Source organism: Oncorhynchus masou, chromosome 5 (assembly GCF_036934945.1).
Source record: "Oncorhynchus masou masou isolate Uvic2021 chromosome 5, UVic_Omas_1.1, whole genome shotgun sequence".
NCBI lineage: Eukaryota > Metazoa > Chordata > Actinopteri > Salmoniformes > Salmonidae > Oncorhynchus > Oncorhynchus masou.
In genome coordinates, this window is record NC_088216.1 from 5,239,663 (window position 1) to 5,358,698 (window position 119,036).

General features: G+C 46.2%; 1 pseudogene; it reads left to right on the forward strand.

Moving 5' to 3' along the window:
- Window positions 1-1,649: 1,649 nt before the first annotated feature.
- On the forward strand, window positions 1,650-49,489 carry LOC135531419 (UPF0524 protein C3orf70 homolog A-like; annotated as a pseudogene).
- Window positions 49,490-119,036: the final 69,547 nt, after the last annotated feature.

Genomic DNA, 119,036 nt, shown 5'->3' on the forward strand with positions numbered 1-119,036 from the left:
CCCCCTACTGTAGGCCTCACTCCCCCTACTGTAGGCCTCACTCCCCCCTACTGTAGGCCTCCACTCCCCCTACTGTAGGCCTCACTCCCCTACTGTAGGCCTCACTCCCCCTACTGTGCCAGCCCCACTCCCCCCTACTGCAGGCCTCACTCCCCCTACTGTAGGCCTCACTCCCCCTACTGTAGGCCTCACTCCCCCTACTGCCCTACTGGCCTCACTCCCCCTACTGTAGGCCTCCTCCCCCCTACTGTAGGCCTCACTCCCCCTACTGTAGGCCTCACTCCCCCTACTGTAGGCCTCACTCCCCCCTACTGTAGGCCCTCCACTCCCCCCTACTGTAGGCCTCACTCCCCCCTACTGTAGGCCTCCTCCCCCTACTGTAGGCCTCCTCCCCTGTCAGGCCCTCACTCCCCCCTACTGTAGGCCTCACTCCCCCTTACTGTAGGCCTCCACTCCCCTACTGCAGGCCTCACTCCCCTACTGCAGGCCTCACTCCCCCTACTGTAGGCCTCCACTCCCCCTACTGCAGGCCTCACTCCCCCCCCTACTGCAGGCCTCACTCCCCCCTACTGTAGGCCTCCTCCCCCTACTGTAGGCCTCACTCCCCCTACTGTAGGCCTCACTCCCCCTACTGTGAGGCCTCACTCCCCCTACTGTAGGCCTCACTCCCCCCTACTGTAGGCCCTCACTCCCCTACTGCAGGCCTCCACTCCCCCTACTCCCCCTACTGTAGGCCTCACTCCCCCCTACTGTGAGGCCTCACTCCCCCCTACTGTAGGCCTCACTCCCCCCTACTGTAGGCCTCACTCCCCCCTACTGTAGGCCTCCCCCTACTGTAGGCCTCTCACTCCCCCCACTGCAGGCCTCACTCCCCCCTACTGCAGCCCTCATCCTCCATGCAACATCCGTTCTGCCAGTCACATTCTGTTAAAGGTCCCCAAAGCACACACATCTCTGGGTCGCTCCTCTAGTGACTGGAACAGAGCTGCAAAAACACTCAAACTGAACAGTTTTATCTCCATCTCTTCATTCAAAGACTCGATCATGGACACTCTGACAGTTGTGGTTGCTTCACGTGATTTATTGTTGTCTCTACCTTCTTGCCCTTTGTGCTGTTGTCTGTGCTTAATAATGTTTGTACCATGTTTTGTGCTGCTACCATGTTGTTGTCATGTTGTGTTGCTACCATGCTGTGTTATGTGTTGCTGCCATGCTATGCTTTGTTGTCTTAGGTCTCTCTTGATGTAGGATTGTGGTGTCTCTCTGATCATGATGTGTGTTTGGTCCTATATTTTGTTTCACCTTTTGGTAGGCCGTCATTGTAAATAAGATTTTTTCTTTACTGATTGGCCTAGTTAAATAAAGTTTAAATTAATGAAATATTTTTTTTAATGAAGGATCCGTTAACAGAATGACCTGTATTTATCTTGAAAAAGGTTGCTTCCGATTCAAATTATAGGCTTTGTTTACATGATTACTTTCATCTGAATCAGTTATGACTTCGGAGGAAAGGCTATTACAGCCAAAAATGAGGACAATAGACCAAATATCGGACATCCTTTATGGCTGAACCGGACTGGAGAGAGAGAGAGAGAGGAGGAGGAGGAGGAGGAGGAGGAGGAGGAGGAGGAGGAGGGGATAGCCTAAGAGGAAGGAAACGGCGAGGGCTTCATCAACAGACAGGGGAGTCTCTTGTCAGGCTGATAGAAGGCTGGCTATATCAAATGAAAGCCTGACACGGGATACGCCACGGAAATCTCTCTGGCTGAGATAACGTCGTCGACGTTTACAGAAAATAATTCCAGCGGCTGGAGATCCAGATGTTTACGTAAAACAAGCTGTCAATCGTATTCTTGGAACTGGAACTTTCATCGCATTTTGTTTCTCTCTGTGCTGCTTGGGGGGGTGGCTACAACGGTGCCACATTTAACTCGTTTGCGTCACGCTTTGGAGTTTCCTCCCTGGTTCGACATTTGGCGTTTGCTGAGGTTTTGAGACCAAAACCGAAATTCCAGACCATTTTTTGGCTGGTGGGCTAAAGCTGCCTTCTCTGATGGGTTACATGGCGTGCGTTTGATCCTGGGGTGTGCGCTGCGCGATGGCCGCGTCGGGCGGACGGAAGAGCGAGAAGTTAGACGAGGCACAGGCGTTGGCCCGGAGCTGCGCGGGGAGACCGGACTTTCTCCCGTGCGACGGACTGTCCATCTGCGCCACACACAGTCATGGGAAGTGCTTCAAGCTCCACTGGTGCTGCCACTTGGGATGGTGTCACTGTAAGTAGCCTTGCTTAAAGCCCGTCGATGTCTCACCGTTCTCTGGGTTCTCCACGTGCTTCGCTGTGCTCTTCTCTCTCTCCCTGGTTGGAAGGAGAATTTCAATGAATGTCTATAAATAGCCTGTTATATGTGAATGTTTACAAGAATAGCAGCCTATTGTTTGACTTCAGACAATTATACTGCCCTACCAAGCAAAAAGGCAGTAACCGCCCATTGCGTGGAACTGAGAAAAACATTGCTTTTATTTACGTTGGTTTCATAGTAACTTTATACAGTTACTGCCAACATGACCGCTATTTTCTCCCGAACACAATACAATAGAGACAGGATACTTGTCCACATGATTAAGCATGTCTTTTAATTCTAGCAAAAATGACTAACTCATTTTCGATCAAATGAGCAATTACTGCCTTTTTGCTTGGTAGGGCAGAATAGCCCTCCTTCGGTTTTGTTGGCTTGTTAGTCAACGCAGACATTCTGACGTGATAGACTGCATATCTAAATACAGAGACTACATTCAGCTGATAAAACCGGTAGCAGGATAGAATATTGTTCCTAGTTATTCAATGTTGGCTCAGTGGTACAGACAGACAGACACACAGACAGACAGACACACAGTATGATGAACCTCCACCAGTGTACTATTCATGGACTGTCACCCTCACAGCTGGAAGCTGCTGATAGAGACAGACAGACAGACAGACAGACAGACAGACAGACAGTATGATGAACCTCCACCAGTGTACCATTCATGGACTGTCACCCTCACAGCTGGAAGCTGCTGATACAGACAGACAGACAGACAGACAGACAGACAGACAGACAGACAGTATGATGAACCTCCACCAGTGTACCATTCATGGACTGTCACCCTCACAGCTGGAAGCTGCTGATACAGACAGACAGACAGACAGACAGACAGACAGACAGACAGACAGACAGACAGTATGATGAACCACCAGTGTACCATTCATGGACTGTCACCCTCACAGCTGGAAGCTGCTGATAGAGAGAGAATGAATGACGTTAAAGATGCTGAATTCATTCAGCCTCTTATTCATCAACAGACCATGTCTGTCTTGCAGCTCAGCCTCAGCAGTTGGCTACTTAGATGACTGAATAGACTACACTGTCTTACAGTCTATAAGAATCTCATGACCAAGTCTCCAAGAATTCAGACAGGACAGACTGGAGTATTGAGGATCGTTGTCTGGACCTTGAGGTTATGAACTACAGTTGGCTCTCCTTACACCAAAATATGTTTTTGGGCAACAAGCTTGTTTCTCTGCACCACAACAGACATTGATGAAGGTATTCTATTGTTTCTCTGCACTACAACAGACATTGATGAAGGTATTATCTTGTTTCTCTGCACCACAACAGACATTGATGAAGGTATTATCTTGTTTCTCTGCACCACAACAGACATTGATGAAGGTATTCTATTGTTTCTCTGAACTACAACAGACAGTGATGAAGGTATTACCTTGTTTCTCTGCACTACAATAGACATTGATGAAGGTATCATCTTGTTTCTCTGCACTACAACAGACATTGATGAAGGTATCATCTTGTTTCTCTGCACTACAACAGACAGTGATGAAGGTATTACCTTGTTTCTCTGCACTACAACAGCTGGGTTATGATGAAGGTATCATCTTGTTTCTCTACACTACAACAGACATTGATGAAGGTATCATCTTGTTTCTCTGCACTACAACAGCTGGGTTATGATGAAGGTATTATAGTGTTTCTCTGCACTACAACAGACATTGATGAAGCTATTATCTGGTTTCTCTGCACCACAACAGACATTGATGAAGGTATTATCTGGTTTCTCTGCACCACAACAGCTGGGTTATGATGAAGGTATCATTACATTGTTAATAATGTTTTTCAACACTACAACACCAAGTAGTGAAACTGAGTGAAGTTACACTCAGCCACCAGTAGAGGGCAGGCTCACTTCCTCACTGTGACCAGGTCACACGTGGTGAAAACAGGTGATGGAAGACCAAGCCAAGACAGAGAGACAGAGAGACAGAGAGAGAGACAGAGAGACAGAGAGAGAGAGAGAGAGAGACAGAGGGAGAGAGAGAGAGAGAGAGACAGACAGACAGACAGACAGAGAGAGAGAGAGAGAGAGAGAGAGAGAGAGAGAGAGAGAGAGAGAGACAGAGAGAGAGACAGAGAGAGACAGAGAGAGAGACAGAGAGAGAGAGAGAGAGAGAGAGAGAGAGACAGAGAGAGAGACAGAGAGACAGAGAGAGACAGAACAGAGAGAGAGAGAGAGAGAGAGAGAGAGAGAGAGAGAGAGAGAGACACTTTCAGAGGAGAGTCTGAGAAGAGAGACTAGCAGATTAGAGTAGCATGGAGACAGAGAGAGAGAGAGTTTTCCTCAGTCAACTAAGAGAGAGAGAGAGGAGAGAGAGAGAGAGAGAGAGAGACAGAGAGAGAGAGAGAGACGGACAACATCCCCACTAAACCTAATCATCAGACACACTGCACTTTATCAAGCGCCTACTGTACCTTCTGCAGCAAAGTGTTTGGAGTAAATATGACACTTTTAGGAGTGTCTGGAACTGCAGTCTAAAGCATCTGACAAGCACCCATTAGAGTAGCATGGAGACTGGTCCCATAAAGTTTAGTTTAACTCAGTCAACTAAAGAGGGAGTTTAAGGAGGGAGAGGATAAAGGAGGAAGAGGGAGTAAATATTACACTTTCAGTGGAGTGTCTGGAACTGCATCTGTCTAGACTAGCACCCATTAAAGCCATGGAGACTGAGTCCCAAAGAGTTTAGTTTTCCTCAGTCAACTAAGGAGCCCTGGGAGGAAGAGGGGAGGGAGGAGGAGTGTTTAACCAGGGACCATAAAGCCCTGTGTTTAACCAGGGACCATAAAGCCCTGTGTTTAACCGGGGACCATAAAGCCCTGTGTTTAACCGGGACCATAAAGCCCTGTGTTTAACCGGGGACCATAAAGACCCCTGTGTTTAACCAGGGACCATAAAGCCCTGTGTTTAACCGGGGACCATAAAGCCCTGTGTTTAACCGGGGACCATAAAGCCCTGTGTTTAACCGGGGACCATAAAGCCCTGTGTTTAACCGGGGACCATAAAGCCCTGTGTTTAACCGGGGACCATAAAGCCCTGTGTTTAACCGGGGACCATAAAGCCCTGTAGTTAACCAGGGACCATAAAGCCCTGTGGTTAACCAGGGACCAAGGATTTGACGTGTGTGTGCGTGCGTGTGCGTGTGTGTGTGTGGGCCCGTGCGTCTTTGTCCATATGTATGTACGTTTTGGAGTAGTGAGACCCTAGAAACGCCTGTGAAATGTGTTGTCAGTCAGTTTCCTTTTCTGTATCAGTAACACAGTCATCTGTCCTGACTCTTGACTTCACAGTAGTGTTCAGTAACTGGTAGCTGCGTGTCTGTCAGCCTACATCCTCTGTAATGCTCCTCCATTCTCTGTTTGCTGCATTGTTATTGTGATGGGTAAAGTCAAGCAGTCCTGTGTCTCCGGGCCGGACGCCAAAACAACATTGAATTTGTGTCAAGCTGCAGTGACAGAGGAAGGCATTTCAAAAAGTATCTCATAGTCAGACTGTATTCTATAGCCTGAACACACTAATGTTATACACAGAACACCAACACACAGCTGTCTCTGGGCTGACGGTCTCTGGGCTGACGGTCTCTGGGCTGACTGTCTCTGGGCTGACTGTCTCTGGGCTGACTGTCTCTGGGCTGACTGTCTCTGGGCTGACGGTCTCTGGGCTGACTGTCTCTGGGCTGACTGTCTCTGGGCTGACTGTCTCTGGGCTGACTGTCTCTGGGCTGACTGTCTCTGGGCTGACGGTCTCTGGGCTGACGGTCTCTGGGCTGACGGTCTCTGGGCTGACGGTCTCTGGGCTGGCGGTCTCTGGGCTGACGGTCTCTGGGCTGCCACGGTCTCTGGGCTGACTGTCTCTGGGCTGACTGTCTCTGGGCTGACTGTCTCTGGGCTGGACGGTCTCCCTCTGGTCTCTGGGCTGACTGTCTCTGGGCTGACTGTCTCTGGGCTGACGGTCCTCTGGGCTGATGGTCTCTGGGCTGACTGTCTCTGGGCTGACTGTCTCTGGGCTGACTGTCTCTGGGCTGACTGTCTCTGGGCTGTTACGGCTCTGGGCTGGACCTCCACTGGGTATGACTGTCTCTGGGTCTATAGTTCTCTGGGCTGACGGTCTCTGGGCTGACGGTCTCTGGGCTGACTGTCTCTGGGCTGACGGTCTCTGGGCTGACGGTCTCTGGGCTGACTGTCTCTGGGCTGACTGTCTCTGGGCTGACGGTCTCTGGGCTGACTGATCACTGACAGGACAGTCTCTGGGCTGACTGATCACTGACAGGACAGTCTCTGGGCTGACTGATCACTGAGAGTACAGGCAGAGAGGGGTCAGCCTCAGAGGTTATAGTTCAGCTGCCACTTGACCTCTCTGGTCCGTCAAGCCCTATCAAACCATCCGGTCCGTTAATACAGGTCATTTGTGATCCTCACACCCAACCTCCCTCTCCTCCCGTCCTAGATGATTCAGACCCTGCTGTCAGCATTAAGAGGTATCCCACTGGGGGATGGAGGTATGGCAACAGCTCTCTCTCTCTCTCTCCTCCTATGGAAACAAAGTGTGCTGAGGCTGTTACAGCCATGTTTCCATCACCTCCACTGTGTATATTATATGAGTGTCTATAGTTCTCCCAGTGTACGCCGCCGTTGTTATGCATAATATTATATGAAGAGTATGAAGTGTACATTACAGGGGTTATAGTTCATATAGGTCATGAATAATAAACAGGAAGTGTACATTACAGGGGTTATAGTTAATACAGGTCATGAATAATAAACAGGAAGTGTACATTACAGGGGTTATAGTTAATATAGGTCATGAATAATAAACAGGAAGTGTACATTAGACAGGGGTTATAGTTAATATAGGTCATGAATAATAAACAGGAAGTGTACATTAGACAGGGGTTATAGTTAATATAGGTCATGAATAATAAACAGGAAGTGTACATTAGACAGGGGTTATAGTTAATACAGGTCATGAATAATAAACAGGAAGTGTAAATTAGACAGGGGTTATAGTTAATATAGGTCATGAATAATAAACAGGAAGTGTACATTAGATAGGGGTTATAGTTAATACAGGTCATGAATAATAAACAGGAAGTGTACATTAGACAGGGGTTATAGTTAATACAGGTCATAATAAACAGGAAGTGTACATTACAGGGGTTATAATTAATAAAGGTCATGAATAATAAACAGGAAGTGTACATTACAGGGGTTATAGTTAATAAAGGTCATTAATAATAAACAGGAAGTGTACATTACAGGGGTTATAGGTCATGAATAATAAACAGGAAGTGTACATTACAGGGGTTATAGTTAATATAGGTCATGAATAATAAACAGGAAGTGTACATTAGACAGGGGTTATAGTTAATACAGGTCATGAATAATAAACAGGAAGTGTAAATTAGACAGGGGTTATAGTTAATATAGGTCATGAATAATAAACAGGAAGTGTACATTAGACAGGGGTTATAGTTAATATAGGTCATGAATAATAAACAGGAAGTGTACATTAGACAGGGGTTATAGTTAATACAGGTCATGAATAATAAACAGGAAGTGTAAATTAGACAGGGGTTATAGTTAATATAGGTCATGAATAATAAACAGGAAGTGTACATTAGACAGGGGTTATAGTTAATACAGGTCATAATAATAAACAGGAAGTGTACATTAGACAGGGGTTATAGTTAATAGGTTAATAAACAGGAAGTGTACATTACAGGGGTTATAGTTAATATAAGTCATGAATAATAAACAGGAAGTGTACATTACAGGGGTTATAGTTAATAAAGGTCATGAATAATAAACAGGAAGTGTATTAGACAGGGGTTATAGTTAATATAGGTCATGAATAATAAACAGGAAGTGTACATTAGACAGGGGTTATAGTTAATACAGGTCATGAATAATAAACAGGAAGTGTACATTAGACAGGGGTTATAGTTAATACAGGTCATGAATAATAAACAGGAAGTGTACATTACAGGGGTTATAGTTAATATAGGTCATGAATAATAAACAGGAAGTGTACATTAGACAGGGGTTGTAGTTAATGTCATCCTCTAGTCTACATGTACATGTCATCCTCTAGTCTACATGTACATGTCATCCTCTAGTCTACATGTACATGTCATCCTCTAATATATATATATATATATATATATATCTAGTCCTGGTAGATACTGTATATAGTCTAGTCCTGGTAGATACTGTACTGTAGTCTAGTCCTGGTAGATACTGTACTGTAGTCTAGACCTGGTAGATACTGTAGGTAGTCTAGTCCTGGTAGATGCTGTATGTAGTCTAGTCCTGGTAGATACTGTATATAGTCTAGTCCTGGTAGATACTGTAGGTAGTCTAGTCCTGGTAGATACTGTAGGTAGTCTAGTCCTGGTAGATACTGTAGGTAGTCTAGTCAGGGGTAGATACTCTAGGTAGTCTAGTCCTGGTAGATACTACAGGGGTCTAGTCCTGGTAGATACTGTAGGTAGTCTAGTCCTGGTAGATACTGTACTGTAGTCTAGTCCTGGTAGATACTGTAGGTAGTCTAGTCCTGGTAGATACTGTAGGTAGTCTAGTCCTGGTAGATACTGTAGGTAGTCTAGTCCTGGTAGATACTGTACTGTAGTCTAGTCCTGGTAGATACTGTAGGTAGTCTAGTCCTGGTAGATACTGTAGGTAGTCTAGTCCTGGTAGATACTGTACTGTAGTCTAGTCCTGGTAGATACTGTAGGTAGTCTAGTCCTGGTAGATACTGTATATAGTCTAGTCCTGGTAGATACTGTAGGTAGTCTAGTCCTGGTAGATACTGTACTGTAGTCTAGTCCTGGTAGATACTGTAGGTAGTCTAGTCCTGGTAGATACTGTAGGTAGTCTAGTCCTGGTAGATACTGTATGTAGTCTAGTCCTGGTAGATACTGTATGTAGTCTAGTCCTGGTAGATACTGTAGATACTGGTATGTAGTACTGTAGTCTAGTCCTGGTAGATACTGTATATAGTCTAGTCCTGGTAGATACTGTACTGTATGTAGTCTAGTTCCTGGTAGATACTGTACTATAGTCTAGTTCCTGGTAGATACTGTATGTAGTCTAGTCTGGTAGATACTGTAGGTAGTCTAGTCCTAGTCTAGATACTGTATCCTGTAGTCTAGTCCTGGTAGATACTGTATATAGTCTAGTCCTGGTAGATACTGTACTGTACCTGTCTAGTCCTGGTAGATACTGTACTGTAGTCCTAGTCCTGGTAGATACTGTAGGTAGTCTAGTCCTGGTAGATACTGTATGTAGTCTAGTCCTGGTAGATCATAGTCTAGTCTGGTAGATACTGTCATAGTCTAGTCCTACAGATACTGTATCCTCTAGTCTAGTCCTGGTAGATACTGTACTGTAGTCTAGTCCTGGTAGATACTGTACCTAGTCTAGTCCTGGTAGATACTGTATGTAGTCTAGTCCTGGTAGATACTGTATAGTCTAGTCCTGGTAGATACTGTATGTAGTCTAGTCCTGGTAGATACTGTATATAGTCTATTCCTGGTAGATACTGTATATAGTCTAGTCCTGGTAGATACTGTATGTAGTCTAGTCCTGGTATATACTGTACTGTATGTAGTCTAGTCCTGGTAGATACTGTACTGTAGTCTAGTCCTGGTAGATACTGTATGTAGTCTAGTCCTGGTAGATACTGTCTGTAGTCTAGTCCTGGTAGATACTGTATGTAGTCTAGTCCTGGTAGATACTGTCTGTAGTCTTGTCCTGGTAGATACTGTCTGTAGTCTTGTCCTGGTAGATACTGTATGTAGTCTAGTCCTGGTAGATACTGTATGTAGTCTAGTCCTGGTAGATACTGTACTGTATGTAGTCTAGTCCTGGTAGATACTGTACTGTATGTAGTCTAGTTCCTGGTAGATACTGTATGTAGTCTAGTTCCTGGTATGTAGTCTAGTCCTGGTAGATACTGTACTGTAGTCTAGTTCCTGGTATGTAGTCTAGTCCTGTTAGATACTGTAGTCTAGTCCTGGTAGATACTGTATGTAGTCTAGTCCTGGTAGATACTGTACTGTATGTAGTCTAGTTCTGTTAGATACTGTAGTCTAGTCCTGGTAGATACTGTATGTAGTCTAGTCCTGGTAAATACTGTATGTAGTCTAGTCCTGGTAGATACTGTATGTAGTCTAGTCCTGGTAAATACTGTATGTAGTCTAGTCCTGGTAGATACTGTACTGTATGTAGTCTTGTCCTGGTAGATACTGTACTGTATGTAGTCTAGTCCTGGTAGATACTGTATGTAGTCTAGTTCCTGGTAGATACTGTATGTAGTCTAGTCCTGGTAGATACTGTATGTAGTCTAGTCTGGTAGATACTGTATATAGTCTGTCTGGTAGATACTGTACTGTATGTAGTCTAGTCCTGGTAGATACTGTATGTAGTCTAGTCCTGGTAGATACTGTATGTAGTCTAGTCCTGGTAGATACTGTATGTAGTCTAGTCCTGGTAGATACTGTATATAGTCTAGTCCTGGTAGATACTGTATGTAGTCTAGTCCTGGTAGATACTGTATGTAGTCTAGTCCTGGTAGATACTGTATGTAGTCTAGTCCTGGTAGATACTGTATATAGTCCTAGTCCTGGTAGATACTGTATGTAGTCTAGTCCTGGTAGATACTGTATGTAGTCTAGTCCTGGTAGATACTGTACTGTAGTCTAGTCCTGGTAGATACTGTATTGTAGTCTAGTCCTGGTAGATACTGTATGTAGTCTAGTTCCTGGTAGATACTGTATGTAGTCTAGTCCTGGTAGATACTGTATGTAGTCTAGTCCTGGTAGATACTGGTACTGTATAGTTCCTGGTACTGTAGTCTAGTCCTGGTAGATACTGTACTGTAGTCTAGTCCTGGTAGATACTGTATGTAGTCTAGTCCTGGTAGATACTTATGTAGTCTAGTCCTGGTAGATACTGTATGTAGTCTAGTCCTGGTAGATACTGTATATAGTCTTGTCCTGGTAGATACTGTACTGTAGTCTAGTCCTGGTAGATACTGTATGTAGTCTAGTCCTGGTAGATACTGTATATGTAGTCTAGTCCTGTTAGATAGATACTGTACTGTAGTCTAGTCCTGGTAGATACTGTATGTAGTCTAGTCCTGGTAGATACTGTATATAGTCTAGTCCTGGTAGATAATGTATGTAGTCTAGTCCTGGTAGATACTGTATGTAGTCTAGTCCTGGTAGATACTGTACTGTAGTCTAGTCCTGGTAGATACTGTATGTAGTCTAGTCCTGGTAGATACTGTACTGTAGTCTAGTCCCAGGAGATACTGTATATAGTCTAGTCCTGGTAGATACTGTATGTAGTCTAGTCCTGGTAGATACTGTATGTAGTCTAGTCCTGGTAGATACTGTACTGTAGTCTAGTCCTGGTAGATACTGTATGTAGTCTCGTCCTGGTAGATACTGTATGTAGTCTAGTCCTGGTAGATAATGTATGTAGTCTAGTCCTGGTAGATACTGTACTGTAGTCTAGTCCTGGTAGATACTGTATATAGTCTAGTCCTGGTAGATACTGTACTGTAGTCTAGTCCTGGGAGATACTGTACTGTATGTAGTCTAGTTCCTGGTAGATACTGTATGTAGTCTAGTCCTGGTAGATACTGTACTGTAGTCTAGTCCTGGTAGATACTGTATGTAGTCTAGTCCTGGGAGATACTGTAGTCTAGTCCTGGTAGATACTGTAGTCTAGTTCCTGGTATGTAGTCTAGTCCTGTTAGATACTGTAGTCTAGTCCTGGTAGATACTGTATGTAGTCTAGTCCTGGTAGATACTGTACTGTAGTCTAGTCCTGGTAGATACTGTATGTAGTCTAGTCCTGGTAGATACTGTATATAGTCTAGTCCTGGTAGATAATGTATGTAGTCTCGTCCTGGTAGATACTGTATGTAGTCTAGTCCTGGTAGATACTGTACTGTATGTAGTCTATACCTGGTAGATACTGTATATAGTCTAGTCCTGGTAGATACTGTATGTAGTCTAGTCCTGGTAGATACTGTATATAGTCTAGTCCTGGTAGATACTGTATATAGTCTAGTCCTGGTAGATACTGTACTTTAGTCTAGTCCTGGTAGATAATGTATGTAGTCTCGTCCTGGTAGATACTGTATGTAGTCTAGTCCTGGTAGATCATGTATGTAGTCTAGTCCTGGTAGATACTGTAGTCTAGTTCCTGGTATGTAGTCTAGTCCTGTTAGATACTGTAGTCTAGTCCTGGTAGATACTGTATGTAGTCTAGTCCTGGTAGATACTGTACTGTAGTCTAGTCCTGGTAGATACTGTATGTAGTCTAGTCCTGGTAGATACTGTATAGTCTAGTCTAGTCCTGGTAGATAATGTACTGTAGTCTAGTCCTGGTAGATACTGTATGTAGTCTAGTCCTGGTAGATACTGTATGTAGTCTACTGTATGTAGTCTATACCTGGTAGATACTGTATATAGTCTAGTCCTGGTAGATACTGTATGTAGTCTAGTCCTGGTAGATACTGTATATAGTCTAGTCCTGGTAGATACTGTATATAGTCTAGTCCTGGTAGATACTGTACTTTAGTCTAGTCCTGGTAGATAATGTATGTAGTCTCGTCCTGGTAGATACTGTATGTAGTCTAGTCCTGGTAGATCATGTATGTAGTCTAGTCCTGGTAGATACTGTACTGTAGTCTCGTCCTGGTAGATACTGTATTGTATGTAGTCTAGTCCTGGTAGATACTGTACTGTATGTAGTCTAGTTCCTGGTAGATACTGTATGTAGTCTAGTCCTGGTAGATACTGTACTGTAGTCTAGTTCCTGGTATGTAGTCTAGTCCTGTTAGATACTGTAGTCTAGTCCTGGTAGATACTGTATGTAGTCTAGTCCTGGTAGATACTGTATGTAGTCTAGTCCTGGTAGATACTGTAGGTAGTCTAGTCCTGGTAGATACTGTATATAGTCTAGTCCTGGTAGATACTGTACTGTAGTCTAGTCCTGGTAGATACTGTATATAGTCTAGTCCTGGTAGATACTGTACTGTAGTCTAGTCCTGGTAGATACTGTATATAGTCTAGTCCTGGTAGATAATGTATGTAGTCTAGTCCTGGTAGATACTGTACTGTAGTCTAGTCCTGGTAGATACTGTATATAGTCTAGTCCTGGTAGATACTGTATGTAGTCTAGTCCTGGTAGATACTGTAGTCTAGTCCTGGTAGATAATGTATGTAGTCTAGTCCTGGTAGATACTGTATGTAGTCCAGTCCTGGTAGATAATGTATGTAGTCTAGTCCTGGTAGATACTGTACTGTAGTCTAGTCCTGGTAGATAATGTATATAGTCTAGTCCGGTTAGATACTGTATGTAGTCTCGTCCTGGTAGATACTGTAGTCTTGTCCTGGTAGATAATGTATGTAGTCTAGTCCTGGTAGATACTGTATGTAGTCTAGTCCTGGTAGATAATGTATGTAGTCTAGTCCTGGTAGATACTGTATGTAGTCTAGTCCTGGGAGATACTGTACTGTAGTCTAGTCCTGGGAGATACTGTATATAGTCTAGTCCTGGTAGATACTGTATGTAGTCTAGTCCTGGTAGATACTGTATGTAGTCTAGTCCTGGTAGATACTGTATATAGTCTAGTCCTGGTAGATAATGTATGTAGTCTCGTCCTGGTAGATACTGTATGTAGTCTAGTCCTGGTAGATAATGTATGTAGTCTAGTCCTGGTAGATACTGTACTGTAGTCTAGTCCTGGTAGATACTGTATATAGTCTAGTCCTGGTAGATACTGTACTGTAGTCTAGTCCTGGTAGATACTGTACTGTATGTAGTCTAGTTCCTGGTAGATACTGTATGTAGTCTAGTCCTGGTAGATACTGTATGTAGTCTAGTCCTGGGAGATACTGTAGTCTAGTCCTGGTAGATACTGTAGTCTAGTTCCTGGTATGTAGTCTAGTCCTGTTAGATACTGTAGTCTAGTCCTGGTAGATACTGTATGTAGTCTAGTCCTGGTAGATACTGTACTGTAGTCTAGTCCTGGTAGATACTGTATGTAGTCTAGTCCTGGTAGATACTGTATGTAGTCCAGTCCTGGTAGATAATGTATGTAGTCTAGTCCTGGTAGATACTGTACTGTAGTCTAGTCCTGGTAGATAATGTATATAGTCTAGTCCGGTTAGATACTGTATGTAGTCTCGTCCTGGTAGATACTGTAGTCTAGTCCTGGTAGATACTGTATGTAGTCTAGTCCTGGTAGATACTGTACTGTAGTCTAGTCCTGGTAGATACTGTATGTAGTCTAGTCCTGGTAGATACTGTATATAGTCTAGTCCTGGTAGATACTGTACTGTAGTCTAGTCCTGGTAGATACTGTACTGTAGTCTAGTCCTGGGAGATACTGTATGTAGTCTAGTCCTGGTAGATACTGTATATAGTCTAGTCCTGGTAGATACTGTACTGTAGTCTAGTCCTGGTAGATACTGTACTGTAGTCTAGTCCTGGTAGATACTGTATGTAGTCTAGTCCTGGTAGATACTGTATGTAGTCTAGTCCTGGTAGATACTGTACTGTAGTCTAGTCCTGGTAGATACTGTATGTAGTCTAGTCCTGGTAGATACTGTATGTAGTCTAGTCCTGGTAGATACTGTACTGTAGTCTAGTCCTGGGAGATACTGTACTGTAGTCTAGTCCTGGTAGATACTGTACTGTAGTCTAGTCCTGGTAGATACTGTACTGTAGTCTAGTCCTGGTAGATACTGTACTGTAGTCTAGTCCTGGTAGATACTGTACTGTAGTCTAGTCCTGGGAGATACTGTACTGTAGTCTAGTCCTGGGAGATACTGTATGTAGTCTAGTCCTGGTAGATACTGTATATAGTCTAGTGCTGGTAGATACTGTATGTAGTCTAGTGCTGGTAGATACTGTACTGTAGTCTAGTCCTGGGAGATACTGTATGTAGTCTAGTCATGGGAGATACTGTATGTAGTCTAGTCCTGGTAGATACTGTATGTAGTCTAGTCCTGGTAGATACTGTATGTAGTCTAGTCCTGGTAGATACTGTACTGTAGTCTAGTCCTGGTAGATACTGTATGTAGTCTAGTCCTGGTAGACACTGTATATAGTCTAGTCCTGGTAGATACTGTACTGTAGTCTAGTCCTGGTAGATACTGTAGTCTAGTCCTGGTAGATACTGTATATAGTCTAGTCCTGGTAGATACTGTATGTAGTCTAGTCCTGGTAGATACTGTATGTAGTCTAGTCCTGGTAGACACTGTATATAGTCTAGTCCTGGTAGATACTGTACTGTAGTCTAGTCCTGGTAGATACTGTATAGTAGTCTAGTTATGGTAGACACTGTATATAGTCTAGTCCTGGTAGATACTGTATGTAGTCTAGTTATGGTACACACTGTATATAGTCTAGTCCTGGTAGATACTGTATGTAGTCTAGTCCTGGTAGATACTGTATGTAGTCTAGTCCTGGTAGATACTGTATGTAGTCTAGTCCTGGTAGATACTGTATGTAGTCTAGTCCTGGTAGATACTGTACTGTAGTCTAGTCCTGGTAGATACTGTAGTCTAGTCCTGGTAGATACTGTATGTAGTCTAGTCCTGGTAGATACTGTAGTCTAGTCCTGGTAGATACTGTATGTAGTCTAGTTATGGTAGACACTGTATATAGTCTAGTCCTGGTAGATACTGTATGTAGTCTAGTCCTGGTAGATACTGTATGTAGTCTAGTCCTGGTAGATACTGTATGTAGTCTAGTCCTGGTAGATACTGTACTGTAGTCTAGTCCTGGTAGATACTGTAGTCTAGTCCTGGTAGATACTGTATGTAGTCTAGTTATGGTAGACACTGTATGTAGTCTAGTCCTGGTAGATACTGTATGTAGTCTAGTCCTGGTAGATACTGTATGTAGTCTAGTCCTGGTAGATACTGTATGTAGTCTAGTCCTGGTAGATACTGTATGTAGTCTAGTCCTGGTAGATACTGTACTGTAGTCTAGTCCTGGTAGATACTGTAGTCTAGTCCTGGTAGATACTGTATGTAGTCTAGTCCTGGTAGATACTGTACTGTAGTCTAGTCCTGGTAGATACTGTATGTAGTCTAGTTATGGTAGACACTGTATATAGTCTAGTCCTGGTAGATACTGTATGTAGTCTAGTCCTGGTAGATACTGTATGTAGTCTAGTCCTGGTAGATACTGTATGTAGTCTAGTCCTGGTAGATACTGTACTGTAGTCTAGTCCTGGTAGATACTGTACTGTAGTCTAGTCCTGGTAGATACTGTATATAGTCTAGTCCTGGTAGATACTGTATGTAGTCTAGTCCTGGTAGATACTACTGTAGTCTACTCCTGGAAGATACTGTACTGTATATAGTCTCGTCCTGGTAGATACTGTATGTAGTCTAGTCCTGGTAGATACTGTATGTAGTCTAGTTATGGTAGACACTGTATATAGTCTAGTCCTGGTAGATACTGTATGTAGTCTAGTCCTGGTAGATACTGTATGTAGTCTAGTCCTGGTAGATACTGTATGTAGTCTAGTCCTGGAAGATACTGTACTGTATGTAGTCTAGTTCCTGGTAGATACTGTATGTAGTCTAGTTCCTGGTAGATACTGTATGTAGTCTAGTTCCTGGTAGATACTGTACTGTAGTCTAGTCCTGGTAGATACTGTACTGTAGTCTAGTCCTGGTAGATACTGTATGTAGTCTAGTCCTGGTAGATACTGTACTGTAGTCTAGTCCTGGTAGATACTGTATGTAGTCTAGTCCTGGTAGATACTGTAGTCTAGTCCTGGTAGATACTGTACTGTATATAGTCTAGTCCTGGTAGATACTGTACTGTATATAGTCTAGTCCTGGTAGATACTGTATGTAGTCTAGTCCTGGTAGATACTGTATGTAGTCTAGTCCTGGTAGATACTGTATGTAGTCTAGTCCTGGTAGATACTGTAGTCTAGTCCTGGTAGATACTGTACTGTAGTCTAGTCCTGGTAGATACTGTATGTAGTCTAGTCCTGGTAGATACTGTATGTAGTCTAGTCCTGGTAGATACTGTATGTAGTCTAGTCCTGGTAGATACTGTACTGTATGTAGTCTAGTCCTGGTAGATACTGTACTGTATATAGTCTAGTCCTGGTAGATACTGTACTGTATATAGTCTAGTCCTGGTAGATACTGTACTGTATATAGTCTAGTCCTGGTAGATACTGTACTGTATATAGTCTAGTCCTGGTAGATACTGTATGTAGTCTAGTCCTGGTAGATACTGTATGTAGTCTAGTCCTGGTAGATACTGTATGTAGTCTAGTCCTGGTAGATACTGTAGTCTAGTCCTGGTAGATACTGTACTGTATATAGTCTAGTCCTGGTAGATACTGTACTGTATATAGTCTAGTCCTGGTAGATACTGTATGTAGTCTAGCCCTGGTAGATACTGTAGTCTAGTCCTGGTAGATACTGTATGTAGTCTAGTCCTAGTAGATACTGTACTGTAGTCTAGTCCTGGTAGATACTGTATGTAGTCTAGTCCTGGTAGATACTGTATGTAGTCTAGTCCTGGAAGATACTGTACTGTATGTAGTCTAGTTCCTGGTAGATACTGTATGTAGTCTAGTTCCTGGTAGATACTGTATGTAGTCTAGTTCCTGGTAGATACTGTACTGTAGTCTAGTCCTGGTAGATACTGTACTGTAGTCTAGTCCTGGTAGATACTGTACTGTAGTCTAGTCCTGGTAGATACTGTATGTAGTCTAGTCCTGGTAGATACTGTACTGTAGTCTAGTCCTGGTAGATACTGTATGTAGTCTAGTTATGGTAGATACTGTAGTCTAGTCCTGGTAGATACTGTATGTAGTCTAGTCCTGGTAGATACTGTAGTCTAGTCCTGGTAGATACTGTACTGTATATAGTCTAGTCCTGGTAGATACTGTACTGTATATAGTCTAGTCCTGGTAGATACTGTATGTAGTCTAGTCCTGGTAGATACTGTATGTAGTCTAGTCCTGGTAGATACTGTATGTAGTCTAGTCCTGGTAGATACTGTAGTCTAGTCCTGGTAGATACTGTACTGTAGTCTAGTCCTGGTAGATACTGTATGTAGTCTAGTCCTGGTAGATACTGTATGTAGTCTAGTCCTGGTAGATACTGTATGTAGTCTAGTCCTGGTAGATACTGTACTGTATGTAGTCTAGTCCTGGTAGATACTGTACTGTATATAGTCTAGTCCTGGTAGATACTGTACTGTATATAGTCTAGTCCTGGTAGATACTGTACTGTATATAGTCTAGTCCTGGTAGATACTGTACTGTATATAGTCTAGTCCTGGTAGATACTGTATGTAGTCTAGTCCTGGTAGATACTGTATGTAGTCTAGTCCTGGTAGATACTGTAGTCTAGTCCTGGTAGATACTGTACTGTATATAGTCTAGTCCTGGTAGATACTGTATGTAGTCTAGCCCTGGTAGATACTGTAGTCTAGTCCTGGTAGATACTGTATGTAGTCTAGTCCTAGTAGATACTGTACTGTAGTCTAGTCCTGGTAGATACTGTATGTAGTCTAGTCCTGGTAGATACGGTATGTAGTCTAGTCCTGGTAGATACTGTATGTACTCTAGTCCTGGTAGATACTGTATATAGTCTAGTCCTGGTAGATACTGTACTGTAGTCTAGTCCTGGTAGATACTGTATGTAGTCTAGTCCTGGTAGATACTGTATGTAGTCTAGTCCTGGTAGATACTGTACTGTAGTCTAGTCCTGGTAGATACTGTATGTAGTCTAGTTATGGTAGATACTGTAGTCTAGTCCTGGTAGATACTGTACTGTAGTCTAGTCCTGGTAGATACTGTATGTAGTCTAGTCCTGGTAGATACTGTAGTCTAGTCCTGGTAGATACTGTACTGTATATAGTCTAGTCCTGGTAGATACTGTACTGTATATAGTCTAGTCCTGGTAGATACTGTACTGTAGTCTAGTCCTGGTAGATACTGTATGTAGTCTAGTCCTGGTAGATACTGTATGTAGTCTAGTCCTGGTAGATACTGTATGTAGTCTAGTCCTGGTAGATACTGTAGTCTAGTCCTGGTAGATACTGTATGTAGTCTAGTCCTGGTAGATACTGTACTGTAGTCTAGTCCTGGTAGATACTGTATGTAGTCTAGTCCTGGTAGATACTGTATGTAGTCTAGTCCTGGTAGATACTGTATGTAGTCTAGTCCTGGTAGATACTGTATGTAGTCTAGTCCTGGTAGATACTGTACTGTATATAGTCTAGTCCTGGTAGATACTGTACTGTATATAGTCTAGTCCTGGTAGATACTGTACTGTATATAGTCTAGTCCTGGTAGATACTGTACTGTATATAGTCTAGTCCTGGTAGATACTGTACTGTATATAGTCTAGTCCTGGTAGATACTGTATGTAGTCTAGTCCTGGTAGATACTGTATGTAGTCTAGTCCTGGTAGATACTGTAGTCTAGTCCTGGTAGATACTGTACTGTATATAGTCTAGTCCTGGTAGATACTGTACTGTATATAGTCTAGTCCTGGTAGATACTGTATGTAGTCTAGCCCTGGTAGATACTGTAGTCTAGTCCTGGTAGATACTGTATGTAGTCTAGTCCTAGTAAAAAATATATCCCATTTAGCAGACGCTTTTGTCCAAAGCGACTTACAAGTCGGCTGGGGCCACTACTTTTACATATGGGTGGTCCCAGCGGGAATCGAACCCACGACGCTTGGCGTTGCAAGCGCCATGCTCTACCGACTGAGCCACACAGATACTGTACTGTAGTCTAGTCCTGGTAGATACTGTATGTAGTCTAGTCCTGGTAGATACGGTATGTAGTCTAGTCCTGGTAGATACTGTACTGTAGTTTAGTACTGGTAGATACTGTATGTAGTCTAGTCCTGGTAGATACTGTATGTAGTCTAGTCCTGGTAGATACTGTATATAGTCTAGTCCTGGTAGATACTGTACTGTAGTCTAGTCCTGGTAGATACTGTATGTAGTCTAGTCCTGGTAGATACTGTATGTAGTCTAGTCCTGGTAGATACTGTACTGTAGTCTAGTCCTGGTAGATACTGTAGTCTAGTCCTGGTAGATACTGTATGTAATCTAGTCCTGGTAGATACTGTATGTAGTCTAGTCCTGGTAGATACTGTACTGTAGTCTAGTCCTGGTAGATACTGTACTGTAGTCTAGTCCTGGTAGATACTGTACTGTATATAGTCTAGTCCTGGTAGATACTGTATGTAGTCTAGTCCTGGTAGATACTGTATGTAGTCTAGTCCTGGTAGATACTGTAGTCTAGTCCTGGTAGATACTGTACTGTATATAGTCTAGTCCTGGTAGATACTGTATGTAGTCTAGCCCTGGTAGATACTGTAGTCTAGTCCTGGTAGATACTGTATGTAGTCTAGTCCTAGTAGATACTGTACTGTAGTCTAGTCCTGGTAGATACTGTATGTAGTCTAGTCCTGGTAGATACGGTATGTAGTCTAGTCCTGGTAGATACTGTATGTACTCTAGTCCTGGTAGATACTGTATATAGTCTAGTCCTGGTAGATACTGTACTGTAGTCTAGTCCTGGTAGATACTGTATGTAGTCTAGTCCTGGTAGATACTGTATGTAGTCTAGTCCTGGTAGATACTGTACTGTAGTCTAGTCCTGGTAGATACTGTATGTAGTCTAGTTATGGTAGATACTGTAGTCTAGTCCTGGTAGATACTGTACTGTAGTCTAGTCCTGGTAGATACTGTATGTAGTCTAGTCCTGGTAGATACTGTAGTCTAGTCCTGGTAGATACTGTACTGTATATAGTCTAGTCCTGGTAGATACTGTACTGTATATAGTCTAGTCCTGGTAGATACTGTACTGTAGTCTAGTCCTGGTAGATACTGTATGTAGTCTAGTCCTGGTAGATACTGTATGTAGTCTAGTCCTGGTAGATACTGTATGTAGTCTAGTCCTGGTAGATACTGTAGTCTAGTCCTGGTAGATACTGTATGTAGTCTAGTCCTGGTAGATACTGTACTGTAGTCTAGTCCTGGTAGATACTGTATGTAGTCTAGTCCTGGTAGATACTGTATGTAGTCTAGTCCTGGTAGATACTGTATGTAGTCTAGTCCTGGTAGATACTGTACTGTATATAGTCTAGTCCTGGTAGATACTGTACTGTATATAGTCTAGTCCTGGTAGATACTGTACTGTATATAGTCTAGTCCTGGTAGATACTGTACTGTATATAGTCTAGTCCTGGTAGATACTGTACTGTATATAGTCTAGTCCTGGTAGATACTGTATGTAGTCTAGTCCTGGTAGATACTGTATGTAGTCTAGTCCTGGTAGATACTGTAGTCTAGTCCTGGTAGATACTGTACTGTATATAGTCTAGTCCTGGTAGATACTGTACTGTATATAGTCTAGTCCTGGTAGATACTGTATGTAGTCTAGCCCTGGTAGATACTGTAGTCTAGTCCTGGTAGATACTGTATGTAGTCTAGTCCTAGTAAAAAATATATCCCATTTAGCAGACGCTTTTGTCCAAAGCGACTTACAAGTCGGCTGGGGCCACTACTTTTACATATGGGTGGTCCCAGCGGGAATCGAACCCACGACGCTTGGCGTTGCAAGCGCCATGCTCTACCGACTGAGCCACACAGATACTGTACTGTAGTCTAGTCCTGGTAGATACTGTATGTAGTCTAGTCCTGGTAGATACGGTATGTAGTCTAGTCCTGGTAGATACTGTACTGTAGTTTAGTACTGGTAGATACTGTATGTAGTCTAGTCCTGGTAGATACTGTATGTAGTCTAGTCCTGGTAGATACTGTATATAGTCTAGTCCTGGTAGATACTGTACTGTAGTCTAGTCCTGGTAGATACTGTATGTAGTCTAGTCCTGGTAGATACTGTATGTAGTCTAGTCCTGGTAGATACTGTACTGTAGTCTAGTCCTGGTAGATACTGTAGTCTAGTCCTGGTAGATACTGTATGTAATCTAGTCCTGGTAGATACTGTATGTAGTCTAGTCCTGGTAGATACTGTATGTAGTCTAGTCCTGGTAGATACTGTACTGTAGTCTAGTCCTGGTAGATACTGTACTGTAGTCTAGTCCTGGTAGATACTGTACTGTAGTCTAGTCCTGGTAGATACTGTATATAGTCTAGTCCTGGTAGATACTGTATGTAGTCTAGTCCTGGTAGATACTGTATGTAGTCTAGTCCTGGTAGATACTGTACTGTAGTCTAGTCCTGGTAGATACTGTATATAGTCTAGTCCTGGTAGATACTGTATGTAGTCTAGTCCTGGTAGATACTGTAGTCTAGTCCTGGTAGATACTGTACTGTACTGTAGTCTAGTCCTGGTAGATACTGTAGTCTAGTCCTGGTAGATACTGTATGTAGTCTAGTCCTGGTAGATACTGTATGTAGTCTAGTCCTGGTAGATACTGTACTGTAGTCTAGTCCTGGTAGATACTGTATGTAGTCTAGTCCTGGTAGATACTGTATGTAGTCTAGTCCTGGTAGATACTGTATGTAGTCTAGTCCTGGTAGATACTGCATGTAGTCTAGTCCTGGTAGATACTGTATGTAGTCTAGTCCTGGTAGATACTGTATGTAGTCTAGTCCTGGTAGATACTGTATGTAGTCTAGTCCTGGTAGATACTGTATGTAGTCTAGTCCTGGTAGATACTGTACTGTATGTAGTCTAGTTCCTGGTAGATACTGTATGTAGTCTAGTTCCTGGTAGATACTGTATGTAGTCTAGTCCTGGTAGATACTGTATGTAGTCTAGTCCTGGTAGATACTGTTTTCACAGCCGTTCTCGATGCTCTGTCTTGAGAGGAGCTACCTGACTGCTAGTGTAGGAAGTATGCATTATTGAACAGACAGAGAGACTGCTCTGTCCACACCGACCCAGAACCAAGGGATTACCAAGGGAATTACCCAGAGAACCTCGGACAGGGATGGGCAACTCCAGTCCTCCAGGGCCTGATTGGTGTCACACTTATGTCCCAGCAGACACACCTGACTCCGATAAGCACCTAATCATGATCTTCAGTTCAGAATGCAGTTTGTTTAATCAGCTGTGTTCGCTAGGGATGGGGGAAATGGTTGGCACCACTTCAGAGGTGAGCTTGAACCCAACCTGAAAGCTACACCCCGAGAGCTACACCCCGAGAGCTACACCCCGAGAGCTATAACCTGAGAGCTATAACCTGAGAGCTACAACCTGAGAGCTACACCCCGAGAACTATAACCCGAGAGCTATAACCTGAGAGCTATAACCTGAGAGCTACAACCCGAGAGCTACAACCCGAGAGCTACAACCCGAGAGCTACACCCCGAGAGCTACACCCCGAGAGCTATAACCTGAGAGCTATAACCTGAGAGCTATAACCTGAGAGCTACACCCTGAGAGCTACACCCTGAGAGCTATAACCTGAGAGCTATAACCTGAGAGCTATAACCTGAGCGCTATAACCTGAGCGCTATAACCTGAGCGCTACAACCTGAGCGCTACAACCTGAGAGCTACAACCTGAGAGCTACAACCTGAGAACTACACCCTGAGAACTATAACCTGAGAGCTACAACCTGAGAACTATAACCTGAGAGCTATAACCTGAGAGCTACAACCTGAGAGATACACCCTGAGAGCTACAACCCGAGAGCTACACCCCGAGAGCTACACCCCGAGAGCTATAACCTGAGAGCTATAACCTGAGAGCTATAGCCTGAGAGCTATAGCCTGAGAGCTACAACCTGAGAGCTACAACCTGAGAGCTACAACCTGAGAGCTACAACCTGAGCGCTACAACCTGAGAGCTACAACCTGAGAGCTACAACCTGAGAGCTACAACCTGAGAGCTACAACCTGAGAACTACACCCCGAGAGATACACCCTGAGAACTATAACCTGAGAGCTACAACCTGAGAGATACAACCCGAGAGATACACCCTGAGAACTATAACCTGAGAGCTACAACCTGAGAGATACACCCTGAGAACTATAACCTGAGAGCTACAACCTGAGAGCTACAACCTGAGCGCTACAACCTGAGAGCTACAACCTGAGAGCTACAACCTGAGAACTACACCCCGAGAGATACACCCTGAGAACTATAACCTGAGAGCTACAACCTGAGAACTACAACCTGAGAGATACAACCCGAGAGATACACCCTGAGAACTATAACCTGAGAGCTACAACCTGAGAGATACACCCTGAGAACTATAACCTGAGAGCTACAACCTGAGAGATACACCCTGAGAACTATAACCTGAGAGCTACAACCTGAGAGATATAACCCGAGAGATACACCCTGAGAACTATAACCTGAGAGCTACAACCTGAGAGCTACAACCTGAGAGATACACCCTGAGAACTATAACCTGAGAGCTACAACCTGAGAACTATAACCTGAGAGCTACAACTGTATGATCAAATAGAAATATATTCACACAGTGTATGTCTGTTTCCTTATTCGTCCCTGGAGGCTGGGTTGGAGTGGTACCATGCACGTTCTCCTCTGATTACTCAGAGGGACAGGAAGTGAAACTAGGGCTGAAAATAGGAATGGATTTGGCACTCGTGGTTTTTGTGAATATTTTTTATTAAAAATGCAAAAAAAAACAGTGGCCTCATTTTACATTAGAGTGGCTGAAATGTTTCATTCTGAAAACAGGTTTTCTACCCCTCTTCAAAACCAGTGGCCTCATTTTACATGAGAGTAGCTGAAATGTTTCACCCTGAAAACAGTCACGACACAACTGTAGTTTTATGAAACCTGTATGATGCAACAATTATGATAGTATTGTAAGTATTTCGGACTGTTTGTACTATACAATATGACATACAATACGTTCTGTCTCGACATGCGGTCCAGAGGTGTTTCCTCCACAACTTAATATGTTGGGAAATGTTCATTACTATTAGTGAGATGGAAAAGGACCGTTGGTGAAGGACAATCAGTCACAGCTAGTGGTGTTAGATAGAAAGGGATAATCAGTCACAGCTAGTGGTGTTCGATAGAAAGGGCCAATCAGTCACAGCTAGTGGTGTTAGATAGAAAGGGACAATCAGTCACAGCTAGTGGTGTAAGATAGAAACGGACGATCTGTCACAGCTAGTGGTGATAGATAGAAAGGGACAATCAGTCACAGCTAGTGGTGATAGATAGAAAGGGACAATCAGTCACAGCTAGTGGTGTTAGAAAGGGACAATCAGTCACAGCTAGTGGTGTTAGATAGAAAGGGACAATCAGTCACAGCTAGTGGTGTTAGATAGAAAGGGACAATCAGTCACAGCTAGTGGTGTTAGATAGAAAGGGACAATCAGTCACAGCTAGTGGTGTTAGATAGAAAGGGACAATCAGTCACAGCTAGTGGTGTTAGATAGAAAGGGACAATCAGTCACAGCTAGTGGTGTTAGATAGATAGGGACAATCAGTCACAGCTAGTGGTGATAGAAAGGGACAATCAGTCACAGCTAGTGGTGTTAGATAGAAAGGGACAATCAGTCACAGCTAGTGGTGTTAGATAGAAAGGGACAATCAGTCACAGCTAGTGGTGTTAGATAGAAAGGGACAATCAGTCACAGCTAGTGGTGTTAGATAGAAAGGGACAATCAGTCACAGCTAGTGGTGTTAGATAGATAGGGACAATCAGTCACAGCTAGTGGTGTTAGATAGATAGGGACAATCAGTCACAGCTAGTGGTGTTAGATAGAAAGGGACAATCAGTCACAGCTAGTGGTGATAGAAAGGGACAATCAGTCACAGCTAGTGGTGTTAGAAAGGGACAATCAGTCACAGCTAGTGGTGTTAGATAGATAGGGACAATCAGTCACAGCTAGTGGTGTTAGAAAGGGACAATCAGTCACAGCTAGTGGTGTTAGATAGATAGGGACAATCAGTCACAGCTAGTGGTGTTAGATAGAAAGGGACAATCAGTCACAGCTAGTGGTGTTAGATAGAAAGGGACAATCAGTCACAGCTAGTGGTGTTAGATAGAAAGGGACAATCAGTCACAGCTAGGGGTGATAGAAAGGGACAATCAGTCACAGCTAGTGGTGTTAGTCATGTCACCAGATCTGTATATTACTGGGACTTATCTATTTAATGTCGCTGCAAGAGCCAATAATGTATGTCATCTCTCATTCGAGAGTGCGTATGTATGTGTCGAATCAAAGTTTATTGGCGTGTGCGTGTGATTAGCAGAGGTAGATTCCCAGCTGTGCTTGAGACCTCAGCCTAATCATCTGTAAATGTCTCTAAATACCACCAGTCCCCATGATGCATCTCTTCACAGCATCTCTGTGAATTCATTATTCATGACATAACATCCAATCAGGTGGGAGGGAGGTTGACGACCAGGAAACTCCCTGTTTAGGGGAACTGTCTCTGTATGTAGTGTCTTTAGTATGACATTAGGATGTTATAGCATGTATTACACCGCTAGCCCTGCACCCCTTTATGTGGGTTAAAACCCCTTTTGAAGGCTAAAGTGTAGCTAAGCTAACAACACTGAAACAGCCTCAGGAAGTCTTCAGTGAACCATCTGAAATGCTTCTTTAGCAGGCTATGAGTCTTCCTACAGTGCTGAAACCCAAACTTCATATCCAACCTTTACATCCCATCTCAACTTATATGAATTGAGAGGCTAAGACCCTGGAATGCTGCCTTCCTTCCTTCCTTCCGTGTCTCTCTGTGTGTGACTGACTCTGATGGTGATCCTGGTAAACTAGTGTTTTAGCCTTTCATCCATCTTACAGCTCCTCTGCAGCCCTGAAACACACACACACACACACACACACACACACACACACACAGCAACCCTGAAACGTCGCAGCACATTCAGCCCAGAAAAGCCAAAGTATTCAATCTTCCACACACTATCCAGTACATTAACAACCTTCCACAATATACAGTACATTAACAACCTTCCACACACATCCACAATATACAGTACATTATCAACCTTCCACAATATACAGTACATTATCAACCTTCCACACAGATCCACAATATACAGTACATTATCAACATTCCACAATATACAGTACATTAACAACCTTCCACACAGATCCACAATATGCAGTACATTATCAACCTTCCACACACATCCACAATATGCAGTACATTATCAACCTTCCACACACATCCACAATATACAGTACATTATCAACCTTCCACACACATCCACAATATACAGTACATTATCAACCTTCCACACACATCCACAATATACAGTACATTATCAACCTTCCACACATCCACAATATACAGTACATTATCAACCTTCCACACACATCCACAATATACAGTACATTAACAACCTTCCACACAGATCCACAATATACAGTACATTATCAACCTTCCACAATATACAGTACATTAACAACCTTCCACACAGATCCACAATATACAGTACATTATCAACCTTCCACACAGATCCAAAATATACAGTATATTATCAACCTTCCACAATATACAGTACAATAACAACCTTCCACACACATCCACAATATACAGTACATTACCAACCTTCCACACACATCCACAATATACAGTACATTAACAACCTTCCACACACATCCACAATATACAGTACATTATCAACCTTCCACACACATCCACAATATACAGTACATTATCAACCTTCCACAATATACAGTACATTATAAACCTTCCACAATATACAGTACATTAACAACCTTCCACACAGATCCACAATATACAGTACATTAACAACCTTCCACAATATACAGTACAATAACAACCTTCCACACACATCCACAATATACAGTACATTATCAACCTTCCACAATATACAGTACATTATCAACCTTCCACAATATACAGTACATTATCAATCTTCCACAATATACAGTACATTAACAACCTTCCACACACATCCACAATATACAGTACATCATCAACCTTCCACACACATCCACAATATGCAGTACATTATCAACCTTCCACACACATCCACAATATACAGTACAATAACAACCTTCCACACACATCCACAATATACAGTACAATAACAACCTTCCACACACATCCACAATATACAGTACATTAACAACCTTCCACAATATACAGTACAATAACAACCTTCCACACACATCCACAATATACAGTACATTATCAACCTTCCACAATATACAGTACATTATCAACCTTCCACACACATCCACAATATACAGTACATTATCAACCTTCCACACACATCCACAATATACAGTACATTAACAACCTTCCACAATATACAGTACAATAACAACCTTCCACACACATCCACAATATACAGTACATTATCAACCTTCCACACACATCCACAATATACAGTACATTAACAATCTTCCACAATATACAGTACATTATCAACCTTCCACACAGATCCACAATATACAGTACATTAACACGCAAACATCTCCATGCCTTGTCCTTCAACACAAACAGTGGTTGTCACTGAACCAGTCCCAGCCTTGGAACTTCCTGTCAGAGGAAAATCCCTGAGAGGGCCATCCTCACACCGAGTGCATGGATGGATAGGAAAGACATTTATTTTGGGGATTCAGTCCTTGAAATACTTTTTATTTCATTTAATTTGAATCTTATTTCTTTTTGACAATAGATCAGGCTAGAGAAGGATGGGTGTGATTGTATCACTATGCTGCTAGTCAGTCAGTCAGCCAGCCAGCCAGTTAGTCAGCCAATCTGTCAGCCAGCCAATTAGCCAGCCAGTTAGTCAGCCAATCTGTCAGCCAGCCAATCAGCCAGCCAATCAGCCAGCCAATCAGCCAGTCATCCAATCAGCCATGTGCTGCTCTCACACATAATGTTAACATGTGGGCAGTGAGTGTGACTGTGCATGAGGTACTGGTACAGCAATCAAAATCAAATCAAATGTATTTATATAGCCCTTCGTACATCAGCTGATATCTCAAAGTGCTGTACAGAAACCCAGCCTAAAACCCCAAGCAATGCAAGTGTAGAAGCACGGTGGCTAGGTAAAACTCCCTAGAAAGGCCAGAACCTAGGAAGAAACCTACAGAGGAAACAGGCTGTGAGGGGTGGCCAGTCCTCTTCTGGCTGTGCCGGGTGGAGATTATCACAGAACATGGCCAAGATGTTCAAATGTTCATGAATGACCAGCATGGTCAAATAATAATAACCACAGGCAGAACAGTTGAAACTGGAGCAGCAGCACGACCAGGTGGACTGGGGACAGCAACATGGTGGGCAGTCTGCTGACAGACATGAGCTCTCTCGCTCAATTTCTTTTCAATTCAAATTGTTTTATTGGCATGACGTAACAATGTACAGTACCAGTCAAAAGTTTGGACACACCTACTCATTCAAGGGTTTTTCTTGTTTTTTTTAACCATTTTCTACATTGTAGAATAATAGTGAAGACATCAAAACTATGAAATAACACACATGGAATTAAGTAGTAAGCAAAAGTGTTAAACAAATCTAAATATATTTAAGATTCTTCAAAGTTGCCACCCTTTGCCTCGATGACAGCTTTGCACACACTTGGCATTCTCTCAACCAGCTTCACCTGGAATGCTTTTCCAACAGCCTTGAAGGAGTTCCCACATATGCTGAGCACTGCTTTTCCTTCACTCTGCAGTCCAACTCATCCCAAACCATCTCAATTGGGTTGAGTTCGGGTGATTGTGGAGGCCAGGTCATCTGATGCAGCACTCCATAACTCTCCTTCTTGGTCAAATAGCCCTTTCACAGCCTGGAGGTGTGTTGGGTCATTGTCCTGTTGAAAAACAAATGATAGTCCCACTAAGAGCAAACCAGATGGGATGGCGTACCGCTGCAGAATGCTGTGGTAGTCATGCTGGTTAAGTGTGCCTTAAATTCTAAATAAATCACTGACAGTGTCACCAGCAAATCACCCCCACACCTCCTCCTCCATGCTTCATGGTGGGAACTACACATGCAGAGATTATCTGATCACCTACTATTCGTCTCACAAAGACACGGCGGTTGGAACCAAAAATGTTAAAAAACTCAGACCAAAGGACAGATTCCCACCAGTCTAATGTCCATTGCTCGTGTTTCTTGGCCCCAGCAAGTCTCTTCTTCTTATTGGTGTCCTTTAGTAGTGGTTTCTTTGCAGCAATTTGACCATGAAGCCTGATTCATGCAGTCTCCTCTGAACAGTTGATGCTGAGATGTGTCTGTTACTTGAACTCTGTGAAATGTTTATTTGGGCTGCAATTTCTAAGGCTGGTAACTCTAATGAACTTATCCTCTGCAGCAGAGGTAACTCTGGGTCTTCCTTTCCTTTGGCGGTCCTGATGAGAGCCAGTTTCATCATAGCACTTGATGGTTTTTGCAACTGCAATTGATGTAATGATATTGCCAAAACCTAATTGCTCTTTTTTGAGTGTTTATTATTAGTGGATACTGGCCCAATTCTGCCCTGCATGCATTGTATGTAGTTTTCCTCTGGACATGTAGGAGAATCTTACAGAACTCTGCATGCAAGGTTTCAATGGGGTGTTTGTCCCATTGGGTGAAATCTTGTTTTGCAAGTGGAATCCACACTCGCTGCCATAAAGTATAATTGGTTCGATGACATATTCAATTAGTTTTAGCCACATTTGTCTAGGTTTATTCATTTGTATTTGTTTTTTTAATGGTGTAGAATACCCTGCTTGCTTTCTCTCTGTTAATTTACTGCCTCATTTAGGTCTCCAGTTGAGCTTCTTTTTTAAACCTGAGTAACTGTAGTGTGTGTGTGTTTACTACCAGGGCCCAGGTCTGACAGGTCCAGGCTCTGCTGTAGGCCGTGTGCTGTGGGTATTTACTACCAGGGCCCAGGTCTGACAGGTCCAGGCTCTGCTGTAGGCCGTGTGCTGTGGGTATTTACTACCAGGGCCCAGGTCTGACAGGTCCAGGCTCTGCTGTAGCCGTGTGCTGTGGGTATTTACTACCAGGGCCCAGGTCTGACAGGTCCAGGCTCTGCTGTGGGTGTTTACTACCAGGGCCCAGGTCTGACAGGTCCAGGCTCTGCTGTAGGCCGTGTGCTGTGGGTGTTTACTACCAGGGCCCAGGTCTGACAGGTCCAGGCTCTGCTGTAGCCCGTGTGCTGTGGGTGTTTACTACCAGGGCCCAGGTCTGACAGGTCCAGGCTCTGCTGTAGGCCGTGTGCTGTGGGTGTTTACTACGTATTTCATTTGCACCAAAAAAAAATCGGTTGTGTGTAGATTCATGAGGAAAAAAATAAATGTAAACAATTGTAGAATAAGACTAACGTAACAAAGTGGAAAAAGTGAAGGGGTCTGAATACTTTTTGAATGCACTGTATATTGATTTAATTATGTCATTTGTTTCACTGCTTTCAATAACTTTGTAGAACAGTCCTGTATGCCAAACTTATTACCTCTCTGTAGCCTGTGGGACAGTGACAGCATGATTACCTCTCTGTAGCCTGTGGGACGGTGACAGCATGATTACCTCTCTGTAGCCTGTGGGACAGTGACAGCATGATTACCTCTCTGTAGCCTGTGGGACAGTGACAGCATGATTACCTCTCTGTAGCCTGTGGGACAGTGACAGCATGATTACCTCTCTGTAGCCTGTGGGACAGTGACAGCATGATTACCTCTCTGTAGCCTGTGGGACAGTGACAGCATGATTACCTCTCTGTAGCCTGTGGGACGGTGACAGCATGATTACCTCTCTGTAGCCTGTGGGACGGTGACAGCATGATTACCTCTCTGTAGCCTGTGGGACAGTGACAGCATGATTACCTCTCTGTAGCCTGTGGGACAGTGACAGCATGATTACCTCTCTGTAGCCTGTGGGACGGTGACAGCATGATTACCTCTCTGTAGCCTGTGGGACGGTGACAGCATGATTACCTCTCTGTAGCCTGTGGGACGGTGACAGCATGATTACCTCTCTGTAGCCTGTGGGACGGTGACAGCATGATTACCTCTCTGTAGCCTGTGGGACGGTGACAGCATGATTACCTCTCTGTAGCCTGTGGAACAGTGACAGCATGATTACCTCTCTGTAGCCTGTGGGACAGTGACAGCATGATTACCTCTCTGTAGCCTGTGGGACAGTGACAGCATGATTACCTCTCTGTAGCCTGTGGGACAGTGACAGCATGATTACCTCTCTGTAGCCTGTGGGACAGTGACAGCATGATTACCTCTCTGTAGCCTGTGGGACGGTGACAGCATGATTACCTCCCTGTAGCCTGTGGGACAGTGACAGCATGATTACCTCTCTGTAGCCTGTGGGACAGTGACAGCATGATTACCTCTCTGTAGCCTGTGGGACAGTGACAGCATGATTACCTCTCTGTAGCCTGTGGGACAGTGACAGCATGATTACCTCTCTGTAGCCTGTGGGACGGTGACAGCATGATTACCTCTCTGTAGCCTGTGGGACAGTGACAGCATGATTACCTCTCTGTAGCCTGTGGGACAGTGACAGCATGATTACCTCTCTGTAGCCTGTGGGACGGTGACAGCATGATTACCTCTCTGTAGCCTGTGGGACGGTGACAGCATGATTACCTCTCTGTAGCCTGTGGGACAGTGACAGCATGATTACCTCTCTGTAGCCTGTGGGACGGTGACAGCATGATTACCTCTCTGTAGCCTGTGGGACGGTGACAGCATGATTACCTCTCTGTAGCCTGTGGGATGGTGACAGCATGATTACCTCTCTGTAGCCTGTGGGACAGTGACAGCATGATTACCTCTCTGTAGCCTGTGGGACGGTGACAGCATGATTACCTCTCTGTAGCCTGTGGGACGGTGACAGCATGATTACCTCTCTGTAGCCTGTGGAACGGTGACAGCATGATTACCTCTCTGTAGCCTGTGGGACAGTGACAGCATGATTACCTCTCTGTAGCCTGTGGGACGGTGACAGCATGATTACCTCTCTGTAGCCTGTGGAACGGTGACAGCATGATTACCTCTCTGTAGCCTGTGGGACAGTGACAGCATGATTACCTCTCTTACACCATGTCTCCTTCAGAATGATGACATTTACAAGTACAGTCCAAAGGTTCACTAGTGGAGGCCCTGAATGTTCCACATGCTGATAGCGATTTAATATTGCAAAAATACAGTAACTACTAAGATACTGTAACTACAATGATACTGTAACTACTAAGATACATTAACTACAAAGCTCGCTCTATCGATCTGTCTATCGATCTGATGTTGTAACCTTGATTTGGTGTCGTGCTGTAACCTTGATTTCACCACTTCCCCTGTCTGTTCTCTGTACCCACGTTTCATTTAATTTCTGTACCAACTACGTCAGTGACATTGATATTGGATATAGTCTATTCTACCCTCTTTTATCCTCTCCTCCTGTAGAATCTCCCCCCCTGTAGAATATCCTGCTCCTGTAGAATATCCTGCTCCTGTAGAATATCCTCCTCCTGTAGAATCTCCCCCCCTGTAGAATATCCTGCTCCTGTAGAATATCCTCCTCCTGTAGAATCCCCTCCTCCTGTAGAATATCCTGCTCCTGTAGAATCTCCTCCTCCTGTAGAATCTCCCCCCCTGTAGAATATCCTGCTCCTGTAGAATATCCTGCTCCTGTAGAATATCCTCCTCCTGTAGAATCTCCCCCCCTGTAGAATATCCTGCTCCTGTAGAATATCCTCCTCCTGTAGAATCTCCTCCTCCTGTAGAATATCCTGCTCCTGTAGAATCTCCTCCTCCTGTAGAATCTCGTCCTCCTCTAGAATATCCTGCTCCGGTAGAATCTCCTCCTCATATAGAATCTCCTCCTCATATAGAATCTCCTCCTCCTCTAGAATATCCTGCTCCGGTAGAATTTCCTCCTCATATAGAATCTCCTCCTCATATAGAATCTCCTCCTCATATAGAATATCCTGCTCCTGGAGAATCTCCGCCTTCTGTAGAACTGATCATCTTATAGAATCTCCTCCTGTAGAATCTCCTCCTCCTCCTCCTGTAGAATATTCTCCTCCTGTAGAATATTCTCCTCCTTTAGAATCTCATCCTCCTGTAGAATCTCCTCCTGTAGAATCTCCTCCTCCTGTAGAATCTCATCCTCGTGTGTGTTTGTGATGCTCCAGTTCTCAGTGTAGGAGAGGAGGAAGTAGAGAGAGAGAGAGAGAGAGGGGAGAGGGAGGGAGGGAGGAAGGAGAGAGGGCGAGGGAGGGAGTTAGGCAGTGGAGCAGATGAGGGAGAGAAGAGAGGAGAACATGTCATACTGGAGATAATGGTAACACACAGTAGGGGGGAGAGAATGGTAACACACAGTAGGGGGGAGAGAGAATGAGGGAGAGAAGAGAGGAGAACATGTTATACTGGAGATGCCCATGGTAACACACAGTAGGGGGAGAGAATGGTAACACACAGTAGGGGGGAGAGAATGGTAACACACAGTAGGGGGGAGAGAATGGTAACACACAGTAGGGGGGAATGAGGGAGAGAAGAGAGGAGAACATGTCATACTGGAGATAATGGTAACACACAGTAGGGGGAGAGAATGGTAACACACAGTAGGGGGGAGAGAATGAGGGAGGGAAGAGAGGAGAACATGTTATACTGGAGATGCCCATGGTAACACACAGTAGGGGGAGAGAATGGTAACACACAGTAGGGGGAGAGAATGGTAACACACAGTAGGGGGAGAGAATGGTAACACACAGTAGGGGGAGAGAATGGTAACACACAGTAGGGGGGGAGAGAATGAGGGAGAGAAGAAAGGAGAACATGTCATACTGGAGATAATGGTAACACACAGTAGGGGGGAGAGAATGGTAACACACAGTAGGGGGAGAGAATGGTAACACACAGTAGGGGGGAGAATGAGGGAGGAAGAGAGGAGAACATGTCATACTGGAGATAATGGTAACACACAGTAGGGGGGGAGAGAATGAGGGAGAGAAGAAAGGAGAACATGTCATACTGGAGATAATGGTAACACACAGTAGGGGGAGAGAATGAGGGAGGGAAGAGAGGAGAACATGTTATACTGGAGATGCCCATGGTAACACACAGTAGGGGGGAGAGAATGGTAACACACAGTAGAGGGGAGAGAATGGTAACACACAGTAGGGGGGAGAGAATGGTAACACACAGTAGGGGGGAGAGAATGAGGGAGGGAAGAGAGGAGAACATGTTATACTGGAGATGCCCATGGTAACACACAGTAGGGGGGAGAGAATGGTAACACACAGTAGGGGGGAGAGAATGAGGGAGGGAAGAAAGGAGAACATGTCATACTGGAGATAATGGTAACACACAGTAGGGGGGAGAGAATGAGGGAGAGAAGAGAGGAGAACATGTCATACTGGAGATGCCCATGGTAACACACAGTAGGGGGGAGAGAATGGTAACACACAGTAGGGGGGAGAGAATGAGGGAGAGAAGAGAGGAGAACATGTTATACTGGAGATAATGGTAACACACAGTAGGGGGGAGAGAATGAGGGAGGGAAGAAAGGAGAACATGTCATACTGGAGATAATGGTAACACACAGTAGGGGGGAGAGAATGGTAACACACAGTAGGGGGGAGAGAATGGTAACACACAGTAGGGGGAGAGAATGAGGGAGGGAAGAGAGGAGAACATGTTATACTGGAGATGCCCATGGTAACACACAGTAGGGGGGAGAGAATGAGGGAGGGAAGAGAGGAGAACATGTTATACTGGAGGTCATGGTAACACACAGTAGGGGGGAGAGAATGGTAACACACAGTAGGGGGGAGAGAATGAGGGAGGGAAGAAAGGAGAACATGTCATACTGGAGATAATGGTAACACACAGTAGGGGGGAGAGAATGAGGGAGAGAAGAGAGGAGAACATGTCATACTGGAGATGCCCATGGTAACACACAGTAGGGGGGAGAGAATGGTAACACACAGTAGGGGGGAGAGAATGAGGGAGAGAAGAGGAGAACATGTTATACTGGAGATAATGGTAACACACAGTAGGGGGAGAGAATGAGGGAGGGAAGAAAGGAGAACATGTCATACTGGAGATAATGGTAACACACAGTAGGGGGAGAGAATGAGGGAGGGAAGAGAGGAGAACATGTTATACTGGAGATAATGGTAACACACAGTAGGGGGAGAGAATGAGGGAGGGAAGAAAGGAGAACATGTCATACTGGAGATAATGGTAACACACAGTAGGGGAGAGAATGAGGGAGGGAAGAAAGGAGAACATGTCATACTGGAGATAATGGTAACACACAGTAGGGGGAGAGAATGAGGAGGGAAGAGAGGAGAACATGTTATACTGGAGATAATGGTAACACACAGTAGGGGGGAGAGAATGAGGGAGGAAGAAAGGAGAACATGTCATACTGGAGATAATGGTAACACACAGTAGGGGGAGAGAATGAGGGAGGGAAGAAAGGAGAACATGTCATACTGGAGATAATGGTAACACACAGTAGGGGGAGAGAATGAGGGAGGGAAGAAAGGAGAACATGTCATACTGGAGATAATGGTAACACACAGTAGGGGGAGAGAATGAGGGAGGGAAGAGAGGAGAACATGTTATACTGGAGATAATGGTAACACACAGTAGGGGGGAGAGAATGAGGGAGGGAAGAAAGGAGAACATGTCATACTGGAGATAATGGTAACACACAGTAGGGGGGAGAGAATGAGGGAGGGAAGAAAGAAGAACATGTCATACTGGAGATAATGGTAACACACAGTAGGGGGAGAGAATGAGGGAGGAAGAGAGGAGAACATGTTCTACTGGAGATAATGGTAACACACAGTAGGGGGGGGAATGGTAACACACAGTAGGGGGAGAGAATGAGGGAGGGAAGAAAGGAGAACATGTCATACTGGAGATAATGGTAACACACAGTAGGGGGGAGAGAATGGTAACACACAGTAGGGGGAGAGAATGGTAACACACAGTAGGGGGAGAGAATGAGGGAGAGAAGAGAGGAGAACATGTCATACTGGAGATGCCCATGGTAACACACAGTAGGGGGAGAGAATGGTAACACACAGTAGGGGGAGAGAATGAGGGAGAGAAGAGAGGAGAACATGTCATACTGGAGATGCCCATGGTAACACACAGTAGGGGGAGAGAATGGTAACACACAGTAGGGGGAGAGAATGGTAACACACAGTAGGGGGAGAGAATGGTAACACACAGTAGGGGGAGAGAATGAGGGAGGGAAGAAAGGAGAACATGTCATACTGGAGATAATGGTAACACACAGTAGGGGGAGAGAATGAGGGAGGGAAGAAAGGAGAACATGTCATACTGGAGATAATGGTAACACACAGTAGGGGGAGAGAATGAGGGAGAGAAGAGAGGAGAACATGTCATACTGGAGATAATGGTAACACACAGTAGGGGGGAGAGAATGAGGGAGAGAAGAGAGGAGAACATGTCATACTGGAGATGCCCATGGTAACACACAGTAGGGGGGAGAATGGTAACACACAGTAGGGGGGAGAGAATGGTAACACACAGTAGGGGAGAGAATGGTAACACACAGTAGGGGGAGAGAATGGTAACACACAGTAGGGGGAGAGAATGGTAACACACAGTAGGGGGAGAGAATGAGGGAGAGAAGAGAGGAGAACATGTCATACTGGAGAGAATGGTAACACACAGTAGGGGGAGAGAATGGTAACACACAGTAGGGGGGAGAGAATGGTAACACACAGTAGGGGGGAGAGAATGGTAACACACAGTAGGGGGAGAGAATGGTAACACACAGTAGGGGAGAGAATGGTAACACACAGTAGGGGGGAGAGAATGGTAACACACAGTAGGGGAGAGAATGGTAACACACAGTAGGGGGGAGAGAATGAGGGAGAGAAGAGAGGAGAACATGTTATACTGGAGATGCCCATGGTAACACACAGTAGGGGGGAGAGAATGGTAACACACAGTAGGGGGAGAGAATGGTAACACACAGTAGGGGGGAGAATGGTAACACACAGTAGGGGGAGAGAATGGTAACACACAGTAGGGGGGAGAATGAGGGAGAGAAGAGAGGAGAACATGTCATACTGGAGATAATGGTAACACACAGTAGGGGGGAGAGAATGGTAACACACAGTAGGGGGGAGAATGGTAACACACAGCAGGGGGAGAGAATGGGAACACACAGTAGGGGGGAGAATGAGGGGAGAGAAGAGAGGAGAACATGTCATACTGGAGATAATGGTAACACACAGTAGGGGGGAGAGAATGGTAACACACAGTAGGGGGAGAGAATGAGGAGAGAAGAGAGGAGAACATGTCATACTGGAGATGCCCATGGTAACACACAGTAGGGGGGAGAGAATGGTAACACACAGTAGGGGGGAGAGAATGGTAACACACAGTAGGGGGGAGAGAATGGTAACACACAGTAGGGGGGAGAGAATGGTAACACACAGTAGGGGGGAGAATGGTAACACACAGTAGGGGGGGGAGAATGGTAACACACAGTAGGGGGGGGAGAATGGTAACACACAGTAGGGGGGAGAATGGTAACACACAGTAGGGGGGAGAGAATGGTAACACACAGTAGGGGGGAGAATGGTAACACACAGTAGGGGGGAGAGAATGAGGGAGAGAAGAGAGGAGAACATGTTATACTGGAGATGCCCATGGTAACACACAGTAGGGGGAGAGAATGGTAACACACAGTAGGGGGAGAGAATGGTAACACACAGTAGGGGGAGAGAATGAGGGAGAGAAGAGAGGAGAACATGTCATACTGGAGATAATGGTAACACACAGTAGGGGGGAGAGAATGAGGGAGGGAAGAGAGGAGAACATGTTATACTGGAGATAATGGTAACACACAGTAGGGGGAGAGAATGGTAACACACAGTAGGGGGGAGAGAATGAGGGAGGGAAGAGAGGAGAACATGTCATACTGGAGATAATGGTAACACACAGTAGGGGGGAGAGAATGAGGGAGGGAAGGGGGAGAACATGTCATACTGGAGATAATGGTAACACACAGTAGGGGGGAGAGAATGGTAACACACAGTAGGGGGGAGAGAATGGTAACACACAGTAGGGGGGAGAGAATGGTAACACACAGTAGGGGGGAGAGAATGAGGGAGAGAAGAGAGGAGAACATGTCATACTGGAGATAATGGTAACACACAGTAGGGGGGAGAGAATGAGGGAGGGAAGAGAGGAGAACATGTCATACTGGAGATAATGGTAACACACAGTAGGGGAGAGAATGGTAACACACAGTAGGGGGAGAGAATGGTAACACACAGTAGGGGGAGAGAATGGTAACACACAGTAGGGGGGAGAATGAGGGAGAGAAGAGAGGAGAACATGTCATACTGGAGATAATGGTAACACACAGTAGGGGGGAGAGAATGGTAACACACAGTAGGGGGAGAGAATGGTAACACACAGTAGGGGGGAGAATGGTAACACACAGTAGGGGGGAGAGAATGGTAACACACAGTAGGGGGAGAGAATGGTAACACACAGTAGGGGGGAGAATGAGGGAGAGAAGAGAGGAGAACATGTCATACTGGAGATAATGGTAACACACAGTAGGGAGGAGAGAATGGTAACACACAGTAGGGGGGAGAGAATGGTAACACACAGTAGGGGGGAGAATGGTAACACACAGTAGGGGGGAGAGAATGGTAACACACAGTAGGGGGGAGAGAATGAGGGAGGGAAGAAAGGAGAACATGTCATACTGGAGATAATGGTAACACACAGTAGGGGAGAGAATGAGGGAGGGAAGAGAGGAGAACATGTTATACTGGAGATAATGGTAACACACAGTAGGGGGAGAGAATGAGGGAGGAAGAAAGGAGAACATGTCATACTGGAGATAATGGTAACACACAGTAGGGGGGAGAGAATGAGGGAGGGAAGAAAGGAGAACATGTCATACTGGAGATAATGGTAACACACAGTAGGGGGAGAGAATGAGGGAGGGAAGAAAGGAGAACATGTCATACTGGAGATAATGGTAACACACAGTAGGGGGGAGAGAATGAGGGAGGGAAGAGAGGAGAACATGTTATACTGGAGATAATGGTAACACACAGTAGGGGGGAGAGAATGAGGGGAGGGAAGAAAGGAGAACATGTCATACTGGAGATAATGGTAACACACAGTAGGGGGAGAGAATGAGGGAGGGAAGAAAGAAGAACATGTCATACTGGAGATAATGGTAACACACAGTAGGGGGAGAGAATGAGGGAGGGAAGAGAGGAGAACATGTTCTACTGGAGATAATGGTAACACACAGTAGGGGGGGGGGGAATGGTAACACACAGTAGGGGGAGAGAATGAGGGAGGGAAGAAAGGAGAACATGTCATACTGGAGATAATGGTAACACACAGTAGGGGGGAGAGAATGGTAACACACAGTAGGGGGAGAGAATGGTAACACACAGTAGGGGGAGAGAATGAGGGAGAGAAGAGAGGAGAACATGTCATACTGGAGATGCCCATGGTAACACACAGTAGGGGGGAGAGAATGGTAACACACAGTAGGGGGGAGAGAATGAGGGAGAGAAGAGAGGAGAACATGTCATACTGGAGATGCCCATGGTAACACACAGTAGGGGGGAGAGAATGGTAACACACAGTAGGGGGGAGAGAATGGTAACACACAGTAGGGGGGAGAGAATGGTAACACACAGTAGGGGGAGAGAATGAGGGAGGGAAGAAAGGAGAACATGTCATACTGGAGATAATGGTAACACACAGTAGGGGGAGAGAATGAGGGAGGGAAGAAAGGAGAACATGTCATACTGGAGATAATGGTAACACACAGTAGGGGGGAGAATGGTAACACACAGTAGGGGGAGAGAATGAGGGAGGGAAGAAAGGAGAACATGTCATACTGGAGATAATGGTAACACACAGTAGGGGGAGAGAATGGTAACACACAGTAGGGGGGAGAGAATGGTAACACACAGTAGGGGGAGAGAATGAGGGAGAGAAGAGAGGAGAACATGTCATACTGGAGATGCCCATGGTAACACACAGTAGGGGGGGAGAATGGTAACACACAGTAGGGGGAGAGAATGAGGAGAGAAGAGAGGAGAACATGTCATACTGGAGATGCCCATGGTAACACACAGTAGGGGGAGAGAATGGTAACACACAGTAGGGGGAGAGAATGGTAACACACAGTAGGGGGAGAGAATGGTAACACACAGTAGGGGGAGAGAATGAGGGAGGGAAGAAAGGAGAACATGTCATACTGGAGATAATGGTAACACACAGTAGGGGGAGAGAATGAGGGAGGGAAGAAAAGGAGAACATGTCATACTGGAGATAATGGTAACACACAGTAGGGGGGAGAATGAGGGAGAGAAGAGAGGAGAACATGTCATACTGGAGATAATGGTAACACACAGTAGGGGGAGAGAATGAGGGAGAGAAGAGAGGAGAACATGTCATACTGGAGATGCCCATGGTAACACACAGTAGGGGGGGAGAATGGTAACACACAGTAGGGGGGAGAGAATGGTAACACACAGTAGGGGGAGAGAATGGTAACACACAGTAGGGGGGAGAGAATGGTAACACACAGTAGGGGGAGAGAATGAGGAGAGAAGAGAGGAGAACATGTCATACTGGAGATAATGGTAACACACAGTAGGGGGAGAGAATGGTAACACACAGTAGGGGGGGGGGAGAGAATGGTAACACACAGTAGGGGGGAGAGAATGGTAACACACAGTAGGGGGGACAGTAGGGGGGAGAATGGTAACACACAGTAGGGGAGAGAATGGTAACACACAGTAGGGGGGAGAGAATGAGGGAGAGAAGAGAGGAGAACATGTTATACTGGAGATGCCCATGGTAACACACAGTAGAGGGGGAGAGAATGGTAACACACAGTAGGGGGGAGAGAATGGTAACACACAGTAGGGGGGAGAATGGTAACACACAGTAGGGGGGAGAGAATGGTAACACACAGTAGGGGGGAGAATGAGGGAGAGAAGAGAGGAGAACATGTCATACTGGAGATAATGGTAACACACAGTAGGGGGGAGAGAATGGTAACACACAGTAGGGGGGAGAATGGTAACACACAGCAGGGGGAGAGAATGGTAACACACAGTAGGGGGGAGAATGAGGGAGAGAAGAGAGGGAGAACATGTCATACTGGAGATAATGGTAACACACAGTAGGGGGGAGAGAATGGTAACACACAGTAGGGGGGAGAGAATGAGGGAGAGAAGAGAGGAGAACATGTCATACTGGAGATGCCCATGGTAACACACAGTAGGGGGGAGAGAATGGTAACACACAGTAGGGGGGAGAGAATGGTAACACACAGTAGGGGGGAGAGAATGGTAACACACAGTAGGGGGAGAGAATGGTAACACACAGTAGGGGGGAGAATGGTAACACACAGTAGGGGGGAGAATGGTAACACACAGTAGGGGGGGGAGAATGGTAACACACAGTAGGGGGGAGAATGGTAACACACAGTAGGGGGGAGAGAATGGTAACACACAGTAGGGGGGGAGAATGGTAACACACAGTAGGGGAGAGAATGAGGGAGAGAAGAGAGGAGAACATGTTATACTGGAGATGCCCATGGTAACACACAGAAGGGGGGAGAGAATGGTAACACACAGTAGGGGGGGGAGAATGGTAACACACAGTACTGGGGGGAGAGAATGAGGGAGAGAAGAAGAGGAGAACATGTCATACTGGAGATAATGGTAACACACAGTAGGGGGGAGAGAATGAGGGAGGGAAGAGAGGAGAACATGTCATACTGGAGATAATGGTAACACACAGTAGGGGGGAGAGAATGGTAACACACAGTAGGGGGAGAGAATGAGGGAGGGAAGAGAGGAGAACATGTCATACTGGAGATAATGGTAACACACAGTAGGGGGGAGAGAATGAGGGAGGGAAGAGAGGAGAACATGTCATACTGGAGATAATGGTAACACACAGTAGGGGGGAGAGAATGGTAACACACAGTAGGGGGGAGAGAATGGTAACACACAGTAGGGGGGAGAGAATGAGGGAGAGAAGAGAGGAGAACATGTCATACTGGAGATAATGGTAACACACAGTAGGGGGAGAGAATGAGGGAGGGAAGAGAGGAGAACATGTCATACTGGAGATAATGGTAACACACAGTAGGGGGAGAGAATGGTAACACACAGTAGGGGGGAGAGAATGGTAACACACAGTAGGGGGAGAGAATGGTAACACACAGTAGGGGGGAGAATGAGGGGTTATACTGGAGAATGGTAACACACAGTAGGGGGGAGAACATGTCATACTGGAGATAATGGTAACACACAGTAGGGGGAGAGAATGGTAACACACAGTAGGGGGAGAGAATGGTAACACACAGTAGGGGGGAGAATGGTAACACACAGTAGGGGGGAGAGAATGGTAACACACAGTAGGGGGGAGAGAATGGTAACACACAGTAGGGGGGAGAATGAGGGAGAGAAGAGAGGAGAACATGTCATACTGGAGATAATGGTAACACACAGTAGGGGGGAGAGAATGGTAACACACAGTAGGGGGGAGAGAATGGTAACACACAGTAGGAAGGGGGGAGAATGGTAACACACAGTAGGGGGGAGAGAATGGTAACACACAGTAGGGGGAGAGAATGAGGGAGGGAAGAGAGGAGAACATGTCATACTGGAGATGCCCATGGTAACACACAGTAGGGGGAGAGAATGAGGGAGAGAAGAGAGGAGAACATGTCATACTGGAGATAATGGTAACACACAGTAGGGGGGAGAGAATGGTAACACACAGTAGGGGGGAGAGAATGGTAACACACAGTAGGGGGAGAGAATGGTAACACACAGTAGGGGGGAGAGAATGGTAACACACAGTAGGGGGGAGAGAATGGTAACACACAGTAGGGGGAGAGAATGGTAACACACAGTAGGGGGGAGAGAATGGTAACACACAGTAGGGGGGAGAGAATGGTAACACACAGTAGGGGGGGGGGGAGAGAATGAGGGAGAGAAGAGAGGAGAACATGTTATACTAGAGATGCCCATGGTAACACACAGTAGGGGGGAGAGAATGGTAACACACAGTAGGGGGGAGAGAATGGTAACACACAGTAGGGGGGAGAGAATGAGGGAGGGAAGAGAGGAGAACATGTCATACTGGAGATAATGGTAACACACAGTAGGGGGAGAGAATGGTAACACACAGTAGGGGGAGAGAATGAGGGAGGGAAGAGAGGAGAACATGTTATACTGGAGATAATGGTAACACACAGTAGGGGGGAGAGAATGGTAACACACAGTAGGGGGGAGAGAATGAGGGAGGGAAGAGAGGAGAACATGTTATACTGGAGATAATGGTAACACACAGTAGGGGGAGAGAATGGTAACACACAGTAGGGGGGAGAGAATGAGGGAGGGAAGAGAGGAGAACATGTTATACTGGAGATAATGGTAACACACAGTAGGGGGAGATAATGGTAACACACAGTAGGGGGGAGAGAATGAGGGAGAGAAGAGAGGAGAACATGTTATACTGGAGATACACCATGGTAACACACAGTAGGGGGAGAGAATGGTAACACACAGTAGGGGGGAGAGAATGGTAACACACAGTAGGGGGAGAGAATGGTAACACACAGTAGGGGGAGAGAATGGTAACACACAGTAGGGGGGAGAGAATGGTAACACACAGTAGGGGGGAGAGAATGGTAACACACAGTAGGGGGAGAGAATGGTAACACACAGTAGGGGGGAGAGAATGGTAACACACAGTAGGGGGGAGAGAATGAGGGAGAGAAGAGAGGAGAACATGTTATACTGGAGATAATGGTAACACACAGTAGGGGGGAGAGAATGGTAACACACAGTAGGGGGGAGAGAATGGTAACACACAGTAGGGGGGAGAGAATGAGGGAGAGAAGAGAGGAGAACATGTTATACTGGAGATAATGGTAACACACAGTAGGGGGAGAGAATGGTAACACACAGTAGGGGGAGAGAATGAGGGAGGGAAGAGAGGAGAACATGTTATACTGGAGATGCCCATGGTAACACACAGTAGGGGGAGAGAATGGTAACACACAGTAGGGGGAGAGAATGAGGGAGAGAAGAGAGGAGAACATGTTATACTGGAGATGCCCATGGTAACACACAGTAGGGGGAGAGAATGGTAACACACAGTAGGGGGAGAGAATGGTAACACACAGTAGGGGGAGAGAATGAGGGAGGGAAGAGAGGAGAACATGTTATACTGGAGATGCCCATGGTAACACACAGTAGGGGGAGAGAATGGTAACACACAGTAGGGGGAGAGAATGGTAACACACAGTAGGGGGAGAGAATGAGGGAGGGAAGAGAGGAGAACATGTCATACTGGAGATAATGGTAACACACAGTAGGGGGGAGAGAATGGTAACACAGTAGGGGGAGAGAGAATGAGGGGAGGGAAGAGAGGAGAACATGTTATACTGGAGATAATGGTAACACACAGTAGGGGAGAGAATGAGGGGAGGAAGAGAGGAGAACATGTTATACTGGAGATAATGGTAACACACAGTAGGGGGGAGAGAATGGTAACACAGTAGTGGGGGAGAATGAGGGAGGGAAGAGAGGAGATCATGTCATACTGGAGATAATGGTAACACACAGTAGGGGGGAGAGAATGAGGGAGGAAGAGAGAGGAGAACATGTTATACTGGAGATAATGGTAACACACAGTAGGGGGGGGAGAGAATGGTAACACACAGTAGGGGGAGAGAATGAGGGGAGGGAAGAGAGGAGAACATGTTATACTGGAGATAATGGTAACACACAGTAGGGGGAGAGAATGGTAACACACAGTAGTGGGGGAGAATGAGGGGGAGGGAAGAGAGGAGATCATGTCATACTGGAGATAATGGTAACACACAGTAGGGGGGAGAGAATGGTAACACACAGTAGGGGGGAGAGAATGAGGGAGGGAAGAGAGGAGAACATGTCATACTGGAGATGCCCATGGTAACACACAGTAGGGGGAGAGAATGGTAACACACAGTAGGGGTGAGAGAATGGTAACACACAGTAGGGGGGGAGAGAATGGTAACACACAGTAGGGGGAGAGAATGGTAACACACAGTAGGGGGGAGAGAATGGTAACACACAGTAGGGGAGAGAATGGTAACACACAGTAGGGGGAGAGAATGGTAACACACAGTAGGGGGAGAGAATGGTAACACACAGTAGGGGAGAGAATGGTAACACACAGTAGGGGGGAGAGAATGGTAACACACAGTAGGGGGGAGAGAATGGTAACACACAGTAGGGGGGAGAGAATGAGGGAGAGAAGAGAGGAGAACATGTTATACTGGAGATAATGGTAACACACAGTAGGGGGGAGAGAAGAGAGGAGAACATGTTATACTGGAGACAGTATTCAGACCCCTTCATTTTTCCACATTTTGATATTTTACAGCCGTATTCTAAAATGGATTAAGTAAATAAAAGCATAAAGATTTTCCCTTCACTGGAACTAAGAGGCCCGAACCATGAACAACAGCCCCAGACCTCCTCCACCAAACTTTACAGTTGGCACTATACATTGGGGGCAGGTAGCGTTCTCCTTGCATCTGCCAAACCCAGATTCCTCCGTTGGACTGCCAGATGGTGAAGCGTGATTCATCAGTCCAGAGAATGTGCTTTATACCACTGCAGTCGACACTTGGCATTGCGCATGGTGATCATTAGGCTTGTGTGCGGCTGCTCGACCATGGAAACCCATTTCATGAAGCTCCCAACCAACAGTTATGCTCGATTTTATACATCTGTCAGCAGCGGGTGTGGCTGAAATAGTGGAATCCACTACATTTGAAGGGGTGTCCACATACTGCTGTATATGAGTATCTAGCTTATCATTCTAACTGTTTCCCTTGTAATGCCTTCTATCTTTGTGATTGAATACCCATGTATTTCAGGAATGTATTTGTTAGGTTACATAAAGTAACCCTGTCTCTGTACCTCTCTCTCTCTCTCTCTCTCTCTCTCTCTCTCTCTCTCCCCTTCTCTCTCTCTCTCTCTCCCCTTCTCTCTCTCTCTCTCTCCCCTTCTCTCTCTGTCTCTCTCTCTGTCTCTCTCCCCTTCTCCCTCTCTCTCCCCTTCTCTCTTTGTCTCTCTCCCCTTCTCTCTCTCTCCCCCTTCTCTCTCTCTCTCTCTCCCCTTCTCTCTCTGTCTCTCTGTCTCCATCTCTCTCTCTCTGTCTGTCTCTCTCTCTCTTTCTCGCTCTCTCCCCTTCTGTCTCTCTCTCTCTCCCCTTCTCTCTCTCTCTCGCTCTCACCCCTTCTCTCTCTCTCTTCCCTTCTCTCTCTCTCTTCCCTTCTTTCTCTCTCTCTCTCTCTCTCTCTCCCTCCCTCTCTCCACTTCTCTCCCTCCCTTCTCTCTCTCTCTCCCCTTCTCTCTCTCTCCCCTTCTCTCTCTCTCTCTCTCTCTCTCCCTTCTCTCTCTCTCTCTCTCTCTCTCTCTCTCTCTCTCTCCCCTCTCTCTCTCTCTCCCCCTTCTCTCTCTCTCCCTCCCTCTCTCTACTTCTCTCTCCCTTCTCTCTCTCTCTCCCCTTCTCTCTCTCTCCCCTTCTCTCTCTCTCTCCCCCTTCTCTCTCTCCCTCTCTCTCTCCACTTCTCTCCCTCCCTCTCTCCACTTCTCTCCCTCTCCCTCCCTCTCTCCTCTCTCTCTCTCTCTTCCCCCTTCTCTCTCTCCCTCCCTCTCTCCACTTCTCTCCCTCTCTACTTCTCTCTCTCCCCCTCTCTCTCTTCCCTTCTCTAGGTAAATATGTGTACCAGCCGATGACCAACGTGTGCCACCTCCCCAGCACCCCAGTGCCTGCCACGCCCACAGACCACCCCCATACCATGGACCTGACAGTCTCATTGGCCGAACGCTTCCTCATGACCGCTCCCGCCTTCCAAGCCCCGCCCTGCCTGGAGTCGCCAAAGTTCTGCATCATCTCAGACCTCTTCGTGGACGACTACATGGTCAAACGCATCAATGGGAAGATGTGCTATGTCCAGAGACCTCAACCTTCGACCATGCCCAGCCCGCCTCAATCACATCCCCTCACCCCGGTCCAAACCCCACCCCCAACGGACCCCCAGACACCACCCACACCTCCAGCCCAGACCACACCCCCAGGGCACCAAGCCCAATGCCCTGGGGGACAAGGTCACCACCCCCAAAATAGACCACTGCTCCTCGCCGGCCAGCTCTGAGGATTCTGGGATAAATGCGCTGGGCGGCCATTACATGGAGTCATGTGACGAGGGTTCTGAGGAAGACGAGGAGGAAGTGGAGGAGGAGGAGGATGAAGACTTAAGTAGTGATGGAGAGTCTAGTCCACTAAGTATGTGGAATCAAGATGAGTGTTCTCTGCTCTCTCCGTCCAGGTCTCTGGTGGAGATTATTGAGAAGATTGAGACAACTGTGTGAGACAACTTGCACTGTCGCGTTGAAATGGAGACGATGAGACCATGATCTAGCCGGTTCAGCTTAGAGCCACACACACACACACACACACACACACACACACACACTAGCCTGTCAACGTTCCTCTAACTACAGTATACTAATCGTACAACATCAAAACAGTGACCTGTTACTTATGAACTTTGACCTTTCACCTGTTATAGCATGGTTATCTATGACCTTTCACCCTGTTATAGCATGGTTACCTACGGCCTTTCACCCTGTTATAGCATGGTTACCTACGACCTTTCACCCTTTTATAGCATGGTGTACCGACCGCATTCTACTCTGGAGGGATTTCACTTCTCTTTCCAGACCAGTAGTCAACTGAAAGAACCCACAAGTGAACAAGAGCACAAATGTAGGAATAAGTGAATGTGATCTAGTCCATGACCCAACACACTTAAAGAAGAGCACGATGTGACCATTCTGAGGATTCTAAGTCATGAGGCTACTGCTTTTTACACAAGAATCAAGGTTGAAACCCAAATGGCACCCTATTCTCTATATAGTGCCCTACTTTAGACCAGGGCCCATAGGGGATAGTGCACTACTTTAGACCAGGGCCCATAGGGGATAGTGCACTACTTTAGACCAGGGCCCATAGGGGATAGTGCACTACTTTAGACCAGGGCCATAGGGGACAGTGCATAGGGGGGATAGTGCACTACTTTAGACCAGGGCCCATAGGGGATAGTGCACTACTTTAGACCAGGGCCCATAGGGGATAGTGCACTCCTTTAGACCAGGGCCCATAGGGGATAGTGCACTACTTTAGACCAGGGCCCATAGGGGATAGTGCACTCCTTTAGACCAGGGCCCATAGGGGATAGTGCACTCCTTTAGACCAGGGCCCATAGGGGATAGTGCACTACTTTAGACCAGGGCCCATAGGGGATAGTGCACTACTTTAGACCAGGGCCCATAGGGGACAGTGCACTACTTTAGACCAGGGCCCATGTGTGATGATGAATCTGTGACATCACGGGCATATTAACATCTGAAGTCTTTTACAACACTGCACATGTTTACAGGCCACACCCACAAACAACACTGATGACCTATAACAGGACTTATCTCCACCGGTGGAGGAGGGGTTACAGCGTCCAGACACACCCAGTGTCCTGCCAAGGCTTTCTGACAATCATCTGACTAGAATCACCCCCCTGTGAACATAGACCCTGTGCATGTAGCTGCCTGAGGAGTCACAGCCCAGGACAGGAATCTCAGTGTATTACAGACACAATGCAGAGCAGTAGCAGTGGGACGAGGACGTTGTTCTGACCACGACAAAACAACAACAAGAAGACCTGCTGTGTGTCTTGTCTGTCTCTAAATGATTGCTCCAATCACATGTTGAGGGTCTTGAACAAAGCACACCTTTCTGATCTATTAACACACAGAAACTATAGACACGCACACACACACACACACACACACAAACACGCATATATATACACGCTTTGTGGGTGAATTTCTATTCCTCTCTGATTGAAAGAGAATCGTAACATCAGGGATAAAAAAATATATACGCTTTAAAACATCACTGTAAATACAGATGCAGGATCTTAATTTGATCACCGTGTTGCAGGACAACTTTCCTGCAATGCAGGAAATGTACAACTTGTTGTGTATTTGAGGTTTTAAAAGGCTTCTGAAGTTTCTAAATTCCACTTTGAAATTTCAGACTTGATTTCCATCTATCAACCCCTACAAAAATGTAAATTCATTAAAATCCTGTTGATGCAGGGTTCATTTCATACTGTAGCAAACTGGCTCAAATGAAGATCCTACATCTGTACACATACAGTCAAATGATCACATATTACAGAGGAAATATCAAGCAAACCATGATCTGATTTTTCTAATAAATGTTTTCACTAAAAGAGGCTGCCTTGTGTGTTTTGTGTGGTGATTGAGTCCCAAGAAGTGAGTTTGTCATTTTAACATTTCTATCAGCATATATCTCTAAAACAGCATTACAATACATCCACCAGCTACAGTAGAGATATAGGATTAATACAGTACAGTATTACCTCACTGTCAACAGTAGAGATATAGGATTAATACAGTACAGTATTACCTCACTGTCAACAGTAGAGATATAGGATTAATACAGTACAGTAGAGATATAGGATTAATACAGTACAGTAGAGATATAGGATTAATACAGTACAGTATTACCTCACTGTCAACAGTAGAGATATAGGATTAATACAGTACAGTAGAGATATAGGATTAATACAGTACAGTAGAGATATAGGATTAATACAGTACAGTATTACCTCACTGTCAACAGTAGAGATATAGGATTAATACAGTACAGTAGAGATATAGGATTAATACAGTACAATATTACCTCACTGTCAACAGTAGAGATATAGGATTAATACAGTACAGTAGAGATATAGGATTAATACAGTACAATATTACCTCACTGTCAACAGTAGAGATATAGGATTAATACAGTACAGTAGAGATATAGGATTAATACAGTACAGTAGAGATATAGGATTAATACAGTACAGTAGAGATATAGGATTAATACAGTACAATATTACCTCACTGTCAACAGTAGAGATATAGGATTAATACAGTACAGTATTACCTCACTGTCAACAGTAGAGATATAGGATTAATACAGTACAGTAGAGATATAGGATTAATACAGTACAATATTACCTCACTGTCAACAGTAGAGATATAGGATTAATACAGTACAGTAGAGATATAGGATTAATACAGTACAATATTACCTCACTGTCAACAGTAGAGATATAGGATTAATACAGTACAGTAGAGATATAGGATTAAAACAGTACAGTAGAGATATAGGATTAATACAGTACAGTAGAGATATAGGATTAATACAGTACAATATTACCTCACTGTCAACAGTAGAGATATAGGATTAATACAGTACAGTATTACCTCACTGTCAACAGTAGAGCTATAGGATTAATACAGTACAGTAGAGATATAGGATTAATACAGTACAGTATTACCTCACTGTCAACAGTAGAGATATAGGATTAATACAGTACAATATTACCTCACTGTCAACAGTAGAGATATATGATTAATACAGTACAGTATTACCATCACTGTCAACAGTAGAGATATAGGATTAATACAGTACAGTAGAGATATAGGATTAATACAGTACAATATTACCTCACTGTCAACAGTAGAGATATAGGATTAATACAGTACAGTATTACCTCACTGTCAACAGTAGAGATATAGGATTAATACAGTACAGTAGAGATATAGGATTAATACAGTACAGTATTACCTCACTGTCAACAGTAGAGATATAGGATTAATACAGTACAGTAGAGATATAGGATTAATACAGTACAGTAGAGATATAGGATTAATACAGTACAATATTACCTCACTGTCAAACAGTAGAGATATAGGATTAATACAGTACAGTAGAGATATAGGATTAATACAGTACAATATTACCTCACTGTCAACAGTAGAGATATAGGATTAATACAGTACAGTAGAGATATAGGATTAATACAGTACAGTAGAGATATAGGAGTAATACAGTACAATAGAGATATAGGATTAATACAGTACAGTAGAGATATAGGATTAATACAGTACAGTAGAGATATAGGATTAATACAGTACAGTAGAGATATAGGATTAATACAGTACAGTAGAGATATAGGATTAATACATTACAATATTACCTCACTGTCAACAGTAGAGATATAGGATTAATACAGTACAGTATTACCTCACTGTCAACAGTAGAGATATAGGATTAATACAGTACAGTATTACCTCACTGTCAACAGTAGAGATATAGGATTAATACAGTACAATATTACCTCACTGTCAACAGTAGAGATATATGATTAATACAGTACAGTATTACCTCACTGTCAACAGTAGAGATATAGGATTAATACAGTACAGTAGAGATATAGGATTAATACAGTACAGTATTACCTCACTGTCAACAGTGGAGATATAGGATTAATACAGTACAGTATTAACTCACTGTCAACAGTAGAGATATAGGATTAATACAGTACAGTAGAGATATAGGATTAATACAGTACAGTAGAGATATAGGATTAATACAGTACAATAGAGATATAGGATTAATACAGTACAGTATTACCTCACTGTCAACAGTAGAGATATAGGATTAATACAGTACAGTATTACCTCACTGTCAACAGTGGAGATATAGGAATAATACAGTACAGTAGAGATATAGGATTAATACAGTACAATATTACCTCACTGTCAACAGTGGAGATATAGGATTAATACAGTACAGAAGAGATATAGGATTAATACAGTACAGTAGAGATATAGAATTAATACAGTACAATATTACCTCACTGTCAACAGTAGAGATATAGGATTAATACAGTGCAGTATTACCTCACTGTCAACAGTGGAGATATAGGATTAATACAGTACAGTAGAGATATAGGATTAATAGAGTACAGTAGAGATATATGATTAATACAGTACAATATTACCTCACTGTCAACAGTGGAGATATAGGATTAATACAGTACAGTATTACCTCACTGTCAACAGTGGAGTTCATTGATCTTGCCACCCCTCTCTTCCCTCCCATCCACCACTTCCTCCTTCCCTCTCCCTCTCTCTCCCCTCCCCTTCCCACCTCTTCCCCATTCACAACTCTCTTATCTTCCTTCCCCTCTACTCCCCCCTTCCCTCCTTCCCTCCTTCTCCTCTACTCCCCGCCCTCCTTCCCCTCTGCTCTACTCCCCTCCCTCCTTCCCCTCTACTCCCCTCCCTTCTTCCCCTCTACTCCCCTCCCCCTCCCTTCTTCCCCTCTACTCCCCTCCCCTTCCCTCCTTTCCCTCTACTACCCTCCCCTTCCACCTCTACTCTCCTCCCTCCTCACTCTCTCTCCCTCACTCTCCTCCTCCCTCTACTCCCCTCCCCTCTCTCCTTCCCTTTCCTCCCCTCCCTCCTTCCTCTTTACTCCCCTCCCCCTCTCCTTCCTCTCTACTCCCCTCCCTCCTTCCTCTTTACTCCCTCCCTCTCTCCTCCTCCCTCTACTCCCCTCCCCCTCTCTCCTTTCTCTTTACTCCCCTCCCTCCTTCCTCTTTACTCCCCTCCCTCTCTCCTCCTCCCTTTACTCCCCTCCATCCTTCCTCTTTACTCCCCTCCCCCTCCTTCCTTCCTCTTTACTCCCATCCCCCTCCTTCCTTCCCTCTACTCTACTCCCCCTCCCTCCTTCCCCTCTACTCCCCTCCCTCCTTCCTATCTGCTCCCCTCCCTCCTTCCTCTCTGCTTCCTCTCTGCTCCCATGAAGCATTCATCATTTCCACTCTAGTGTGTTTCTCACCACCATGCATTAGATAGCAGCCAGAACCACCAGGAGATAGCAGCCAGAACCACCAGGAGATAACAGCCAGAACCACCAGGAGATAGCAGTCAGAACACCAGGAGATAGCAGACAGAACCACCAGGAGATAGGAGCCAGAACCACCGGGAGATAGCAGCCAGAACCACCAGGAGATAGCAGCCAGAACCACCAGGAGATAACAGCCAGAACCACCAGGAGATAGCAGCCAGAACCACCAGGAGATAACAGCCAGAACCACCAGGAGATAGGAGCCAGAACCACCAGGAGATAGCAGTCAGAACACCAGGACATACCAGACAGAACCACCAGGAGATAGGAGCCAGAACCACCGGGAGATAGCAGCCAGAACCACCGGGAGATAGCAGCCAGAACCACCGGGAGATAGCAGTCAGAACCACCAGGAGATAGGAGCCAGAACCACCAGGAGATAGGAGCCAGAACCACCAGGAGATAGAGACATCTGCTCTACAAAGACACCTCTCTCTCTATCCACCCATCATGATGTGAGTCATGTGTCCAAAGGGGGAATTACCGGTCCCCTGGGGCCCTTTGGTAAATATGCTAATTAGTTTTCTTCACATGCCTGTCAGCAAAAGGAATAAAATATGTTGGTAATGGATGACAGTTACTCTAAATGAATTGAAGTTTTCCCCCCTCTAGTGATAGATGTGTACTGCTGTTGTTTTCTTGTCTTTGTTTTTGTCCTGCTCCAATAACACGTCACCAGATTGGGTCTGCTGGATGGTGGGGATTTCTCCCTGGGGATTAACCCTCTGACTCCCTGATCTGTACCTCTGTAATGACATTATAAACGGAGACACCTTTCCTTCTCAAAACAAGGTCTGTGCCTACTGCCAAATTACAGATACTGGTAAGTGAGGATTCGTTCAGTCAGTCACTTGCATGAACACAGAAATTGGTTATTAGAACAGCACAAAACATTTCCATCATGTTCTATCCTCTTATCACTTATGTGACCTCTCTCTTCTTATCTTCTGGAGAGAAAGAATGAAAGGGAGAAATAGAATGAGAGAGGGAGAAATAGAATGAGAGGGAGAAATAGAATGAGAGAGAGAAATAGAATGAGAGAGAGAAATAGAATGAGAGAGAGAAATAGAATGAGAGAGAGAGAAATAGAATGAGAGAGAGAAATAGAATGAAAGAGAGAAATAGAATGAGAGAGAGAAATAGAATGAGAGGGAGAGTGCCTGGGAGACAGGAGAGAGATAGAATGAGAGAAGAAGTGCCTGGGAGACAGGAGAGAGATAGAATGAGAGAGAGAGAGCCTGGGAGACAGGAGAGAAATAGAATGAGAGAGAGAGAGCCTGGGAGACAGGAGAGAGATAGAATGAGAGAGAGAGAGCCTGGGAGACAGGAGAGAGATAGAATGAGAGAGAGAGTACCTGGGAGACAGGAGAGAGATAGAATGAGAGAGAGTGCCTGGGAGGCAGGAGAGAGATAGAATGAGAGAGAGAGTGCCTGGGAGACAGGAAAGAGATAGAATGAGAGAGAGAGTGCCTGGGAGACAGGAAAGAGATAGAATGAGAGAGAGAGAGCCTGGGAGACAGGAGAGAGATAGAATGAGAGAGAGTGCCTGCGAGACAGGAGAGAGAGAGAATGAGAGAGAGAGCCTGGGAGACAGGAGAGAGATAGAATGAGAGAGAGAGAGAGTACCTGGGAGACAGGAGAGAGATAGAATGAGAGAGAGAGCCTGGGAGACAGGAGAGAGAGAGAATGAGAGAGAGAGTACCTGGGAGACAGGAGAGAGATAGAATGAGAGAAGAAGTGCCTGGGAGACAGGAGAGAAATAGAATGAGAGAAGAAGTGCCTGGGAGACAGGAGAGAAATAGAATGAGAGAGAGAGAGCCTGGGAGACAGGAGAGAGATAGAATGAGAGAAGAAGTGCCTGGGAGACAGGAGAGAAATAGAATGAGAGAGAGAGAGCCTGGGAGACAGGAGAGAGATAGAATGAGAGAGAGTGCCTGGGAGACAGGAGAGAGATAGAATGAGAGAGAGAGAACCTGGGAGACAGGAGAGAGATAGAATGAGAGAGAGAGAGCCTGGGAGACAGGAGAGATAGAATGAGAGAGAGAGAGAGTACCTGGGAGACAGGAGAGAGATAGAATGAGAGAGAGAGAGCCTGGGAGACAGGAGAGAGATAGAATGAGAGAGAGAGAGTACCTGGGAGACAGGAGAGAGATAGAATGAGAGAGAGAGCCTGGGAGACAGGAGAGAGAGAGAATGAGAGAGAGTGCCTGGGAGGCAGGAGAGAGATAGAATGAGAGAAGAAGTGCCTGGGAGACAGGAGAGAAATAGAATGAGAGAGAGAGAGCCTGGGAGACAGGAGAGAGATAGAATGAGAGAGAGTGCCTGGGAGACAGGAGAGAGAGAGAATGAGAGAGAGAGCCTGGGAGACAGGAGAGAGATAGAATGAGAGAGAGAGAGAGTACCTGGGAGACAGGAGAGAGATAGAATGAGAGAGAGAGAGAGCCTGGGAGACAGGAGAGAGATAGAATGAGAGAGAGAGAGAGTACCTGGGAGACAGGAGAGAGATAGAATGAGAGAGAGAGCCTGGGAGACAGGAGAGAGAGAGAATGAGAGAGAGTGCCTGGGAGGCAGGAGAGAGATAGAATGAGAGAAGAAGTGCCTGGGAGACAGGAGAGAAATAGAATGAGAGAGAGAGTGCCTGGGAGACAGGAGAGAGAGAGAATGAGAGAGAGCCTGGGAGACAGGAGAGAGATAGAATGAGAGAGAGAGAGAGTACCTGGGAGACAGGAGAGAGATAGAATGAGAGAGAGAGCCTGGGAGACAGGAGAGAGAGAGAATGAGAGAGAGAGTACCTGGGAGACAGGAGAGAGAGAGAATGAGAGAGAGAGTACCTGGGAGACAGGAGAGAGATAGAATGAGAGAGAGAGAGCCTGGGAGACAGGAGAGAGATAGAATGAGAGAGAGAGTGCCTGGGAGACAGGAGAGAGATAGAATGAGAGAGAGAGTGCCTGGGAGACAGGAGAGAGATAGAATGAGAGAGAGAGAGCCTGGGAGACAGGAGAGAGATAGAATGAGAGAGAGAGAGCCTGGGAGACAGGAGAGAGATAGAATGAGAGAGAGAGAGCCTGGGAGACAGGAGAGAGATAGAATGAGAGAGAGAGAGAGAGCCTGGGAGACAGGAGAGAGATAGAATGAGAGAGAGAGAGAGCCTGGGAGACAGGAGAGAGATAGAATGAGAGAAGAAGTGCCTGGGAGACAGGAGAGAGATAGAATGAGAGAGAGAGCCTGGGAGACAGGAGAGAGATAGATAGAGAGATAGCTACCTATATCCCCCCACTAGAATCCCCATATTTTAATGAAGACAGCTTCTCCATCCTGGAGGGGGAAATCAACCATTTCCAGGCCCAGGGACATGTACTAGTCTGTGGTGACCTAAATGCCAGAACCGGACAAGAACCTGACACCCACACCACACAGGGGGACAAACACCTGCCTGGAGGTGACAGCATCCCCTCCCCCGTATGCCCCCCTAGGCACAACTATGACAACATAACCAACAAAAACGGGTCACAACTCCTGCAGCTCTGTCGCACGCTAGGTATGTACATAGTCAATGGTAGGCTTCAAGGGGACTCCTATGGTAGGTACACCTATAGCTCATCTCTTGGCAGTAGTACTGTAGACTACTTTATCACTGACCTCAACCCAGAGTCTCTCAGAGCGTTCACAGTCAGCCCACTGACACCCCTATCAGACCACAGCAAAATCACAGTCTACCTAAACAGAGCAATACTCAATCATGAGGCATCAAAGCCAAAGGAACTGAGTAACATTAAGAAATGCTATAGATGGAAGGAATGCAGTTTGGAAACCTACCAAAAAACAATTAGGCAACAACAAATTCAATCCCTTTTAGACAATTTCCTGGGTAAAACGTTCCACTGCAATAGTGAAGGTGTAAACTTGGCAGTAGAAAATCTTAACAGTATTTTTGACCTCTCAGCTTCCCTATCAAATCTAAAAATCTCAAATAGAAAACCGAAGAAAATTAACAACAATGACAAATGGTTTGATGAAGAATGCAAAATTCTAAGAAAGAAATTGAGAAACCTGTCCAACCAAAAACATAGAGACCCGGAAAACCTGAGTCTACGCCTTCACTATGGTGAATCACTAAAACAATACAGAAATACACTACGGAAAAAGAAGGAACAGCATGTCAGAAATCAGCTCAATGTAATTGAAGAATCCATAGACTCTAACCACTTCTGGGAAAATTGGAAAACACTAAACAAACAACAACACGAAGAATTATCTATCCAAAATGGAGATGTATGGGTAAACCACTTCTCCAATCTTTTTGGCTCTATAACAAAGAATAAAGAGCAAAAACATATACATGATCAAATACAGATCTTAGAATCAACTATTAAAGACTACCAGAACCCACTGGATTCTCCAATAACATTGAATGAGTTACAGGACAAAATAAAAACCCTCCAACCCAAAAAGGCCTGTGGTGTTGATGGTATCCTCAATGAAATGATCAAATATACAGACAACAAATTCCAATTGGCTATACTAAAACTCTTTAACATCATCCTTAGCTCTGGCATCTTCCCCAATATTTGGAACCAAGGACTGATCACCCCAATCCACAAAAATGGAGACAAATTTGACCCCAATAACTACCGTGGAATATGCGTCAACAGTAACCTTGGGAAAATCCTCTGCATTATCATTAACAGCAGACTCGTACACTTCCTCAATGAAAACAATGTACTGAGCAAATGTCAAATTGGCTTTTTACCAAATTACCGTACAACAGACCATGTATTCACCCTGCACACCCTAATTGACAACCAAACAAACCAAAACAAAGGCAAAGTCTTCTCATGCTTTGTTGATTTCAAAAAAGCCTTCGACTCAATTTGGCAAGAGGGTCTGCTATACAAACTGTTGGAAAGTGGTGTTGGGGGTAAAACATACGACATCATAAAATCCATGTACACAAACAACAAGTGTGCGGTTAAAATTGGCAAAAAACACACACATTTCTTCACACAGGGTCGTGGGGTTAGACAGGGATGCAGCTTAAGCCCCACCCTCTTCAACATATATATCAACGAACTGGCGCGGGCACTAGAAAAGTCTGCAGCACCCGGCCTCACCCTACTAGAATCTGAAGTCAAATGTCTGCTGTTTGCTGATGATCTGGTGCTTCTGTCACCAACCAAGGAGGGCCTACAGCAGCACCTAGATCTTATGCACAGATTCTGTCAGACCTGGGCCCTGACAGTAAATCTCAGTAAGACCAAAATAATGGTGTTCCAAAAAGGTCCAGTCACCAGGACCACAAATACAAATTCCATCTAGACACTGTTGCCCTAGAGCACACAAAAAACTATACATACCTTGGCCTAAACATCAGCGCCACAGGTAACTTCCACAAAGCTGTGAACGATCTGAGAGACAAGGCAAGAAGGGCATTCTATGCCATCAAAAGGAACATAAATTTCAACATACCAATTAGGATTTGGCTAAAAATACTTGAATCAGTCATAGAGCCCATTGCCCTTTATGGTTGTGAGGTCTGGGGTCCGCTCACCAACCAAGACTTCACAAAATGGGACAAACACCAAATTGAGACTCTGCACGCAGAATTCTGCAAAAATATCCTCAATGTACAACGTAGAACACCAAATAATGCATGCAGAGCAGAATTAGGCCGATACCCACTAATTATCAAAATCCAGAAAAGAGCAGTTAAATTCTATAACCACCTAAAAGGAAGCGATTCCCAAACCTTCCACAACAAAGCCATCACCTACAGAGAGATGAACCTGGAGAAGAGTCCCCTAAGCAAGCTGGTCCTGGGGCTCTGTTCACAAACACACCCTACAGAGCCCCATGACAGCAGCACAATTAGACCCAACCAAATCATGAGAAAACAAAAAGATAATTACTTGACACACTGGAAAGAATTAACAAAAAAACAGAGCAAACTAGAATGCTATTTGGCCCTACACAGAGAGTACACAGCGGCAGAATACCTGACCACTGTGACTGACCCAAAATTAAGGAAAGCTTTGACTATGTACAGACTCAGCGAGCATAGCCTTGCTATTGAGAAAGGCCGACGTAGGCAGACATGGCTCTCAAGAGAAGACAGGCTATGTGCTCACTGCCCACAAAATGAGGTGGAAACTGAGCTGCACTTCCTAACCTCCTGCCCAATGTATGACCATATTAGAGAGACATATTTCCCTCAGATTACACAGATCCACAAAGAATTCGAAAACAAATCCAATTTTGAAAAACTCCCATATCTACTGGGTGAAATTCCACAGTGTGCCATCAGAGCAGCAAGATTTGTGACCTGTTGCCACGAGAAAAGGGCAACCAGTGAAGAACACGCACCATTGTAAATACAACACATATCTATGCTTATTTATTTTATCTTGTGTCCTTTACCATTTGCACATTGTAAAAACACTGTATATATATATATATATATAATATGACATTTGTAATGTCTTTATTGTTTTGAAACTTCTGTATGTGTGATGTCTACTGTTATTTTTTATTGTTTATTTCACTTTATATATTATATACCTTACTTGCTTTGGCAATGTTAACACATGTTTCCCATGCCAATAAAGCCCCTTGAATTGAATTGAATTGAATTGATAGAATGAGAGAGAGAGTGCCTGGGAGACAGGAGAGAGATAGAATGAGAGAGAGAGAGCCTGGGAGACAGGAGAGAGATAGAATGAGAGAGAGAGAGCCTGGGAGACAGGAGAGAAATAGAATGAGAGAGAGAGAGCCTGGGAGACAGGAGAGAGATAGAATGAGAGAGAGAGCCTGGGAGACAGGAGAGAGATAGAATGAGAGAGAGTGCCTGGGAGACAGGAGAGAGATAGAATGAGAGAGAGAGAGCCTGGGAGACAGGAGAGAAATAGAATGAGAGAGAGAGAGCCTGGGAGACAGGAGAGAAATAGAATGAGAGAGAGCCTGGGAGACAGGAGAGAGATAGAATGAGAGAAGAAGTGCCTGGGAGACAGGAGAGAGATAGAATGAGAGAGAGAGAGCCTGGGAGACAGGAGAGAGATAGAATGAGAGAGAGAGCCTGGGAGACAGGAGAGAGATAGAATGAGAGAGAGAGCCTCGGAGACAGGAGAGAAATAGAATGAGAGAGAGAGAGCCTGGGAGACAGGAGAGAGATAGAATGAGAGAAGAAGTGCCTGGGAGACAGGAGAGAGATAGAATGAGAGAGAGAGCCTGGGAGACAGGAGAGAGATAGAATGAGAGAGAGAGCCTGGGAGACAGGAGAGAAATAGAATGAGAGAGAGAGAGCCTGGGAGACAGGAGAGAGATAGAATGAGAGAAGAAGTGCCTGGGAGACAGGAGAGAGATAGAATGAGAGAGAGAGAGCCTGGGAGACAGGAGAGAGATAGAATGAGAGAGAGAGCCTGGGAGACAGGAGAGAGATAGAATGAGAGAGAGAGAGCCTGGGAGACAGGAGAGAGATAGAATGAGAGAGAGAGTACCTGGGAGACAGGAGAGAGATAGAATGAGAGAGAGAGCCTGGGAGACAGGAGAGAGATAGAATGAGAGAGAGAGCCTGGGAGACAGGAGAGAGATAGAATGAGAGAGAGAGAGCCTGGGAGACAGGAGAGAGATAGAATGAGAGAGAGAGCCTGGGAGACAGGAGAGAGATAGAATGAGAGAGAGAGAGCCTGGGAGACAGGAGAGAGATAGAATGAGAGAGAGAGAGCCTGGGAGACAGGAGAGAGATAGAATGAGAGAGAGAGAGCCTGGGAGACAGGAGAGAGATAGAGCTTCTCCCTAGAGGGGAGAAAGCCATTCACATCACTTGTCAATCATAATAGGTTCCCAAATTGTCTCAGTCCAGAAGGCCTGGGCAGCCTCGCAGAAAAACACCCTCTTATCATACTCCTGTTCCCAACTCAAACCCACAACAATTATTTGAACGTATTTCCATTTAATTGGTCCGTCGACACGCTTCGCACACAGGAGAAAGAAAGACAACATTATTTCCCCGGTTTTCTCAAGCTATCAATCTTCCTCAGGCGGGGAAAATGAGTGAGAGAAGAAGAAAACAGTCATTGTTAATGTGCTCATGAATATTCTCCCTAATGGAAGTGAAATGAAGTGGTTCTCTCTCTGTGTGGGTGGTGGGTGGTCTGGAGGTAAGAGGGGAAGATGATGACGGAGAGAAGGGTGGATGGAGGGAGGAGAAGAGGGGAAGATGATGACGGAGAGAAGGGTGGATGGAGGGAGGAGAAGAGGGGAAGATGATGACGGAGAGAAGGGTGGATGGAGGGAGGAGAAGAGGGGAAGATGATGACGGAGAGAAGGGTGGATGGAGGGAGGAGAAGAGGGGAAGATGATGACGGAGAGAAGGGTGGATGGAGGGAGGAGAAGAGGGGAAGATGATGACGGAGAGAAGGGTGGATGGAGGGAGGAGAAGAGGGGAAGATGATGACGGAGAGAAGGGTGGATGGAGGGAGGAGAAGAGGGAAGATGATGACGGAGAGAAGGGTGGATGGAGGGAGGAGAAGAGGGGAAGATGATGACGGAGAGAAGGGTGGATGGAGGGAGGAGAAGAGGGAAGATGATGACGGAGAGAAGGGTGGATGGAGGGAGGAGAAGAGGGGAAGATGATGACGGAGAGAAGGGTGGATGGAGGGAGGAGAAGAGGGGAAGATGATGACGGAGAGAAGGGTGGATGGAGGGAGGAGAAGAGGGGAAGATGATGACGGAGAGAAGGGTGGACGGAGGGAGATGAAGAGGAGGAAGATGATGACGGAGAGAAGGGTGGATGGAGGGAGGAGAAGAGGAGGAAGATGATGACGGAGAGAAGGGTGGATGGAGGGAGGAGAAGAGGGGGAAGATGATGACGGAGAGAAGGGTGGATGGAGGGAGGAGAAGAGGGGAAGATGATGACGGAGAGAAGGGTGGATGGAGGGAGGAGAAGAGGGGGAAGGAATATAATGATAAACAGATGCACGCACACACCACTGTTACAGTAGCAGCCCCCTGCATGGAAAGCCTCGGAGAGTATCTCTGTTTTCTCCCTCTCTCTTCCTGTCTCTCCCTCTCTCATCCTGTCTGTTCCTCTCTCTTCCTGTCTCTCACTATCTCTTCCTGTCTCTCCCTCTCTCATCCTGTCTCTCCCTCTCTCATCCTCTCTCTTCCTGCCTCTCCCTCTCTCATCCTGCCTCTCCCTCTCTGTTTTCTCCCTCTCTCATCCTGTCTCTCCCTCTTTCATCCTGTCTCTCCCTCTCTCATCCTGTCTCTCCCTCTCTCATCCTGTCTCTCCCTCTCTCATCCTGTCTCTCCCTCTCTCATCCTGTCTCTCCCTCTCTCATCCTGTCTCTCCCTCTCTCATCCTGTCTCTCCCTCTCTCATCCTGTCTCCCCCTCTCTCTTCCTGTCTCTCCCTCTCTCATCCTGTCTCTCCCTCTCTCATCCTGTCTCTCCCTCTCTCATCCTGTCTCTCCCTCTCTCATCCTGTCTCTCCCTCTCTCATCCTGTCTCATCCTGTCTCTCCCTCTCTCATCCTGTCTCTCCCTCTCTCATCCTGTCTCTCCCTCTCTCATCCTGTCTCTCCCTTAGGCAGAATAACACATTTGGAAAAACAAACCAGGTGCACTTCTAAAGAACTGTGTTAGCTCTGCCTCTTAGCTTTGGACCTAGTTCTGTTTCTGGATATTAAACACACACACACACACACACACACACACACACACACACACACACACACACACACACACACACACACACACACACACACACACACACACACACACACACGTGTAAATGCTTTACAGAAATAAACACCATTTTGAGAAGAGAAAATATTCTATGATTCAAAGCCAATAAGACAGAGACATCTATCCAGTTTAATACAGTGTTTAGTTCCACACTCAGACATCTATCCAGTTTAATACAGTGTTTAGTTCCATACACACACACCACTCTGACAGGGTCCAGCAGGCTTCAGTGTTATCTATCCACACACCACTCTGACAGTAGGGTCCAGCAGGCTTCAGTGTTATCTATCTATCCACACACCACTCTGACAGTAGGGGCCAGCAGGCTTCAGTGTTATCTATCCACACACCACTCTGACAGTAGGGTCCAGCAGGCTTCAGTGTTATCTATCTACACACCACTCTGACAGTAGGGTCCAGCAGGCTTCAGTGTTATCTATCTACACACCACTCTGACAGTAGGGTCCAGCAGGCTTCAGTGTTATCTATCTACACACCACTCTGACAGTAGGGTCCAGCAGGCTTCAGTGTTATCTATCTACACACCACTCTGACAGTAGGGTCCAGCAGGCTTCAGTGTTATCTATCTATCCACACACCACTCTGACAGGGTCCAGCAGGCTTCAGTGTTATCTATCTACACACCACTCTGACAGTAGGGTCCAGCAGGCTTCAGTGTTATCTATCTATCCACACCACTCTGACAGTAGGGTCCAGCAGGCTTCAGTGTTATCTATCTATCCACACACCACTCTGACAGTAGGGTCCAGCAGGCTTCAGTGTTATCTATCTATCCACACACCACTCTGACAGTAGGGTCCAGCAGGCTTCAGTGTTATCTATCTATCCACACACCACTCTGACAGTAGGGTCCAGCAGGCTTCAGTGTTATCTATCTATCCACACACCACTCTGACAGTAGGGGCCAGCAGGCTTCAGTGTTATCTATCTATCTACACACCACTCTGACAGTAGGGTCCAGCAGGCTTCAGTGTTATCTATCCACACACCACTCTGACAGTAGCGTCCAGCAGGCTTCAGTGTTATCTATCACACACCACTCTGACAGGGTCCAGCAGGCTTCAGTGTTATCTATCCACACACCACTCTGACAGTAGGGTCCAGCAGGCTTCAGTGTTATCTATCTATCCACACACCACTCTGACAGTAGGGTCCAGCAGGCTTCAGTGTTATCTATCCACACACCACTCTGACAGTAGGGTCCAGCAGGCTTCAGTGTTATCTATCCACACACCACTCTGACAGTAGGGTCCAGCAGGCTTCAGTGTTATCTATCTATCAACACACCACTCTGACAGTAGGGTCCAGCAGGCTTCAGTGTTATCTATCTATCCACACACCACTCTGACAGTAGGGGCCAGCAGGCTTCAGTGTTATCTATCTATCTACACACCACTCTGACAGTAGGGTCCAGCAGGCTTCAGTGTTATCTATCCACACACCACTCTGACAGTAGCGTCCAGCAGGCTTCAGTGTTATCTATCCACACACCACTCTGACAGGGTCCAGCAGGCTTCAGTGTTATCTATCCACACACCACTCTGACAGTAGGGTCCAGCAGGCTTCAGTGTTATCTATCTATCCACACACCACTCTGACAGTAGGGTCCAGCAGGCTTCAGTGTTATCTATCTACACACCACTCTGACAGTAGGGTCCAGCAGGCTTCAGTGTTATCTATCTACACACCACTCTGACAGTAGGGTCCAGCAGGCTTCAGTGTTATCTATCTATCCACACACCACTCTGACAGGGTCCAGCAGGCTTCAGTGTTATCTATCCACACACCACTCTGACAGTAGGGTCCAGCAGGCTTCAGTGTTATCTATCTATCCACACACCACTCTGACAGTAGGGTCCAGCAGGCTTCAGTGTTATCTATCTACACACCACTCTGACAGTAGGGTCCAGCAGGCTTCAGTGTTATCTATCCACACACCACTCTGACAGTAGGGTCCAGCAGGCTTCAGTGTTATCTATCTATCCACACACCACTCTGACAGGGTCCAGCAGGCTTCAGTGTTATATCTACACACCACTCTGACAGTAGGGTCCAGCAGGCTTCAGTGTTATCTATCTATCCACACACCACTCTGACAGGGTCCAGCAGGCTTCAGTGTTATCTATCTATCTATCCACACACCACTCTGACAGTAGGGTCCAGCAGGCTTCAGTGTTATCTATCCACACACCACTCTGACACCATCAGTTACCACTACAGTCGTGTTTCTAACCACTGAGCAGAACATTCTCTCGGGCCTTTAGAGGGATGGGGGTATTGTTCCATATAATGCAAACCTACGCAGTCAATCCACAAACCACTCAGACTACAACAGACAAGTATCCTTCACCTGGTACCACTCCACTCAACCAGCCACCTCATACCACTTCAAGCCTGTTTCTAAACACTGAGCTCTCCTGTTGAGAGATCCATTATTCCATTATTTCATGGCAGACAGTCTCATTCTCCCGTTGAGAGATCCATTATTCCATTATTTCATGGTAGACAGTCATTCTCCCGTTGAGAGATCCATTATTCCATTGTTTCATGGTAGACAGTCTCATTCTCCCGTTGAGAGATCCATTATTCCATTATTTCATGGTAGACGGTCTCATTCTCCCGTTGAGAGATCCATTATTCCATTGTTTCATGGTAGACAGTCTCATTCTCCCGTTGAGAGATCCATTATTCCATTGTTTCATGGTAGACAGTCTCATTCTCCCGTTGAGAGATCCATTATTCCATTATTTCATGGTAGACAGTCATTCTCCTGTTGAGAGATCCATTATTTCATGGTAGACAGTCTCATTCTCCCATTGAGAGATCCATTATTCCATTATTTAATGGTAGACAGTCATTCTCCTGTTGAGAGATCCATTATTTCATGGTAGACAGTCTCATTCTCCCGTTGAGAGATCCATTATTCCATTATTTCATGGTAGACAGTCTCATTCTCCCGTTGAGAGATCCATTATTCCATTGTTTCATGGTAGACAGTCTCATTCTCCTGTTGAGAGATCCATTATTCCATTATTTATTGGTAGACAGTCTCATTCTCCCGTTGAGAGATCCATTATTCCATTGTTTCATGGTAGACAGTCTCATTCTCCTGTTGAGAGATCCATTATTCCATTATTTCATGGTAGACAGTCTCATTCTCCCGTTGAGAGATCCATTATTCCATTATTTCATGGTAGACAGTGTCATTCTCCCGTTGAGAGATCCATTATTCCATTATTTCATGGTAGACAGTGTCATTCTCCCGTTGAGAGATCCATTATTCCATTATTTCATGGTAGACAGTGTCATTCTCCCGTTGAGAGATCCATTATTCCATTATTTCATGGTAGACAGTCATTCTCCTGTTGAGAGATCCATTATTCCATTATTTCATGGTAGGCAGTGTCATTCTCCCGTTGAGAGATCCATTATTCCATTATTTCATGGTAGACAGTCTCATTCTCCCGTTGAGAGATCCATTATTCCATTATTTCATGGTAGACAGTCTCATTCTCCTGTTGAGAGATCCATTATTCCATTATTTATTGGTAGACAGTCATTCTCCTGTTGAGAGATCCATTATTCCATTATTTCATGGTAGACAGTCTCATTCTCCCGTTGAGAGATCCATTATTCCATTGTTTAATGGTAGACAGTCATTCTCCCGTTGAGAGATCCATTATTCCATTGTTTCATGGTAGACAGTCTCATTCTCCCGTTGAGAGATCCATTATTCCATTATTTCATGGTAGACAGTCTCATTCTCCTGTTGAGAGATCCATTATTCCATTGTTTCATGGTAGACAGTCTCATTCTCCCGTTGAGAGATCCATTATTCCATTATTTCATGGTAGACAGTCTCATTCTCCTGTTGAGAGATCCATTATTCCATTGTTTCATGGTAGACAGTCTCATTCTCCTGTTGAGAGATCCATTATTCCATTATTTCATGGTAGACAGTCTCATTCTCCCGTTGAGAGATCCATTATTCCATTGTTTCATGGTAGACAGTCTCATTCTCCCGTTGAGAGATCCATTATTTCATGGTAGACAGTCTCATTCTCCCGTTGAGAGATCCATTATTTCATGGTAGACAGTCTCATTCTCCCGTTGAGAGATCCATTATTTCATGGTAGACAGTCTCATTCTCCCGTTGAGAGATCCATTATTCCATTGTTTCATGGTAGACAGTCTCATTCTCCCGTTGAGAGATCCATTATTTCATGGTAGACAGTCTCATTCTCCTGACACCACCACCCAGCCAGACTCACCTCAGACAAGCCTTTCATTTCCAAACACTTCCAGTTCAGCAATGTATTTCCTGTTCTTGTTGTAAAACAATATCCCAAGTATAATTACAGTAGTGTACATACACTTAATGGTAAAACAATACATTTTGAGCAAAATATTGTTTTTAAACAGAACTGCAAACTTTAAGGAGCAGGTCTGATTTAAAAATATATATATATTTAACTTGGCAAGTCAGTTAAGAACACATTCTTATTTACAACGACGGCCAACCTCGGACGACCCTGGGCCAATTGTGCGCCGCCCTATGGGATTCCCAATCACGGCCGGTTGTGATAGAGCGCGGAAGGTAACCTGCGATATCATCGCTCCCCACCGCCTCTTCTTCAGGATCGGTGTACCTTCCACGGGACAGTTGAGCTAACATAGGCTAATACAATTAGCATGAGGTTGAGCTAGCATAGGCTAATGCAATTAGCATGAGGTTGAGCTAACGTAGGCTAATGCAATTAGCATGAGGTTGAGCTAACATAGGCTAATGCAATTAGCATGAGGTTGAGCTAACGTAGACTAATGCAATTAGCATGAGGTTGAGTTAACGTAGGCTAATGCAATTAGCATGAGGTTGAGCTAACGTAGGCTAAGGCAATTAGCATGAGGTTGAGTTAACATAGGCTAATACAATTAGCATGAGGTTGAGCTAGCATAGGCTAATGCAATTAGCATGAGGTTGAGCTAACGTAGGCTAAGGCAATTAGCATGAGGTTGAGTTAACGTAGGCTAATGCAATAAGCATGAGGTTGAGCTAACGTAGGCTAATGCAATTCGCATGAGGTTGAGTTAACGTAGGCTAATGCAATTAGCATGAGGTTGAGCTAACGTAGACTAATGCAATTAGCATGAGGTTGAGCTAACGTAGGCTAATGCAATTAGCATGAGGTTGTATGGAACAAGAACATTTCCCAGGACATAGACATATCACAGATCACTGCACCTGTTCATAGCCCATCTGTATACAGCCCATCTATCTACCTCATCCCCATACTGTATTTATTTATTTTGCTCCTTTTGCACCACAGTATCTCTACTTGCACATCTATCTTTTGCACATCTACCATTCCAGTGTTTAATTGCTATATTGTAATTACTTCGCCACCATGGCCTATTTATTGCCTTAACTCCCTTATTTAACCTTATTTGCACTCACTGTATATAGACTTTGTTTTCTTTTTCTTCTACTGTATTATTGACTGTATGTTTTGTTCATTCCATGTGTAACTCTGTGTTGTTGTATGTGTCGAACTGCTATGCTTTATCTTGGCCAGGTTGTAGTTGCAAATGATAACTTGTTCTCAACTAGCTTACCTGGTTAAATAAAGGTGAAATAAAAAAAATATATATTTAAAAAATATCTCACATTGGCAGAAAGCTTAAATTCTTGTTAATCTAACTGCACTGTCTAATTTCCAGTAGCTATTACAGTGAAAGAATACCATGCTATTGTTTGAGGAGAGGCACAGTTTTAAACATGAACAGTTATTAATAAACAAATTAGGCACATTTGGGCGGTCTTGATACAACATTCTAAACAGAAATGCAATGTCTAAAGTCTAAAACTTTGCACATACACTGTTGCCATCTAGTGGCCAAAATCTAAATTGCAGCTGGGCTGGAATAATACATTATGGCCTTTCTCTTGCATTTCAAAGATGATGGTACAAAAAAAATACAAAAGAAATAGTTTTTTTCTTTGTATTATCTTTTACCAGATCTACTGTGTTATATTCTCCTACATTCCTTTCACATTTCCACAAACTTCAAAGTGTTTCCTTTCAAATGATACCAAGAATATGCATATCCTTGCTTCAGGGCCTGAGTTATAGGCAATTAGATTTGGGTCCTGAGCTACAGGCAATTAGATTTGGGTCCTGAGCTACAGGCAATTAGATTTGGGTCCTGAGCTACAGGCAATTAGATTTGGGTCCCGAGCTACAGGCAATTAGATTTGGGTCCTGAGCTACAGGCAATTAGATTTGGGTCCTGAGCTACAGGCAATTAGATTTGGGTCCTGAGCTACAGGCAATTAGATTTGGGTCCCGAGCTACAGGCAATTAGATTTGGGTCCCGAGCTACAGGCAATTAGATTTGGGTCCCGAGCTACAGGCAATTAGATTTGGGTCCCGAGGCTACAGGCAATTAGATTTGGGTCCTGAGCTACAGGCAATTAGATTTGGGTCCCGAGCTACAGGCAATTAGATTTGGGTCCTGAGCTACAGGCAATTAGATTTGGGTCCTGAGCTACAGGCAATTAGATTTGGGTCCCGAGCTACAGGCAATTAGATTTGGGTCCCGAGCTACAGGCAATTAGATTTGGGTCCTGAGCTACAGGCAATTAGATTTGGGTCCCGAGCTACAGGCAATTAGATTTGGGTCCTGAGCTACAGGCAATTAGATTTGGGTCCTGAGCTACAGGCAATTAGATTTGGGTCCTGAGCTACAGGCAATTAGATTTGGGTATGCCATTTTAGGCGAAAATTTGAAAAAAAAGTGGCGGATCCTGAAGACGAAGGCACATTCCTCTGGTGAACATTGGAGAGGGAGATGCTGAATGTCCTGTCCTTGATTTACAACAGGGTGTGAGGTGTTAACCCCAACCAGTTCCCTCGTCCCCCTCTGCAAAGCTGATCTGACCTACTGTATTTGGATCCTCACAAGACCGTCATGACAATACTGATGCTGTGACAGACTGTCATACCAGCCCTAATGGACAGAACATGTCTCCTCCATCCCAGAGACCACTCTGTCCACAGACAGAGGAGAGGACATGGAGAGGACGGGGTCACAGCCAGAGGAGAGGACATGGAGAGGACGGGGTCACAGCCAGAGGAGAAGACATGGAGAGGACGGGGTCACAGCCAGAGGAGAGGACCTGGAGAGGACGGGGTCACAGCCAGAGGAGAGGACATGGAGAGGACGGGGTCACAGCCAGAGGAGAAGACGGGGTCACAGCCAGAGGAGAAGACATGGAGAGGACGGGGTCACAGCCAGAGGAGAAGACATGGAGAGGACGGGGTCACAGCCAGAGGAGAGGACCTGGAGAGGACGGGGTCACAGCCAGAGGAGAGGACATGGAGGAGGACGGGGTCACAGCCAGAGGAGGAAGACGGGGTCACAGCCAGAGGGAAGACATGGAGAGGACGGGGTCACAGCCAGAGGAGAGGACATGGAGAGGACGGGGTCACAGCCAGAGGAGAGGACATGGAGAGGACGGGGTCACAGACAGAGGAGAGGACATGGAGAGGACGGGGTCACAGCCAGAGGAGAGGACATGGAGAGGACGGGGTCACAGCCAGAGGAGAGGACATGGAGAGGACGGGGTCACAGCCAGAGGAGAGGACATGGAGAGGACGGGGTCACAGCCAGAGGAGAAGACATGGAGAGGACGGGGTCACAGCCAGAGGAGAAGACATGGAGAGGACGGGGTCACAGCCAGAGGAGAGGACATGGAGAGGACGGGGTCACAGCCAGAGGAAAGGACATGGAGAGGACGGGGTCACAGACAGAGGAGAGGACATGGAGAGGACGGGGTCACAGCCAGAGGAGAAGACATGGAGGAGGACGGGGTCACAGCCAGAGGAGAGGACATGGAGAGGACGGGGTCACAGACAGAGGAGAGGACATGGAGAGGACGGGGTCACAGCCAGAGGAGAAGACATGGAGAGGACGGGGTCACAGACAGAGGAGAGGACCTGGAGAGGACGGGGTCACAGCCAGAGGAGAGGACATGGAGAGGACGGGGTCACAGCCAGAGGAGAGGACATGGAGAGGACGGGGTCACAGACAGAGGAGAGGACATGGAGAGGACGGGGTCACAGCCAGAGGAGAGGACATGGAGAGGACGGGGTCACAGCCAGAGGAGAAGACATGGAGAGGACGGGGTCACAGACAGAGGAGAGGACATGGAGAGGACGGGGTCACAGCCAGAGGAGAGGACATGGAGAGGACGGGGTCACAGCCAGAGGAGAGGACATGGAGAGGACGGGGTCACAGCCAGAGGAGAGGACATGGAGAGGACGGGGTCACAGCCAGAGGAGAGGACATGGAGAGGACATGGAGAGGACGGGGTCACAGCCAGAGGAGAAGACATGGAGAGGACGGGGTCACAGCCAGAGGAGAGGACATGGAGAGGACGGGGTCACAGCCAGAGGAGAGGACATGGAGAGGATGGGGTCACAGCCAGAGGGAGAAGACATGGAGAGGACGGGGTCACAGCCAGAGGAGAGGACATGGAGAGGATGGGGTCACAGCCAGAGGAGAGGACATGGAGAGGACGGGGTCACAGACAGAGGAGAAGACATGGAGAGGACGGGGTCACAGACAGAGGAGAGGACATGGAGAGGACGGGGTCACAGCCAGAGGAGAGGACATGGAGAGGACGGGGTCACAGCCAGAGGAGAGGACATGGAGAGGATGGGGTCACAGCCAGATGGGAGAGGACCTGGAGAGGATGGGGTCACAGACAGAGGAGAGGACATGGAGAGGACGGGGTCACAGCCAGAGGAGAGGACGGGGTCACAGCCAGAGGAGAAGACATGAAGAGGACGGGGTCACAGCCAGAGGAGAGGACATGGAGAGGACAGGGTCACAGCCAGAGGAGAAGACATGGAGAGGACGGGGTCACAGCCAGAGGAGAGGACATGGAGAGGACGGGGTCACAGCCAGAGGAGAGGACATGGAGAGGACGGGGTCACAGCCAGAGGAGAGGACATGGAGAGGACGGGGTCACAGACAGAGGAGAGGACATGGAGAGGACGGGGTCACAGCCAGAGGAGAAGACATGGAGAGGACGGGGTCACAGCCAGAGGAGAAGACATGGAGAGGACGGGGTCACAGCCAGAGGAGAGGACATGGAGAGGACGGGGTCACAGCCAGAGGAGAGGACATGGAGAGGACGGGGTCACAGCCAGAGGAGAGGACATGGAGAGGACGGGGTCACAGACAGAGGAGAGGACATGGAGAGGACGGGGTCACAGCCAGAGGAGAGGACATGGAGGAGGACGGGGTCACAGCCAGAGGAGAAGACATGGAGAGGACGGGGTCACAGCCAGAGGAGAGGACCTGGAGAGGACGGGGTCACAGCCAGAGGAGAGGACATGGAGAGTACGGGGTCACAGCCAGAGGAGAGGACATGGAGAGTACGGGGTCACAGACAGAGGAGAGGACATGGAGAGGACGGGGTCACAGCCAGAGGAGAGGACATGGAGAGGACGGGGTCAGCCAGACAGAGGAGAGGACATGGAGAGGACGGGGTCACAGACAGAGGAGAGGACATGGAGAGGACGGGGTCACAGCCAGAGGAGAGGACATGGAGAGGACGGGGTCACAGCCAGAGGAGAGGACATGGAGAGGACGGGGTCACAGACAGAGGAGAGGACATGGAGAGGACGGGGTCACAGACAGAGGAGAGGACATGGAGAGGACGGGGTCACAGACAGAGGAGAGGACATGGAGAGGACGGGGTCACAGCCAGAGGAGAGGACATGGAGAGGACGGGGTCACAGACAGAGGAGAGGACATGGAGAGGACGGGGTCACAGACAGAGGAGAGGACATGGAGAGGACGGGGTCACAGCCAGAGGAGAAGACATGGAGAGGACGGGGTCACAGACAGAGGAGAGGACATGGAGAGGACGGGGTCACAGCCAGAGGAGAGGACATGGAGAGGACGGGGTCACAGCCAGAGGAGAGGACATGGAGAGGACGGGGTCACAGACAGAGGAGAGGACATGGAGAGGATGGGGTCACAGCCAGAGGAGAGGACATGGAGAGGACGGGGTCACAGACAGAGGAGAAGACATGGAGAGGACGGGGTCACAGCCAGAGGAGAGGACATGGAGAGGATGGGGTCACAGCCAGAGGAGAGGACATGGAGAGGATGGGGTCACAGCCAGAGGAGAAGACATGGAGAGGACGGGGTCACAGCCAGAGGAGAGGACATGGAGAGGACGGGGTCACAGCCAGAGGAGAGGACATGGAGAGGACGGGGTCACAGCCAGAGGAGAGGACCTGGAGAGGATGGGGTCACAGCCAGAGGAGAGGACCTGGAGAGGATGGGGTCACAGACAGAGGAGAGGACATGGAGAGGACGGGGTCACAGCCAGAGGAGAGGACGGGGTCACAGCCAGAGGAGAGGACATGGAGAGGACGGGGTCACAGCCAGAGGAGAGGACATGGAGAGGACGGGGTCACAGCCAGAGGAGAGGACGGGGTCAGAGTGTAGATAGAGAGAGAGGACATGGAGAGGACGGGGTCACAGCCAGAGGAGATGACCTGGAGAGGATGGGGTCAGAGTGTAGATAGAAAGAGAGGAGAGGATGGGGTCAGAGTGTAGATAGAGAGAGGAGAGGACGGGGTCACAGCCAGAGGAGAAGACATGGAGAGGACGGGGTCACAGACAGAGGAGAGGACATGGAGAGGATGGGGTCACAGACAGAGGAGAAGACATGGAGAGGACGGGGTCACAGCCAGAGGAGAGGACGGGGTCACAGCCAGAGGAGAAGACATGGAGAGGATGGGGTCACAGCCAGAGGAGAGGACATGGAGAGGACGGGGTCACAGCCAGAGGAGAAGACATGGAGAGGACGGGGTCACAGCCAGAGGAGAGGACATGGAGAGGACGGGGTCACAGCCAGAGGAGAGGACATGGAGAGGACGGGGTCACAGACAGAGGAGAGGACATGGAGAGGACGGGGTCACAGCCAGAGGAGAAGACATGGAGAGGACGGGGTCACAGCCAGAGGAGAAGACATGGAGAGGACGGGGTCACAGCCAGAGGAGAGGACGGGGTCACAGCCAGAGGAGAAGACATGGAGAGGACGGGGTCACAGACAGAGGAGAGGACATGGAGAGGACGGGGTCACAGACAGAGGAGAGGACGGGGTCACAACCAGAGGAGAGGACGGGGTCACAGCCAGAGGAGAGGACATGGAGAGGACGGGGTCACAGACAGAGGAGAGGACATGGAGAGGACGGGGTCACAGCCAGAGGAGAGGACATGGAGAGGACGGGGTCACAGACAGAGGAGAGGACGGGGTCACAGACAGAGGAGAGGACCTGGAGAGGACGGGGTCACAGCCAGAGGAGAGGACGGGGTCACAACCAGAGGAGAGGACAGAGGACGGGGTCACAGCCAGAGGAGAGGACATGGAGAGGACGGGGTCACAGCCAGAGGAGAGGACCTGGAGAGGATGGGGTCACAGCCAGAGGAGAGGACGTGGAGAGGATGGGGTCACAGACAGAGGAGAGGACATGGAGAGGACGGGGTCACAGCCAGAGGAGAGGACGGGGTCACAGCCAGAGGAGAGGACATGGAGAGGACGGGGTCACAGCCAGAGGAGAGGACTTGGAGAGGACGGGGTCACAGCCAGAGGAGAGGACGGGGTCAGAGTGTAGATAGAGAGAGAGGACATGGAGAGGACGGGGTCACAGCCAGAGGAGATGACCTGGAGAGGATGGGGTCAGAGTGTAGATAGAAAGAGAGGAGAGGATGGGGTCAGAGTGTAGATAGAGAGACATGGAGAGGACGGGGTCACAGCCAGAGGAGAAGACATGGAGAGGACGGGGTCACAGACAGAGGAGAGGACATGGAGAGGATGGGGTCACAGACAGAGGAGAAGACATGGAGAGGACGGGGTCACAGCCAGAGGAGGACGGGGTCACAGCCAGAGGAGAAGACATGGAGAGGATGGGGTCACAGCCAGAGGAGAGGACATGGAGAGGACGGGGTCACAGCCAGAGGAGAATACATGGAGAGGACGGGGTCACAGCCAGAGGAGAGGACATGGAGAGGACGGGGTCACAGCCAGAGGAGAGGACATGGAGAGGACGGGGTCACAGACAGAGGAGAGGACATGGAGAGGACGGGGTCACAGCCAGAGGAGAAGACATGGAGAGGACGGGGTCACAGCCAGAGGAGAAGACATGGAGAGGACGGGGTCACAGCCAGAGGAGAGGACATGGAGAGGACGGGGTCACAGCCAGAGGAGAGGACATGGAGAGGACGGGGTCACAGACAGAGGAGAGGACATGGAGAGGACGGGGTCACAGCCAGAGGAGAGGACATGGAGAGTACGGGGTCACAGCCAGAGGAGAGGACATGGAGAGTACGGGGTCACAGACAGAGGAGAGGACATGGAGAGGACGGGGTCACAGCCAGAGGAGAGGACATGGAGAGTACGGGGTCACAGACAGAGGAGAGGACATGGAGAGGATGGGGTCACAGACAGAGGAGAGGACATGGAGAGGACGGGGTCACAGCCAGAGGAGAGGACATGGAGAGGACGGGGTCACAGCCAGAGGAGAGGACATGGAGAGGACGGGGTCACAGCCAGAGGAGAAGACATGGAGAGGACGGGGTCACAGCCAGAGGAGAGGACATGGAGAGGACGGGGTCACAGCCAGAGGAGAAGACATGGAGAGGACGGGGTCACAGCCAGAGGAGAAGACATGGAGAGGACGGGGTCACAGCCAGAGGAGAGGACATGGAGAGGACGGGGTCACAGCCAGAGGAGAGGACATGGAGAGGACGGGGTCACAGCCAGAGGAGAAGACATGGAGAGGACGGGGTCAGAGTGTAGCAAGAAAGAGAGGAGAGGATGGGGTCACAGTCAGAGGAGAGGACGGGGTCAGAGTGTAGATAGAGAGAGGAGAGGATGGGATCATAGTGTAGATAGAAAGAGAGGAGAGGATGGGGTCAGAGTGTAGATAGAAAGAGAGGAGAGGATGGGGTCAGAGTGTAGATAGAAAGAGAGGAGAGGATGGGGTCAGAGTGTAGATAGAAAGAGAGGAGAGGATGGGGTCAGAGTGTAGATAGAAAGAGGACATGGAGAGGATGGGGTCACAGTCAGAGGAGAGGACGGGGTCAGGTGTAGATAGAAAGACATGGAGAGGATGGGGTCAGAGTGTAGATAGAAAGAGATGGAGAGGATGGGGTCAGAGTGTAGATAGAAAGAGAGGAGAGGATGGGGTCAGAGTGTAGATAGAAAGAGAGGAGAGGATGGGGTCACAGTCAGAGGAGAGGACGGGGTCAGAGTGTAGATAGAGAGAGGAGAGGATGGGGTCAGAGTGTAGATAGAGAGAGGAGAAGATGGGGTCAGAGTGTAGATAGAGAGAGGAGAAGACGGGGTCAGAGTGTAGATAGAGAGAGGAGAGGACGGGGTCAGAGTGTAGATAGAGAGATGGAGAGGCTTCCCTTCTCCCTACCTCACTGCCTCCATTCTCCCTCCATCCCCTCTCTACCTCCATGCCTACCTCCCTTCTCCTTCCATCCCTCTCTCTCTACCTCCATGCCTACCTCCCTTCTCCCTCTCTCTCTACCTCCATGCCTACCTCCCTTCTCCCTCTCTCCCTACCTCCATGCCTACCTCCCTTCATCCCTCTCTCGACCTCCATTCTCCCTCCCCTCCATCCCTCTCTCTACCTCCATGCCTACCTCCCTTCTCCCTACCTCCATGCCTACCTCCCTTCTCCCTCTCTCTCCATGCCTACCTTCTCCCTCTCTCTCTACCTCCATGCCTACCTCCCTTCTCCCTCTCTCTCTACCTCCATGCCTACCTCCCTTCTCCCTCTCTCTACCTCCATGCCTACCTCCCTTCTCCCTCTCTCTCTACCTCATTTCTCCCTCCCTCCATCCCTCTATCTACCTCCATGCCTGCCTCCCTTCTCCCTCCATCCCTCTCTCTCTACCTCCATGCCTACCTCCCTTCTCCCTCTCGCTCTACCTCCATGCCTACCTCCCTTCTCCCTCTCTCTCTACCTCCATGCCTCTCTCTCTCTCCTATCTCTCTCTCCCTCTCTCCCTACCAGTGCCTGGCAACTAGCCATCCATCACTCCTTTTGTCTCTAGAACAACGGCAGTGGCTGATTGGTGGCAGGCGTTCAAGCTGCCTCTGAGGGAAATGACCAGAGTATTAATCATAATTACCACCTCATAGAGAAAAGACTGGTGATGTCTGCACCCACTCTGACACGCTGCCGCCCGGCTGGGGGGAGCCATGCTGGCTGGGGGTCATGTTTGACATCTTAGAGGGCGGATTCGCTCTGTCTCTCTCTGCTCACAGATGGGGGAAAGCGAGACAGTGAGAGAAAGAGAGAGAATGAGAGAAGATGGGGGGGAAAGAGTGAGAGAGATAAATAGGAAGAGCCAGAGAGAGAGGGAGAATGAGAGAGAGGAGAGAGAGAGAGAGAGAGAGAGAGAGAGATGGAGAGGAGGAGATCAGAGAGAGAGAGACTGGAGATGGGGGGAAAGAGTGAGAGATAAATAGGAAGAGCCAGAGAGAGAGAGAGAATGAGAGAGAGAGAGAGAGAGAGAGAGAGAGAGAGAGAGAGAGAATGAGAGAAGATGGGGGGAAAGAGGAGAGAGACAGAGAGAGAGAGAGAGAATGAGAGAGAGAGAGAGGAGAGAGAGAGAAGATGGGGGGAAAGAGTGAGAGATAAATAGGAAGAGCCAGAGAGAGAGAATGAGAGAGAGAGAGAGAGAGAATGAGAGAGAGAGAGAGAGAGAGAGAGAATGAGAGAGAGAGAGAGAGAGAGAGAGAGAGAGAGAGAATGAGAGAAGAGAGAGAGAGAGAGAGAGAGAGAGAGAGAGAGAGAATGAGAGAAGATGGGGGGGAAAGAGTGAGAGATAAATAGGAAGAGCCAGGGAGAGAGAGGGAGAGAGAGAGAGAGAGAGAGAGAGAGAGAGAGAGAGAGAGAGAGGAGTGAGAGAGAGGGAGTGAGAGAGAGAGGGAGAGAGCGAGAGGAGAGACAGAACAGGCCAATTTGGATGGTAGCTGTCAGGCAGGCAGGGACATTAAAGTGTCTCTCTGTGCGTGACACAGAAGGCCGCTCTGACTTGATGAATAAATAACAGTTTGAGAGAACTGAGTGTGCCACCCAAATTACACCCTATTCCCTATATAGTGCATGACTTTTGACCAGGGCGCCAGGGGTTAGGGAAGGGCATAGGGTGCCATTTGGGACGCATACTGAGAATGACTCATCGCGTGAGGTGAACCGAAGGGGACAAGCTACAACAACCACCTCTGGAAATTGGACTTAAACTAAAATCCAGAACCCCAGAGACTGACCCATTCCTCTGCTGTTTTAAAAGAGTAGGAGAGTCATGGAGAACCACACAGATAATATAACTGCACACTGTTTACATGTATTAGACCTTAAGAGGCTTTTCCCTCAGTTGTCAGAACCAGGTATGCTGAGAACTGTCAGGTGTGTGTTCTTCTCAGACCCGACCCAAGCTCTGGAGTGTGAATGTGTTCTTCTCAGACCCGACCCAAGCTCTGGAGTGTGAATGTGTCCTTCTCAGACCCGACCCAAGCTCTGGAGTGTGAATGTGTTCTTCTCAGACCCGACCCAAGCTCTGGAGTGTGAATGTGCCCTTCTCAGACCCGACCCAAGCTCTGGAGTGTGAATGTGCCCTTCTCAGACCCGACCCAAGCTCTGGAGTGTGAATGTGTCCTTCTCAGACCCGACCCAAGCTCTGGAGTGTGAATGTGCCCTTCTCAGACCCGACCCAAGCTCTGGAGTGTGAATGTGCCCTTCTCAGACCCGACCCAAGCTCTGGAGTGTGAATGTGCCCTTCTCAGACCCGACCCAAGCTCTGGAGTGTGAATGTGCCCTTCTCAGACCCGACCCAAGCTCTGGAGTGTGAATGTGTTCTTCTCAGACCCGACCCAAGCTCTGGAGTGTGAATGTGCCCTTCTCAGACCCGACCCAAGCTCTGGAGTGTGAATGTGCCCTTCTCAGACCCGACCCAAGCTCTGGAGTGTGAATGTGCCCTTCTCAGACCCGACCCAAGCTCTGGAGTGTGAATGTGCCCTTCTCAGACCCGACCCAAGCTCTGGAGTGTGAATGTGTTCTTCTCAGAACCGACCCAAGCTCTGGAGTGTGAATGGGTCCTTTGAGGACCAGAACAATCCTTTCTCTCAGCTCAGCTCCACGCACACAAACTCCTCAGTTTTCAACCCATTCAGGGTCTCAGTGAGTCAGTCTTCGTTCACCATGTTACAGACCCACATACACTGCAACAATAGAGTTTCTACATCTGAAAACAAGGATGGTCCAACTGGGGCCATCATGGAGTTACAGTCAAACCATCCATCTTCTCCTGTCCCTCTCCGGTCTCTCTCCTGTCCCTCTCCTGTCCCTCTCCTGTCTCTCTCCTGTCTCTCTCCTGTCCCTCTCCTGTCCCTCTCCTGTCTCTCTCCTGTCTCTCTCCTGTCCTCTCTCCTGTCCCTCTCCTATCTCTCTCCTGTCCCTCTCATGTCTCTCCTGTCCCTCTCCTGTCTCTCTACTGTCCCTCTCCTGTCCCTCTCCTGTCTCTCTCCTGTCTCTCTCCTGTCCTCTCTCCTGTCCCTCTCCTATCTCTCTCCTGTCCCTCTCATGTCTCTCCTGTCCCTCTCCGGTCCCTCTCCTGTCCCTCTCATGTCTCTCCTGTCCCTCTCCTGTCTCTCTACTGTCCCTCCCCTGTCTCTCTCCTGTCTCTCCCCTGTCCCTCTTCTGTCCCTCTCCTGTCTTTCCCGTCCCTCCCCTGTCTCTCCCGTCTCTCTCCTGTCCTCTCTCCTGTCCCTCTCCTGTCTCTCCCCTGTCCCTCCCCTGTCTCTCTCCTGTCCTCTCTCCTGTCCCTCCCCTGTCTCTCTCCTGTCCTCTCTCCTGTCCCTCTCCTGTCCTCTCTCCTGTCCTCTCTCCTTCCCTCTCCTGTCCTCCCCATGAACCCATGTTTTGATTCCCATTGTCAAGAACTCCCTGAAAATCTGGTCCCAGTGCCGAAGACACTTTATCCTAAAACAAGCTGCTTCTCTCCATGAACATCCAATCATCTCTTCCCAGTGTCGCAGATTGCCACGGCGTTCCAGTTCTGACATGGGAACGGTCTGGTGGTTTTCTGTGACCTATTCGTTGATGACACAGTCGTCTCATTCCATACTCTGAGGGTTGACCATAATATTCCCAATAACCACTTTATTAGGTACCTGCAAACTGGCAGCTTTGCCCCCCCAAAAATGTCCCGTCATTTCCATTGGAGCCCACTAAGTGTCCAGTCGAGAGGTGCTTAGATCTTAACCCTTATCTGAAGGGCACAATCTACAGATGATACGACATAATACAGAAGATTAATCCGCCTTCCAACATCTACATGGGAACCAGACATGGGTGGTCAGCTACCCGATGATATATAGCAACACGGTACTGACCATAAGACATGGGTGGTCAGCTACCTGATGATATATAGCAGCATGGTACTGACCATAAGACATGGGTGGTCAGCTACCTGATGATATATAGCAGCATGGTACTACTACATAAGACATGGGTGGTCAGCTACCTGATGATATATAGCAGCACGGTACTGACCATAAGACATGGGTGGTCAGCTACCTGATGATATATAGCAGCATGGTACTACTACATAAGACATGGGTGGTCAGCTACCCGATGATATATAGCAGCACGGTACTGACCATAAGACATGGGTGGTCAGCTACCTGATGATATATAGCAGCACGGTACTACTACATAAGACATGGGTGGTCAGCTACCTGATGATATATAGCAGCACGGTACTACTACATAAGACATGGGTGATCAGCTACCTGATGATATATAGCAGCACGGTACTGACCATAAGACATGGGTGGTCAGCTACCCGATGATATATAGCAGCACGGTACTACTACATAAGACATGGGTGGTCAGCTACCTGATGATATATAGCAGCACGGTACTGACCATAAGACATGGGTGGTCAGCTACCTGATGATATATAGCAGCACGGTACTGACCATAAGACATGGGTGGTCAGCTACCTGATGATATATAGCAGCACGGTACTGACCATAAGACATGGGTGGTCAGCTACCTGATGATATATAGCAGCACGGTACTGACCATAAGACATGGGTGGTCAGCTACCTGATGATATATAGCAGCATGGTACTACTACATAAGACATGGGTGGTCAGCTACCCGATGATATATAGCAGCACGGTACTACCATAAGACATGGGTGGTCAGCTACCTGATGATATATAGCAGCACGGTACTACTACATAAGACATGGGTGGTCAGCTACCTGATGATATATAGCAGCACGGTACTACTACATAAGACATGGGTGGTCAGCTACCTGATGATATATAGCAGCACGGTACTGACCACATAAGACATGGGTGGTCAGCTACCCGATGATATATAGCAGCACGGTACTACTACATAAGACATGGGTGGTCAGCTACCTGATGATATATAGCAGCACGGTACTGACCATAAGACATGGGTGGTCAGCTACCTGATGATATATAGCAGCACGGTACTGACCATAAGACATGGGTGGTCAGCTACCTGATGATATATAGCAGCACGGTACTGACCATAAGACATGGGTGGTCAGCTACCTGATGATATATAGCAGCACGGTACTGACCATAAGACATGGGTGGTCAGCTACCTGATGATATATAGCAGCACGGTACTGACCATAAGACATGGGTGGTCAGCTACCTGATGATATATAGCAGCACGGTACTGACCATAAGACATGGGTGGTCAGCTACCTGATGATATATAGCAGCACGGTACTACTACATAAGACATGGGTGGTCAGCTACCTGATGATATATAGCAGCACGGTACTGACCATAAGACATGGGTGGTCAGCTACCTGATGATATATAGCAGCACGGTACTACTACATAAGACATGGGTGGTCAGCTACCTGATGATATATAGCAGCACGGTACTGACCATAAGACATGGGTGGTCAGCTACCTGATGATATATAGCAGCACGGTACTGACCATAAGACATGGGTGGTCAGCTACCTGATGATATATAGCAGCACGGTACTACTACATAAGACATGGGTGGTCAGCTACCTGATGATATATAGCAGCACGGTACTACTACATAAGACATGGGTGGTCAGCTACCTGATGATATATAGCAGCACGGTACTACTACATAAGACATGGGTGGTCAGCTACCTGATGATATATAGCAGCACGGTACTACTACATAAGACATGGGTGGTCAGCTACCTGATGATATATAGCAGCACGGTACTACTACATAAGACATGGGTGGTCAGCTACCTGATGATATATAGCAGCACGGTACTACTACATAAGACATGGGTGGTCAGCTATCTGATGATATATAGCAGCACGGTACTACTACCATAAGACATGGGTGGTCAGCTACCTGATGATATATAGCAGCACGGTACTGACCATAAGACATGGGTGGTCTACCTGATGATATATAGCAGCACGGTACTACTACCATAAGACATGGGTGGTCAGCTACCTGATGATATATAGCAGCACGGTACTACTACATAAGACATGGGTGGTCAGCTACCTGATGATATATAGCAGCACGGTACTACTACATAAGACATGGGTGGTCAGCTACCTGATGATATATAGCAGCACGGTACTACCATAAGACATGGGTGGTCAGCTACCTGATGATATATAGCAGCACGGTACTACTACATAAGACATGGGTGGTCAGCTACCTGATGATATATAGCAGCACGGTACTACTACATAAGACATGGGTGGTCAGCTACCTGATGATATATAGCAGCACGGTACTAACCATAGACATGGGTGGTCAGCTACCTGATGATATATAGCAGCACGGTACTGACCATAAGACATGGGTGGTCAGCTACCTGATGATATATAGCAGCACGGTACTACTACATAAGACATGGGTGGTCAGCTACCTGATGATATATAGCAGCACGGTACTACTACATAAGACATGGGTGGTCAGCTACCTGATGATATATAGCAGCACGGTACTGACCATAAGACATGGGTGGTCAGCTAACTGATGATATATAGCAGCACGGTACTACTACCTAAGACATGGGTGGTCAGCTACCTGATGATATATAGCAGCACGGTACTACTACATAAGACATGGGTGGTCAGCTACCTGATGATATATAGCAGCACGGTACTACTACATAAGACATGGGTGGTCAGCTACCTGATGATATATAGCAGCACGGTACTACTACATAAGACATGGGTGGTCAGCTACCTGATGATATATAGCAGCACGGTACTACTACCTAAGACATGGGTGGTCAGCTACCTGATGATATATAGCAGCACGGTACTGACTACATAAGACATGGGTGGTCAGCTACCTGATGATATATAGCAGCACGGTACTACTACATAAGACATGGGTGGTCAGCTACCTGATGATATATAGCAGCACGGTACTGACCATAAGACATGGGTGGTCAGCTACCTGATGATATATAGCAGCACGGTACTACTACATAAGACATGGGTGGTCAGCTACCTGATGATATATAGCAGCACGGTACTACTACATAAGACATGGGTGGTCAGCTACCCTGATGATATATAGCAGCACGGTACTGACCATAAGACATGGGTGGTCAGCTACCTGATGATATATAGCAGCACGGTACTACTACATAAGACATGGGTGGTCAGCTACCTGATGATATATAGAAGCACGGTACTACTACATAAGACATGGGTGGTCAGCTACCTGATGATATATAGCAGCACGGTACTACTACATAAGACATGGGTGGTCAGCTACCTGATGATATATAGCAGCACGGTACTACTACATAAGACATGGGTGGTCAGCTACCTGATGATATATAGCAGCACGGTACTACTACATAAGACATGGGTGGTCAGCTACCTGATGATATATAGCAGCACGGTACTACTACATAAGACATGGGTGGTCAGCTACCTGATGATATATAGCAGCACGGTACTGACCATAAGACATGGGTGGTCAGCTACCTGATGATATATAGCAGCACGGTACTACTACATAAGACATGGGTGGTCAGCTACCTGATGATATATAGCAGCACGGTACTACTACATAAGACATGGGTGGTCAGCTACCTGATGATATATAGCAGCACGGTACTACTACCTAAGACATGGGTGGTCAGCTACCTGATGATATATAGCAGCACGGTACTACTACCTAAGACATGGGTGGTCAGCTACCTGATGATATATAGCAGCACGTTACTACTACCTAAGACATGGGTGGTCAGCTACCCGATGATATATAGCAGCACGGTACTACTACATAAGACATGGGTGGTCAGCTACCGGATGATATATAGCAGCACGGTACTACTACCTAAGACATGGGTGGTCAGCTACCCGATGATATATAGCAGCACGGTACTACTACATAAGACATGGGTGGTCAGCTACCTGATGATATATAGCAGCACGGTACTGACCATAAGATATGGGTGGTCAGCTACCTGATGATATATAGCAGCACGGTACTACTACATAAGACATGGGTGGTCAGCTACCTGATGATATATAGCAGCACGGTACTACTACATAAGACATGGGTGGTCAGCTACCTGATGATATATAGCAGCACGGTACTACTACATAAGACATGGGTGGTCAGCTACCCGATGATATATAGCAGCACGGTACTACTACATAAGACATGGGTGGTCAGCTACCTGATGATATATAGCAGCACGGTACTAACCATAAGACATGGGTGGTCAGCTACCCGATGATATATAGCAGCACGGTACTGACCATAAGACATGGGTGGTCAGCTACCTGATGATATATAGCAGCACGGTACTAACCATAAGACATGGGTGGTCAGCTACCTGATGATATATAGCAGCACGGTACTACTACATAAGACATGGGTGGTCAGCTACCTGATGATATATAGCAGCACGGTACTGACCATAAGACATGGGTGGTCAGCTACCTGATGATATATAGCAGCACGGTACTACTACCTAAGACATGGGTGGTCAGCTACCTGATGATATATAGCAGCACGGTACTACTACATAAGACATGGGTGGTCAGCTACCTGATGATATATAGCAGCACGGTACTAACCATAAGACATGGGTGGTCAGCTACCTGATGATATATAGCAGCACGGTACTACTACATAAGACATGGGTGGTCAGCTACCTGATGATATATAGCAGCACGGTACTGACCATAAGACATGGGTGGTCAGCTACCTGATGATATATAGCAGCACGGTACTGACCATAAGACATGGGTGGTCAGCTACCTGATGATATATAGCAGCACGGTACTACTACATAAGACATGGGTGGTCAGCTACCTGATGATATATAGCAGCACGGTACTACTACATAAGACATGGGTGGTCAGCTACCTGATGATATATAGCAGCACGGTACTACTACATAAGACATGGGTGGTCAGCTACCTGATGATATATAGCAGCACGGTACTACTACATAAGACATGGGTGGTCAGCTACCTGATGATATATAGCAGCACGGTACTACTACATAAGACATGGGTGGTCAGCTACCTGATGATATATAGCAGCACGGTACTGACCATAAGACATGGGTGGTCAGCTACCTGATGATATATAGCAGCACGGTACTACTACATAAGACATGGGTGGTCAGATACTTGATGATATATAGCAGCACGGTACTACTACATAAGACATGGGTGGTCAACTACCTGATGATATATAGCAGCACGGTACTACTACATAAGACATGGGTGGTCAGCTACCTGATGATATATAGCAGCACGTTACTACTACCTAAGACATGGGTGGTCAGCTACCCGATGATATATAGCAGCACGGTACTACTACCTAAGACATGGGTGGTCAGCTACCTGATGATATATAGCAGCACGGTACTACTACCTAAGACATGGGTGGTCAGCTACCCGATGATATATAGCAGCACGGTACTACTACATAAGACATGGGTGGTCAGCTACCTGATGATATATAGCAGCACGGTACTACTACATAAGACATGGGTGGTCAGCTACCTGATGATATATAGCAGCACGGTACTGACCATAAGACATGGGTGGTCAGCTACCTGATGATATATAGCAGCACGGTACTACTACATAAGACATGGGTGGTCAGCTACCTGATGATATATAGCAGCACGGTACTACTACATAAGACATGGGTGGTCAGCTACCTGATGATATATAGCAGCACGGTACTACTACATAAGACATGGGTGGTCAGCTACCTGATGATATATAGCAGCACGGTACTACTACATAAGACATGGGTGGTCAGCTACCTGATGATATATAGCAGCACGGTACTACTACATAAGACATGGGTGGTCAGCTACCTGATGATATATAGCAGCACGGTACTGACCATAAGACATGGGTGGTCAGCTACCTGATGATATATAGCAGCACGGTACTACTACATAAGACATGGGTGGTCAGCTACCTGATGATATATAGCAGCACGGTACTACTACATAAGACATGGGTGGTCAGCTACCTGATGATATATAGCAGCACGGTACTACTACATAAGACATGGGTGGTCAGCTACCTGATGATATATAGCAGCACGGTTACTACTACCTAAGACATGGGTGGTCAGCTACCTGATGATATATAGCAGCACGGTACTACTACCATAAGACATGGGTGGTCAGCTACCTGATGATATATAGCAGCACGGTACTACTACATAAGACATGGGTGGTCAGCTACCTGATGATATATAGCAGCACGGTACTACTACATAAGACATGGGTGGTCAGCTACCTGATGATATATAGCAGCACGGTACTACTACATAAGACATGGGTGGTCAGCTACCTGATGATATATAGCAGCACGGTACTGACCATAAGACATGGGTGGTCAGCTACCTGATGATATATAGCAGCACGGTACTACTACATAAGACATGGGTGGTCAGCTACCTGATGATATATAGCAGCACGGTACTACTACATAAGACATGGGTGGTCAGCTACCTGATGATATATAGCAGCACGGTACTACTACATAAGACATGGGTGGTCAGCTACCTGATGATATATAGCAGCACGGTACTAACCATAAGACATGGGTGGTCAGCTACCTGATGATATATAGCAGCACGGTACTGACCATAAGACATGGGTGGTCAGCTACCTGATGATATATAGCAGCACGGTACTAACCATAAGACATGGGTGGTCAGCTACCTGATGATATATAGCAGCACGGTACTACTACATAAGACATGGGTGGTCAGCTACCTGATGATATATAGCAGCACGGTACTACTACCATAAGACATGGGTGGTCAGCTACCTGATGATATATAGCAGCACGGTACTACTACCTAAGACATGGGTGGTCAGCTACCTGATGATATATAGCAGCACGGTACTACTACATAAGACATGGGTGGTCAGCTACCTGATGATATATAGCAGCACGGTACTAACCATAAGACATGGGTGGTCAGCTACCTGATGATATATAGCAGCACGGTACTACTACATAAGACATGGGTGGTCAGCTACCTGATGATATATAGCAGCACGGTACTGACCATAAGACATGGGTGGTCAGCTACCTGATGATATATAGCAGCACGGTACTGACCATAAGACATGGGTGGTCAGCTACCTGATGATATATAGCAGCACGGTACTACTACATAAGACATGGGTGGTCAGCTACCTGATGATATATAGCAGCACGGTACTGACCATAAGACATGGGTGGTCAGCTACCTGATGATATATAGCAGCACGGTACTACTACATAAGACATGGGTGGTCAGCTACCTGATGATATATAGCAGCACGGTACTACTACATAAGACATGGGTGGTCAGCTACCTGATGATATATAGCAGCACGGTACTACTACATAAGACATGGGTGGTCAGCTACCTGATGATATATAGCAGCACGGTACTACTACATAAGACATGGGTGGTCAGCTACCTGATGATATATAGCAGCACGGTACTACTACATAAGACATGGGTGGTCAGCTACCTGATGATATATAGCAGCACGGTACTGACCATAAGACACATGTCTACCTGATGATATAAGACACGGTGGGTAAGTCAGTCTACCTGATGATATATAGCAGCACGGTACTACTACCTAAGACATGGGTGGTCAGCTACCTGATGATATATAGCAGCACGGTACTACCATAAGACATGGGTGGTCAGCTACCTGATGATATACCTAAGACATGGGTGGTCAGCTACCTGATGATATATAGCAGCACGGTACTACATAAGACATGGGTGGTCAGCTACCTGATGATATATAGCAGGGTACTGACCATAAGACATGGGTGGTCTACCTGATGATATATAGCAGCACGGTACTACTACATAAGACATGGGTGGTCAGCTACCTGATGATATATAGCAGAACGGTACTACTACATAAGACATGGGTGGTCAGCTACCTGATGATATATAGCAGCACGGTACTACTACATAAGACATGGGTGGTCAGCTACCTGATGATATATAGCAGCACGGTACTGACCATAAGACATGGGTGGTCAGCTACCTGATGATATATAGCAGCACGGTACTACTACATAAGACATGGGTGGTCAGCTACCTGATGATATATAGCAGCACGGTACTACTACATAAGACATGGGTGGTCAGCTACCTGATGATATATAGCAGCACGGTACTACTACATAAGACATGGGTGGTCAGCTATCTGATGATATATAGCAGCACGGTACTGACCATAACACATGTCTACCTGATGATATATAGCAGCACGGTACTGACCATAACACATGTCTACCTGATGATATATAGCAGCACGGTACTACTACCTAAGACATGGGTGGTCAGCTACCTGATGATATATAGCAGCACGGTACTACTACATAAGACATGGGTGGTCAGCTACCTGATGATATATGTATGACTACATAAGACATGGGTGGTCAGCTACCTGATGATATATAGCAGCACGGTACTACTACATAAGACATGGGTGGTCAGCTACCTGATGATATATAGCAGCACGGTACTACTACCTAAGACATGGGTGGTCAGCTACCTGATGATATATAGCAGCACGGTACTACTACATAAGACATGGGTGGTCAGCTACCTGATGATATATAGCAGCACGGTACTGACCATAAGACATGGGTGGTCAGCTACCTGATGATATATAGCAGCACGGTACTACTACATAAGACATGGGTGGTCAGCTACCTGATGATATTAGCATAGCAGCACGGTACTACTACATAAGACATGGGTGGTCAGCTACCTGATGATATATAGCAGCACGGTACTACTACATAAGACATGGGTGGTCAGCTACCTGATGATATATAGCAGCACGTTACTACTACCTAAGACATGGGTGGTCAGCTACCTGATGATATATAGCAGCACGGTACTACTACCTAAGACATGGGTGGTCAGCTACCTGATGATATATAGCAGCACGGTACTACTACCTAAGACATGGGTGGTCAGCTACCTGATGATATATAGCAGCACGGTACTACTACATAAGACATGGGTGGTCAGCTACCTGATGATATATAGCAGCACGGTACTACTACATAAGACATGGGTGGTCAGCTACCTGATGATATATAGCAGCACGGTACTGACCATAAGACATGGGTGGTCAGCTACCTGATGATATATAGCAGCACGGTACTACTACATAAGACATGGGTGGTCAGCTACCTGATGATATATAGCAGCACGGTACTACTACATAAGACATGGGTGGTCAGCTACCCGATGATATATAGCAGCACGGTACTACTACATAAGACATGGGTGGTCAGCTACCTGATGATATATAGCAGCACGGTACTAACCATAAGACATGGGTGGTCAGCTACCCGATGATATATAGCAGCACGGTACTGACCATAAGACATGGGTGGTCAGCTACCTGATGATATATAGCAGCACGGTACTAACCATAAGACATGGGTGGTCAGCTACCTGATGATATATAGCAGCACGGTACTACTACATAAGACATGGGTGGTCAGCTACCTGATGATATATAGCAGCACGGTACTACTACCTAAGACATGGGTGGTCAGCTACCTGATGATATATAGCAGCACGGTACTACTACCTAAGACATGGGTGGTCAGCTACCTGATGATATATAGCAGCACGGTACTACTACATAAGACATGGGTGGTCAGCTACCTGATGATATATAGCAGCACGGTACTAACCATAAGACATGGGTGGTCAGCTACCCGATGATATATAGCAGCACGGTACTACTACATAAGACATGGGTGGTCAGCTACCTGATGATATATAGCAGCACGGTACTGACCATAAGACATGGGTGGTCAGCTACCTGATGATATATAGCAGCACGGTACTGACCATAAGACATGGGTGGTCAGCTACCTGATGATATATAGCAGCACGGTACTACTACATAAGACATGGGTGGTCAGCTACCTGATGATATATAGCAGCACGGTACTGACCATAAGACATGGGTGGTCAGCTACCTGATGATATATAGCAGCACGGTACTACTACATAAGACATGGGTGGTCAGCTACCTGATGATATATAGCAGCACGGTACTACTACATAAGACATGGGTGGTCAGCTACCTGATGATATATAGCAGCACGGTACTACTACATAAGACATGGGTGGTCAGCTACCTGATGATATATAGCAGCACGGTACTACTACATAAGACATGGGTGGTCAGCTACCTGATGATATATAGCAGCACGGTACTACTACATAAGACATGGGTGGTCAGCTACCTGATGATATATAGCAGCACGGTACTACTACATAAGACATGGGTGGTCAGCTACCTGATGATATATAGCAGCACGGTACTACTACATAAGACATGGGTGGTCAGCTACCTGATGATATATAGCAGCACGGTACTACTACATAAGACATGGGTGGTCAGCTACCTGATGATATATAGCAGCACGGTACTGACCATAAGACATGGGTGGTCTACCTGATGATATATACGGTACTGACCATAAGACATGGGTGGTCAGCTACCTGATGATATATAGCAGCACGGTACTACTACATAAGACATGGGTGGTCAGCTACCTGATGATATATAGCAGCACGGTATGACCATAAGACATGGGTGGTCAGCTACCTGATGATATATAGCACACGGTACTACTACCTAAGACATGGGTGGTCAGCTACCTGATGATATATAGCAGCACGGTACTACTACATAAGACATGGGTGGTCAGCTACCTGATGATATATAGCAGCACGGTACTACCATAAGACATGGGTGGTCAGCTACCTGATGATATATAGCAGCACGGTACTACTACATAAGACATGGGTGGTCAGCTACCTGATGATATATAGCAGCACGGTACTACTACATAAGACATGGGTGGTCAGCTACCTGATGATATATAGCAGCACGGTACTACTACATAAGACATGGGTGGTCAGCTACCTGATGATATATAGCAGCACGGTACAGACCATAAGACATGGGTGGTCAGCTACCTGATGATATATAGCAGCACGGTACTACTACATAAGACATGGGTGGTCAGCTACCTGATGATATATAGCAGCACGGTACTACTACATAAGACATGGGTGGTCAGCTACCTGATGATATATAGCAGCACGGTACTACTACATAAGACATGGGTGGTCAGCTACCTGATGATATATAGCAGCACGGTACTACTACATAAGACATGGGTGGTCAGCTACCTGATGATATATAGCAGCACGGTACTACTACATAAGACATGGGTGGTCAGCTACCTGATGATATATAGCAGCACGGTACTACTACATAAGACATGGGTGGTCAGCTACCTGATGATATATAGCAGCACGGTACTACTACATAAGACATGGGTGGTCAGCTACCTGATGATATATAGCAGCACGGTACTACTACATAAGACATGGGTGGTCAGCTACCTGATGATATATAGCAGCACGGTACTGACCATAAGACATGGGTGGTCAGCTACCTGATGATATATAGCAGCACGGTACTACTACATAAGACATGGGTGGTCAGCTACCTGATGATATATAGCAGCACGGTACTACTACATAAGACATGGGTGGTCAGCTACCTGATGATATATAGCAGCACGGTACTACTACATAAGACATGGGTGGTCAGCTACCTGATGATATATAGCAGCACGGTACTACTACATAAGACATGGGTGGTCAGCTACCCGATGATATATAGCAGCACGGTACTGACCATAAGACATGGGTGGTCAGCTACCTGATGATATATAGCAGCACGGTACTACTACATAAGACATGGGTGGTCAGCTACCTGATGATATATAGCAGCACGGTACTACTACATAAGACATGGGTGGTCAGCTACCTGATGATATATAGCAGCACGGTACTACTACATAAGACATGGGTGGTCAGCTACCTGATGATATATAGCAGCACGGTACTGACCATAAGACATGGGTGGTCAGCTACCTGATGATATATAGCAGCACGGTACTACTACATAAGACATGGGTGGTCAGCTACCTGATGATATATAGCAGCACGGTACTGACCATAAGACATGGGTGGTCAGCTACCCGATGATATATAGCAGCACGGTACTACTACATAAGACATGGGTGGTCAGCTACCTGATGATATATAGCAGCACGGTACTGACCATAAGACATGGGTGGTCAGCTACCTGATGATATATAGCAGCACGGTACTGACCATAAGACATGGGTGGTCAGCTACCTGATGATATATAGCAGCACGGTACTACTACATAAGACATGGGTGGTCAGCTACCTGATGATATATAGCAGCACGGTACTGACCATAAGACATGGGTGGTCAGCTACCTGATGATATATAGCAGCACGGTACTACCATAAGACATGGGTGGTCAGCTACCTGATGATATATAGCAGCACGGTACTGACCATAAGACATGGGTGGTCAGCTACCTGATGATATATAGCAGCACGGCACTACTACCATAAGACATGGGTGGTCAGCTACCTGATGATATATAGCAGCACGGTACTACCATAAGACATGGGTGGTCAGCTACCTGATGATATATAGCAGCGGTACTGACCATAAGACATGGGTGGTCAGCTACCTGATGATATATAGCAGCACGGTACTGACCATAAGACATGGGTGGTCAGCTACCTGATGATATATAGCAGCACGGTACTGACCATAAGACATGGGTGGTCAGCTACCTGATGATATATAGCAGCACGGTACTACTACATAAGACATGGGTGGTCAGCTACCTGATGATATATAGCAGCACGGTACTGACCATAAGACATGGGTGGTCAGCTACCTGATGATATATAGCAGCACGGTACTGACCATAAGACATGGGTGGTCAGCTACCTGATGATATATAGCAGCACGGTACTACTACATAAGACATGGGTGGTCAGCTACCTGATGATATATAGCAGCACGGTACTACTACCATAAGACATGGGTGGTCAGCTACCTGATGATATATAGCAGCACGGTACTGACCATAAGACATGGGTGGTCAGCTACCTGATGATATATAGCAGCACGGTACTGACCATAAGACATGGGTGGTCAGCTACCTGATGATATATAGCAGCACGGTACTACTACATAAGACATGGGTGGTCAGCTACCTGATGATATATAGCAGCACGGTACTACCATAAGACATGGGTGGTCAGCTACCTGATGATATATAGCAGCACGGTACTACTACATAAGACATGGGTGGTCAGCTACCTGATGATATATAGCAGCACGGTACTGACCATAAGACATGGGTGGTCAGCTACCTGATGATATATAGCAGCACGGTACTGACCATAAGACATGGGTGGTCAGCTACCTGATGATATATAGCAGCACGGTACTACTACATAAGACATGGGTGGTCAGCTACCTGATGATATATAGCAGCACGGTACTACTACATAAGACATGGGTGGTCAGCTACCTGATGATATATAGCAGCACGGTACTACTACATAAGACATGGGTGGTCAGCTACCTGATGATATATAGCAGCACGGTACTACTACATAAGACATGGGTGGTCAGCTACCTGATGATATATAGCAGCACGGTACTACTACATAAGACATGGGTGGTCAGCTACCTGATGATATATAGCAGCACGGTACTACTACATAAGACATGGGTGGTCAGCTACCTGATGATATATAGCAGCACGGTACTACTACATAAGACATGGGTGGTCAGCTACCTGATGATATATAGCAGCACGGTACTACTACCTAAGACATGGGTGGTCAGCTACCTGATGATATATAGCAGCACGGTACTACTACATAAGACATGGGTGGTCAGCTACCTGATGATATATAGCAGCACGGTACTGACCATAACACATGTCTACCTGATGATATATAGCAGCACGGTACTACTACCTAAGACATGGGTGGTCAGCTACCTGATGATATATAGCAGCACGGTACTACTACATAAGACATGGGTGGTCAGCTACCTGATGATATATAGCAGCACGGTAGACATAAGACATGGGTGGTCAGCTACCTGATGATATATAGCAGCACGGTACTACTACATAAGACATGGGTGGTCAGCTACCTGATGATATATAGCAGCACGGTACTACTACCATAAGACATGGGTGGTCAGCTACCTGATGATATATAGCAGCACGGTACTACTACCTAAGACATGGGTGGTCAGCTACCTGATGATATATAGCAGCACGGTACTACTACATAAGACATGGGTGGTCAGCTACCTGATGATATATAGCAGCACGGTACTACTACATAAGACATGGGTGGTCAGCTACCCTGATGATATATAGCAGCACGGTACTACTACATAAGACATGGGTGGTCAGCTACCTGATGATATATAGCAGCACGGTACTACTACATAAGACATGGGTGGTCAGCTACCTGATGATATATAGCAGCACGGTACTACTACATAAGACATGGGTGGTCAGCTACCTGATGATATATAGCAGCACGGTACTACTACATAAGACATGGGTGGTCAGCTACCTGATGATATATAGCAGCACGGTACTACTACATAAGACATGGGTGGTCAGCTACCTGATGATATATAGACATGGGTGGTCAGCACGGTACTGACCATAAGACATGGGTGGTCAGCTACCTGATGATATATAGCAGCACGGTACTACTACCATAAGACATGGGTGGTCAGCTACCTGATGATATATAGCAGCACGGTACTACTACATAAGACATGGGTGGTCAGCTACCTGATGATATATAGCAGCACGGTACTACTACCATAAGACATGGGTGGTCAGCTACCTGATGATATATAGCAGCACGGTACTACTACATAAGACATGGGTGGTCAGCTACCTGATGATATATAGCAGCACGGTACTACTACATAAGACATGGGTGGTCAGCTACCTGATGATATATAGCAGCATAAGACGGTACTACTACATAAGACATGGGTGGTCAGCTACCTGATGATATATAGCAGCACGGTACTACTACATAAGACATGGGTGGTCAGCTACCTGATGATATATAGCAGCACGGTACTGACCATAAGACATGGGTGGTCAGCTACCTGATGATATATAGCAGCACGGTACTACTACATAAGACATGGGTGGTCAGCTACCTGATGATATATAGCAGCATAAGACATAAGACATGGGTGGTCAGCTACCTGATGATATATAGCAGCACGGTACTGACCATAAGACATGGGTGGTCAGCTACCTGATGATATATAGCAGCACGGTACTACTACATAAGACATGGGTGGTCAGCTACCTGATGATATATAGCAGCACGGTACTACTACATAAGACATGGGTGGTCAGCTACCTGATGATATATAGCAGCACGGTACTGACCATAAGACATGTCAGCTACCGGTACTACTACCATAAGACATGGGTGGTCAGCTACCTGATGATATATAGCAGCACGGTACTACTACATAAGACATGGGTGGTCAGCTACCTGATGATATATAGCAGCACGGTACTACTACCATAAGACATGGGTGGTCAGCTACCTGATGATATATAGCAGCACGGTACTACTACATAAGACATGGGTGGTCAGCTACCTGATGATATATAGCAGCACGGTACTACTACCATAAGACATGGGTGGTCAGCTACCTGATGATATATAGCAGCACGGTACTACTACATAAGACATGGGTGGTCAGCTACCTGATGATATATAGCAGCACGGTACTACTACATAAGACATGGGTGGTCAGCTACCTGATGATATATAGCAGCACGGTACTACTACATAAGACATGGGTGGTCAGCTACCTGATGATATATAGCAGCACGGTACTACTATAAGACATGGGTGGTCAGCTACCTGATGATATAGCAGCACGGTACTACTACATAAGACATGGGTGGTCAGCTACCTGATGATATATAGCAGCACGGTAACTACTACCATAAGACATGGGTGGTCAGCTACCTGATGATATATAGCAGCACGGTACTACTACATAAGACATGGGTGGTCAGCTACCTGATGATATATAGCAGCACGGTACTACTACATAAGACATGGGTGGTCAGCTACCTGATGATATATAGCAGCACGGTACTACTACATAAGACATGGGTGGTCAGCTACCTGATGATATATAGCAGCACGGTACTGACCATAAGACATGGGTGGTCAGCTACCTGATGATATATAGCAGCACGGTACTGACCATAAGACATGGGTGGTCAGCTACCTGATGATATATAGCAGCACGGTACTGACCATAAGACATGGGTGGTCAGCTACCTGATGATATATAGCAGCACGGTACTACTACATAAGACATGGGTGGTCAGCTACCTGATGATATATAGCAGCACGGTACTACTACCATAAGACATGGGTGGTCAGCTACCTGATGATATATAGCAGCACGGTACTACTACCATAAGACATGGGTGGTCAGCTACCTGATGATATATAGCAGCACGGTACTACTACATAAGACATGGGTGGTCAGCTACCTGATGATATATAGCAGCACGGTACTAACCATAAGACATGGGTGGTCAGCTACCTGATGATATATAGCAGCAGCACGGTACTACTACATAAGACATGGGTGGTCAGCTACCTGATGATATATAGCAGCACGGTACTGACCATAAGACATGGGTGGTCAGCTACCTGATGATATATAGCAGCACGGTACTACTGACCATAAGACATGGGTGGTCAGCTACCTGATGATATATAGCAGCACGGTACTACTACATAAGACATGGGTGGTCAGCTACCTGATGATATATAGCAGCACGGTACTGACCATAAGACATGGGTGGTCAGCTACCTGATGATATATAGCAGCACGGTACTACTACATAAGACATGGGTGGTCAGCTACCTGATGATATATAGCAGCACGGTACTGACCATAAGACATGGGTGGTCAGCTACCTGATGATATATAGCAGCACGGTACTACTACCTAAGACATGGGTGGTCAGCTACCTGATGATATATAGCAGCACGGTACTGACCATAAGACATGGGTGGTCAGCTACCTGATGATATATAGCAGCACGGTACTACTACATAAGACATGGGTGGTCAGCTACCTGATGATATATAGCAGCACGGTACTACTACATAAGACATGGGTGGTCAGCTACCTGATGATATATAGCAGCACGGTACTACTACATAAGACATGGGTGGTCAGCTACCTGATGATATATAGCAGCACGGTACTACTACATAAGACATGGGTGGTCAGCTACCTGATGATATATAGCAGCACGGTACTACTACATAAGACATGGGTGGTCAGCTACCTGATGATATATAGCAGCACGGTACTACTACATAAGACATGGGTGGTCAGCTACCTGATGATATATAGCAGCACGGTACTGACCATAAGACATGGGTGGTCAGCTACCTGATGATATATAGCAGCACGGTACTACTACATAAGACATGGGTGGTCAGCTACCTGATGATATATAGCAGCACGGTACTGACCATAAGACATGGGTGGTCAGCTACCTGATGATATATAGCAGCACGGTACTACTACATAAGACATGGGTGGTCAGCTACCTGATGATATATAGCAGCACGGTACTACTACATAAGACATGGGTGGTCAGCTACCTGATGATATATAGCAGCACGGTACTACTACATAAGACATGGGTGGTCAGCTACCTGATGATATATAGCAGCACGGTACTACTACATAAGACATGGGTGGTCAGCTACCTGATGATATATAGCAGCACGGTACTACTACATAAGACATGGGTGGTCAGCTACCTGATGATATATAGCAGCACGGTACTACTACATAAGACATGGGTGGTCAGCTACCTGATGATATATAGCAGCACGGTACTACTACATAAGACATGGGTGGTCAGCTACCTGATGATATATAGCAGCACGGTACTACTACATAAGACATGGGTGGTCAGCTACCTGATGATATATAGCAGCACGGTACTACTACATAAGACATGGATGGTCAGCTACCTGATGATATATAGCAGCACGGTACTGACTACATAAGACATGGGTGGTCAGCTACCTGATGATATATAGCAGCACGGTACTGACCATAAGACATGGGTGGTCAGCTACCTGATGATATATAGCAGCACGGTACTACTACATAAGACATGGGTGGTCAGCTACCTGATGATATATAGCAGCACGGTACTGACCATAAGACATGGGTGGTCAGCTACCTGATGATATATAGCAGCACGGTACTACTACATAAGACATGGGTGGTCAGCTACCTGATGATATATAGCAGCACGGTACTGACCATAAGACATGGGTGGTCAGCTACCTGATGATATATAGCAGCACGGTACTACTACATAAGACATGGGTGGTCAGCTACCTGATGATATATAGCAGCACGGTACTACTACATAAGACATGGGTGGTCAGCTACCTGATGATATATAGCAGCACGGTACTACTACATAAGACATGGGTGGTCAGCTACCTGATGATATATAGCAGCACGGTACTACTACCATAAGACATGGGTGGTCAGCTACCTGATGATATATAGCAGCACGGTACTACTACATAAGACATGGGTGGTCAGCTACCTGATGATATATAGCAGCACGGTACTACTACATAAGACATGGGTGGTCAGCTACCTGATGATATAGCAGCACGGTACTACTACATAAGACATGGGTGGTCAGCTACCTGATGATATATAGCAGCACGGTACTACTACATAAGACATGGGTGGTCAGCTACCTGATGATATATAGCAGCACGGTACTGACCATAACACATGGGTGGGCACGGTACTACTACATAAGACATGGGTGGTCAGCTACCTGATGATATATAGCAGCACGGTACTGACCATAAGACATGGGTGGTCAGCTACCTGATGATATATAGCAGCACGGTACTACTACCATAAGACATGGGTGGTCAGCTACCTGATGATATATAGCAGCACGGTACTATACATAAGACATGGGTGGTCAGCTACCTGATGATATATAGCAGCACGGTACTGACCATAAGACATGTCTACCTGATGATATAGCAGCACGGTACTACTATAAGACATGGGTGGTCAGCTACCTGATGATATATAGCAGCACGGTACTACTACATAAGACATGGGTGGTCAGCTACCTGATGATATATAGCAGCACGGTACTACTACATAAGACATGGGTGGTCAGCTACCTGATGATATATAGCAGCACGGTACTACTACATAAGACATGGGTGGTCAGCTACTGATGATATATAGCAGCACGGTACTACTACATAAGACATGGGTGGTCAGCTACCTGATGATATATAGCAGCACGGTACTGACTATAAGACATGGGTGGTCAGCTACCTGATGATATATAGCAGCACGGTACTACTACATAAGACATGGGTGGTCAGCTACCTGATGATATATAGCAGCACGGTACTACTACATAAGACATGGGTGGTCAGCTACCTGATGATATATAGCAGCACGGTACTACTACATAAGACATGGGTGGTCAGCTACCTGATGATATATAGCAGCACGGTACTACTACATAAGACATGGGTGGTCAGCTACCTGATGATATATAGCAGCACGGTACTACTACATAAGACATGGGTGGTCAGCTACCTGATGATATATAGCAGCACGGTACTACTACATAAGACATGGGTGGTCAGCTACCTGATGATATATAGCAGCACGGTACTGACTACATAAGACATGGGTGGTCAGCTACCTGATGATATATAGCAGCACGGTACTACTACATAAGACATGGGTGGTCAGCTACCTGATGATATATAGCAGCACGGTACTGACCATAAGACATGGGTGGTCAGCTACCTGATGATATATAGCAGCACGGTACTACTACATAAGACATGGGTGGTCAGCTACCTGATGATATATAGCAGCACGGTACTGACCATAAGACATGGGTGGTCAGCTACCTGATGATATATAGCAGCACGGTACTACTACATAAGACATGGGTGGTCAGCTACCTGATGATATATAGCAGCACGGTACTACTACATAAGACATGGGTGGTCAGCTACCTGATGATATATAGCAGCACGGTACTACTACATAAGACATGGGTGGTCAGCTACCTGATGATATATAGCAGCACGGTACTACTACATAAGACATGGGTGGTCAGCTACCTGATGATATATAGCAGCACGGTAACCATAAGACATGGGTGGTCAGCTACCTGATGATATATAGCAGCACGGTACTACTACATAAGACATGGGTGGTCAGCTACCTGATGATATATAGCAGCACGGTACTGACCATAAGACATGGGTGGTCAGCTACCTGATGATATATAGCAGCACGGTACTGACCATAAGACATGGGTGGTCAGCTACCTGATGATATATAGCAGCACGGTACTACTACATAAGACATGGGTGGTCAGCTACCTGATGATATATAGCAGCACGGTACTGACCATAAGACATGGGTGGTCAGCTACCTGATGATATATAGCAGCACGGTACTACTACATAAGACATGGGTGGTCAGCTACCTGATGATATATAGCAGCACGGTACTGACCATAAGACATGGGTGGTCAGCTACCTGATGATATATAGCAGCACGGTACTACTACATAAGACATGGGTGGTCAGCTACCTGATGATATATAGCAGCATACTACTACATAAGACATGGGTGGTCAGCTACCTGATGATATATAGCAGCACGGTACTACTACATAAGACATGGGTGGTCAGCTACCTGATGATATATAGCAGCACGGTACTACTACATAAGACATGGGTGGTCAGCTACCTGATGATATATAGCAGCACGGTACTACTACATAAGACATGGGTGGTCAGCTACCTGATGATATATAGCAGCACGGTACTGACCATAAGACATGGGTGGTCAGCTACCTGATGATATATAGCAGCACGGTACTACTACATAAGACATGGGTGGTCAGCTACCTGATGATATATAGCAGCACGGTACTACTACATAAGACATGGGTGGTCAGCTACCTGATGATATATAGCAGCACGGTACTGACCATAAGACATGGGTGGTCAGCTACCTGATGATATATAGCAGCACGGTACTACTACATAAGACATGGGTGGTCAGCTACCTGATGATATATAGCAGCACGGTACTACTACATAAGACATGGGTGGTCAGCTACCTGATGATATATAGCAGCACGGTACTACTACATAAGACATGGGTGGTCAGCTACCTGATGATATATAGCAGCAGTACTACTACATAAGACATGGGTGGTCAGCTACCTGATGATATATAGCAGCACGGTACTACTACATAAGACATGGGTGGTCAGCTACCTGATGATATATAGCAGCACGGTACTACTACATAAGACATGGGTGGTCAGCTACCTGATGATATATAGCAGCACGGTACTACTACATAAGACATGGGTGGTCAGCTACCTGATGATATATAGCAGCACGGTACTGACCATAAGACATGGGTGGTCAGCTACCTGATGATATATAGCAGCACGGTACTACTACATAAGACATGGGTGGTCAGCTACCTGATGATATATAGCAGCACGGTACTACTACATAAGACATGGGTGGTCAGCTACCTGATGATATATAGCAGCACGGTACTACTACATAAGACATGGGTGGTCAGCTACCTGATGATATATAGCAGCACGGTACTACTACATAAGACATGGGTGGTCAGCTACCTGATGATATATAGCAGCACGGTACTGACCATAAGACATGGGTGGTCAGCTACCTGATGATATATAGCAGCACGGTACTGACTACATAAGACATGGGTGGTCAGCTACCTGATGATATATAGCAGCACGGTACTACTACATAAGACATGGGTGGTCAGCTACCTGATGATATATAGCACGGTACTACTACATAAGACATGGGTGGTCAGCTACCTGATGATATATAGCAGCACGGTACTGACCATAAGACATGGGTGGTCAGCTACCTGATGATATATAGCAGCACGGTACTACTACATAAGACATGGGTGGTCAGCTACCTGATGATATATAGCAGCACGGTACTGACCATAAGACATGGGTGGTCAGCTACCTGATGATATATAGCAGCACGGTACTACTACATAAGACATGGGTGGTCAGCTACCTGATGATATATAGCAGCACGGTACTGACCATAAGACATGGGTGGTCAGCTACCTGATGATATATAGCAGCACGGTACTGACCATAAGACATGGGTGGTCAGCTACCTGATGATATATAGCAGCACGGTACTACTACATAAGACATGGGTGGTCAGCTACCTGATGATATATAGCAGCACGGTACTGACCATAAGACATGGGTGGTCAGCTACCCGATGATATATAGCAGCAAGACCATAAGACATGGGTGGTCAGCTACCTGATGATATATAGCAGCACGGTACTGACCATAAGACATGGGTGGTCAGCTACCTGATGATATATAGCAGCACGGTACTACTACATAAGACATGGGTGGTCAGCTACCTGATGATATATAGCAGCACGGTACTGACCATAAGACATGGGTGGTCAGCTACCTGATGATATATACGGTAGCATAAGACATGGGTGGTCAGCTACCTGATGATATATAGCAGCACGGTACTGACCATAAGACATGGGTGGTCAGCTACCTGATGATATATAGCAGCACGGTACTGACCATAAGACATGGGTGGTCAGCTACCTGATGATATATAGCAGCACGGTACTACTACATAAGACATGGGTGGTCAGCTACCTGATGATATATAGCAGCACGGTACTGACCATAAGACATGGGTGGTCAGCTACCTGATGATATATAGCAGCACGGTACTACTACATAAGACATGGGTGGTCAGCTACCTGATGATATATAGCAGCACGGTACTGACCATAAGACATGGGTGGTCAGCTACCTGATGATATATAGCAGCACGGTACTGACCATAAGACATGGGTGGTCAGCTACCTGATGATATATAGCAGCACGGTACTACTACTACATAAGACATGGGTGGTCAGCTACCTGATGATATATAGCAGCACGGTACTGACCATAAGACATGGGTGGTCAGCTACCTGATGATATATAGCAGCACGGTACTGACCATAAGACATGGGTGGTCAGCTACCTGATGATATATAGCAGCACGGTACTGACCATAAGACATGGGTGGTCAGCTACCTGATGATATATAGCAGCACGGTACTACTACATAAGACATGGGTGGTCAGCTACCTGATGATATATAGCAGCACGGTACTGACTACATAAGACATGGGTGGTCAGCTACCTGATGATATACGGTAGACCATAAGACATGGGTGGTCAGCTACCTGATGATATATAGCAGCACGGTACTACTACATAAGACATGGGTGGTCAGCTACCTGATGATATATAGCAGCACGGTACTACCATAAGACATGGGTGGTCAGCTACCTGATGATATATAGCAGCACGGTACTACTACATAAGACATGGGTGGTCAGCTACCTGATGATATATAGCAGCACGGTACTACTACATAAGACATGGGTGGTCAGCTACCTGATGATATATAGCAGCACGGTACTGACCATAAGACATGGGTGGTCAGCTACCTGATGATATATATACTACTACATAAGACATGGGTGGTCAGCTACCTGATGATATATAGCAGCACGGTACTACTACATAAGACATGGGTGGTCAGCTACCTGATGATATATAGCAGCACGGTACTACTACCATAAGACATGGGTGGTCAGCTACCTGATGATATATAGCAGCACGGTACTGACCATAAGACATGGGTGGTCAGCTACCTGATGATATATAGCAGCACGGTACTACTACATAAGACATGGGTGGTCAGCTACCTGATGATATATAGCAGCACGGTACTACTACATAAGACATGGGTGGTCAGCTACCTGATGATATATAGCAGCACGGTACTACCATAAGACATGGGTGGTCAGCTACCTGATGATATATAGCAGCACGGTACTACTACATAAGACATGGGTGGTCAGCTACCTGATGATATATAGCAGCACGGTACTACTACATAAGACATGGGTGGTCAGCTACCTGATGATATATAGCAGCACGGTACTGACCATAAGACATGGGTGGTCAGCTACCTGATGATATATAGCAGCACGGTACTACTACATAAGACATGGGTGGTCAGCTACCTGATATATGTACTGACCATAAGACATGGGTGGTCAGCTACCTGATGATATATAGCAGCACGGTACTACCATAAGACATGGGTGGTCAGCTACCTGATGATATATAGCAGCACGGTACTACTACATAAGACATGGGTGGTCAGCTACCTGATGATATATAGCAGCACGGTACTACTACATAAGACATGGGTGGTCAGCTACCTGATGATATATAGCAGCACGGTACTGACCATAAGACATGGGTGGTCAGCTACCTGATGATGAATATAGCAGCACGGTACTACTACATAAGACATGGGTGGTCAGCTACCTGATGATATATAGCAGCACGGTACTGACCATAAGACATGGGTGGTCAGCTACCTGATGATATATAGCAGCACGGTACTACTACATAAGACATGGGTGGTCAGCTACCTGATGATATATAGCAGCACGGTACTGACCATAAGACATGGGTGGTCAGCTACCTGATGATATATAGCAGCACGGTACTGACCATAAGACATGGGTGGTCAGCTACCTGATGATATATAGCAGCACGGTACTACTACATAAGACATGGGTGGTCAGCTACCTGATGATATATAGCAGCACGGTACTGACCATAAGACATGGGTGGTCAGCTACCTGATGATATATAGCAGCACGGTACTGACCATAAGACATGGGTGGTCAGCTACCTGATGATATATAGCAGCACGGTACTACTACATAAGACATGGGTGGTCAGCTACCTGATGATATATAGCAGCACGGTACTACTACCATAAGACATGGGTGGTCAGCTACCTGATGATATATAGCAGCACGGTACTACTACATAAGACATGGGTGGTCAGCTACCATAAGACATGGGTGGTCAGATGATGATATATAGCAGCACGGTACTAACCATAAGACATGGGTGGTCAGCTACCCGATGATATATAGCAGCACGGTACTACTACATAAGACATGGGTGGTCAGCTACCTGATGATATATAGCAGCACGGTACTGACCATAAGACATGGGTGGTCAGCTACCTGATGATATATAGCAGCACGGTACTGACCATAAGACATGGGTGGTCAGCTACCTGATGATATATAGCAGCACGGTACTGACCATAAGACATGGGTGGTCAGCTACCTGATGATATATAGCAGCACGGTACTGACCATAAGACATGGGTGGTCAGCTACCCGATGATATAGCAGCACGGTACTACTACATAAGACATGGGTGGTCAGCTACCCGATGATATATAGCAGCACGGTACTGACCATAAGACATGGGTGGTCAGCTACCTGATGATATATAGCAGCACGGTACTACTACATAAGACATGGGTGGTCAGCTACCTGATGATATATAGCAGCACGGTACTGACCATAAGACATGGGTGGTCAGCTACCCGATGATATATAGCAGCACGGTACTACTACATAAGACATGGGTGGTCAGCTACCTGATGATATATAGCAGCACGGTACTACTACATAAGACATGGGTGGTCAGCTACCTGATGATATATAGCAGCACGGTACTACTACATAAGACATGGGTGGTCAGCTACCTGATGATATATAGCAGCACGGTACTGACCATAAGACATGGGTGGTCAGCTACCTGATGATATATAGCAGCACGGTACTACTACATAAGACATGGGTGGTCAGCTACCTGATGATATATAGCAGCACGGTACTGACCATAAGACATGGGTGGTCAGCTACCTGATGATATATAGCAGCACGGTACTACTACATAAGACATGGGTGGTCAGCTACCTGATGATATATAGCAGCACGGTACTGACCATAAGACATGGGTGGTCAGCTACCTGATGATATATAGCAGCACGGTACTACTACATAAGACATGGGTGGTCAGCTACCTGATGATATATAGCAGCACGGTACTGACCATAAGACATGGGTGGTCAGCTACCTGATGATATATGACGGTACTATAAGACATGGGTGGTCAGCTACCTGATGATATATAGCAGCACGGTACTACTACCATAAGACATGGGTGGTCAGCTACCTGATGATATATAGCAGCACGGTACTACCATAAGACATGGGTGGTCAGCTACCTGATGATATATAGCAGCACGGTACTACTACCATAAGACATGGGTGGTCAGCTACCTGATGATATATAGCAGCACGGTACTGACCATAAGACATGGGTGGTCAGCTACTGATGATATATAGCAGCATACTACATAAGACATGGGTGGTCAGCTACCTGATGATATATAGCAGCACGGTACTGACCATAAGACATGGGTGGTCAGCTACCTGATGATATATAGCAGCACGGTACTACTACATAAGACATGGGTGGTCAGCTACCTGATGATATATAGCAGCACGGTACTGACCATAAGACATGGGTGGTCACTACCTGATGATATATAGCAGCACGGTACTACTACATAAGACATGGGTGGTCAGCTACCTGATGATATATAGCAGCACGGTACTGACCATAAGACATGGGTGGTCAGCTACCTGATGATATATAGCAGCACGGTACTGACCATAAGACATGGGTGGTCAGCTACCTGATGATATATAGCAGCACGGTACTGACCATAAGACATGGGTGGTCAGCTACCTGATGATATATAGCAGCACGGTACTACTACATAAGACATGGGTGGTCAGCTACCTGATGATATATAGCAGCACGGTACTGACCATAAGACATGGGTGGTCAGCTACCTGATGATATATAGCAGCACGGTACTGACCATAAGACATGGGTGGTCAGCTACCTGATGATATATAGCAGCACGGTACTACTACCTAAGACATGGGTGGTCAGCTACCTGATGATATATAGCAGCACGGTACTGACCATAAGACATGGGTGGTCAGCTACCTGATGATATATAGCAGCACGGTACTACTACCTAAGACATGGGTGGTCAGCTACCTGATGATATATAGCAGCACGGTACTACTACCATAAGACATGGGTGGTCAGCTACCTGATGATATATAGCAGCACGGTACTACTACATAAGACATGGGTGGTCAGCTACCTGATGATATATAGCAGCACGGTACTAACCATAAGACATGGGTGGTCAGCTACCTGATGATATATAGCAGCACGGTACTACTACATAAGACATGGGTGGTCAGCTACCTGATGATATATAGCAGCACGGTACTGACCATAAGACATGGGTGGTCAGCTACCTGATGATATATAGCAGCACGGTACTGACCATAAGAATGGGTGGTCAGCTACCTGATGATATATAGCAGCACGGTACTACTACATAAGACATGGGTGGTCAGCTACCTGATGATATATAGCAGCACGGTACTGACCATAAGACATGGGTGGTCAGCTACCTGATGATATATAGCAGCACGGTACTACTACATAAGACATGGGTGGTCAGCTACCTGATGATATATAGCAGCACGGTACTGACCATAAGACATGGGTGGTCAGCTACCTGATGATATATAGCAGCACGGTACTACTACATAAGACATGGGTGGTCAGCTACCTGATGATATATAGCAGCACGGTACTGACCATAAGACATGGGTGGTCAGCTACCTGATGATATATAGCAGCACGGTACTACTACATAAGACATGGGTGGTCAGCTACCTGATGATATATAGCAGCACGGTACTGAACATAAGACATGGGTGGTCAGCTACCTGATGATATATAGCAGCACGGTACTACTACATAAGACATGGGTGGTCAGCTACCTGATGATATATAGCAGCACGGTACTGACCATAAGACATGGGTGGTCAGCTACCTGATGATGATATATAAGACATGGGTGGTCAGGATACTACTGACCATAAGACATGGGTGGTCAGCTACCTGATGATATATAGCAGCACGGTACTGACCATAAGACATGGGTGGTCAGCTACCTGATGATATATAGCAGCACGGTACTACTACATAAGACATGGGTGGTCAGCTACCTGATGATATATAGCAGCACGGTACTGACCATAAGACATGGGTGGTCAGCTACCTGATGATATATAGCAGCACGGTACTGACCATAAGACATGGGTGGTCAGCTACCTGATGATATATAGCAGCACGGTACTGACCATAAGACATGGGTGGTCAGCACCTGATGATATATAGCAGCACGGTACTGACTACATAAGACATGGGTGGTCAGCTACCTGATGATATATAGCAGCACGGTACTGACCATAAGACATGGGTGGTCAGCTACCTGATGATATATAGCAGCACGGTACTGACCATAAGACATGGGTGGTCAGCTACCTGATGATATATAGCAGCACGGTACTACTACATAAGACATGGGTGGTCAGCTACCTGATGATATATAGCAGCACGGTACTGACCATAAGACATGGGTGGTCAGCTACCTGATGATATATAGCAGCACGGTACTACTACATAAGACATGGGTGGTCAGCTACCTGATGATATATAGCAGCACGGTACTGACCATAAGACATGGGTGGTCAGCTACCTGATGATATATAGCATAAGCACGGTACCTACGGTACATAAGACATGGGTGGTCAGCTACCTGATGATATATAGCAGCACGGTACTGACCATAAGACATGGGTGGTCAGCTACCTGATGATATATAGCAGCACGGTACTGACCATAAGACATGGGTGGTGGGTGGGACGGTCAGCTACCTGATGATATATAGCAGCACGGTACTACTACATAAGACATGGGTGGTCAGCTACCTGATGATATATAGCAGCACGGTACTGACCATAAGACATGGGTGGTCAGCTACCTGATGATATATAGCAGCACGGTACTACTACATAAGACATGGGTGGTCAGCTACCTGATGATATATAGCAGCACGGTACTGACCATAAGACATGGGTGGTCAGCTACCTGATGATATATAGCAGCACGGTACTGACCATAAGACATGGGTGGTCAGCTACCTGATGATATATAGCATAAGACATGGGTGGTCAGCTACCTGATGATATATAGCAGCACGGTACTGACCATAAGACATGGGTGGTCAGCTACCCGATGATATATAGCAGCACGGTACTACTACATAAGACATGGGTGGTCAGCTACCTGATGATATATAGCAGCACGGTACTGACCATAAGACATGGGTGGTCAGCTACCTGATGATATATAGCAGCACGGTACTACTACATAAGACATGGGTGGTCAGCTACCTGATGATATATAGCAGCACGGTACTGACCATAAGACATGGGTGGTCAGCTACCTGATGATATATAGCAGCACGGTACTACTACATAAGACATGGGTGGTCAGCTACCTGATGATATATAGCAGCACGGTACTACTACATAAGACATGGGTGGTCAGCTACCTGATGATATATAGCAGCACGGTACTGACCATAAGACATGGGTGGTCAGCTACCTGATGATATATAGCAGCACGGTACTACTACATAAGACATGGGTGGTCAGCTACCTGATGATATATAGCAGCACGGTACTGACCATAAGACATGGGTGGTCAGCTACCTGATGATATATAGCAGCACGGTACTACTACATAAGACATGGGTGGTCAGCTACCTGATGATATATAGCAGCACGGTACTGACCATAAGACATGGGTGGTCAGCTACCTGATGATATATAGCAGCACGGTACTACTACATAAGACATGGGTGGTCAGCTACCTGATGATATATAGCAGCACGGTACTGACCATAAGACATGGGTGGTCAGCTACCTGATGATATATAAGACATAAGACATGGGTGGTCAGCTACCTGATGATATATAGCAGCACGGTACTGACCATAAGACATGGGTGGTCAGCTACCTGATGATATATAGCAGCACGGTACTGACCATAAGACATGGGTGGTCAGCTACCTGATGATATATAGCAGCACGGTACTACTACATAAGACATGGGTGGTCAGCTACCTGATGATATATAGCAGCACGGTACTAACCATAAGACATGGGTGGTCAGCTACCTGATGATATATAGCAGCACGGTACTACTACATAAGACATGGGTGGTCAGCTACCTGATGATATATAGCAGCACGGTACTGACCATAAGACATGGGTGGTCAGCTACCTGATGATATATAGCAGCACGGTACTGACCATAAGACATGGGTGGTCAGCTACCTGATGATATATAGCAGCACGGTACTACTACATAAGACATGGGTGGTCAGCTACCTGATGATATATAGCAGCACGGTACTGACCATAAGACATGGGTGGTCAGCTACCTGATGATATATAGCAGCACGGTACTACTACATAAGACATGGGTGGTCAGCTACCTGATGATATATAGCAGCACGGTACTGACCATAAGACATGGGTGGTCAGCTACCTGATGATATATCAGCACGGTACTACTACATAAGACATGGGTGGCTACCTGATGATATATAGCAGCACGGTACTGACCATAAGACATGGGTGGTCAGCTACCCGATGATATATAGCAGCACGGTACTACTACATAAGACATGGGTGGTCAGCTACCTGATGATATATAGCAGCACGGTACTGAACATAAGACATGGGTGGTCAGCTACCTGATGATATATAGCAGCACGGTACTACTACATAAGACATGGGTGGTCAGCTACCTGATGATATATAGCAGCACGGTACTGACCATAAGACATGGGTGGTCAGCTACCTGATGATATATAGCAGCACGGTACTACTACATAAGACATGGGTGGTCAGCTACCTGATGCACGGTACTGACCATAAGACATGGGTGGTCAGCTACCTGATGATATATAGCAGCACGGTACTACTACATAAGACATGGGTGGTCAGCTACCTGATGATATATAGCAGCACGGTACTGACCATAAGACATGGGTGGTCAGCTACCTGATGATATATAGCAGCACGGTACTACTACATAAGACATGGGTGGTCAGCTACCTGATGATATATAGCAGCACGGTACTGACCATAAGACATGGGTGGTCAGCTACCTGATGATATATAGCAGCACGGTACTGACCATAAGACATGGGTGGTCAGCTACCTGATGATATATAGCAGCACGGTACTGACCATAAGACATGGGTGGTCAGCTACCAGATGATATATAGTCAGCACGGTCCTACTACATAAGACATGGGTGGTCAGCTACCTGATGATATATAGCAGCACGGTACTGACCATAAGACATGGGTGGTCAGCTACCTGATGATATATAGCAGCACGGTACTGACCATAAGACATGGGTGGTCAGCTACCTGATGATATATAGCAGCACGGTACTGACCATAAGACATGGGTGGTCAGCTACCTGATGATATATAGCAGCACGGTACTGACCATAAGACATGGGTGGTCAGCTACCCGATGATATATAGCAGCACGGTACTACTACATAAGACATGGGTGGTCAGCTACCTGATGATATATAGCAGCACGGTACTGACCATAAGACATGGGTGGTCAGCTACCTGATGATATATAGCAGCACGGTACTACTACATAAGACATGGGTGGTCAGCTACCTGATGATATATAGCAGCACGGTACTGACCATAAGACATGGGTGGTCAGCTACCTGATGATATATAGCAGCACGGTACTACTACATAAGACATGGGTGGTCAGCTACCTGATGATATATAGCAGCACGGTACTGACTACATAAGACATGGGTGGTCAGCTACCTGATGATATATCACGGTACTACTACATAAGACATGGGTGGTCAGACCTGATGATATATAGCAGCACGGTACTGACCATAAGACATGGGTGGTCAGCTACCTGATGATATATAGCAGCACGGTACTACTACATAAGACATGGGTGGTCAGCTACCTGATGATATATAGCAGCACGGTACTGACCATAAGACATGGGTGGTCAGCTACCTGATGATATATAGCAGCACGGTACTACTACATAAGACATGGGTGGTCAGCTACCTGATGATATATAGCAGCACGGTACTGACCATAAGACATGGGTGGTCAGCTACCTGATGATATATAGCAGCACGGTACTACTACATAAGACATGGGTGGTCAGCTACCTGATGATATATAGCAGCACGGTACTGACCATAAGACATGGGTGGTCAGCTACCTGATGATATATGATATATAAGACATGGGTGGTCAGCACCGGCACGGTACTGACCATAAGACATGGGTGGTCAGCTACCTGATGATATATAGCAGCACGGTACTGACCATAAGACATGGGTGGTCAGCTACCTGATGATATATAGCAGCACGGTACTGACCATAAGACATGGGTGGTCAGCTACCTGATGATATATAGCAGCACGGTACTACTACATAAGACATGGGTGGTCAGCTACCTGATGATATATAGCAGCACGGTACTGACCATAAGACATGGGTGGTCAGCTACCTGATGATATATAGCAGCACGGTACTGACCATAAGACATGGGTGGTCAGCTACCTGATGATATATAGCAGCACGGTACTACTACATAAGACATGGGTGGTCAGCTACCTGATGATATATAGCAGCACGGTACTGACCATAAGACATGGGTGGTCAGCTACCCGATGATATATAGCAGCACGGTACTACTACATAAGACATGGGTGGTCAGCTACCTGATGATATATAGCAGCACGGTACTGACCATAAGACATGGGTGGTCAGCTACCTGATGATATATAGCAGCACGGTACTACTACATAAGACATGGGTGGTCAGCTACCTGATGATATATAGCAGCACGGTACTGACCATAAGACATGGGTGGTCAGCTACCCGATGATATATAGCAGCACGGTACTACTACATAAGACATGGGTGGTCAGCTACCTGATGATATATAGCAGCACGGTACTACATAAGACATGGGTGGTCAGCTACCTGATGATATATAGCAGCACGGTACTACTACATAAGACATGGGTGGTCAGCTACCTGATGATAACTGACCATAAGACATGGGTGGTCAGCTACCTGATGATATATAGCAGCACGGTACTACCATAAGACATGGGTGGTCAGCTACCTGATGATATATAGCAGCACGGTACTGACCATAAGACATGGGTGGTCAGCTACCTGATGATATATAGCAGCACGGTACTACTACATAAGACATGGGTGGTCAGCTACTGATGATATATAGCAGCACGGTACTGACCATAAGACATGGGTGGTCAGCTACCTGATGATATATAGCAGCACGGTACTACTACATAAGACATGGGTGGTCAGCTACCTGATGATATATAGCAGCACGGTACTGACCATAAGACATGGGTGGTCAGCTACCTGATGATATATAGCAGCCGGTCAGCTACTGACCATAAGACATGGGTGGTCAGCTACCTGATGATATATAGCAGCACGGTACTACTACATAAGACATGGGTGGTCAGCTACCTGATGATATATAGCAGCACGGGTACTGACCATAAGACATGGGTGGTCAGCTACCTGATGATATATAGCAGCACGGTACTACTACATAAGACATGGGTGGTCAGCTACCTGATGATATATAGCAGCACGGTACTACTACATAAGACATGGGTGGTCAGCTACCTGATGATATAGCAGCACGGTACTGACCATAAGACATGGGTGGTCAGCTACCTGATGATATATAGCAGCACGGTACTACTACATAAGACATGGGTGGTCAGCTACCTGATGATATATAGCAGCACGGTACTGACCATAAGACATGGGTGGTCAGCTACCTGATGATATATAGCAGCACGGTACTACTACATAAGACATGGGTGGTCAGCTACCTGATGATATATAGCAGCACGGTACTGACCATAAGACATGGGTGGTCAGCTACCTGATGATATATAGCAGCACGGTACTACCATAAGACATGGGTGGTCAGCTACCTGATGATATATAGCAGCACGGTACTGACCATAAGACATGGGTGGTCAGCTACCTGATGATATATAGCATACATAAGACATGGGTGGTCAGCTACCTGATGATATATAGCAGCACGGTACTGACCATAAGACATGGGTGGTCAGCTACCTGATGATATATAGCAGCACGGTACTACTACATAAGACATGGGTGGTCAGCTACCTGATGATATATAGCAGCACGGTACTGACCATAAGACATGGGTGGTCAGCTACCTGATGATATATAGCAGCACGGTACTGACCATAAGACATGGGTGGTCAGCTACCTGATGATATATAGCAGCACGGTACTACTACATAAGACATGGGTGGTCAGCTACCTGATGATATATAGCAGCACGGTACTGACCATAAGACATGGGTGGTCAGCTACCTGATGATATATAGCAGCACGGTACTACTACATAAGACATGGGTGGTCAGCTACCTGATGATATATAGCAGCACGGTACTGACCATAAGACATGGGTGGTCAGCTACCTGATGATATATAGCAGCACGGTACTGACCATAAGACATGGGTGGTCAGCTACCTGATGATATATAGCAGCACGGTACTACTACATAAGACATGGGTGGTCAGCTACCTGATGATATATAGCAGCACGGTACTGACCATAAGACATGGGTGGTCAGCTACCCGATGATAAGACATGGGTGGTCAGATACTACCATAAGACATGGGTGGTCAGCTACCCGATGATATATACGGTACTGACCATAAGACATGGGTGGTCAGCTACCTGATGATATATAGCAGCACGGTACTGACTACATAAGACATGGGTGGTCAGCTACCTGATGATATACGGTACTGACCATAAGACACGGTCAGCTACCTGATGATATATAGCAGCACGGTACTACTACATAAGACATGGGTGGTCAGCTACCTGATGATATATAGCAGCACGGTACTACTACATAAGACATGGGTGGTCAGCTACCTGATGATATATAGCAGCACGGTACTACTACATAAGACATGGGTGGTCAGCTACCTGATGATATATAGCAGCACAGACCATAAGACATGGGTGGTCAGCTACCTGATGATATATAGCAGCACCAATACTACTACATAAGACATGGGTGGTCAGCTACCTGATGATATATAGCAGCACGGTACGGTACTGACCATAAGACATGGGTGGTCAGCTACCTGATGATATATAGCAGCACGGTACTACTACATAAGACATGGGTGGTCAGCTACCTGATGATATATAGCAGCACGGTACTGACCATAAGACATGGGTGGTCAGCTACCTGATGATATATAGCAGCACGGGGATGATATATACTGACCATAAGACATGGGTGGTCAGCTACCTGATGATATATAGTCAGCTACGGATATGACCATAGCAGCACGGTACTGACCATAAGACATGGGTGGTCAGCTACCTGATGATATATAGCAGCACGGTATGACCATAAGACATGGGTGGTCAGCTACCTGATGATATATAGCAGTACTGCTACACATGGGTGGTCAGGATGATATTACGGTACTGACCATAAGACATGGGTGGTCAGCTACCTGATGATATATAGCAGCACGGTACTACCATAAGACATGGGTGGTCAGCTACCTGATGATATATAGCAGCACGGTAGACATAAGACATGGGTGGTCAGCTACCTGATGATATAGCAGCACGGTACTAACCATAAGACATGGGTGGTCAGCTACCTGATGATATAGCAGCACGGTACTACTACATAAGACATGGGTGGTCATACCCGAGATATATGGCATATACGGTACTGACCATAAGACATGGGTGGTCAGCTACCTGATGATATATAGCAGCTACCTGATGGCAGCACTGTACTGACATAAGACATGGGTGGTCAGCTACCTGATGATATATGGGTGGCAGCACGGTACTACTACATAAGACATGGGTGGTCAGCTACCTGATGATATATAGCAGCACGGTACTGACCATAAGACATGGGTGGTCAGCTACCTGATGATATATAGCAGCACGGTACTACTACATAAGACATGGGTGGTCAGCTACCTGATGATATATAGCAGCACGGTACTGACCATAAGACATGGGTGGTCAGCTACCCGATGATATATAGCAGCACGGTACTACTACATAAGACATGGGTGGTCAGCTACCTGATGATATATAGCAGCACGGTACTGAACCATAAGACATGGGTGGTCAGCACCTGATGATATATAGCAGCACGGTACTACTACCTAAGACATGGGTGGTCAGCTACCTGATGATATATGGCAGCACGTACTGACCATAAGACATGGGTGGTCAGCTACCTGATGATATATAGCAGCACGGTACTACATAAGACATGGGTGGTCAGCTACCTGATGATATATAGCAGCACGGATACTGAACATAAGACATGGGTGGTCAGCTACCTGATGATATATAGCAGCACGGTACTGACATAAGACATGGGTGGTCAGCACGGCGGATGATATATAGCATTACCCGAGTACGGTACTGACCATAAGATATGGGTGGTCAGCTACCTGATGATATATAGCAGCACGGTACTACTACATAAGACATGGGTGGTCAGCTACCTGATGATATAGCAGCACGGTACTGACCCAAGACATGGGTGGTCAGATACCTGATGATGATATATAGCAGCGATATATAGGTAACTACTACATAAGACATAGGGGGGTGGTCAGATGATGATGATATAGCAGCACGGTACTGATGATATATACTACATAAGACATGGGTGGTCAGCTGTCCTACCCGGATGATATATAGCAGCACGGTACTACTACGGGTATGACCATAAGACATGGGTGGTCAGCTACCTGATGATATAGCAGCACGGTACTGACCATAAGACATGGGTGGTCAGCTACCTGATGATATATAGCAGCACGGTACATCGTACTACATAAGACATGGGTGGTCAGCTACCTGATGATATATAGCAGCACGGTACTGACCATAAGACATGGGTGGTCAGCTACCTGATGATATAGCAGCACGGTACTGACCATAAGACATGGGTGGTCAGCTACCTGATGATATATAGCAGCACGGTACTACTACATAAGACATGGGTGGTCAGCTACCTGACAGATGATATATGGCAGCACGGTACTGACCATAAGATATGGGTGGTCAGCTACCTGATGATATATAGCAGCACGGTACTGACCATAAGACATGGGTGGTCAGCTACCTGATGAT